This window comes from Cyprinus carpio, chromosome B7 (genome assembly GCF_018340385.1).
Source record: "Cyprinus carpio isolate SPL01 chromosome B7, ASM1834038v1, whole genome shotgun sequence".
Lineage (NCBI taxonomy): Eukaryota > Metazoa > Chordata > Actinopteri > Cypriniformes > Cyprinidae > Cyprinus > Cyprinus carpio.
The window spans coordinates 37,885,076-38,029,254 of NC_056603.1; the positions used below are offsets into that span (position 1 = coordinate 37,885,076).

General features: G+C 36.8%; 3 protein-coding genes and 1 long non-coding RNA gene across 5 annotated transcripts; 2 read left to right on the plus strand and 2 right to left on the minus strand.

Annotated features, from left to right (window-relative positions):
- Positions 1-47,963: 47,963 nt before the first annotated feature.
- Positions 47,964-70,400, minus strand: LOC109106313 (two pore calcium channel protein 2-like). Its single transcript, XM_042728522.1, has 25 exons — positions 70,034-70,400; positions 68,792-68,844; positions 68,619-68,695; positions 62,279-62,456; positions 62,010-62,126; positions 61,313-61,419; positions 61,083-61,155; positions 59,203-59,302; positions 58,820-58,885; positions 58,427-58,491; positions 57,068-57,177; positions 56,881-56,962; positions 56,709-56,795; positions 55,396-55,515; positions 54,873-54,932; positions 54,541-54,669; positions 54,363-54,412; positions 54,180-54,279; positions 53,296-53,367; positions 53,129-53,202; positions 52,737-52,845; positions 52,356-52,438; positions 52,141-52,222; positions 51,185-51,276; positions 47,964-49,216 (listed from the first exon to the last, which is right to left on the minus strand). The coding sequence occupies exons 1-25, from the start codon at positions 70,188-70,190 to the stop codon at positions 49,138-49,140; spliced, it is 2,322 nt and encodes a 773-aa protein (XP_042584456.1). The 5' UTR covers positions 70,191-70,400; the 3' UTR covers positions 47,964-49,137.
- Positions 70,367-87,849, plus strand: LOC122138033. Its single transcript, XR_006155264.1, has 3 exons — positions 70,367-70,489; positions 87,488-87,600; positions 87,719-87,849. It is a non-coding gene; the product is annotated as an uncharacterized LOC122138033 (long non-coding RNA).
- Positions 71,676-90,569, minus strand: LOC109075484 (glutamine-dependent NAD(+) synthetase-like). 2 transcript variants are annotated; one of them, XR_006155263.1, is made up of 21 exons: positions 90,378-90,569; positions 90,198-90,258; positions 89,877-89,993; positions 89,719-89,772; positions 89,503-89,592; positions 89,344-89,395; positions 88,466-88,554; positions 88,218-88,335; positions 87,844-87,975; positions 87,688-87,759; positions 87,492-87,616; positions 85,959-86,007; positions 85,660-85,762; positions 85,417-85,585; positions 84,573-84,708; positions 83,345-83,451; positions 83,125-83,256; positions 82,607-82,676; positions 72,433-72,561; positions 72,134-72,281; positions 71,676-71,960 (listed from the first exon to the last, which is right to left on the minus strand). XR_006155263.1 is itself a non-coding variant. In XM_042728523.1 (21 exons), exons 1-21 carry the CDS (start codon positions 90,460-90,462, stop codon positions 71,943-71,945), a joined length of 2,085 nt encoding a protein of 694 aa, XP_042584457.1. In that variant the 5' UTR covers positions 90,463-90,569; the 3' UTR covers positions 71,676-71,942. The 2 variants fall into 2 exon arrangements, 1 of the variants encoding a protein (XP_042584457.1); XM_042728523.1 differs by having other exon boundaries at positions 72,134-72,310.
- Positions 90,570-91,406: 837 nt separating this feature from the next.
- LOC109103437 (7-dehydrocholesterol reductase) lies at positions 91,407-98,540 on the plus strand. Its single transcript, XM_042728524.1, has 8 exons — positions 91,407-91,563; positions 92,993-93,104; positions 95,331-95,553; positions 95,657-95,747; positions 95,876-96,089; positions 96,935-97,138; positions 97,322-97,454; positions 97,572-98,540. The coding sequence occupies exons 2-8, from the start codon at positions 92,998-93,000 to the stop codon at positions 98,034-98,036; spliced, it is 1,437 nt and encodes a 478-aa protein (XP_042584458.1). The 5' UTR covers positions 91,407-91,563; positions 92,993-92,997; the 3' UTR covers positions 98,037-98,540.
- Positions 98,541-144,179: the final 45,639 nt, after the last annotated feature.

Below are 144,179 nucleotides of genomic sequence, written 5' to 3' on the forward strand. Positions count from 1 at the left end.
AAGATCATGCTTGGAATGCCTTCGGATTTGGAGCTTCTTAAGGTAGAGATGGGGGAAAGTCTATTTATATGAACGCGCAGCAAGCTGGGTTTGGCTAAAGCTTGGAGTTCATGAAAAACGAAATTCCAAACTGACTGTTGATGACTCCTTGAGATCGCTGGAGTACAGACTTATTGGGCTACATGCCATTATTGTGGATACTATACATCAAGCAGACATGGCTTTGTGTGCTTCTATCTCGCTTTCTCTTTGGGGAAAGTACAAAGTACACATTTACTTGATGGGACATAAAGTGTATAGTTCCGTGCCGCCTTGGAAAAAGAAGTCCACATAGGACTGTCCACATGCCTAAAATGCTGCATTACAGGTCATGAACTGTCATGTTATAGGCCCTACTACCTTTGCTATCAACATTTGCAAATACCACTCTGTTTAACCCTACTTCACCTAAATGCACCTAACTTTACCCCTCCAAGATGTATACTGAGTGTACGATTGCAGTGTGTGTCCTGTCTTATAGTACTTCTAATACAGCCATTCACTCAAAGTCCCATAGGAGCAACTGGATTACAAGCACCACCTAGAGGACCTTGTGCAGAACTACACTTAGTTCATTATCTCTGGCACTTGGAGAAGTACAATGAACTTCACATGAGAAAACTCCCTTTCCAAGCAATCTTTATGAGGCAAAAAGGTGTTTTAAGTAAAAAAAAAATTTTAAATTAACTTGAGGGACAAGTAAGGTGTCCATAAGATTATCATCTAACTGTCAGAAATAAAGAGTAGGTGAAAGAATGCTAAAAATAGCCTTGAAAACATACACAGAGTTTGACCTGATTACCTTTAGCAGAGCTTCAATCAAGTTATCATGGTTTTTTATCACTTTCTTTCTGAAAACAATATAGACAATTTCACTTTCATTATCAACTATAAAGCTCAAGGTCTTGAGATAAAAGTCAATAAAAAGCTCAGTGTCAGTTTATGTAAGTTTACAGCTCTGAAATAATTCTGCATTATACTGTAGAGATGTTGCAATGTAAGATGCCGTTTAACCTTAATGGTGCTGGTAAAGATAAAAAAAATCAATAAATATAAACATATATTCTGTGCACAACTAATACCGCCTTTCAAATCAAAACAGTCCATCAATGAGAAATGACCATTATACATTATCTAATTATTATCCAAGCTATATGTGTCATGTGATGTTACAAGAAAACCCATTCCGAGAACCACGAAAAAGGAGTTCAGCTCTGCCATTCACTGATAAGCACAAATTATCACACACCCATTTTTTTTTTCAGAGGGTGTGTTCACGGTTCACAATGACATCTGCACTAATGATGTCCTGATGTTATGTCCTCCGTTTGAGGGGATCCGCATTCGGTGCTGAGTGCTGTGAGAATTGCAGTATTGATAGCAGTGTCTAAAGCTTTCTTCATTATCATGGTTTCCAAGATGTCACATCAAATCTACATCAGAGATGATTTTAAAGTGACAGGTCCCAGACTCAAGACTTGGAGGCCATTGTCTTTACACTCCCCGAATTCAAGAAAGATAGCGGGTGCCGCTTAAACCCATCCCCAACAACCACTTGTAGGTCTAAGAGTGTGGAAGGGAATTTTTTTATGTTGTATGCTTATGATGGTACGGTACATGGTAAGGTTAATTTAATCAGTGTGGTCAGAATTATAGCGTTTTCTTTTTGAGACCGAGGAGGGTAGTGTTCAAAGCTGAAATATGACTGGCTGGATGCAAAGTCAAGAAATTCAGTTTCAGTTTTTTGTGACTCCACACAGGTTCTATCCAGGATCAACTCATCCAGTAAGGTCCAGTGTGAACCAGTCAGCTGTTAGCGGCGAGCATTTCCTTAGAGCAATGGGATAGTTAAAACCTCTGCATGACCTTGGGAAGATGTATGAGACCAAATAGGGAGGGGTGACTTGTCTGCCACAATTGTTATGGCTTACCTCAGGCAGCACTCTGTGGGCCTCTGGACACACAACAGTGGAAAAAGCAGCTGCATACAATTATGAACAGCCACCAATGAACAGAGTATACCTTTCCCCTAAAACCAGGTGCAATCTGTCACGGCGAAGGTCTCAGGGCCGACCTGGGATCAGGCCCTTGTTTGCATGACCAAGAACTTGAGTCATTTGTCAAAGAGGCATCTTTGGGATGGACAAAGCCACTGGTTCTGTGTAGGCTGGTCTGTCCTTCCGTTTACATGTAGGTGGGTCAACCATGCATATCATCATTCAACTTGCGAAAAAATACAAGAGAAGGTGATGAGAGACCACTTCATCATTAATGCGTTGTGTAAATATGCGGGATTTTCTTTTCTCTCAAGACAGACTTGCACATACACAATTAAATGGCTCTGTGTGAACACACCCCAAAGTAAACCATTCCTCCTAGAAGAAACAGAAAACTGGCTTTGTTCATAATAAAGTGACATGCTTTTGAAATAGCTCCACACAGTGCTATCATTGTATGATATGGATATTCTTTCAAGGATGAACAACAGTAGATCAATTGGCTTTTTGTGAAGAGATATATGCACTGCACTGCCTTTTCAAAGCTAGTAACTGTGACATGTTGCCCTATGTTACTTGAATTGGCAGTATCATCTTATACCTCCACAGAAGTGTGTAGGAGGGAAATGATGAGCTGTTTACATTGTTCTTTTTCGGGTTACACTCAGTTGGAAATGAACATAGGTAAACATTAATAATAGCACTAAATGTTTTTAAGTTCCGCGCTTTTGTTAGCATCCACCCCTATTTGAACAGTATAGGGTCAGGTTGACTAATGGTATAAACATTTGTGAATGAAGGAGCGAGCTGCTGATATGAAGAGGCCTCCATTCATGCATTCCAGCCTCTTAGGTAAACATGCCCAAGGGCAGAGGGAGGGATCAGGATCCTGCTGTACAGGCACAAGGCTATTATCCTGTGCACTGAAGATCACATAGGCAATGGCTTAATTAAGAGCTGAGAATGAATGAATGAATGAATGAATGGTCAGGCATGTAAAGCTAGTGAGTCAATTAACAGGCATTGAATTGATAAAGGAATCGATGAATGAACAAGTCAGGCCATGAGTGAGAGAATGAACGGATGCAATTTAATGGATGAGGAGTGCAACTGATTAAATGATGGACAAACAGTCCAGATTAAAGGGAGTTAACTAGTTACACTGAGGTTTGGGAGTGAGGCCACGCTTTTACCAATCACCTCACTTCCCGCCTCATACTGCACTGTTGTCTCTTTCTCTGGAACCCACCCTCCCCTCCCCTTTAATCAAATCAGCTATCCTTATTCTTTTCAGGTTGCATCGGGGGGTCCTGATCGTCTGGCTTAAATATACAAACGAGACGATATCCCTGTCCTAAATCTCTCTGGGCCATCAATTCCAGACGCCCAGATCAACCTGACCATCATCCTACCCCTTTAACTTTTCATCCTCTTCCAACTCATCCCTAATATTCTGAACAATAATCTTTTAATTTACAAATTTGGTTGTGGTGTGGTCCTTGCTAGTGAACTGAGTAAAAATAATTAATGTTTGAATAAATGAACAGACATTCAGTGAGTGAGTGAGTGAGTGAGTGAGTGAGTGAGTAAACTATGAATGACTGAATGAACAGACAACTAATGAGTGATTAGGTGAGGAAATTAATGAATGAAGTTTAATGTCAATCAATCAATCAATCAATTAATGAATGAAGAACCAGACATTCAATGACTGAGTTATTGAGTAAATGAGAAAATGAATGAATGAAGTTGTGTTAAATCAATAGATGACCGAATGAATGGTCAACAAATCCAGATGTTCCAGACATCTGAGTTAATTAATGTGTGAGTAAATGTTTTAAAGACTAATTAAAGTTTAATCAATGGATGACTGAATGAATGGCATGAAGTCCATATGAATGAATGAATGAATGAATTAATTAATTAACATAATTAATTGACCTAATTCATTGTGAGTACATGATTTTTCCTTATCTAAATTGTATTATTAATTATATTAATCAATCAATGAACAGACATACATTGAGTGAATGAGTGAATTAATGTACATAGTGAATAAATGACTGACTGTAGGGATGAATGAATGAATTAATTAATTAATACATACATTGAGCGAGTGAGTAAATGAGTGAATGCATGTTGTTTAATCAAATCAATAATTGACTGTAGAAATTAATGAATGACTGAACGAATGACTGAATGAACAAATGAATGAATGAATGAATGAATGAATGATTGAATTAATGGATGAAGTTGAGTTTAATCAATACATGACCAAACAAGTGGTCAACAAATACATATTTTCCAGACATCTGATTTAATCAATGTGTGAGTAAATGAATTAATGACTAATTATAGTTTAATCAATGGATGACTGAATGAATGCCATGAAGTCCATATAAACAGAATGAATGAATGAATTAACATAATTAATTGACCTAATTCATTGTGAGTACATGAATCAATCAATCAATCAATCAATCAATCAATGAACAGACATACATTGAGTGAATGAGTGAATTAATGTACATAGTAAATCAATGATTGACTGTAGGTATGAATGAATGAATGAATGAATGAATGAATGAATGAATGAATGAATGAATGAATGAATGAATGAACACATACATTGATTGAGCGAGTGAGTAAATGAGTGAATGTATGTTGTTTAATCAAATCAATGATTGACTAGGTATGAATGAATGACTGAATGAATGTCAGGCTGAATTAATGAATGAATGAGGTGTAAGATCTTTGTCAGGGCTACAATTAATAAATGTTCAAGGCTCTTCCTGTCTAGGACTAACAAACTAGTGTGTTTAAGGCATGAACATCTGTCTGCATATGCTTGACAGCGTTGGCTTGTCTATTGTACAGTATGAAGGAGGTAACCCAACTCCACAGCCAGCTGTTGCTCAATGGGTGTTCTGAAGTCAGGAGAACATTACTCTTCACACTGGCCCCCTTCAGCCAGCACTTCTGAGGAGCAGTTTATAAAAACTGGGGCAGTGTCTCAACAAACCAGCTCATTCCTGCACTCCTGCCTGACCTCTCCAAATTTAACCTTTGGCCCGGAAGGCCAATATTAACTCTTGGCCAATTGTGGGGGGGCTCCTGACTTCCCCTGCGCAGCCCGTGAGAACATTCCAGGAGCAGTTGCCTGGCAAGAATGGGTGTTAGAGCGTTGACCTCCAATATGTCCCGGGTTACCCTTGATCTTCTCTGCTACCCCGCTTTGGCCCCCACGGGCAAACCCCCTGCTACCAACCGTTTAGAGGAACTACTATTCAGACACCTTCATAATCATCCAATTATCATTTGCCACCTGCAGACATTTTCTGATAATCATAATCATCCTTAGACTCAACTTTCACTAGTTGAAGAGTCATTAACTGTTCACCAGGAGAACATCCAGAATAAAACCAAAAAATGTACATGCATATCCATCAAAAAACAATGCATGTCCATTCAAGTTCACCTAATCTATACACTTAAATAGGAGTTCATAATTCCACCTGGAATGAGATGATCTGCACTGATATTATTCACTTTCCATTAGATAATAACAAGTAATGAGTCTCTTCGGTCACTTGGGGATTACAGGATCTGTGGGAGGAGACATTTTGCCAAGTCACTTCAGTGCCTCAATCCGGGAAGGACCTCGTAGAACAAAGGCCATCGCCGCTCTATCGCTTTGTGGGAGGATGAAAGACTAGTCCCTATCAGGCCTGAGCTAAGGGCAGCCGAATTCAGCTGAAAAGAAAACAGCCATATAACACAACACACATTGCAACACGAGCGGGTCCAGGAGTCAGGTGACAGTGGTCTGCCTTTGAAAGAAACTATACAAACGGTCAGTGGCACAGAGTAGAAGGTTTCCCTCAAAGTGACAAGCCGGGAAACAAACCATCAGAGGTGGGCTCTGGGCTAATCAAGTTTTCCTCATTAGCTTGACAAGCAGGCAGAGGCCGGTATCTGAACAGAACAATACAGCATTGACAAATTAGCAGCACTAAATGATCATTTGTCAAGCAAATAATCAATGATGCCAGGTTTAAGATTAATGTTATCAGAGGACAGCACGGTTCCGTTTTAAGTCAAGGCCTGTGCAGATTAGCTGCAAGTGTAAAGAGGCTCAGTGTGTCTCACAGAAAATAGAAACTGAACCCATGCAAAAAGTGATGAGAGGACGGTTATGCAAAACTATAGTTTAGTATAGCAGTTAGTGTTAGCAGTTAGCAGTTAGTGTAACACATGGAACAAACACATGGCAAAATATTAGCCATATCAAGTGACAGATAAAAATGTGCCAAAATATCATAAAGTTTGATTGAACACGTGGCCTTTGATGTCAAAATCAAATGATACGGGAGAATCTTCTTCTCCCTTTTAAAAGTTGATAAGCATATTTCATTTGCTACACTATACATGATTGCATGTTTTGTTGCATTTAACATATACTCCTACTCAGCTCTAACAGAACAGACTCCCACAGATCTATTACAAAAATGCACTGGTATGCTGAAGTCACAGCCAATCAAGCTCTTAGCACATGCTCAAACTCATGACTCGTCAATCTATGACATTTACACAGCAGCTCAGTCAGTCATTTACACTTCAGATTCAGCTTCCGCATTATATAAATATCTTCAAAGACTTTTATAAAGGTTAGTTAATGATCAAAGATGTGGGTGAGTGACTCAGATATCATCGGCACAGGTTGATCATTCGGTGGGAAAAAAGGGAAATCTGCAATAACGAAACTAAAAATATCATAAGGTACTGTATGTCGCAAAACTCTGCTGCTGAAGACTAAATCTTACTGTATATGTTTGTGCAGCAGTTACTGGGCAAATCTCACAGTTTGCTTATGCTGCTGAATTCTGCTCTCCATTCAGGTTCACATGGAAGAAAGAGAAAAAAAAAATGTTTTGAATTTGTGCCTCATAAAACAAATATATCATAACTTCCTGCCTCACAGTTTGCCAATAAAAGACCCAGACCAAAAACCTGACAAATGAACTGACAGTGATAAATGGATGTTGGAGCATGAAATATTTTAAAAGATAACTGCAGGCAGAAAATGCATCTGTTCTGTGGCTTCTTTGTTTATCCCTTTCTGTCATTTGTACCTTTTAAGTTTAAAACTGTTGTAAATCCCCTCTAGATTTAAGATTTTGGTCATATTTAACATGATACACATCATGACTCTACATCTACTATTATATTTCACCTAGAAACATACTTATATTATAAGCAACAACTAAAAAAGTCATACTAGAGTGATGTGTTTGGAATGTTATTTTACCGTCTGACAAGTTAAATAGGTAAAATTAGTTCAATTTAAGGTCAAAGGGTAGTTACATAGGTAGAATTAAAGCTAGCTCCCCAGAGAGCATATTAAAAGTAGAAACTGACCAACAACACATCTTGTAAGTCAAATCATTAATATTCTACACTATAACATGATTATACAATAATTCCAGAAATAAACTCTTAATTACACTCATGTGCACCGATTATATCAAAAATGGCATAAATATAATACAAAAACAAGTATGATCTAGGAGGATGTTTATTCAAAGTGAAAAGCATTTACTATGATGTGATTCATACATTAATAGAGTGACTCACTGACACTTTCCTTTATAGGCCGCAGGAAGATTAACAATGGAACACATTCCCTGGAAAACAATGCTCTGAGACATTGAAACTTAAAAAGGTCAAACTATTTAAAAAGCTGGTGATTCAATGTAGTATTTTTAATTGTTTACTCAAACAAGTGTGAACTGAAAGCAACATTCCTATTCTTTCTGTTTGTAATTTCTACATTACACCTGGAAGGGCTACAAAGACTCTTGCGGTAATGCATCAGAGGCTGTGCGGTCAGGCTGTATCGATCACAGGGGAATGACCGTCAGGCTGACACAGCGGTTCTGACTGACGGCATTCTGAAGGGGAGCTGTGAGTCGGCAAAACACTCCATTCACCACCCCTGAGCTGTGGCTTATGATCAAAGACAGGAAGGTGGGATAAAGAGACTGATGTAAAGTGACCCACATGAGGTTTCTTTCCCTGATGTATAATCATACCCTGAAAGCAGAAAAAACATTGAATTATACGATTCCTAGAAAATAAAGCTGCACATATTTAGTACACCACTACATGACCAGTCAAACATTTGGATGCACCTAAGTCATCAAGACTATGAAAACACACAAATGGAAGTTTGAGAATTATTTACCTTAAAATAATATATTATTACAATATATAATAATACATTTTCAACATTTTCAAGGAATATATATTAATTAATTAATATGTAGAAATTAAGATTAACCTAGATTAATAAATGCTTTAAAAGTTGTCCACTTTTCCTGTTAGAATCTGGTCTTAAAATAAATATCCTGTTCGCAACATATTAATTCAATAATTTATACAACTTGAAAATTTTACAAATTTATATGTAGAAATTAACATTAACCTAATAAATGCATTAAAAGTTGTCCAATGTTTAAAAAAAAAAAAAAAAAAAAAAAACCTTACACTGTAAAAAAAAACAAATCCCCCTTTTTCAACTTAAACCTTAGTTGCTGCCTTAAATTTGTAAGTATAATCAACTTGGTTGTACAAGTTATTTCAACTTCCATTACATTAAACTTATTTGTTTAAACTGATTGATGAAAAACCTAGTTGAATTTAATATAAAAAGTTAAATTTCTCAGCTTATTTTGATGAGTAAACACAATGTAAATAAATAAATAAATAAATTCATACATAGGCACTATTCATAGCCTATTGGTCAACAAAACAAATTTCAAGCTTTAATACATACTGCTTGACTCATGAGAAACCAAACATTTGACTGGCAGTGTTTTTTTGTCGATTTTTCATTCTCATGTTAAGGCATTGATGTGTGTGAGAGTGAGTGATTTGGAGAAGGCCGATTAAAGTGCAAAGGGCTTCCGCAGCTCAGAGCCAGAAAGGTTTGACCCGTGCTTGTTCATCCAAGAATTCACTTGCCAGGTGAGAAATACACAGAACTGTGAAGCTCTGACAACCAAACAGTGGCTGTAAGAAAGACATTCCTGTAGTGAATGATTGAAAGACCCGAGGCTTTCACAGCTTCGGAACTCCTCACATGGGTCGTGTTGGCTTCACCTGAGCCCGTATCCCCCACGTTTCACACCGGGCTCGCTCGGGCTAAGGGTTAATGTACACAACGCTTTTGATCACATTTTATAGATACGGCAGCAAGTAACCTTGTTTTGGCTTATTTTTTCTGAGTTTGATCATTAACCTCCTAATAACCAGACAAGAACCTGACTGACAAATGGGCAAAGTCAAGCTTTGTTTTGGAGAGAAAGCATTCTGTCAGCTGCTGTTTACTTAAAGTCTCTTGGGGAGAAAAAGCAATGCTTTGTGAACACCTCAGCATTAGCAGATTCTATAGGCTTTTACGGTGGTGATCGCTAACTGACCCTCTTTTAAGCTGCGTATACGTAACAATGGTGAACAAGCAGAAAAAGATCCAAAACTCACATCTAACATATAATAAGAGGTGGGTTAACCTCCTGAGATAAAGGTTGTAGTACAACCAGAGGTTAAACCGTATTAAAAGACAGACAGAAAAAATATGTGATGGCCATCTGTGGGAATCCTTTGAGCTCTTTCTCCATTTGTTCGATTACTGTTGTGTTGTTTTTTATGTAATACCTACCCATTTCTACATTATGTTCTTCCCACTGACCAATCATAAAAGTATCAGGGAAATGAAAGGAGTCTAATTGAGAGGGTGGTGAGATCCCACCCCTCTCATGTTCAGAGTTAAGTGGTCCACATGGCCAGCTGTATCATGTACAGAACCTGATAATCATGGACCACCCCCTCTTCTCCGCCTGGGCTGGGCCAGAGATACCAGAGACAAGCCCCATGATCCCAGATGAAAGGCGTAGGTGGAGAACTTCAAGCTTCACAATGCAACTGTGTGATATACACCTTATCATCCAAAATGCATCAGCTGTCCGTTGGCGGCAAAAAGAAAGAAAGAAAGAAAAAGCGTCCATGTGCAAGCAAAAAGCAGTGAAGTTTCAGGCCTTCTGTTACAGGATGCTTAATCCTCACCCTGAGAGACCACAATGCCTTTAGAACAGGTCGAAAAATATACTTCACCCTGTGTAAAGCATGACATATGAAATAATAGTCAGAAGAAGCATTTTTTTTTATGCAACAGTTTAATGAAGCCATTTGACTCAAAAAAAAAAAAAAAATATCATAGGCATTTTCCTGAGTATGATATTTGATACATTAGGTTTTAATTGCTCATATAGTAATATATTTTGATATATTTAGAATATGGAGCTCATTTTTGAGGAAAATTTTATTCAGACGCCCAAACTGAGCAAAAGTATACAATTTGGTGCAACTGTTAAAATTGATTATGGCACAAAAATAAAAATTATTAAAGCTTGTTATGTCAATCAATTAAATCTTTATAACATCATAACAACAGTATTTACATAAAATGCATATGAATCTTGGTTGCCACTTTATAGCTCCCAAAAATATGTCACATTAAAAATGTATATACAGGTGCATCTCAATAAATTAGAATGTCATGGAAAAGTTCATTTATTTCAGTAATTAAACTCAAACTGTGAAACTCGTGTATCAGGGAAATGAAGGAGTCTAATTGAGAGGGTGGCGAGATCCCACCCCTCTCATGTTCAGAGTTAAGTGGTCCACATGGCCATAAATTCAATGCACACTGACTGAAGTAGTGTAAGTCTTTGGTTCTTTTAATTGTGATGATTTTGGCTCACATTTAACAAAAACCCACCAATTCACTATCTCAACAAATTAGAATATGGTGACATGCTAATCAGCTAATCAAATCAAAACACCTGCAAAGGTTTCCTGAGCCTTCAAAATAGTCTCTCAGTTTGGTTCACTAGGCTACACAATCATGGGGAAGACTGCTGATCTGACAGTTGTCCAAAAGACAATCATTGACACCCTTCACAAGGAGGTTAAGCCACAAACATTCACTGCCAAAGAAGCTGGATGTTCACAGAGTGCTGTATCCAAGCATGTTAACAGAAAGTTGAGTGGAAGGAAAAAGTGTGGAAGAAAAAGATGCACAACCAGCCACGAGAACTGCACCCTTATGAGGATTGTCAAGCAAAATCGATTCAAGAATGTGAGTGAACTTCACAAGGAATGGACTGAGGCTGGGGTCAAGGCATCAAGAGCCACCACACACAGACGTGTCAGGGAATTTGACTACAGTTGTTCTGAACCACAGACAAGTGGTCCAAAGTCCTCTTTTCAGATGAGAGCAAGTTTTGTATTTCATTTGGAAACCAAGTTCCTAGAGTCTGGAGGAAGGATGGAGAAGCTCATAGCATAAGTTGCTTGAAGTCCAGTGTTAAGTTTCCACAGTCTGTGATGATTTGGGGTGCAATGTCATCTGCTGGTGTTGGTCCGTTATGTTCTTTGAAAACCAAAGTCGCTGCACCCGTTTACCAAGAAATTTTGGGAGCACTTCATGCTTCTTTCTGCTGACCAGCTTTTTGAAGATGCTGATTTCAATTTCCAGCAGGATTTGGCATCTGACCACACTGCCAAAAGCACCAAAAGTTGGTTAAATGACCATGGTGTTGGTGTTCTTGACTGGCCAGCAAACTCACCAGACCTGAGCCCCAGAGAGAATCTATGGGGTATTGTCAAGAGGAAAATGAAAAACAAGAGACCAAAAAATGCAGATGAGCTGAAGGCCACTGTCAAAGAAACCTGGGCTTCCATACCACCTCAGCAGTGCCACAAACTGATTACCTCCATGCCACGTCGAATTGAGGCAGTAATAAAAGCAAAAGGAGCCCCTACCAAGTATTGAGTACATGTACAGTAAATGAACATACTTTCCAGAAGGCCAACAATTCACTAAAAATTTATTTTTTTAATTTATTTTTTATTTTATTTTTATTGGTCTTATGAAGTATTCTAATTTGTTGAGAGGTTTTTGTTAAATGTGAGCTAAAATTATCACAATTAAAAGAACCAAAGACTTAAACTACTTCAGTCTGTGTGCATTGAATTTATTTAATACACAAGTTTCACAATTTGAGTTGAAAACAAAACAAAACCCAAAGGTCTTTAACTTACTAAAAAAATATAAACTAGCAATGAGATAACACTTTAGCAAACACGTTTTGATCATGTTGATTATTTAGATGCCTTAGACATTTATGGCTTTATAGGATTAACAATGAAATATATATATATATATATATATATATAATATATATGTATATATATATATATATATATATATGTATATATATATAATATATATATATATATATATATATATATATATATATATATATATATATATATATATATATATATATATAATTCCTAACAGAACATAAGAGTTAAAGCAACATATGGCTTGCTCCATGCAGTAGCTATACCTCAAGTGTGCTTAATGTTTGACACACACATGATATTACATGGCTGAATGAATCCACAGAATGAATGGAATCAGATATGGTCACGTCACCTGCTGTATTACTGTTCAGCAATGGGCAGGTGTCACATGAGAGGAAGTTAAACCATCTGAGGTTGAACCCTCATCAATACTCATTTACGATCTAATTAATTATGATATTCCTGTAGATTTGTAGAGCCACCTGGACAAAGATATACAGAGAGTATTTAATTTTTCTTACACAAATATACAAATATAGCAAGGTACTATATATATATATATATATATTAGAGAGGATAGGAAATTATGTGAAAAGGGGGAACAAGGTTGGGTTGATTGTTAGGCCACAGCTCATACTATGACTCAACAACATACAATCAAATAAATAAACATTTGTTTACTTATCTCATGCAGTGACCTATGGAATAAGCAAGACTAGGATGAATGTGATTTAGACAGACCTCCTGCTGGCATTGCATAAGTGAATGAGAGAAATGCATCCCAGCGTCTGAAAGAGGAGCATCCTGAGGACAAGTGACCCAGAGCAGGAAAGACCTCAGGTCAAAGGTCCTGACCTAAACTCACCCACAGCATGTAGACACAGCGAGATGGTCCCTAGACAGCTCACTGGCAAAGTGTCCGGATGTGCAGATGAATTGCTCTTGTCCTATAAGCAAAGATTAAACATGCACAGCCCAATATGAGAGTTTTCCTTTATGGAGCTTAATTTCAACAAGGCTTTTTAACAATAGCAGTAAGTCAATCAACAATAACAATAATAATAATAATAATAATAATAATAATAATAATCTTAAACTCGTTTTTATTATTATTGTTCTTGTTATTGTTTTTATTATTATTGATCAATATAATAATAATAATAATTATTATTATTGTTATTATTATTATTAATTACTATTATTATTAATAGTTTGCATGTTTATATTAAATAATTTAGGATTTTTAAAAAATACATTTAACCTTTTTAATTTGCTTACATTCTCTAATGCAGGCGTGTCACTGGAAGTTACACCAAACTTGAAATAAGGAATCAGTATAGCAAAAACAAAAATGCTATCGCTGATCTCCATATCAAATATTTAGCAAACATTATGAGGAGATTTTCATTAAAAAAAAGGATATTTTGATCACATAACACCATAATACCATGTATAAGCAAAAAACCTTCAGCCTCAGAAGGTTTAAATAAAGTGTCAGAAAACATTGATATTAAAAACAAAATTAATTGCATGAATTAAAATAATATAAATTCTTTTTTTATTAATTGAAAAATATTTTAATCATTTAATTCACATTTTGAGGTACAGTAATTTATTACCACATTTGTAGAATGACCCAATTATCCTCAATATTTATTCAGACATTTTTTTTTCTATGTGCATACTTCCTGTAGCCCGTTACTGAAAATCCTTTTGACGGTTTAAAAAGTTTATCCCCTTCCCAGCCTTTATTTGTTCAGCAAGCATGTCTTAAAATCTTTCAGAGTTCAGGATGCACTAAAGGACAGATGGCAAGCGCTTATAGGTAGAATTATGAAGTTGGTTATAGTTTAAGTTTGTTAAGAGTTGTTTGACATTCATATTTTAAACTCATTGTCTCACTTTCAGTTGGAAATTTACTTACACATCAGCATTTAGATTCATAAGCTGGAGGTAATTCTTGAAAAAAGAAAAAGAAAAAAAAAGAACGTGTGGCAAACTGGGAGGAACCACCTTTATTGACATAACACTGATTCTTTAGATATGAGATAAAACATGTCTTACAATTTTGCCTGCCATTTGTTATGAAAACATCAATATTTCCTCCTTGAAATTAATCCAGTGTGATCGTTGGATATTTTGTTTCTTCATTTTCAAAGTTATGATATTACACATCACGAAATTTTTTGTAAAATCACCTGACCATAACTCAGTACTTTAAAAATAAAACATTTAAAATATAATGAAATATACGCAGTTAAAATATAATAATATAATTTTCATAAGTTTTAACATCTTTGCGTTATTTCAAACGGGTCAGATATTTATTAAAATATGTATTATCGGCTAATCATAATAAAGTTAACTTCCATCTTGAAGGGACAAATCTAAAACTGTTGTTTGGTACATCAACTTATTTTTTATTTTTATTTTTATTTTTTTTATTTTTTATGTTTCCATAATTGCTGATTGCAGCTATATTTTACGATTTTTTTAAATAATTATCATTAATATAAATAAATATTAAAGTTTATGCCATATAAAATGTTAAAGTAAATAAAAATTGCATTATTTAAAAGGAATGTGTGTCCCAACAAAGATTTACTGCAGTACTGCAGGACAGTTTGTTAAAAATTCATTAAAAAGTCTATCCACTGACTCACAATCACACAGATGCCAAACCTTGCTGGTCTCTCCAGAGACGTTAATATAATGCCTTACTCTGACCAGATCCTGGCGGTTTACTCCTGTTATGAACTACAGTATACATTCATTTACTCTCAGCCACCTCAACCACACACTGTGAGAGACAGAGAGAATGATTCACATGGCAAAGTTTCCCGCTTTCCCCAACACATAATTCAAATTGTCATTTTAATTTCCAGATCCGCGCTATGGCAGATTACTTCTAGCTCAGTGGCTGCGATCAACAGGTTGTGGTGGCTCATAGGTGGCATGTCCCCAAAAGGACAGTCTCACACGGACACACACACACACACACACACACACACACACACACACACACACACACACACACACACACACACACACACGTGATGTCAGCGATCCCCACAGAGAGGGGTCCCGCGGAGTGCGCCTTTTCTGGCCAGCTGTACCCTTGCTGCATTTGTGAGTGTGTGTTTGTACGTGTGGATAGAATCGGCAATTGGGGGCTGCATGCCACTCATATGTCAGAGGACAATACGAGGGCCAGGACATATATTTGTGAACAATGGTCATCTGTTTGGTAGCCCAGAGACAACGCGCCCATAAAAAGGAGCTGTCAAAATTATTCAAACTAGCCCCACGGTCAGACAAGCCTTTGTTTTTGTGAATGGACAAGGATGAGAATAATGAAATGTTGCCCTCATTTTCAAACTGAAATTGAATTACATATTCAACATATACTTGTACGTCTTCAAGCGGGATTCTATACAACTGTCGAACATTCACGTCAATCTCTTACAAAAGAATTAATAAAACTGCCATAATGCAGGCAGCCTTGCTAACACAGCTGTCCTTAGCACAAAAGACCAGCTCATCGTGTACTGCCACATTGACCTGTACTGTACAAGGTCCTGAATAAATCAAAATCCCTACGAGGAGCCATGCGGTGGGCTTGCTTCCAGGACAACACTTGTTGTACTGCATTCAATCTCTTGAGATGAGCCTCGAGTCTGTGAGATAGTTCCTAAAATATAAAAAGTTACACTTTAAAATATTGCATAATTGTCTACATGCTATTGGAATGGTTGCTGGGACAGGGCCACAGATCCCTGCGTCTGTTCTCTGTGGCAGGTAGCGGAGGTGGGGTGGAATCATTCTGTACCTGGACACACGATCCGCAAGGAATGCCTCTCTCCATAACTGAATGCATCCACAGCCTCTGAACCTGGAAAGGCAGTCAACTGAAGCTGCCCGATTCAATTCACCCCTGATTTGCAGCACAGATCCCTCTATTGTCTGAACAGCTCCGCTTCAAAAGAGCACTCGGGGGCAAAAGGAGCACAGGCCAACACTGACCAGCCAGGTTTGCAAACTTGTCATTTGTTGGGGATAAGCGTTAAATATTTAAGAATCTCTAGGGTAGGATTTCTCAAACATGGGAAACCGCTGTGGGGTTGTGAGTTGATGAAAAGCTAAAAATTAATTAAACGGAATGCAACATTAAAATAAACGAATGGGGCTGCTCAATTCATATAAATAAAACTAAAATAGTTTATTTAGCTGTAATTTAATTTGCTGTGATTTAATTAAAGAAGCACATGAAGAAGTGAAGAGTAAAGAACGACACTATGTGTTTTCAGTTTTTTCAACTTTACAACATTCCAACATTTTTGTGGACAGAAATTTACAGCATTTCACCAATATTCTGGGAAGGGGGAACTTGAGGATTTCACGTTATTTTAAGAATATAATATAAATATCTGTATTGTAATCTGTAGTGTTAGTTGGTTCTTGTGAAGAGTGAACTTTAAGTGAAAACCCTCCATTAGCTTAGTCTTTGTCCTTTGAATCTGCATGTTCCCGCAGTAACAATATGAGATATGTTCATATGAAATGAAATGGCATATCGCATTTCGCAATATATGATTAAATAATATAATTTTTAAAAAATGTTGTGCAACACTATATATATTAAATGAGTATTAAATGATATTTAATATGAAACGTAGTGCAGTAAAAAGTACAATATTATGCTTTGGAATGTTGCGAAATAAAGTTTTGTAAAGAAAATATGATAAAGTACAGACACTTGAAAAGTACTTTTACGGCAGAGTAAAAATACTTCACTACTGTCCACCGCTGTATACAGTGGCATATATGCGTCACGCACGCGCCTCTGAGATATGCTGGTCTCACGAGTTTGTTTAAGGAAGCAAAGTTTCCTTACTTTAGCAAAGGAAAACCAGTCTCCTCTTGGCTTATATCGAAATCCTCTGTCATTTTTTTATTATTATTATTAGGTAAATTATAGGCAAAGAAAATTGTTTTTAAAAAATAATATTATTAACCGTTTTTTCTTCCACCCGAACCGGTTTTGGAACGGTAATAATATCAGAGGAACACAGTAACAGAAATGTTATTTATTATTTTTATTTTTTTTCAAGCCCTGGTCTAGACATATAACTATTGCTATTTGTCATTGCTGTTAATTTTTCTTCTAACCTTTGATACTTGTTATGTAACAATAGTGTTACTTCTTTAAAACAACTGTTTTAGCTTCTACTGATCCACAGAATTTATTACAATGTCAAAATTATATAAAACCCAATTCCCATCCACTGCATCAAGATCAACCTGCTAGCTGTTTTTTCCCCAATATTATGAGGTCCAATTACGGTTCAATCTGGGAAGCCATTCAATGGACAGAAGGACCTTAGTTCCAACTAATTGAGCACCTTCAAACTTCTCTGATGTTGTTTTTGTTTGAAAGTTCCCTGACATGATGTGAGGCCAGCGCGTGCCCCTCATTAACTTTGTGGACCCTGCCAAGCATCTGCTCGGTTTGCCCCAAGCCCAAGCTCTGTGCTCCATAACACGAATTGACTCTGGCCACTGCCCGATCTGAAGAGTTGCCACCTCCTGTGACCAAACCAAACTGGACCCTCTACCAACAGGGGGTGTTTGGCCGGTCTGGTGTCTGTTCCACCTTCTCCTCATCTGCCATCTGTTTCGGACTGCAGCCACACGCTCCAGCAGCCCGCCAACCTTGCCAGAACCTCACAGCCATTCATACACACCAGCTTTGATTTCCTTTGTTGCTCCTAACTGTACTGAGGGGCTGACATTTGTTCTGGAATAAAGGAGGTCCTTGTATCTTTACTCAAGGGTGGGGCCAGGGTGCAGCACAGGGAGTGAGACACTGGACTTGTGTTTGTTTTACGTTTGTTTACCAGCACTTCAGACTAGTGTGCATCCCCCCATCCGACACTTACAGCTAATGTATCTGTATCATTCTGCCAATGCCCTCTCAACCAGAGATGCACTTCAGCAATTATTCTATTCATGCACGGTTCAAAGGCTGCCATCACCGTAAACAAGGCTGGTGGACAAGATGACTAGATAACTTGTGTTTTGAAACATTTATCGCTGACTATAATGGCCATTAGCACACAAAAGGTGGCAGAAGGGTTGTTTGTTTTCCACATGGTTGAGCAAACAATGAGTGGACACAAACTTGGTAGACAGATAACAAAGACTTCATGCACATGAGCTAAGTGTGGCACTCGCAGGCGAGTGAAACATCACTATACTGTCACTTTTATCTAAGGTTAGGGTTTAAATGCAATTTGGTGAATATTCCGTCCATTTGTTCTATGGTTGTTGCAGGGACAGGTGAGCAATTAATGGGTGCAGTTAATGGGGCCCATGGTTGTGCAATATTTATCATCTACGATAATATCGTAATTGTTGTTTTAATGATGTGTGAGCTGACATTGTTGAGTATGTCACTCACTTTGCAAAATACAAACAAAAACATATCTTGAGATTCCAAAAGTATTACTTGATGAAGTCTATTAGAATGCAGTTTGAATTCCCCTATAATTCAAGTTATGAAAGCAAAAAATATCCTTGTATGGATTTTTGTTTTTATATTTATAAGATATGATAGAGTTAAGTAATATCACACAAGCAAGTGTGCTGTTTTCTCGAATATCAGCATGTGAGCATGATTGCAAATGTGATATAAATTTTATACAACAATAAAAACAAACAAGAAGTAAATATTGAGTGAGTTACATTTTAGACTCAGTAGTGTCTGTTTTCTTCCGGTTTCGCCAACAAAAATAGTTCCAAACAAAGCCGGAGCAGAACATTTGTGCGTCTCAGAGCAATACTGCAGTGTTTAATCCCTGAATGAAACTGTTTATGGTTGAATGATGTGAGTCAATAATTCAAGGATCCGTTCATAAAGACAGTCACTTGATTCATTTTTAAATCGTTTGAATGAATGATTCAGTGAATCACTTATTAAGACAGGGACTTGCTGCCACCTACTGGCAGTTTAAGTGTAATATTTATTTACTCATGACAATGTGTTAAACCCATCAGGACTCTTTTGCAACTACATAGCATACCCTGGCAACCATCCACAATATCATAGGATCATGAAAGTATCACTAACAGAATTTACTTGATTTCAATGACTTGAATCAGCAATGTTTAAAAGTTTCTCTAAAAAATTCACAGCAGTATATCATTCTTGTGATAGAGGACATCCGTCTCCTGTTCCTAACTGCCAAATATCACATATGAGATATGTGAAAAGTTCAAAATGATGACGGGTGGTCAACCCAAACAGTCTTCGCGTCTATAAAGGGTTTAAGAGTCGCAAAACAAGAGCAGCTGATGCAAAGCATAAGCGCATCCCCTACCCCTTCCAGCTTTCTTTCCTTTAAACTTTTATTTTTCTACAGCTGGTATAAGGGACTCGGTCTTGGGGAGACAACTAATAAGTGTTTACAAGGGCAAGGGGCCACAAGGAATGAGGACAACAGGCAGGGGTAGAATGGCCCACTATTAAGGAGTTCTGACAGGCCACTGTCTTGGACTAAGCATGAGCCGCGATCCCCCACTGGGCTCTGTCAAATCTGTTGGAGAGGAAACTCATCAAGAGGCATATTGGGACTGAGAGAGTCGGTTTGATTAGGAAAGTGGAAGGGGGGATTACCAATATGAGAGACACTTCAGACTTGCCTGACTTGTTTTCCCTCCTTTAACAAGCTTGACAGTCTGTGGACAAGACCGTTTGAGTATCACCTGCCTGATGAAAGTGTCAGATAAATCTTGCCAGGTGCAAGATTCTATAAAGCAATAAGACCAAAGGCTTTGCATTACTGCAACTACAGGTATGACGTTGTCATGCATGAAAGAAAATACTTTCTGGAAAAACTGAAGAATAGAACATAAAATGTGTCTTTCTTGATTATTAGTGCTCTGTAGGTTATGATGAAAATTAGTAAGATAAACAATAAAATAAAAAAATATTTTACATAAATAGTAATCTTATATCTATGCTATGTAAGTCTACTGCAAACAAATGGAGATATTCTCTAAACTAAATTTGAACTAAATAAGAATTATGCAGATGTTTTAACCAAATGGTGTTTTTTAAGTGGTTGTTATACTGTAATGCCATCAGTTTCCCTCAAGTTCATGCAGGTGTCACCACAATTGTAGCTCATCATGTTATGAATGTTTCATAACATTTTTGTAAGTAAGTGTGGCTAAGGTGAGTTTACCCAAAAATGTCATAATTTACTTTGACAGAATTGTTATTCTAAACCTGTATTACTTTGTTTATTCTGTAAAACATAAAATAATATATTTAATATTGCATTTGGTTACCATTGACTTTCATTCCTTAGACGAAAACACTGAGACATTTCTCGATTTTAAATTTCAAATATCTTCTTTATGCAGGTTTGGAATGACATGAGGGTAGAAGTATAGATTAATTTATTTATTTATTTTTGGGCTGAATTACCTCTTTAATACTTTTTGCAGCCACTATATTTGCACAAAAAAATCATTTATTCTACCTGGACATTTTCATTCATAATCCACTTAACTCTGGTGTGCAACTCTTTGAAATTAGGTCTGTTCTAAAACTTTCCGTGTCCAGTATGCCCAAGGCCTCGAAAAATGACACATCAGTAAGCACGACGACAGGGTCAGGGCCATTGTCTGCAATCAGTTCCCTTGAAACAAAAGAGGCACCTGTCAGATTAGTTCCCTGCTGACCCATCAGCAAGCATGGGTATCGCCCCCCACACACACTGGGTAGCCATGAGCTGGACACAAGGCCCCCTTGTTAACCCAACCACCCAGTTCCTCGCTTCCAGGAAAACCCAGGGGACTGATTCCAACACGGTACACCCCAGGGTCATATTGCTGGGTTAGAACGTACAGTATGTGGCTTCATATCAGCTCTACTGTCTGCACTCCAGGAAAACAGGTCCCCCTGGGCCATGGACACAGTGGGGAGTGCAGAACACATGCACATGTCCTCTCTCTATAACAAGCAATAAAGGATGCATTATGAAAGCTCTTACTGTACAAGTGGCCAATCTGTCCGTGGCCATGCTCATTGTGCCCAGGCACAGAACCATCATATGCAGGTGCAGTTGTCATTTTCTCAGGCTGCTGCCAAAAAGGGCAGCATGGACCAAAGCACATATGGCACAGGATTTGGCATGAGGCTTCCCAAAGGAAGTTATGTCAGACAATTGTTTCACATCTGTCTAAGGCTCTAATGCTTTAGTTTCAAAGAGCCTCTCTTATTGCCAGTTCGCTTGAGTACAGTAACATGTTAATCGATCAAACTATTAAACCCGAAGGATCTGTGCAGACTTGCTTATACCTTCCAGTAAAATAACTTTCTGGGTTAAAGCATGCCATAAAAGGCCACACAGCCAGAGGACTGCTTAAATTGGCCAGTGTAAAAACTGAGATAAAATCCTCTGGATGCACTACACAAGATTGGGCACGTAAATCAAGTGGCATCTGTACGGAATGCAAAGAGATCACCATAAGTTTCTTTTAAGCTTGTGTAAAATCAAAACCACACCCGTTTGGAGCTGTTTTTTAATAGGCTGTAACCATACCTTGAGTTGCCTGAATGCTTTTTCATCCCCCGCAAGGGTGTTTAAACATTCTTTTCTAATCGTATTGAGATTTACTCACTGTAGTGATTTTCATGCCGCAAAAGTGAGTTTTACATAGTGATAAAATTTCAACAAGCATATGAGGAAATGGTGTATTTCACAATATCAAATTCACAATATGCTACCGTTAGAAATCACATAATGTCTTAATGCTCAGTCCTGTCATCCAGTGCTTCAAAGCAATGCACATGACCTGAAAAAAAAGTGTGTGGGTGAAAGAAAAACTGTGTAAAAATGAAGTGCTAAAGTGGATTGCAGTCTGTTGGCGATTTTAATCAACAAAGTCGGCTGTTTGGTAACAAAGTGGCAGCTGATAAGGCCGAACACAGGTCAGCATGCTCCATAGCAGACTCAGGTACATGTGTTGTGCTGCATTCTGCCGCCCACGCCGTGATCACAGGTTAGAGGGTGCAGTCAGTGCGGAGCCGCCTCAGCAGAATGCCTATTTGTTTTGGAGTGTAAATAGAGACCAATTACCATGCAATATCTTTGATCAGCCCTCTATGTTGTTTGGGGAAAAGGAGACTCGGTTGTAATTTTCCCACATCAAACTCGAGGATACCTTGTAGATGTTTGGACAATTGAATGAACCTGGAAGGACAGATCACTTAAGAAGAAATTAGATATGCTTTCATGAGCACTTATGAAAATCTTGAATATTTCAAAAGTGGTACATAAAGATGAAACAGTAGCAACCTAAATGTTGAGTTTTTATGTGGAAGGTTCTACAATGCCACAAAGCAACAGAGAGTAACTTAGTTTAAAACAAAATACATTAAAACAAAGTAAGCACATGCAGAATTTCCACAATTAGAGTGAGCAGTTGTTTTGTGAGTGAGCGCCACCCATTGGTAAATTAATGCATTGACCATGATTCAATTTCCAAAGGGCATACAAATTAAGAGGGACATCACTTCTGGGCTTTATCCCGCACGATTCGCAGCATCCGCACACAAAGCTCTCTTCACTCTGAGACACATTTAAAGAAACTGAGGTCTCATCAGAGACTGAATGAAGGCAACAGCAAACCAGACAAATGTGCTTTCATGAGAGGGAGTTGCTGAACGCGTAAATCCGCCATGCTCTTTTTGATAGAGCTTCAATTCAGAGGCCAATCATGTAACAACAAAAGCAGGAACAAACTCGGCACCCCCGCCACCACCTCATGAAAAACACAAGATCTTACGATGGGCTTGAGAAGATGGGCGAAAAAGAAGGCCATCTTGTGTTGCTCTCACAATCAAATTACTCTAATGCAAGTGGACAGGCAACCTCCATGCTATAGTTAGTGCGCACAATGCACTGTAATTACTTATTCACAAAATGCAAGCATCTTAAATGTAGGTGCAGGAGAACTATAGGCATGGAAAACCAAAAACAGGCACGCACAGACGTCAAAGTAAGTGATCTACCCTCAGCCCCCAATAGTAAACTGGTCCCAGTGTATTCGGTGAATAGCTGAAACTTAGGCATGATACAGAGTTCAGATAAATAAACTGATTTGGTGCCTCTTACATCCCAAAGGTCAGCACAACGAATTCAAAGAGGCCCAAAAGTTTACCACGGGCTGTGTAATGCGGGTGGTTGGACATTGTACGCTTTAAAAAGAAGTGCTTTCCATTCACCGATTGACGAAGGAAAGAGGCAGAGAAAGTGAAAGGATAAGTTATAGCCTGTTAAAGAGACATGTGTACATGCAAATAAAAGAATAAAGAGAATTACCTCTAAGAAAGCGAATGTTGTAAACCGAACGTTGCTGATCGTATTGAATAGGATCAAACATTCAAATAATACAAGCGCAAACTAAACAGAGTTTAGATTTCCAAGAACTTGTGCTCTAGGAAGTTGTAATAAATAGCTCCTTTGCAAAGAAGCTACTTTCCTTTACCTTACATGCTACAAATGAGCTACAGTTATCCCAGTTAGTTATTAAGCTAGTAGTAAGTTAACCTAAATAATCGTGCCTCTCTGTGACTGCAAATCAGATCATGTGGCATTACAATATCAATGCTGCTAATGCTAAAATAACTAATGCTTTCCCAAAAGTAACGAGCCGAACAAAAGCTTGCTTTTATCAATAAAGGACAGGTTACAGTCAAAGAATGAAAGCTGTAGAGGGTCTATATTTTCTTAACAGATGGGTGTTCTGCTATGCTAAGCTGTGAGGGTGTAGCCCTTGTGGTGTATATGTTCAGAGATGCAAATGGAGGCTGCTGGCAGATGTGGATTTAAATAGCGTCACACTGGGAGCTCAACTGCTGGAACCCATGGGGCTCAGGCCTAGCCAGGGCTTGGGAGGGGGAGCAGCCCACATGAAAATAAATGGATCTCTTTGGGTTAGAGTCAGTTCTACGGCATTAAGGCCTCTCATTCGGAGACATAGAGGTCGGTGGAGGGGAAGGGAATGGTAAAAATGTGCATTTAGCACTGATGTATGAAGAGTTTCAGGGTGGTGTGGCAAAAGGGGGGCAGGGTATTCCCTTGAAAACGAAAAAGAATAGAGAGAGCACTTCTGGTTAGCCGGGAAATTCTGTGCTTTTGCACTAAGTGACAAGATTTCAGCTAAATAAATGATGCTTGTCAAAATACTGAAATGTTTTGACAATTGCTAAAACTTTATAACCAAAATAAGAATAATTAGAAAAATAAAAAATAAAAACATATTTAGGCCCTAACAAAAGCACTACTCTGAAGCCTTAAACTGCAGCAGGAAGTGGTCAAAGTTAAATAAACGTTTCTCTCGCCTTACAGTGCTCACTCAGAGGTCTCCCAGACACAGCTTAAATGGGCTGGAAGATTCTTTTTTTCACCTTTTGGATGGAATTCCCATTCACAAAAAGATGAAATGTTGTAAAACAAGCGCTGTTCCTCTCATGTTTCGTCAGCTGGTGAGGCAACTCTGTAATTCAAGAACTGAACTTATTAGCTGTGTGATAGGAAGAAAAACACATCAATAAACGAGAGAGAGAAAAACATTGTTTGCAGCTATGATGTAACCAAACCCTACTTGCTATTTGGGGGGGGCAAACCTTTTTACACTTGTACACTTGTTACCAATTACAAATCACAACTCTTAGCTCGTTTTATTATGTTGAACTCCGAGATTCACTCAAAATCAAAAAATCTGTAAAAAATGGCTGAGCACATACACACACACGCACCTCTACATGAAACCCCTTCTCCGCAGTTGCAAAAACATTCACACAAACACTAACCATTATTCTTAAAAGTTCTCTTGAACAAATTTTAGCGCAATGGACGATAAATGACTGTTATCAGACTCTTTTCTTTGACTCAACTGACAAAACAAATAAAAGTACAGTATTTGCAATGACTGTTGTCAATTCAAGTGATGAAATTACACAATGTTTAAATATGCCACTTATTTAGGCCACTAGGAGATCTTAGGCTGATGATACACAGGGCAAGTTTTTGAGCAATTTTGCCAGGTAACTTTTTCTTTTTCTTTTTCTTTTTCTTTTTCTTTTTTATTTTTTTTTTATTTTTTTGCATGTTGCTTGGGAACTTTCCCATTGAGAATGGGTAACAAATTTCTATTTGGATATTTTAGATTGGTCGTCGGCCCTGTGTCTCATCTGGTTGCCCGTTGGTTTGAGCCTGGCAACATTGCTCAAAAAGTTGCCCAGTGTATCATCAGCCTTAGAGAATACAATTGCATTTAATGTTTTCTGTTATCAAGCTTAGAAATTCTTGATTTGACTTGGGGATGTCACACTGGACAGAATACTCTGAATGGACAAGCTGTGGAAACGTTCCAGCGCCTCCTCAGTGACTATCCTTTCACACCCATTCACAATCTGTCATCCATCTCACATGACCACTTGCAAACATTCATATCTGGTAGACAACTCACTCTTTAGCTTCCAGAATCTTTAGAGTCCATAACCCATTGACCATTAGATCATCTAAAATGGGGACTTGCAAGATGACTCAGAATTTCAGCGGCTCTCTGCAGTTTGAGTTATTTTTTTTTTCGAGTGTGTCTGGTCAGAACAGCTGCTCTTGGGGTGGAAATTGCCAAGAGCCCACACAGTCTGGGTCATTTTGATAACAATCACCTGCAGAAAGGCAAGGTGGGACCTGATCCCTTTCAGGCAGATAAGCAAATTGAAAGGATAAACTAAACAAACAGTGAAATATCTCCAAAAAGCAAGCAACAATTTTGTTTACCCCTGAGCTGCTTTTAGGCATTGGCCTACATCTGTTCATGGTTTCTGGAGTAGGTCAGAGATGCTGTAAAAGTAACAGACCACTTTGAGAAGTATATAGCTTTACGTCCAATAAAAGAGGCCTCAAATCCATTCATAAACTCATTCCTTTCACATTAGCATTGTCTGGACTTGTCATATGTTCCTGGTGTGTGTGAAAGCTTGAGCTGGTGAACCAGCTGGCTTTGCTACAGGCAACTTCTATCCATGGTGGTCCCATTAGGGGCCATTAGTTTTACTGATAATTTTTAAGGCCTTGGTATCCAAGTTGACCTAAAGCTTTACTGCAGGCTTGACATCCACCATCACTGACCACTCCTATAAACATGGCAGGAGACGCTTACACCCCCAGAATCATCAAAGCACTGGGGAGTGGCCATTTGGAAATTGTTTGGCTTTGGCATCTCTGGAATCCCTTTTAGGTTTGTTTAGAGCTCAGAGAGGTGACAAAGACATCAAGAAAACATTTAAGGAAGTGAGGGTGACCGGAAGACAGAAGGTAAAGGGATTACCATGGATCACTGGTCTCCTCAAGGTCAAGTACACGTCTTCCCATCTGTATCCTTTATTGGATAGATTGACAATTTGTAACTGAGAAAGTGGCAAAGGTATAAAACCTACATAAAGGCTAACTAAAACTGCACATAGGTCCTCTATTGTCAGGTCCTTTGAAACAAGTGGAGTCCATGTAAATTTTTAAGACTATAATGAAGCTGCAATTACCTAAATTTACTCTGGCCAAATTTTCTTATCCTTTAATCTTGGTGTTGGTGTTTGTCCCCACTACATATCTAAAAATACCTCCACCCTGTACCATTTATCTGAAACAATTTGTATGTCTGTTTAATTAAGAGGCCTAGTAATCCTACCTGCAGGGCAGGAAATGTATGAGAAACATTTTAAACCCAGAGACATTATTTATAATGATTGATACAGGGTCTATAAGACAAGTTACAACATAAGCTTGGATAGAATGATCTGGTAAATGTATGACCTCTACAGTCTTCTACTGATGTTCAATGGTTTCTCTAGCATGGTCTCCTAACATTTCTGATTTTTAACTCCCAACCACCAGAACTTAAGCTAATTCATTGAACCTAGGTCATACTACAGTGATGACAGCCTCTATCACCCAATCCATGCACTTGAGGCAAAGTAAATACTCTGAGAAGTGTAGAGAGGGCAAGAATGGAGCAGAGGTCACCACTAAGACACTGAAACTCCCTAAGACCCTCCAACGAACTTGATATTGTGTACGTCTGTGTGTTTGGATGTAGGTTTATCACTATAACCATCAAAATTGAACAATGTACCTTAACTCTTCACCATCATAATTCCACTAACAACCATCCCAGCAGGGGCTTTTGGCGGAAGATCTGATCAACTGTGACAGTAGCTGGTTTGTTCCAGGTCCAAGATGGTGTACTAGTTCTTCCAGCTCCAAACCATCTAAACCACATCAAACCCACCAACCATGTTAATCTTTCAGCAGCAAATTTAAGACATCTCCATATCATCATCACTCTGCAGGTTTAAATATATCAATCTGTCCATTCATTTATGATGACTTTCATAATGGGTCTCTACTGACATTATGTTATGGTTCAGTCTGGACAAGGAGACACAGAGGTGGGGCATTTCAAAGGAAGAGCCCTTGACTTTGGAAGCCAATAAAACAATAAAATGACACTAAAAGCTATCACTAAGAATCTGAAGGAGGGGAATAGGTCACACCCACCAGTGTCACAATGCAGGGTGCACTTGTGCTGATCACTTGGAGCTTTGTTGGACAACTGAGGGGTAGTTTCATAATATAAGTCACAAGACAAACAAAAAAGGGTGAAGAAGCAGTCTTACAATGCCCCTATTCTTAACTCAAGTGAGGTATAAATGCTCTCAAAAGCCATTTGAAGAAGAACATCCCAAGAAAAAAAGGAGAGCATTCTTGCCTTGACATCCCCCTCGTAAATGCTGATTCTTTTTGTGTGAATTATAGCGCCATACTCTTTAGTCAATCAAATCCCACTCTTGCTTCACAGGATCTGAACAATTGCCAATATCTATCAACACCAAATGAGAGTGTTTTAATGCTTGAACCTATAAACTCATGAAAAGGAAAAGGAAGCTGAAGTCTGGTCCTTCTAGAGTGGAAATTGAATTGTGTGGTGCTTAAGGTCTCTCACCTTTCAATGTCCACTGGAGCATGGGCAGCACACCAATCAATCAGTGAGAAAGGTCAGAGCCCATGCAAAGGAGCACATTCCACGGAATACTCTCCCATGGCTTCCATGTACACTGTTAGTTATATCCATGCAAAGACAACTGTATCAGTCAACTGCACACAACACCTTACAAACCACATATTTGCAGTCTTTGTCCTTATCAAACTGCCCTCAATCCATTACCTCCACAACTTTCTCTTCATCTTGATGGCGAAATGGTAAATGCCAATTGAGTACCGATTACACTAGTAGTTTCAGTAATGACACTGTTGGCTTCCATATCTGTGCTGTATATCTGTACTGTGCACCACATAGTTGCTTTGGGAGATATGGTTGAATAAATAAGTTTTTAAATCTCAAGGTTTTTTTTCTTTTTTTAAAGTTTGACTGAGATTCAAAGTTTCAAAGAACATTTCAAAGTGACTTTGACATGAAAAGGCACTATGTTTATTACAAATCAATTACTGTACATTACACATATATATGAAAATAAAAAAAAGTTAAACTGACATGCATATGTGCTAAAATAAATGGATCAATGTGTACATTTAGCTAGTGTAAGAATGAATAGATTATTAAAATTATTTTATATTTTATATGATTATTAAAATACATTAAAATTATTTTACTCATTATTTTCTTTATCAAACGCCTGCCTTTTACAGCAGCAAAAATCTTAATATTTCTTACATTTTTAATCTTATATGACCATTAGAACACCAGAAAACATTCTAAAATTATAAGGTGCTGATTAATGATGCTTTAAAATGCCAACTTCCCCCCTTCCCCCAGTTTTCCTTGATCTTCTGTGATTGTTCCTTCTCTCTGCCCATTTCAATGCCAGCGCTCGCCAGCCAAACAAAGATGTAGGAGTATTAATTCCGAAGGGGGGACAGGAGTGGGTACCCGAAGCAATGTGATCTCAGCTGCATGCCATCCACAGGCGCGGGCAGCTGACAGAGCCAGGTTGGGTTGCTGTTACTGTGTTGTCAGGATGTGGTAGTAGGGGGTACAGTTTCGGGGGGGTCCCGCCACACTATTGAGCCATGGCTTTACCCACTTCAACCTGCTAACAATGACAGCTCTGTCCTACAGAACTCCAGAGCGAGCCCCAGCCCCCTCCCAAAATAAGAGCCCTGATTTGTGGAGTGTGCCCCGCTCCCTTCTCCCTCTGATCCCTTTTCTATCCGTCCTTCGCTCCTTTCTTTCCACAGCACTGATGTAATCCAAAAACATCCAGAGGAGCAGCTGCACAGCGACACTGTCCTCTCTAACTCTCTGCCTCACTTTCTCTGTCTTTCTCTCAGCTGCTTTATTTCCTTTCTTTCTCCAGTGGCATGCGAGGCTGTCACGGGGAGGGAGCGATGGGGAGCGGAGACAATCAGAGCCTTTTTCTCCACTAAAATGGGCTATCACTTCAAATCTCTTTTGCCATCTACCTCTGTATCCTGTTTGAAGAGCCTCCGGCGTCTGGGTCAAGGGTAAAATGAAAATCCTCAGTTTGAAGTTATGCCTTTGCATAATGAACAGAAATTCGTAGCAGAAAACCAGCATCAATAAATCATTTAGAAAGGCCTGACAGTAGTTATTGTATTTGGTAATGTACAAAAAGCTCAGCTCCAGAGCCGAAGGCAACAACAGAACACGTGTGGTCTGAATCCACTAAAATCTCAGGTGTGACTCATAGGGCCTTGGACGCTGACAACGGTAAATATACACAACTAAGTCAGTTGATGAAATCTTATTTAAATTATATATTTTTTTAAAATTGACTGTAAACGTTACAACAAAAGCAACACAGGTGTATTTCTGTTTTCACATGCAGAAACTGGGTGCTGTTTTGAAAGGCCTGAGGGCAATCCTGTGTAGCAAACAGTGATACATCACACCTTTTAAGAATGCCAGACATTTGTGTAGGGTAAATAAACCGTGTATTACTGAAGCCCTGTCTTCAAAAACGCATATTCAAATTTAAAACTAATCTGTTCAAGAACACAACATGCTATTTTTATCTTCAAAAACCCTCCTGCCTGTTTGACCCTTTTTAACCTTCCTGAAATTTGAGTTCAGGTAAATGACTGTGCCATCACAGAGTAAGCCATTAGTATCTACAACTGGGGATGTCTGTAGCACAGGAGCAGTCCAGGGTGCGAGTTTCATGTTGCTATTAGATTGGCATTTGTAGGAAAAAGGGAACAGAGAAATGTTACTTTTAGGTAAGTTTTAGTAAAGGAGATTCAATGGGCATCATAATCACTTTAAAGATGTTTAAACACGCAAACATAATGATGATGCCATCACTGCCCATTACACTCTAAATGATGAATATATTATTGATACAAGTCAACATTTCTTAACAAATCTATGACTAAAGTTATCTGCAACACAAAGTTTGAACAGAGATGAATTCATTGTAGAAGTTTAATATTTACAGTAGAGGGTTTAGAACGAACCCTAGCCAGATTGTTTGAGGAATATCTAACAAGCAGACAGTGTCTTTTTGAGATGCCAGTTAGAACTATCTTAACTGTTTGGCTGGGAAAAAAATTGCTTTCTCTTCTTCAGCAGTTTTAATTGGTGCTTTTTCACATACTTTGAAGCCAATTATATATATACAACCAGAGTGTCAGGTTTTTCCTTGTTGTTGGATACAGCCAGATGTATTTTAAATATTATAACTTCAGCCCTTGAGGTATTTACCAGTAGTAAAATGAAATAATATTGCATTCCAGAGTTACAGTGGGTTTTCAGGTGAAGCACAAAGCAGGGTGAGGTTGCCTGCAGTGGCTTGTTCTAGTATCAGTCACTGATCTTCACACACCCTGCCTATTCAGACGCTCCATATCCTCCTCCACATCTTCCCATAATACAATATACACTTTACTCATCACACACTTACAACATTTATTTGCCAAATGACCACATAAAAAAAAAAAAGATCATATTTGTAATAAATTAATATTATATCTCAATAAATGTAGATATTTTATTTGGGGGGGGGGGGGGGGGGGTTAGTCAGAGCAAGACAGAATTTAGTCTGACAGGAAAACCTAAAAGAGGAGGAAGTGGAAAACAGAAACCTTAGTTCGACTGGCAGAATTGACTGTTAATGGCCACTGTGGCCCTACATGCAGCAGCCATCTTGGTTTCCTTCCAAGCCACGCACAAGTGCCAAGAGATGAGGGCACAGGACCCAGGATGTGGGCTGACTCAGCAGCATGGGTGGGCTGACCCAACCTCTCCATATGCCTTGGCCCCTGTGGATAAATGGGCATCAGGGCATGTTTATCTTCATATATCCCCACTTAACCTCCATTGACTTATTGCAAGTTAGCAGTTTTTTTTTTAAATGAAGCATTTCATTAAGTTTTTGGTTTATTATTCAGTACTTGTGGTAATTAGATATTTACCATATGAAATGTAATTCTTTAGAATTAACTTTAAATTCTGATGAATAATAATGAAATTACCCATTTTGTGGTTCTGCGCTAACATGCTTGGCTGAGTAAGAAGTTTTCTTTCCAACCTTGGGTTCAGTAAGGAATGAATTCCTTGAAATCCAATCCACGAAGAGCTAACTTGCTGAAATTTATCCCATTGAACTGCTTTCCTGGCAATATACACCATGCTACTTTCTCATGGCCAGGCAATTCAGCAGCCAGATCCTACTCTTTTGCACTAATCTCAATGCATGTTTTTAAACAGAAGAATAATTGGACTAAATTACAAGGCAAGTAGCGCGTTAATGCTCAGCTCAGTTGACCAGGAAGTTTACTGTCAGTTCATGAACCTCTCATATCACACATTCTAAAGGCATTATTTTCATGCCAGTCTAGTCAGTACAGGAATAGCACCAAATTAACTAGTCACATTTTACATAAAGAAATCCAAGATAATTTGACAAAAGTTAAAATGAAAACTGCCAAATCATAATTTAATTACAATAAAATGTTATAATTAGCAGTTAAAACGGAAACGGTTATAACTACATTCATCTTTAGGTATGGATCTTTTGTTGTGTTTTGCTTGTTTCAAAATATTAATATATATATATATATATATATATATATATAATATATATATATATATATATATATATATATATATATATATATATAATATATATATATATATATATATATATTAGGGCTGTCAAATGATTAATCACGATTAATCACATCCAAAATAAAAGTTTTGTTTACATAATATATGTATGTGTACAGGGTGTATTTATTATGTATATATAAATACACACACATAAATTATATATTTAGAAAATATTTACATGTATATACATTTATATATTTATATTCTTATATTTTATATTATATATAAATATATTTAATATATAAACATAACATATTCTTCTTAAATATATACATGCATGTGTGTGTATTTATATATACATAATAAATATACACAGTATACACACATATATTGTGTAAGCAAAACTTTTATTTTGGATGTGATTAATCGTGATTAATCATTTGACAGCCCTAATATATATATATATACATATATATATATATATATATATACATATATACATATATATATATATACACTATATATATATATATATATATATAGATATATATATATATATATATATATATATATATTCCCTGCTGTGAGATAAGAAGGAATGTTGGTATTTATCATTACCTTTGTTTGCTTTATGCAAATCTTTTTTTAGCCTCTGGGTTTTGAAAATGTTCTTCAGGGTCAGCAAGGTTTAGACACAGATCAGACACTTTGATACAGTAGTTATTGTATAAAATACATATTGTATAAATGATACATTCTCTTGTCCCAACTTAAAGGGTAGTTCACCCAAATATGAAAATTAGGCTGCATTTTACTCACCCCCAAGGCATCGTAGGTGTATATGACTTTCTTGTTTCAGACAAAATCCAGTCAGAGTTATTTAAAAATTGTCTTTTATCTTTCAAGCTCTATCGTTGCAGTCAGTGGGTGTTGCATTCCTTCAGTCCAAAAGAAGTGAAATAAAAAGTGCCCTTCCATAAAAAAAAAGTGTCTCACATGGCTTCGGGGGGTGAACAAATGCCTCCTGTAGTGACTTGATGCAATTTTGTAAGAAAAATATCCATATTCAAAACAAAATAATCACTTTAATCTAGCTTGCGCCAACAGTTGTACACAGAAGCAGCTCCGGGAGCATGACGTATGAGGTCAGCGTTGTGAGTCTCGTGAAAACCAACGTTTGTTTACAGGATCAAAAGAAGCAAAGTTTCCTTACTTTAGCAAAGGAAAACTAGTCTTCTCCTGGCTTATATCGAAATCCTCCGACATTCTTCTTTACAAATCCTCATTTTGTACTTCTAATTAGTGACCGTTGTTTTATTTTGATCTCTCCGCTGCGTTTCTGCGTGCGTCACTTCTGAGCGCAAAGCTGACCTCATACGTAATTCCCCCAGAACTGCTTCCGTTTTACAACAGTGAGCGCAAGCTAGATTCAAGTGATTATTACGTTTTGAATATGGATATTTTTCTTACAAAAAGCATCGATTTGCTACAGGGGGCATTTGTTCACCCCCTGAAGCCATGTGAGACTTTTTTTATGGAAGGGCACTTTTTATTTCACTTCTTTTGGGCTGAAGCAATGCAACACCCGCTGACTGCAATTATAGAGCTTGAAAGATCAAAGATAATTTTTAATAGAACTCCGACTGGATTCGTCTGAAAGAAGAAAGTCAAATAAAACAAGGATGCGTTGGGGGTGAGTAAAACGCAGTCTAATTTTCATTTTTGGGTGAACTAACCCTTTAATATGTGGAGAAAACTATAAATTAGCCACCTCTGGGTTGATATCCCCAAAAAGGCATAAATACTTTGTCTCTTTGATGCACATCACATTGATATATCAAAATGGTCAACCAGTGGTGTGATTTTAGGGTAGAAATGACCTGTTGAATGACTGATCACAGATAGGAGATTTCAGGAAAACTGTTTGAAAACAATCTTTTTGCCCAATGTAATCATACAAAAATTGAAGTTTTTCATATTGTGCTGACTGATATGACAAGCATCTTGGACTTATGCTGACAATTATTGGTGTGGATGCCGCATCGCACAGAAGCAAAGTTTTTACTTACCAGTTCCACAGCTCGAAATGCCCTATTTGCAGACATCCATAACTGGGTGGTTACTGAGATGAAGTGAGTAATATTCAGCTGGTCATGTGATCTCAACATGTCCGTCCCCATGATCTCTATGTAAAATAAACTTTTATTGAGCTACTGTTGCAAATGGAGTCTTTATTCAATATGAGTGTACATGATTTGAAACATTTTTCAAAAGTAGTGTTGATTTATCTTTATGTACACTTTAGGTACACTAAAGAACATGAACCTTTAGTACACTCCTCAAAGTATAAAGAGTCACTAAAAATATGTGATAGATAAACCTCCAAAACTATTTTTTGGGTTCCAAAATAAACTTCTGAGCATCAATCAGCTGAAGCCTTCATCTCACATGGTTTGTACTTACTGTATTATGATGCCAAATCATCATTTTTTAATGCCTGCTGATCGATTTGTTTAAACAGGGATTGGCACTGAAAAAGGCGGGGGTTAAGGGTCTGTTTGTGCGAGAGGAGAGCGTGTGGGGGTTTGGGGAAGCCAAGGGTTATCGACAGGCAGGGCGCAACGAATAGCTGGCGCCAGACGAGCTCCACAAGCCTGGGGAAGATTTAGCACCAAAGAGAGCAGAGTGTCGCAGCGAGTGTGTGTGTGTTTGGGAGTGTGTGTGAGAGGGTCAGGCTCTGAATGAAGTTCTGTTCAGGGCAGATTTCACGGCTGGCTGATCACAGGCGTCCATGGCTCGACCCTCGGATTCGACAGCTGCAAGGCCCTGCCGTCAGGCCCGCTCGCCCCCTCCTCCCCGCTCCGGCACAAAGGGGGCCCTGCCTGGCCCAGTGCGGCCCAGCACAGCCCAGTACAACGCGGCAGCGGCTGACAGGCTGCGGTCGCTAACGATGGCAACTGTGTGAGGTATGCATGTGTCGTGTCGGGGGGTGCGGGGGGCATCATGCTAATGGAGCAGGCAAGCGGGAAATAGAGCGGCCTCCCTCTCGTCCTGTCCAGTCCGAGGGGTTCCCATTCCTATGAGATTATTTGTCTTTCTTCTCTCTATTTATTTGGCCCATTTGTTTCACTAGCATTATCTTCACTCCTTCTCAAATCTTTTCCTCAAAGACTTTACTCCATCTGCATCTCCTCACGGCCATCCAAAAAAAAAAAACCTACTTATTACCAATACACGGATGCTGTGGCCGGGTTCAGGGGGGTTAACAGGGGGGTTTAAACTGTGTCAAAGTTTTCAGAAGACAGGCTGATGTCACAGACAGCTAGACTAACTGTGTCTCATCAATGGGGCACAGCACCAGTGAATGACAGGATGATAAAGATAGGGCATGAATGGCCAAAAGAATTGATAAATGGTGGCTGACCCAGTGCAAACGAGTGGGGAACGATCTGAAAACTGCTGACCATAAACTTTTGAACCTTAAGGATATCATACCATATTTTTAGTACACAAGGGTGTATAAAACTGAACTGTCATACAAATGAAACAAATAATTGTGCTTTATTTTGTAATCTCTTAAAGAAAACATAAAGTCTTAAGTTTCCTTTGAAAATAATTTAAAACAATATGAGTACAATAAGAGTATCGTTAGTAAATGTTTCACACACAATCGCTGATCTTTCTTGCTTTGATGGGATTAAAATACTGAGTTTGCATTTGCACTTTGCATTTTTGACCTCGCATCTGGATGCTGTACATCTGGATTTGGTTGACTGTCAGTCAACTGTCCCACAATGCACATGGATTCCAATCTTATATCCTGAATGCATATTTTCTGTATTAATTTATGCCGTTTTCTCTGTTTTTTATTTACTTAGTTTAAATTGGAAGGCTTATCACCATTTCTCGGAACTACCGGAGGTGATATCAGCATCTGGAAAACAGCAAAGTACACATTCTCTACAAAGCAAAATTCTGTTCCTGTGCGATCAGACAGCTATCTCTTGCCTCGTGGTCATCACAGCAGCAAAGTCTTCCTCTGACCCAAAAGGATAACCCCTCTGACCCTTCAGGGTCACTAGGCTAGCCACCACAGTGTGCCTCAAAATACTGTAATGAGCTTAGACTGACCTGACACTGCTGGAGTTTACTAGAGCGCAACTAAAACCACTAACAGCCTTAAACTGTTCTGATATTAGCTTTAGACTGAACAATCTCTTAGCAGGACGCAGACGGATTAACTGCAACAACCAGTACCAGCCCTGATAACACGTTTTTAGCATAAGCTAGCACATTTAAGCTACACCTCTTTTAGCACCTAGTCAACAATGAATCTGCAGGGTGAGATTTAAAATGCTTTTATAGCAATATATATTTACATGCTGCTTTGAAAATCCATGATTGAGAGTTTCAGGAATAGTAACCATTAGCCAACATGTTTCCAGAGCACACTTCAACAAACATACTCAATGTAGCAGATTTGTGCACCTCTGGATACAGCGCAAGTGGTTAAATTTGAGCCGACACATGCATTCCATACACCAGGACAGCCTGGATGGGCCGAGCAAGTGGAGAGAGGTGCAGCTAGCTGAGTTTCACCGCTCAAGACTGGGCTTATTGTCCCGTATCTGTGGGAAAGCTACATTACTTCCTTCAAGAGCGATTACCAGGAAACTTAAGATGCTGTATCAATGACGCTTCGATGTCACGTTTGCTGCAAGAAAGAACACAGAAATCTGCCCCTCATATCTACACACATGCACTGAAGGACACATACACACACACCAGACGAAGACTAACTGCGCTTTATCACTTGGCCTAGGTGTGAACATAAGTTTTTTCAGCGTGGCCTACGGACGTGACCTGTTGCTTCTTGGCAGGGGGACAGATAAGTTGCTCATTCTGACAGGGCCAAAGATGAGAAGATGCGAAGGCAAAAGGTCACCGTATCTTACTACACAGGGGGAGATTATGCAGCTGTGCATCTTTATCTCTCAAACAGACTGTATTTGCAGCATGGAATGGCTAAATGAGTTGTTTTAACCAGGACGCAAGAATCAAATGCGAACTGCACTGATAGATTGTTACATAATAGAGTGCACACTTGCAAAACAAAGCAGAGAGAAGTCAGAGATTTTCTGTACTCTTTTGACACGTAGCTCTTGCTCAATTAATCAACTGCCGCCACACGCACCAAAACTTCTCAGTTTATTTAGAACAAAGGGAGCATGGACTGATTGGCGCACACTTGTTGCTCCAGCCACGGTGCATACCGACCTCTACTGGTGCCCGAAGTAACTTCACTATGCTTGTGTGAGCCAGAACACTGTTGACAAGGACTAATGGCCCCCTTTGCAGCTAATGATGGAGCTATGTAGACAGCTGCTGCACACTCTCTTCAAATGCCAGCACTGACCCCGGTCTTTGAGGATGAGGGAAAAAAAACTCTCTCTTTCTTATTTTTTCTTTCTCTCTCTCTCTCCCTTCCCTGTGCATGAAAGTATCCCTCTTTTGCTATTCAAAGCTCATCACCCCATTCGCTTCCTTTATCTAAACCTGCTTCTTTTGGCTTTTTCTTCTTCTCACCTGTATGCAAATTGGCCAGCATTCTGTTTCATTAATCTGGGAGAGGTAGGGTGAGATAGCAGCAGATTGCTTCCGCTGCCGCAGAATGTTTGCCGCACTTTGGCCACAAGTTAATTTATTACTGGAGGGTTTGGAGCGCCTGGCGCACAGGGGATGTTTGTTAAAGATCCTTTTCACTCTATTCAGTCGGCCAGAGCACAGCGCTTTGAACCCCAGCTATTCCCCCTAAAGAGTGCCCATTCAGAGAGCGCAGGCAACCTGAGGAACGAAGCGATGGGGCAGTTCTTAAGAAAGAGAGAGAGACATAGATGGAGTGGAACGAAAGAAAGAAAGAAAGAAAGAAAGAAAGAAAGAAAGAAAGAAAGAAAGAAAGAAAGAAAGAAAGAAATGCTGTATTTTATACAAAGGGTTATTAGGGCGACGCCAAGCGGAGGGGTCTTGTATTACCCTGAAGTGGGTTTATTTTGCAGTAATGACCAATGGGCTACACATTATCCTGGTTATTACATGGCTAAGAGACCACGAAATGAAACAAGACAGTCAACATCTTACAGTCACTTATACAGTTTAGCGGTTATTATGCAGAAAAACTGACTGCTACAATGCTACAACTGACTAATTATGTATTCCATAGACTCATACAAAAAATATTACTTACAAAATGGATTGACTGAAGTTGCAGTCCTGGCTTCTGATGTGTTTCAGGAGTGTTGAAATCCAGTAAAACACCCGTTTACAGCATCGCTGTGCAGCCCTCATAGCAGCTCCATTCTATCAGGTTCTGTCTCTATCTGAATATTATGCCTATGTCATTATTATATTCTAAGTTAAAAAGCAGCACATCAAATGAGCATTGTAATAATACACAGTATTCATAAAACAACAGGCAAAAAAACACCTGAATGACCTACTGATTTGACCAAGATTATAAATTGGGGCATTGGACGCTTTTACTATTTTTTTATCATATACTGTCTAGTAGGTGCTACAGCTGATGAAGGAGAACTTAACAACAATTTAAAAAGTAAGGTCTATAAAGTATGAATGTGATGAAAGAAATCTAGACCTTCTAATTCCCCCATGTTATCATTGTTATGTGACTCACAGCATCTTTTCCTGTGTGGCCGCACGGGATAGTAAAGTGTCAATCAGAATTGCAGCCAGTGTGTTAAATAGTAGATCATCCAGGTACTTTTATAAATGCTTTGAATTTGGATATACACTCTTAAAAATAAAGGTACTTCACAATGCCATAGAATAATCTTTTTTGTTTAAATGGTTCCATGAAACTTTAACATCTGAAGAACATTTCACAAAAGGTTCTTTGGGGCAAAAGAAGGTTTTTCAGTACCTGGATGGTTCTTTAAAGAACCTTCCCTTAACAAAAAGTAGTATACTTCAAGTTTATTTTATTAAGTATACTTAAGTAAAGTTTAAGTATATTTTTAAGTATACTTTATGCAGCAAGTATACAAATATAAGTATTCTGGTATTCTGGGAGTTTCAATACTCCTTGGGAATAAATTGGCCCACTTTCTAGTATATAAAAGTATACTTTTAAGTATACTTTAAGTATAACAGTAGCAAACTTTGAGTACACAACTAGTTTACCTCTATGTTTGTAGTTTGTACTGTAATTATACTAAAAGTGAACTTATAGGTATACTGATAGTTTACTAGTTAAATACTTTGTACACTTTGAAGTATAGTCTCAGTAAACTACTAGTTTAGTAGTTTTATACTGCAAGTATACACATAAGTTTTCTTTAAGTGAACTTTACATCATACTTTAAGTATACTACTATGTCCCTATTTAGGTTTTAATTTGAATATATTTATATATAACATCCAAAGAAAGAACAGGGTATCTGCTTGTTAACAAAAACATTTTATTCTAGCTTCATGCATTCTTTTTTTAAACACTTTAATGTGGGTAAGTTTCATTAAAAACAAAAAGCTGAAAAAAGACTATGAATTGGATTTAATTATTACCTCTTCATCGGTCGACATTTTATTCCATAACGTTACAGTTTTGATGCTGTTTCATGTCAGATGATTGTGTTACTTGTGTTAGTATCTGTTGTTTCTTTTTTTCTTCACTTGTGTTTTTTTGGAAATTCTGTGCAAAAGATGTGTACTAGCGCCCTCTACCGTATTACAATGAAAACACGGATTCTAGGAGCACAAGTATAGTTCAAATATATTTAGACTTTTTGTAAGTATGTCAAGTATACTTAAATGTTATTTTAAGTATATTTCTGAGAAGTACATAAAGCCCATTTCTGAGAAGTACATAAAAAGTAAACTAAAAGCATACTTTCCTATTTTTAGTTTAAAATAAGTATACTAATAGCACACTTGAATAAACATCTTTTTCGTAAGGGTTTGACTGAATGCTTCTTTGTGGAACAAATATATATATATATATATATATATATATATATATATATATATATATATATATATATATATATATATATATATATATATATATATATATTCTATGCCTGGCATCGCTTTGAAGCACCTTTAATTTTAGGTGTGTACTTGGATACATGCATACTTTGAAGAGTTCATGGACAGTGGTGTGTAGTATAAAGCTCTTTTTAGGTATGATTATGTTCATAATATAGCACAGCCTCTGATTTTTGTTTAAATATAACATCACAGATTAAAGGAGTAATTATAAAGTGTGCTACATCATTAGTGATAGGTTTATTTTATTTTTTTATTTTTTTGAAATGCCAAATGCCTATTCTTATCACTCCAATAGATTTATACACACACACACACACACATACACACACACCTAAGCAGCTGCTGTTTACAAAAGACCGGGCAGCGGGATAAAGGTGTGGGTTGAGCTGGAGCTGAAGAGTGCTGAACTTTCTCTCTCTCATTGTCTCTCACTATTTCCCGCCCTCCTTATCCTCGACAAGGCCAGAACAGGGAGCGTCCAGGTGATAAAGTGGCACCTGGCAGACAGGTGTTTGGGAGAGTATGTCAGGGGTCGCAGGAGATTAGCTGCCCTCGCTCACCTGAGCAGAGGAAGACAGGGGGCAGGTGCATCTGCTGGGACTGCCACGCACACCGAAAGTCAAAAGGGCCCCGAGCGGCAGAGACAGCCACCTAATTACAGTTAAGGAGGTGTGCGGAGAGGGCGTTGAATTGCAGCAGTTGAGGAGAATAGAGGAGGAGCAAGAGGAGTGGATGGTCCAGTCTCTACATGTCAAATCAAGAACCCTCCTTGATCCAACTTGCATTGTGTAGGTGCAGTGACACCTTCTCCTTTTCTTTGCCATGCCCTACCAGAGGGTGAGGTTGGACATTTCTTTCACTCCTATTACAGCAGAGCCTGGCTAGCCGTCTCCTTAATTACAGCTTGAAAAAAAGATGGCTGGGTTTTCAGGAGCGCGATTCGAGGATGGGTTCCAGGTGCTGGGCGGGTGAGTGGAGCGAGCAGAAGTAGAGGGAGGCAAGAAAGAGGGGCATCATTAGTGCTTAAAGAGGCATTTAGATGAACTTCCCGCCAAGGACAACAGAACTGTTAAATGTCCCTAAATAATGGGTTCTACACAAACATTCAACAATACTTAAAACTTTTGGGTGACATCTGTAGAAGCAAGCTGGTAAAAGATCAACAAGCTTGATGAGCTTAAACCTTTAGTCTTGCTAAATGGCATACAGTTTCGCATAAACAGTACCGCCAGGTACAGCCAGAGTACTGTCACTTTAGTGCATTTTGACATATTCCCGAGTAATATGACTTTAATACCCCCCAAACAAAGGACGGTAATTGAATTTATTCACTGTTTTTGTTTGGATGGTGAAAATTAGGCATTATATACCGAAATGGAGGCAAATCTGAATGTGATTGGCTTAACTGCAGCACGGCCTTGGATACATCATAGAAGACAAGTGAGTCATTTCACATACAAAAGCATGTTATTACATCTTGAATAAATATTATAAACTCAAAAAACAGCAGCTGCTTTTGCTGCACTGTCCACATTGGTTGTCGTAATTGCGGGACATCCTGGGATGGGTTCACAGAAAAGGTGAACATTTGAAGAGGTTGGTTGTTTTGCTAACTTCAGCTTGTTATGGGAAACATTAGACAAGCTCTGCAGTCCCAACACTATGCCTATGTAAGAGTTGCCAATGTCGAGTTGTCAGTCACTGAAAAAAAAAAAAAAAAACCCGCATGATTAATGATGAAAAGCTCATGATATCAAATAAGACCATTAAGACTAAGACACATTAACTTTGAAAGATCGAGCTTATGAAAATTTAGGTTTTATTTTTTCCCCCTTGATCAGACTACTAGGGTGCAACTCTGCACTTCATACTGATTTTTCAGTACAGGTCTTTCAATTCAGCATGCATGATTACTGAACAAATGCAGAGTTTAATCAGTGCAATATGTGTTTTGTCCACCTGCTGTACCAAATATATACTGATCCATAATTTTTGTGCAACGTAAAAAAAAATATAATAATAATAAAAAATAAACAAATAAACTTTAATAAATTGCATAGGCAAAATAAATAAATAAATAACAATAATCTGATTTCTGCTTCCTGTCTGGACCAAGCCTTAAAGAAATACATTTGACTTTTTAATATGGGTCCTTCTTCAAAGTCCCTAGCTCACTTGATATCAGATTTTAATGAATATGGTTGGTGTATATTTTTGCTAAAGAAGGTGGTCTGGAGCACTATTCGTAACTTGGATATATTTTGCAGTTGCAATAAATGCAAAAGTGAACAACTATGGCATATAATTTTCATCTTTGCACCTACCTATTCATACTTATTATCTTATGATCAATGCATTCCAAAAACAAAAAATACAGACAATACAACAATAAAAAAGTAAGGACATATTTTCCTCCTGTCTGCCATTTTTGAGTCCACATAATTCAACCACAATCGAATGCCATTAGATGAGCAAATATTGCTATGTTGGATTTCTTAAACAGAGCAATGAAAATGCCACAAAGTCATTTTTCTGGGGACTCACAGATGACTCGTTTATAGTTGTCTTTGCAGAATAAATTGTAAGAAAATGGAACCTAAAAAAGAAAAAGAAATGTTGATGACCCTTCACTGCACTCAGAAGCAGGTGAGATGTTTCTGCTGAAGGCCCAATAGAGATCTGTTGAGCTAACATCAGCAGCCGCAGGGGGAAGTTGAAGCTAAAGGAATGCAAGCCAGGCTATCTGACAGCTGAACCTTACGAGATCAACACATGCCCAAGCCCCACTTCAGTATCTTTCTGACAGCACTGCAGATTTATGGATAAACTGAATGGTTTTTAGTCACTTCATGCATGTCGTACTTCTATGAAGTTGTAATAGTCTTATAGATGCATTTACTTCCTCTGAACACCAATTCCAAGCCATAGTGAGAACTGCGTTCTGACAGACTGCTGTAGCTGACAGAAATGGGACAGGACACTTGAAATACAGCACTGCGTAATGAGAACTCTGTGTGTGAGCAAGTAAAGAATGCAGTGGGAGGCAAGGCCTAACAAGCTGCAAATTCCACATGTAAAACCCTCAGAAGAAGTAGTAATGGGAAAAATCTCAATCATCAAACAAGCAGGTTGCAGAGACAAGATAAGCATGGGAGAACTAACATAGAGTGGCATTGCTCACATACCACAGTGCCTGACATGACTTTTTACAGCTGTCAACATTGTTCGAACCTGTATTCCGGCATATGATGGGGACCCAAACCTGTGACTCTGTTTGAGCTGATGATCTGAACGAGTAAAAAAAAAAAAAAAAACACAAGACAACACTGCCACTTAAATAAAATACTGCCACCTGTTGAGCTTTGCTGGAGAGAAGCCTGGACATGTGAACTGGTCTTCAGTGGTCTGGGCAGCTATCATTAATGTTTAGCTTATGAATTAGAGGTAGAATGGTGGTCTATACTTATTTTATGTATGAGTTGGTAGTACAGAAAAGCTGGATGGAAAATTACAATGACCCTTAGCTAAAACCTGTCCCAAATGTTACTAAGTCTGACAAGGCCTATGCTCAGAATGGACTTGCTCTTTACTATTTCCTGGATACTGCACAGTAAATACAACCTACTGCCTACAGTGGTAATAAATTAGTATGCACTTCTAGGTATTCCTTTTGCATAAGTAAATACTTTGCAACCGCTAAAAACATATGTTCTGAATAGCAGGGGAGAGTGGGGTAAGTTGAACCAGTGGGTAAGTTGATCCACCCCCTGTGTCTCGGCAACTGCACTTTTACTGTCATGTGACTATATATTTTGGAATCACGCATCATTTCTGCCAGACTGTTAAAAGGAGAAACACATGGGAGGAGTGGATGGTACCCATTTACTTTAAAAACTGTTTTTGGCTTGCCAAAGTGAAAATGTAGCAAAACAGATGTAATGGCTGTTACATCAAAGCAAATGCATCTTTTTTATTTATATTTATGATGCATATGGGTGATTTAGCAAAATATAAAACCATGCGAATCATTTAGCTAATGGGTAAGCTACTGTAGTTATTTTTATTTTTTTATTTTCAAAATGCCATGGGGCAAAGTGAGCCAAATGCTGTGATGTGGGGTAAGTTGAGCCAGCACTTTAACTTGCCCCACCATAAGACACTGAAGTTAAGTTAAATCTTTGAAATACAAACTGTGATATTACACAACTGGTTTAGTTGATCATATACTTAAGGCCTGTTCAACATTGCAGAAAAGCTACCATGCAAAGTATCTTTTGACTAAAACGTTTATTAGTTTCAGTGACATTTATTTCTTCATTCTAATTCAGTTTTTTATTTAATTTTAACGAACTCTGTTTAGTCTGTTTTTGGGCAGGTTAAAACTGTGGTGTTCAACATATTGTTTCAGAAATGCAAACAATTAAAGATTGAAAATGTAACTTAATTTGATTGATTTTATTTGGTTTACGTTAGTTTCAAGAAAAGAAATATTGCTGTTCGTAAAATTAAATTTGATTGTTAAGTTATTTTTTGGAAGAGGTCAATTATCTTTTACATGGGCTTAAATCAGATTCAGTCGGATGGTCAGTTTTCACCAGATTGTATTGCATCTTTTACCCACTGACTCGGGTCAGCTTACCCCTAACCTGGGGCAAAGTGAGCCACAGGAACACTTTTTTTTTATAAGAAGCCATATTTTTTAGAACCCTTTGCCATGGACACATTCTGATCATTTAAAAGGATAGCAAACATCCTTAAATTACTTTATACTTTCATTGTACTTCTGCCTCATATGTAGACAAGAATGATTCCTAAGCGATTGAGGTGTTCTTTTGTTGGATGTAATAATGAACATAGCAGTCGTCATTTACTCCTGACATCTGAGTCGCTGAAGATGCAGTGGATTACATATGTTTCTGAAGGGAATGTGCCCCCGATCTACCTAAATGTGTCTATGTTTGTGCAAATCATTTGTGATCGAGCTTCACCCACAGAAGAAGTGAGTGTAAGGTTTTTTAATCAATCTTTGCAAATCGCCTTTCCCAATAATGTGCTAATTAGCAAGTTTCACAATGAATGCGGCTAAAGTAAACAGTCCCTCAGAGAGTGGCTTGGAAGAGAGGGGCGGGGTCAGCCGAGCTCGTTAACATTTAAAGGAAAATGCTACAAAACAGCTTGCTCTGAAAACAGCTGTTTTCGACAGGGTAAAAAGGGTGTGGTTTTACACTACCATTGAGAAATTTTAACCAAACTATGTTACAGACTTTTCATTAAGACCATTAAGAATCATATCAAATTATCACCTAAATTGGAAAACAGCTTTTTCTAGACCACTAATAAATCTTTATCTTGTATGATAAACATGGTTGACAGAAGCACTTTTCTTGCTTCAGGGGTTCATTTAAAATAGTGAATTTAGTAGCCTACTTAGGCAAAAAGTTTTGTCACAGAAAGTTGTTATTTGACAACTGAGTTGAAAATCTCTTTGGCAGCTCCAAACATTCCAGAGCAATATGGATCTCCTCACAGCTGACAAAGGCATTCCTCAGAAGAACAGCTTGTTTATTATTTAAAGCCTTCACAATCAGTCTGTGTAAACTACACGTTAAAAAGATCAATAATCTAGTTTTGAATGTTTACAGCTATTTATGAAAGTGCTGCTATCTAAGCAATTCTGACCACAACAGTCCTGCTTTAAGTTTGACATTCCCACTGAAATAGAAGTTGGAAGAATAATATTGTGTAAACATGTTAAAGCATTCCCAAACTGTATAACCATAGTTGTTCACATAGTAAAATAAAGCAGGGTACAAACATACCTTAATGATATACAGGGGATAGTGGGGTAAGCTCTGCCACTGTTTAAGCTGTCCTCTATAGGCAAAGAAAATTTTCAAAACAAACAGCTGACAATTAGAAGGAAGTGGCTATAACACAGGGCCTTAGAAACATTACTGATCCAGTGACACGACTTACCCCACATTAGGGGTAAAATTTTTAATGTTTCTGAAATAAATATTATATTATATATTTGATTAAAAATACAACAAAAGCAGCAATATTGTGAAATAGTATTACAGTTTAAAGGAACTGTTTTCTATTTTACTAAAATTGTAAAATGTAATTTATTCCTGGGATGGCTGATTTTTCAGCAGCAGTTATTCCAGTCTTCAGTGTCCGATGATCCTTCAGAAATCATTGTAATATGTTGATTTGTTACTAAAATATTATCAATTTATTGGTGCTCAATTATTAATAATGGTTCTTATTCTACATTTTACTTATTCAAAGTTGAAAGTTAATATTATTAATTATACTTTCCCCAAACTTTTAAATGCAATATATGTAAGAAATGTTTCTTGAGCACCAAATAAGCATGTTATTTATGAAGGATCATGTGGCAGAAATGTCACATGAGTAGCAGCTGCGTAAAATTCACGAATCAATTACATTTTAGAATATATGAATAGGAAAACTTGTTTTTTAACTGTAATAATATTTCACAATATTACTGTTTTTACATCATTTTTGCTTGAATAAACACAGCCTTGTTGGGCATATGAGACTATAATAAACATAAAAAATACACATTATTCACATTATTCCCCATTTGACTAGTAGTGTATTTTTTTCACCCAAATACATTTGATCTGACAAAAATTTACCTGTGTGTAAAAAAAAAAAAGAAAAAGAAAAAAAAAAGAGTAACACAACCTACACTTAAATCCTCAGTGAAGCTACAACACATCTAGAGGAAAAAGTAAACAATCAGTGAAAGGGAACTCTGTGTTTTTGTTTGGAAGATGAGGTGAACGACTGTGTGTGTGGACACGGTCACTCTGATGTGTGTTCAACAAGCAGGCAGGCAGACCGCAACACTTTTGGGAAAACATGCCCTGTGTAAAAGGGTGTGTTTGTATGTTTAGCCCCCTAAATCAATGCAAAAAGAGAGAGAGAGAGAGAGAGAGAGAGAGAGAGAGAGAGAGAAAGAGAGAGAGTTGAGAGAGTGTTAGTGCTGATCTATTTTTCTGGAGGCTGAGGAAGTCCATATAATTCACCGGGGAGTTTCTAACTGACCTATAAAATGGTCTTGCTAAATAGACTGTGTTGGAAATTAGACACTTATGTAAGACCTGAAGCACATACTGTAAGCCTGCATGGTCCTCCTCTTATCGGGGTTATTACACTTTTACTAAAACTAAAATTAACAAAAATAAATGCAACATTTCTCATTTTAATTTCTCATCTCATTTAACTTGATGTAGAAAAATAACTAAAATTAAAACTGAAATAAAAATTTATAAAAACTGAATTTACATTTTTTTTAATCAAAAACTGAATAAAAAAATTACTAAAATATTATCTAAAAAAACTAAATGAAAACAATATATATTTTTGCCCGTTATGTGTAATGTCATCTAAAGTTGGTTTGATGTAAAGTATGCTACAGAAAAGTAATGATATAAACCAGATTTGCCTGTAGACATTTAACAGAGACATTTAATCATGAAGTTGCTCTCAGAACAGAAAGAACACAATACAGTGGTGTAATTCAACCATTTATACCAATATTCAGTCAAATGTATTGATTGCAGCAAAACACCATCTGTTGATAATATTGAAAACGTGAAAAATGTCCTAATAATGACACTTGATAAGGTCACTGAAATTTACTGATGAACAGAAGGCATCATATTACAAACATATATATATATATATATATATATATATATATATATATATATATATATGATTTTGCATGAAGAGAAGCCTAGTTTGTACCATTGAGATTTTTCTTTTTGTGCATTGTGACATGACAATAATTCAGAAAGTTACTTAGTAAATTTACTATAATACAAAATACTTCTCAACCCTCCTGTCAGGATGCAATGACTGATTTAATTAAATTGTGTTTCACATTACGGTAATGAGAATGAATTCCATTTCCTTTTTTTTTTTTTTTTGTGAGTAAAATACGATCTGGACATTACTCGACAGTTTTTGAAGGATTCACCCATAAAGATTTCTGTAAAATATACAGTAAATTCTAACATAAATAAAAGCACTGAACAAAATGGCACAGTCAAAAATATAGAATCTACAAATCAATAAAAACGCAGCTAAAAGAATTTAAACACTAATGAGTTATGTCCCTTTGTTTCCATGATTTTTAAAACAATCTATAGATTGTTTTGTTGTTTGATTGTAACAGGCTTAAAAAATAAATAAAAATATGGATTTTTTAAAATGCACAACGAAAATGTGACTTTCAAATTCAAAGAATGAAATTCTTCCAGACATCGGCTAAATTAAAAAACTGTGGTATCGATACAGTATCGTAAACATACTGTAATTTACAGGTTGTTATGAGCATTAAACAAGGACTCTGGGACTCCAGCAGCAGGAGTGATTTGAGCTAAAGGCTATTTATAAATTGAAGTTCCTCTGAACATTAATTGTGTGACGCTCTGTTAAAAACACATACATCCTTTCCCAGGCCGACCTGAAGTTACACAGATCCTATAATTGGAAACAGGCCCTCCAAAATGGATGGATATGTAAACATGAGGCACACACAGACGTGATAGAGTCCTGGAGGATTCTGGGTGTTTTGGTGTAATTAGGTGAGGTGGAGGTGAGGGGGGCAGGCTTAGGGTCACCAGGAGAGGTGCAGATGAGGATGTTGTTGTAGTTGAGCTAGTAGCTCTTCCTCTGTTGGCTCTTGAACATGCTCTCTGAAGATGGAAGGGCAAAAGAACAGAAAAATAAAAAAACTTAGATATTTAAACAACCAAACTATAATTTCTCTCTCAGTTAAAGGTACAGTTCACCCAAAATGAAATTCTGTCATCATTTTATCACTTTCCACTTGTTCAAAATCTGTAAGGGTTTATTTCTTTGTGATATTTTGTAGAATGTTGGTAACCAATCAGTTGACAGCAGATATTGATTTCCATAGGGATGCTTTTTGTTTTTTTACTATGGGAGTCAATGGCTACCGTCAACTGTTTAGTTGCCAACATTCTTCTTCGGGCTTGTTTAGAGGTAAAAGCACTGCATAATCATAAAGTTCCCCCTGGGCTACCCCGTCACATGAAGGAAAGACTAATAACATTATTTAATACATTCAGGACAAAGATTTTACTAGTTAACGCGTAATCATATTTTATTGGCTTTTATTAAACACGTTATTATCAAATCAGCAAAATCCCATATCTGTAACCCATATATGTATTTACAAATTGGTTCATAAATCAATTTTAAGAAATAATTATTTAATAAAACCTGTATTTTCATATTAAAAAAACAGGGTAACTGCAAGTCTAAGTCATTGAATGTGTACCACAACCTATTTAATTGAGTAAAATATTCTGATTATTATAGATTTTTATTATTATTATTTTGTGCAGGTTTTAATAAAAAGTCTTTAATTTGACTTTAAAAATTCTGCAGATACCCTGGTTATGATATATATATATATATATATATATATATATATATATATATATATATATATATAATATATATATATATATATATATATATATATATATATTTATTTATTTATTATTTATTTATTTTTTTTGCCATATCCCTCACCCCTAGTTTTGCACATGATTGTACAGGAACATCATTCCAAGACCAACAAAGGATGTTGATCCAGGCAAATGACAGAAATAAATAAATAGCAGAAATACTATACATAAGGAAATGAAAATTTGTACTCGATCTTAAGGAGTGATAAACAGCAGGACAAACCACACCGCATTCCACTAAATTAAATCATTACCCTTCCCTTCCTTGATCAGAGAGGAATGTGAGGGAAAGCTGTGAGGAAAGAGCAGAACGCTGCCTGAAATACTGGGCAGAGGAGCCTCGGGCAAATTCTGTCAAGTATCAGAGCTAAGGTGTACTTGCTTATGCAAAAAAAAAAAAAAAAAAAATACATCACATTATATAAAGATATAAATCACTGACAGGCTATAGGACTGCAAAAAATAAATTATAGATAAATGTTTTTGTATTAACTTGGTTAACATGTCCATGACATGGTCCATTACCATTCATTCATGCTTCCTTTTCTCTACAAAAAAATATTTTTTCTTTTCACATCACTTAATACGGCTCAACACCGTGAGATTCAAAAATAATGTGTACTGACTATGGACAAAACGAGCATTCACTTCAATGAGTTACTGAATTATGAATTTAAAAGGTTAAATTTTTGTATAGGGATTAGTTCTCACTATTAACTAGTTGGTTATTAGCATGCCTATTATTAACATATTGACTGTGTAATACTTATTAAGTACATATTCTGCATCTTTAATCCTACCCAAAACCTAAACTTAACAACTACCTTACTAACTTTTAATAATACTGAGGCAAAAGTCATAGTTAATGGTTTCTTATTAGCGAGAATTGGACCTTAAAATAAAGTGTGACTATTAAAACTCATTTCAAATTTATTTTCAGCACCATTTACTGAATTATCACCACTGTCAGACTAACATTCGGATAACTTGATGTTCACAAAATAATTAATCTTATCTGAAACAGCTGTATTGATCATAATCTATTGATTCTCACGGTTTCATTTTAAAGTGGAAATTTAGCTATTTTTAGAACTAATGGTTGTTTTCTTGTTTTCTCCCATGTCTCTGGAATCATTTATGAGAACTTTTGAAAGGCTTTATTCATACCTAAAAATAAGCTGTACAGTGCTTTGATAGGCAATTCTCTCCACATCTTCAACAGAAAGAGCATTACTGCGGTCCCACTTATAGGTGAAATTCTAAACAAAGGGGGAAAAAACAAGGTTAACCAGCATGCTTAGAAACAAATTTATTGCCCTGTCAAGAAAAGGTCAGAATGTATTGATTCAGATACAAACAGTAATGCTAACTAACAGGATGTGCTACTGGTTATTAAGCTTAAGGTTAGGGGTTAGTATTGGTTTCAGTGTTGTATAGGCAATCAACACTGTCACTGAAGTGACCAAAGAAATCTTTACAATCAGCTTCAGGACAGGGTGTGTGTTTAACTCGTTTGGGAAAAAAGTCATGCTATTGATCATTTGTTCAGTAGTTCATCAGATTTCAGCCATACAAATAGGACTAAAAAAAAAAAAAAAAATATATATATATATATATATATATATATATATATATATATATATATATATTAGGGCTGTCAAATGATTAATCACGATTAATCACATCCAAAATAAAAGTTTTGTTTAGATAATATATGTATGTGTACAGGGGTATATTTATTCTGTATATATAAATACACACACATAAATTATATATTTAGAAAATATTTACATGTATATACATTTATATATTTATATTCTTATATTTTATATTATATATAAATATATTTAATATATAAACATAACATATTCTTCTTAAATATATACATGCATGTGTGTGTATTTATATATACATAATAAATATACACAGTATACACACATATATTATGTAAACAAAACTTTTATTTTGGATGTGATTATATATATACTATATATATATATATATATATATATATATATATATATATATATTCATATTCCTTTTGGAATAGGAGGACTAGGAATGGGTATTAATAAAGTAAATATTGTCAGTCTTGAATTATTTACAGCAAACAATCTACATACCTCCAAAATGAGGGCCACAAACAGGTTGACCCACATGACTGAAGATGTCAACCACCAGGCCACAAAGTACACCAAGGACCACCTGACATGGAAGAATTATGGGTACACATTTACAAAACCCTGTTCAGTTAAAGCACACATGTTAAAGGGTGTGTGTGTGTGTGTGTGTGTGTGTGTGTGTGTGTGTGTGTGTGTGTGTAGAGCGTCTAGCTTACTCTGTAGTGTATCTGGTGTATGCATCTGTGAAAACATGCCAGTTATTCACCACCATGATGTTATAGAGAAGAACCAGAGAGGACTGGAAAAATATGACAGGAAAAATACAGTTACATTTATTTTTTATTTAATAGTTCAATCATCTACATTCACTTGCGAGACTTTTCCTTAATTTTATGTAAACTTAAACCTAAAATATAGGTTTCACTTTTGAAAGTAAAATAGTATTAAAATAAAAACAATTTTAAAAACACAATTTAATACTATAAACCTAGCAAATCTGGTGAAATCCTCTGACTACTTACTCCTCATACGTGCTTATTACGGCATTCTGGGAACTTGTTAAAAACCAAGTTCCCAGAGGCCTCCGTGCAACTTACAGCAAAATCATCAAAGTTGTTTGGCCAGTACTCCAGCTGTTCAAAAGTGCCACAGTCCATGCTGAAGGGACCATCCGTTTTGTTCTCAACATTGGCATTGAAGATTAGACTGACAGGAGAGCACATAGAGAGAGAAGAGGCTCTGATGTATAATCGATCAAAATAATAAGACATTTTTCTTGAGCATAATTAGTATATTACAATGATTTCTGATGGATCATGTGACACTGAAGACTATAGTAATGGCTGCTGAAAATTTAGCCATCACAGTAAATAAATTACAACTTCAAATACAATAAAAAACATTTTTTTTAATTGAAATATTTTGCAATATTAAATTTTTTACTGTATTTTTTATGTTTCCTGTTAAATGTGCAGTTGATGAACAATACCTTGTGTTTGATGGAGGGGTTATAGCTCCCTGGAAAAGCCAGATACCAAGGACGGCAAACATATAGTACACTACCTGCATCAGAGAAATGCACAAGTGAAGAGACCATCAGTACGATCAATCACCATCAATTAAAATACTGCCAGTAAAAAGAGTCTGTTCACTCACCAATAGAATGCCAGCAAATGCCCGTAAGTTTTTCACCAGGTCCACAAGAGTGCTGGCCACCACGGCCATCAACTAAAGTAAGCACAAACAAATCTTTACACATTCATTAAGCATTTATTACATTTTAAAGGTGCTGTACGTATGTAAGATTGGCACCGAGTGGTTGAACTAGGTATTGCAGTCCAAATTCAAAATATTGGAGGGTTTTTTTTTTTTTTTTCATGGGGCCCATCCTCCTCAGACTTGATGCACACGCAGGTTGCCAGATTGACGACACCAACAAGAAAGAGCACACTTGACGATGAATGAAATGAAATGTGCTGTGTTTTCCGCCAAAGGACAACATGGGGTGCCGAAATACAATTGGGTAAACTGGCAGTGGACGGGTTTCACAAACCAAAACAAAGATCGACATTCAGGCCCGGAACGCTCATTTTCAAAGGAGAATAACTTACTGTAGCATTGTTTTTCAAATAAACAAGTATGTTAACTTACCGTGTTTATTAAATATCTGCAAACATATTATGGTATTTGTATGCTTTAGTAGAGTCAAAATCTTACATACAGCACCTTCAAGCATTTATTAATGCTCTTTTAATGTCAGATGGATGGTATGACCCATTGTGCCAATTATATGAAAAATACTGGCTCCTGTGAACTGTCTTCAAATATGTAAGGAATAATGTACAGTCTATCTATCTAGTATTTTTTAAGCTTTTCATTTTGGTGCACTGAAAACCTCTTAACTTTACTGGTGACCGGGCAAAAAACTATTTGAAAAAAAGAAATGCAGTGATGCCGGTATGTTTTGCACAGTTGTAGTATAATTTCTCCTTGTGTCCATTTAGAACCAATGTGATTCATGTTAGAAGCCAGCCACCAACCTTGATTTCTGGAATTATTCGGAGGAAACGGAAGACAATCAACATGTTGACCAGTCGCGCCATCTCCCACAAAGCCATCACATGTCCTGGAACCGGATCTCTGTTAACATACGAGTAAAACATCACATTAAAGCATTTGGAGAAGAGATCAGGAGATTTGTTCTTTAAATTGAGCACACTTACACTTTTTCATAGGGAATCCTGTATGTGATGAATATGGCAATCTGAATTGCCTGTTGAGAATAAAAGTAAAACACAATGTGTCTCCAGTGATTGCCTTCACCATGTAAACAGCTGTATTTCGCAGAATTCCTAATGATAATTTTAAATCACAAAAAAAATGACACAGGAAATGTGTTACCAGAAGAAGAACAGTGAGGAATCCATCAAAGATGTTATTCCTGTAAGACAGGTAACCTCTCCAACCAAAAGCCACTATTTTCAGCAGCATCTCTATTAAATAGTACAGGATGAAAATACAGTTGAGGATCTAAAAGACAGAAAATATATTTAAATTAATATTAATAGAACCACACAGAAAATGCAGAAAACACATATATCAACTATTGCTGAAAAGACAGCAGGGCATGTATTTTTTTTTTTTTTTTTACCAACGAACCAAAAACTTATATTTCTCTACAAATTTATATATTTACAGCAACATAAATTATTTTCAGTGCATAAAACAGTCACCTCCATATAGAAGTTATTTTTCTCTAACCCAGATTTCTCTGAATCCAGAACCAAGACAGTCTGCAGAAAAACAATGACAGATATCAGATATGAACTTCAAGATTCAAATCATTTATTTATTTTTCTGCATTATGCTATCCACAAGATGGCACCATTGTACAAAAAAAACAACATAAAAACATAATGCACTCTACATAGACTTTGCGATCTATTTTTGTGAACTCAATTATTCAAATATTTTCTGATCTGATTTCAAATAATGCTATAATTAATGACTTGTTTGTGTAAGAGTAAAGTGTTACACATTTAATATTAAAACTTAAATATTTCAATCCAATTCAATTTAATTTGCCATTTCTATCTCAAGAGCCCCTTGCAGCTCCATAATGAACCACTAGGTGGTGAACAACCAATTTGGAAAACTGTTTTAGTCTACTGAATGCTGAAAAAGTGTGTAATGTTCTTTATGTAGGGGTGATGCATATGATAATCAAAGCAAGTAAAAGGAAATATGGTAACTTACACAGATACAGATGACATTTGCCAGAGCAACAACATTCCCTAGCACAGTAATATAAAAGTGACTGTAGATAATCTGGATATGTTGTAGGACAGGAGAACTGTACACTGGTTTTGGTGGATGCTAAAGGGGGAAAAAATAAATAAATAGAACAGTTAAAATGTCTGTTGACATCAAAGCTGAATTCAGAATTAAATTAAGAGTGTCTTTAGAAATTCCAATTCATCTGAGTAAGTAAAATCAAATTGAAATGAAATTCAAAAACACTGTGCTACAAGTGTGGTTTAATATTAAATTATTTTCGATATGAATTGCCTATTGACATGATAAAACACAAAACATGGGGCATTTCCTGAAAAATTATATACTATTAATATTCAATGTTTCTATAAGAATTTTCTACACAAGTTATATAAATTTTATTATATGTGACCCTGGACCACAAAACAAGTCTTGGGGTATTTTTGTAGCAATAACCAAAATTACATTGTGTGGGTCAAAATTATTGATTTTTCTTTTATGGCAAAAATCATTAGGATATTAAGTAAAGATCATGTTCCATTTTGTAAATTTCCTACTTTAAATATATTAAAACTTAATTTTTGATTAGTAATATGCATTGCTAAGAACCTCATTTGGACAACTTTAAAGGCAATTTTCTCAATATTTAGATTTTTTTGCACCCTCAGATTCCAGATATTCAATTGTATCTCGGCCAAATATTGTCTTATCCTAACCACACATCAATGGAAAGCTTATTTATCCAGATGTTTATTTCAGATGTATAAATCTCAGTTTTGAAAAACTGACCCTTATGGCTGGTTTTGTGGCCCATGGTCACATATTTATACATATTATATTCAATAATTTAATTTCATAATTAATCATATTATATTATATGTTATTATACATTATTATATTTGTTATAAGAATTTAATTTATTTGTTTGGAACATAGTTGAAGTACACATTATTTTCTTGAATGCTCTCTGAATTGTATTAAAGCCAAACAAAATGAAGCAAACTTATAAGATGCAAACTTTAAGCAGTTATCCATTCTTGCCTGTTTTGTTGTTGTATTGGATTCATCCAAACTCATTTTGTGAGTTTTGTGAATTGCCATACAGGTGTCCTCCTGATTACAATTCTAACTAATAAAGCGCAAGGGAACCAATTCTAAACTTGCTCAACCCTGCTAATGTCCAAATTATTCTAACAATAATTTAACCCACTTGCACACACTGTTCAAAAAGTGTGACTTCCTGAATTCAGAATGTACTGTAATGTAAACTGATCCACAAATGTAGACGATCAAACCTCTTTCATAAAATCTTTATCCAGCTCATTAAAGAGCCTCTGGAAGGCCTCGCCATTAATGAAGCCGTCTGGGAACTGCTGAGCAGCCTGGAGGAAACAAAAGACAGGGTAAAACAAATAAGCATGTCACGCACTATTTACTATAACAAACTATTCTGCAATCTGTATTGACCTTAATGATAGCCTCCCTCCAGTAAGACTTCATGTGGACTCTATCCATGACCTGTAGAAACATGTTCACCGCCACTCGCTCCCTGGGCAGCAACAGGAAAAGTCATGTGACCAGGCACAGAACTATAAAGACTAAATGTTTGCTATAAGGAAGAAAGACTTAAGTGCTGGAGAGGACTGGAACTTACACATGGCCTTCAGACTGGGTGCTGGTGTGCCCTCGGCCTGGACAGCACAGCACCTCGAAAGCAGCCCGAATACCCAGACGCCTCCTGATTATAGACGTCTGAACCGACATCTAAACACACAGACCATAAAATCAACAATTAAAGGAACAGTTCACCTAAAATCAACATTTACTGACCCTCATTTTGTCACAAGCTAGGGGTGCACAACTAGTCGACTTCAATGGTCTGCCATGACGCTTTAAGCTTGACGTCGACTAGTCGCTGGTCCTATAGAGGGCGCAACAGGATAATAAATCTTTGAAGAACTTCCACATTTACACTCCGTTTCCAAACAGTTAAAATTACAAATAACTCCGAAAGTGCTCCACAAGTCAAGTGTGATTATATTACTGGATGCTCGAAATTGAATGGGAGAATGCACGTTTTAAACCGCCTATTGTAAAGGTAAGTTAATCGCTGTCTAATCTAATGTGCTGCTGCACTGTAACGCACACACATAGGCTACAGACAGTAGCTTGTACATCATGCGCTGATCTCGCACACAGAATCATTCAGCGCGGAAAAGACTGTTCTGTGATTTCTCAATAAAATAACTTAGAAACTGAAAAGTTCTATAATTTATAGAAGCTGCCAGGTAGAATTAATACACACACGCAATCGCTCTCACTAATGCATTCATATGAATGTAATCTTTACTGTGCTACTTTATCTGTAACATTATTTGATTTAGAACGAGCAGAAATCTGTGAGAAATATAATGACCCAAAGACAAAAGAACTGATAAAAATGAGCTGTTATAGGAGCAATAACCATGTGGGCAGCGCTGTGTCATGGAACTTATATGTTTGAGATGTTTTGTTAGCAGTTACGGTGTTGTGTTCGTTGTTTAATTCATTAGTTGTTAGTATTTTTGGTTTGGTCTCATCACATAAAAGTCGACTTTAAAAAATCAGAGGTCGTTCAACCCCTATCACAAGCATGTATTTCTTCACAGAACACAAGAGGAATTTTTGAAGAATTTTAACACCACTCTTTTCCATACAATAATAATTATGGTATGTCTTAAAATGAATTGAAAAACAGGGTCATACAAAAAACTTTTATTGTGCTTTTTGTGTGTGTGTGTGTGTGTGTGTGTGTGTGTGTGTGTGTCATTTTTGGAGCTTAATGGACTTTTGTATTGTATGGAAAAGAGGAGCTTGGAAATGATCAAATTCATTCTATGCTCTATGGGAAAAAAAAAACAGTCATATGAGTTTGGAAATAATAACAGAATATAGATTACTGAACTATTCCTTTAGCAAACAAGCACAAATTCCTAAAACAATGTCTAATGTAAGTCACGAAACCATTACTCACCAGTAAATATCCCCTGAACTGGTTATAAATAATAGCCGTCATTAGATTCATTAACAAATACGTCCCTAAAAGAAAAGAAAAAACATAAATAAAAATGTCAATGTTTAATGCAGGCAATATAAGTATTATTAACTGCAGTGTGCGTGCATGTAAATATACACTATAAGTCAAAATTTCCTGTAATTCAATTTATTCCTGAGTTTTCAGCAGCCATTACTCAGAGACACATTTCTTTAGAAATATTGCAAAATCTTATATTATTCCAATGTTTTGACCAGTAGTATATTTTTGTATGTGTATGTTTGTGTGTGTGTGTGTGTGTGTGTGTGTGTGTGTGTGTGTGTGTGTGTGTGTGTGTGTGTGTGTGTGTGATTGAGTGCCATTAAAACTTACCAAACACACTAAAGAGTATAAAAAATATAGAATAGCCGCGGTTCAGAGAGTATGCTGGAATCATGACTGTTGAGAGAAGAAGACACATTGACATACACACAGATTAATAGAAAGGTCATAGGCCATTTAAGTCAGTTTCAGTTTAAAATGAATACAGATACCTGTGAAAGTTTAACAGAATTTTGTGACAAGTCACAAGACATCATGTCATGTGGTTAAAGCCAATGACTCATAGCCTCCACTGCAATGAGCCATAGATTGCTGTGAATTTGACACAACGGTGCCAAAATGTCATCCGTGTCACTGACCATCTAAAACTTTACTGAGTCATTCAGAGATTTGCACCTCCTGAGAGGCACATTTACAGTCAAATGAAGACGTACCGTCAGGGTTATTGGCTGTCGTTAGCAGCACTAGCAGAGAAGACAGGGCCTTTGGCAGGTTTTTGAAGTACGTTTCCCATTCTCCATTCTTCTTAGGGTCCTACAGAAACACATCTATTCAGTCTACTGTAGCAACTCATTTTGAATAATAGTGTCTGCTAAATGATTCAGTATAAATGTAAAGATTGGATGGTAATTGTTCCTTTACAAATTGCACATTTATATTAACTAAACAACTAATTAAAACTAAACAAATTTTATTTACTAAACTTTATTTGTAATTATCCAGATTTACTAACAGCTTTACTCCGGCTGACCTTGTTGCATATGCATTTGTAGCAGTTTCTCTTTCAGACACAAAATTTATGGGAGGAGAGTAGGTCTATTTAAATGAATCATGCAACATGATTTACTAAGGTCTGCGGTAGTCAATTGACTGGTATTTCCACCATTTTTGCACCACTCAACAGACTGCTATTGCCAGGAGGAAGCATTGCTTGGTAGAAGGGAGAGACTTTTTTCCACTCGTATTAATTCATAGGAAGATGTTATCCGTACATATTGTATGCCAAGCCACAATATTTTTAATTTGCTCTGTTTTTTGCCATCTTAATTTGTGCTGATCTTGGTAGATTATGTTGTTCATTATGGAAATGAGATGTTGCATCTGTTCTTTAATTTACACATTGTCAGTAAATCGCAGAACTTTCCACTTCCATCTGCAGTGAAATTTTTTTTGGAACTGTGCTCTCGCACTAATTTGTCTTGTTTAGTAAATCTGGCCCTTAGTACATTACTGAGGGTTTCTGTAGATTTTATTAAGGTAAAATTAAGACTATTTAAGACCTTTTTAAGGAGTAAATTGAAGATAATACAAGAATATACCCAAGTCAATATGCTCTCTTAATGTAAATATCTAGAGAGAACACAACGAGTTGCATTAGCAACACTTTTTTTGTGAAAAACAAACAAAACACTTGAACAGCTTTCTTTCCAAACACTAGTATATGGAAATAACTTTTACTTTACCTCCTGATCACATGGCAGAAAAAGTAATTTTCTACAAAATGTCTTTTAAGATACATTTACTTGAGGAGCAAATTGACATAAGAAGTCTGAAATTGATCAAAATGAAGCAAGTTTGATTAAAATATGAAGAATATCTGCCAATGGGCTCAGAAAAATTTTACTTAATTCAAAGGGGCAAAAGTTTTCATACCCCACTGACAGATATTTGTTCTTGTTTTAAACATAAACTCACTCTTACAGTTGCATGTACAGTAAATGTATCTCGATTTAAGGATGATTAGATATCTGTATTGGATTTTCACTTTTGCAATGTATGCAACATTTAATGCCATGTCTTTATCAGTTTTAGACTTTCTGCTCTTATTTAAGACTTTTAAAAGGCTTTTTTAAAAACCCTGATTACATTTTTGCATTTTCTGAAGAAATGTTTTTAGTGGTGCTTGCCTGTGCAAAAATTGCTGCCAGGATGCTAAAGTGTTGTGGATGGATGCTGTGTGGTTTCTGAGGTACTCAGCATGTAGCTATGTGGTTACAACGGTGTTCTACTAAGGTGATTTGCATGGTTGCTATGTGACTGCTTACTGGCCATGTCAAATGAACCCACATCCAAGTCTCTATATTCTGATCTCTAGATATGACTCCACCCCAAAAAAAGCCCAGAAAAAGGATCTCTTGAACATCTCTCCTCAATAAGCAACACTAACGTATCATTCATGTCAAAAAGCACAAATTCTAAGTATGAGTTATGTGGCAAAATGTAATACTTAGGGACAGAGGCTTGTTTAAATCAAAAAGGAGGCCCATATAAGTATTGATAGAAATGATGTGATAAGGATGTGATCACTTCTTACATCTGATTTGGCAAAGATCAGCATTCCTATCATGGTGAATAAGCAGATGTGTAACCCCAGAAGCAGAATAACACTGAAACAGAAAGAGTAACAGATCCGGTCAAAGTTTATCTGGTCATTTTTAAATTATAATATTAGAATGGAACTGCACACAAATGAGAAGTGAAAATAAGGAATTAAATGGAGCCTGTTATGGGGAAAAACCCTTATTACACAAAATATGTTATTACCTTGCTATTTCTGGAAGAGTCCTTTTGACACATTTTAGAGTTTTCTTCATAAGGGAAGAGTTTTGCAAGAGGAAAAATGGGCGAATTAGTCTCCTGACTCTTAAACTCTGTGGGACAGAATGACAGGGAAGCATTACAATCAAAGGACCTGATGCCGACAGCTGACTGAGACATTTACTTAAGATTATTAAGGAATAGACTGTCCAAAAATGTACATTTCATTTCATTTCCCTCAGGTTATATTTGATGTGCTTATGCAAATGAGATGTGAGTGACAATGGGGGGCAAGATTTAAAATACAACTTAAATTTTGGTCTGTTCTTCAAATGAGGGAAAATTTTAATTGCACTTTAATGAAGTTCATTTCACTTGCATTTCTATGCATTATAAGAACATTTTATTTTGCCAATAGAGTTGGGCAGATTACATGCGGGGACAATATTTAATTTATTGAAACTACATAAAGAGGTATATTTATGTCATATTGAATTAACTAGTAATTTATTGTCACATTAAACTTAATACTATTTCAATCTTCAGTTTAATTTAATGCGTTAATTGCCATTTCTTTGTAACTAATTGTGGAATTTACTAGCAATTTCGAGTGAAGACTTTCAACACCAATTATTTTTTTTTTAAATAGTGTAAAGAGGCACAATAAATAAGCAGCTTTGTAGTACAGTTCTTATAAACTCACCTCGCTGCACATCATGCTAATACTCAACATCCAATCAACAACTGATGCTGCGATCACTACTGTATAACCAATCAGCCATTTGTTCATACGAAACTCCTCCCATCCTATCAGATAAGTCTGCAAAACACACAAAACATCATATTCTTTAATATAATATTAAGCAACTTTAGTCATATTACAAATGAGGTCTGTTTAACTCTGTCATATGGGCTTGAATGACAAATAATGACAGAATCCCAATAGTCAACTGAATATTTCTGGATGTCTACCTTCACAGTTACATCTAGGATGAAGATACAAAGGCAGACCATCTCAATCCCCTCCGTCAGTCCACAGGGTGGCTCCCAAGGTTTGGGTTTGAAACGAATGTCCGAGGTGTAGGTCAGAGAGGAGGGTTTCTCAATGAAAGCCAGTCCCAGTACAACAGCAATAGTGAACCCCAGACCCTTCAATAGAAAGAGAGTGTGTTGAACTGAAACTGACAGAGAGAAACATAAGCAAATGACCACATAAGCAGGCTACAGGTCAAAATAATTGCAGGAATGTTGCAGGTCCATTTTTTTTTTTTTTACCCGAAAAGTATTCCTGCTAACAGTTACTAATAAAGAACAAAGCATCTGTAGACAGGTATTAAACTGACTAATGTTACTTCAGAGACTGTCTGGCATTGTGTATTTTAGCATGATGCACAAACATACACTCACTAAGCACATTCGATTATTGGCCATTTAGAACTTGTAATGGCCAAAACAGAAATATTGCACATAAAGCGGATTATCAAAATCACACACACAAAAATCTCTGTGACAGCATTTCATTTTTAAATATAGCTTACTCCAAAATGAATGTTCAATGTTAAACACTGAAGATTAGTGGACAGGCTCTAAATTTTGTTAATGTAATTCAATAGTAAACTTTGTGAGTGGCTCACTTTGTCATGGTAGGATGTTTGTCTCGTCTCTTTTTGCTTTGTTTTGCTGGAGGCTGTTTTTATGGGAAGGGCTCTGATAGCGAATAGCGATGGCGTGTAAAATGAAAGATTTACTAATCACATCCCACAAAACTGGCTAGTGAGTTGATAAGTGTAACCCAGCATGAGTGATTTTCACCCACATTTGGCCAGTTTTAACTTCTATCCCTGCAAGGATACTAGAAAGGGACATGATGTAACTATAAGTGCTGTTTACATTCCAACCACAGAAACTATACATGTAATGCATTATTACTGTAGAAGTTCTTCTGCCTAGAACAGGAATCACACCACAAAAGGATGACAGAGACAACTTAATAGCTCCAAAAACAAACATTCTGTAATGTTGTGTAATATAAAATACAAGCACTGTAACAAAAATACAAGGAATATTTCTTATTTTGAACCCTCTAGAATGTGAATTTTATTTGATTTTACAAATTAAGAGACAAGTCTAACCTTTCTGTGGTAACTGACAACATGTCTGATCCAATCCAACAACAAGGTTCTGTGAATAAAGCTTAAAGAACTATGAAATGGCTTTGTGATCTTAGTTTTCTTGTCTGTGTTAAAGGGATACTCCACCCCAAAATGAACATTTTGCCATTAATCACTTACCCCCATGTCGTTCCAAACCCGTAAAAGCTCCATTTGTCTTCGGAAGACAATTTAAGATATTTTGGATGAAAACCTGGAGGCCTGTGACTGTCCCATAGACTGCCAAGTAAATAACAGTGTCAAGGTCCATCAAGGTACAAAAGTCGTCGTCAGAATACTCCATCTGCCATCAGACGTGCAATCTGGGTTATATGAAGCAATGGGAACACTTTTTGTAAGCGAAGAAAACAAAAATAACGACTTTATTCAACAATTCCTTTGTCAACAGTCTCCTCTGTGTCTCTCCATATCACCGTATGCTGTGTATGCTCTTCTGTATCATGCGTGCCACAAGGATGCGTTGTTTATATTTAGCTTTGATTTGAAATAAAACAGCGCATCTTTGTGGCAATGATGGTATAGAAGAGCATACGCAGCATACAGTGATATGGAGAGACACAGAGGAGACTATTGACAAAGGAATTGCTGAATAAAGTCGTTATTTTTGTTTTCTTCGCTTACAAAAAGTGTTTCCGTCACTTCATATAACCCAGATTGCACGTCTGATGGCAGATGGAGTTTTCTGACGACGACTTTCATACCTTTTATAGACCTTGACACTGTTATTTACTTGGAATACAGTCTATGGGACAGTCACAAGCCTCCCGGTTTTCATCCAAAATATCTTAAATGGTGTTCAGAGGACAAACGGAGCTTTTACGGGTTTAGAATGACATGGGGGTAAGTGATTAATGACAAAATTTTCATTTTGGGGTGGAGTATCCCTTTAATGTACAGCAGTGGTTCCCAACCTCATTCCTGGAGGCCCCCCAACACTGCACATTTTGCATTTCTCCTTTGTCTGACACCCCCATTTCAGGCCTTGGAGTCTCTACTAATGAGATGATGATCTGAATCAGGTGTGTTTGATTAAGGAGACATGGAATACCTGCAGTGTTGGGGGGCCTCCAGGAACGTGGTTGGGAACTACTGACCTACAGTATCTCCACTTACAGGAAGTTGAGGCAGGGAATATTGAAGGGATCATCTCAATTAGCTTTTTGTCTTCCTTACTGTGACATATATCCACGTAAAAAGGCTTCTTGAATGACAAATTGTGGGTGAGACTTGATGTTATCCATTGGAACTGTCAGTTTACATTTCCAAACATTCCTTTTGCCATTAATTGTTATGATCCAATGAATTTTTTTTGTATGCACAAGGAGTCTGACAGCAGCCAGTACTCCACACAGAGATCTGATCTCACCATCATCAGTCTGTCTGGAATGACATGAAGAAACAGAACAAACTGAGACAGACTAAATCCAGAAGAAATGTGGCAATGTCTCCAACATGTTTGAAGAAACCTACTGGCAAAGCTACAGTACTGTGAAAAGTTTTAGGCACTTGTGTAAAAATGCTGTAAACTGTGAATGGTTTCAAAAATACTGTCATAAATAGATTTGATTTATCAATTAACTACAGTTAACTAAATCAAATCAACAGTTGGTGCGACCACTCTTTTTGTTTAAAACAGCTTTTGTCTTAGGTACACTTGCACATAGTTTTTCAGGTAGCTTTGCAGGTCAGTTTCTTGAAGTATCTTGGAGATGTTGCCACAGTTCTTCTGGATTTAGTCTGTCTCAGTTTGTTCTGTTTCTTCATGTCATTCCAGACAGACTGGATGATGGTGAGATCAGACCTCTGTGTGGAGCACTGGCTGTTGTCAGACTCCTTGTGCATGCAAATATTTCACTGGATTATTACAATTAATGGCAAAAGAAATGTTATTTCCTACTGACACACTACAGCAAAAGATAGAAATAACAGGCTTAAGACCAGTTGGGTGTTTAGGTGTTTTTTTGTTGGTGAAAATACTAATGGCCTAAGACTTGTGCACAGTACTGTATATATATATATATATATATATATATATATAATAAACCATTGTATATTTGTATATATATATACACACTGCTCAAAAAAATGAAAGGAACACTTTTTAATCAGAGTATAGCATCAAGTAAATTAAACCTCTGGGATATTGATCTGGACAGTTACGTAGCAGAGGGGGTTGTTAATTCATTTCAGCTGTTTTGGTGTTAAAAAAAACTAGATTAGAAAACCCCCAAAACAGGAATGGTTTTACAGGTGGAGGCCACTGACATTTTTTTCCCTACTCATCTTTTCTGATTGTTTTCCACTAGTTTTACATTTGGCTAGGGGTCAGTGTCACTACTGGTAGCATGAAGCGATACCTGGACCCTACAAAGGTTGCACAGGCAGTCCAACTCCTCCAGGATGGTGCATCAATATGTGCCATTGCCAGAAGGTTTGCTGTGTCTCCCAGCACAGTCTCAAGAGCATGTAGGAGATTCCAGGAGACAGGCAGTTACTCTAGGAGAGCTGGACAGGGCAGTAGAAGGTCCTTAACCCATCAGCAGGACCTGTATCTGCTCTTTTGTGTGCAAGGAGGAACAGGATGAGCTCTGCCAGAGCCCTACAAAATGACCTCCAGCAGGCCACTGGTGTGAATGCCTCTGAGAAAACAATCAGAAACAGACTGCATGAGGTTTGGCCTGAGTGCCTGACATCCTCTAGTGGGCTCTGTGCTCACTGCCTGGCACCGTGTAGCTTGATTGGCATTTGCCATTGAACACCAGATTTGGTAGGTCCGCCTCTGGTGCTCTGTGCTTTTCACAGATGAGAGCAGGTTCACCCTGAGCACGTGTGACAGATGTAAAAGGGTCTGGAAAAGCAGTGGAGAATGTTATGCTGCCTGTAACATTGTTCAGCATGACCAGTTTGGTGGTGGGTCAGTGATGGTCTGGGAAGGCATATCCATGGAGGAACACAGAGACCTCTACAGGCTAGACAATGGAACACTTACTGCCATTAGCTATCGGGACGATCCGTTGTCAGATCCTACACTGGTGCATTGGGTCCTTGTTCCTCCTGGTGCATGACAATGCCAGCCTCATGTGGCGAGAGTATGCAGTCAGTTCCAGGAGGATGAAGGAATTGATACCATTGAATGTCCCCCACACTCGCCTGACCTAAATCCAATAGAACACCTCTGGGACATTATGTTTCAGTCCATCTGACGTCGCCAGGTTGCACCACAGACTGTCCAGGAGCTCAGTGATGCCCTGGTCCAGATCTGGGAGAGAATACCCCAGGACACCATCCTTCGTCTCATTAGGAGCGTGCCCTGACATTGTCAGGCATGCATACAAGCATGTGGGGGCCATACAAATTACTGAGTACCATTTTGAGTTGCTGCAATGAAATTTCAGCTTAATGGACTACCCTGCTGCATTCTTTTTCACTTTAATTTTGAGTGTCTTTGAATTCAGCCCTCTGGAGGTAGATAATTTTCATTTCCATTAAACAATGTGGCATCTTTTCATTCCCAACAAATTACCCAGTCCATATCAGTATAGATATCCTGCATGATATTTTCCCCATTGAGATCTGATGTGTTTTCAAAGTGTTCCTTTAATTTTTTTGAGCAGTGTGTGTGTATATATATATATATATATATATATATATATATATATATATATATATATATATAAAGATAGATAGATAGATAGATAGATATACTAAAATGGTTGCTGAAATGTGAGGGGTGTACTCACTTTTGTGAGATACTTTGTGTGTTTGTTTAAATATGAGGGGTTATATATATATATATATATACACAATCTGCTAAAAGTAATTTTGTCAACTTTTACTGTAGGTGTATGGAAGAGCGTGGCACAATGTAACACTTTTTGACTTTCTCAGTTTGTGTAAATCCACATGGGGTTCAGAGTATTTTTATTTATTTTTTTATACACAGTAATTTTACACTTGTCTAGTACAAATACATCGCTTTGTTTCATAATAACAGTGTATACATTTTTCTTTATTTACCCTAAAAAAATGGAAGTGCCCCGTGGGGTACATTGTTACATCTGAGGGGAGCATGACCATATGACAGCTTAAGATGTTATCTGATCGAATGAAATATATATATATATATATATATATATATATATATATATATATATATATATATATATATATATATATATATATATATATATATATATATATATATATATACACACACACAAGACAAATTATAATATTTTATCAATAAAATAAAATTCTTATTTTTTTCAAATAAATAATGGCGTTTTTTAAGAATTAAAAATAATCTGATTGTTTTGGTTAGTGTCCAAAAAAACTGGTTAGTGTCTTCTGCTAGTTAGCGTAGGATTAAAAAAAAAAAAAAAAACTTATAAATAACAGATTGGAGATAAAAAATAATAGCAGATTTGCCTCATTTTAAATGAATACTAAAAACTGAGATGAAAAATTTACTTAAGCCAGAAATGTACTTTACTATGGTAAAATAAATGTTCAGTGATATCTTCAAAAGATTTTAGAATTTTGGCACACTTTTTTCTCTATATAGTTTTAAAATGGTAACTAGTAAATACCATAAATTTTGTTATGCTACATTTACATTTACATTTAGTAGACAGTTTTATCCAAAGTGACTTACAAATGAGGACAATGGAAGCAATGAACATCAACAAAAGAGCAATGATATATATGCTTGCATGTGTGGAAATATTCAAACCACGTGTGTTACAACTAACCCGGTGTTACTCTCTGCCCCGCGCTCTCCTACCACTTTTGTTTTCACCAGTTGAGAACCACAGATTGAAATAACTATGGTATGCAATGAAAAGGAAAAACAAAGTACCTAGATTTTGTCAAAATTGAGTAATGACTGAAATCAAGAATCTTTGAGTATGATCTGTCTTGTTTCTGATGGATTTGGCTCACTTATACTAAGATTTAGACACAGAGTGTGAATACTGATACCAAATAAACTAAAATTCAATTACTGTATGTTTTTATATAAACCTAAGAAGCAAATTTTCACAATTCCAGTGTTGCTGTAGTAACTGGTTTGCATTTGTATGGCACATGGCTAGCAAAGAAAAAAAATCATAAATAAAAAGCATAAATTTCTGCTTGCTTACCACTGACAAATTTTGGAATAATACCATCTATATAACCGTAAGGACCCAGAATCAACCCTGTGATTGATGGATCGATACTGTGGAAAAGAGCAAAAACAGGGAAATCAGACATTCATTTAATCAATAAAAAAAATAATAATTAAACAATTTGTTAGAAAAAAAATAATAATAACCTGAATTGCATCTTCAATAAATACAACTGCCTGCTGGATACAGAGGTCTGCATCTGTTTCAAAGGAAAAAAACAAATAAACAAAAATTTTACAGAATAAACCAAATGATTTTTGTGCCAAAAACAAAGGTTTTGCATTGGAGATCTTCTAATTTTAAACAAAGTTAAACTATTAAATTCTCTGTAAACTAAACAAAAATATAGTAAAAGATGCTTTGGCTCCATAAAACCATTCCCATATTGCACTCGCACTCCCAATTTAACCACTCGCAGAGCAAAATCTGGTGCAAAATTTCCTGGATCCTTCTATGACCTGTACCTCTACCCTGTTGAAAAAATATGTGCGTAGAAATATTTTAAAGTGTCACGGGATATTCAGGAGCTACCAAACCTGAACTTCTCAACAGGATATGAGCCAGCAAATCCAAACCTTGAGCGATAACGCTAAGTAGAACAATAAAGAGCCACTGAACGTTTCATTTGACTTCGTACTGGAGACATAAAATAACTAACATGCACATATTTTACTATATTACTACATATAACTAACAGCAATATATGTTTACAGCATTTATTAACCTTTTTATGATGTTAATAAAAAAAATTCATAAACGTTGATAAATATTAACTAAGATTAATAAATGCTGTAGATGTACTGCTATTTGTTAGTTTGTGATGACTAAATAAGCTAACTAATGTCAACAAATGAAAACTTTTTCTACACGTGCCAAAATCACAGACTAAAACGAAATACCTTGACATAATGTTCGAACTATTTTGCAACACTTTTTATAACAAGTCTGAGCTATTTTCACACATCCACCCAAAACACCTTCAGCTGCCACAATTAAATTCCTTCTAAAATGTGAAAACTAATATTTGACAAGTATTACATTAACTGTAAACAATAAAAATCCATTTTCAGAATGTCTAACTATCTTGTAACACTTGTAATTATAGATCATTAAAGAAAGCAATAAATGAAGTCAGAGTAGATGACCTAGAGCCAATAAGAAGACAATGGTGTGTTTGTCTGACAGCAAAGACAGAAAGCAAACTTTCAAAAGGTGAATGAATATGATACCAGCCTCACAAAGACACAGCCTTCACAACCTTTAGACTTTTATTAAATAACACACAGAGAAAGAGAATAAACTACAAGACAGCAGAACAAGGTTGAGGAAAAGTTTTAAAGGCTAAGTCAGGACACTTTCCTCAGGTCAAGCAGATAAAACATACGCACCCTTGTACACAGGGTAAGAATCGTCAGTCGCTGAATAGGACAGTCTTCTCGATTCTGGTGATTCTTCATGATGATAATGTTCACCATTATCTTGAGACCCATAATCACCTGAGCCCCGGTTAATGCTGCCAGTCAGCAGCGGCTCTTCTTCTTCCATCTAGACAATCGCTACAAGTCTCCAAATATGCCAAATAAATCCCAAACAGGGCGTTAAAGATATCAGTAGTGACTAAGGACAAACCTAAACGAGTCTTCTGCCCATGTCTGTAAATAAAGTGACAGTCTCGCTAGGAACCATAGTGGAGGCGCACTTGTTTTTATTCCCACCGTACTGAGTCGGTGTAACATTTCAGAGAGCAACAGAGCTCGAGGTGTTTTTAGGAGCCGTCAACTCCTCCCATATCCTCTGCTCACTCACTCAAAAGAAACTTTCTGCTCGCTCATGTCACTAGCTAGGTAAGTTTCACTTTAGCGAATCGGCTCGAATGATTCTTTACAATGAACCAGTTCACCCTCCAAAAATTAACTTGTTCAGTCATTGCACAAAATACGTTTTAGTTACATTCTGGTGTTTTTCCACAATGTTTTATATATTATATAGAGCTCGTCACATGCCGAAGTTTAAGGCGTTTCTGAAGGCAAGTGATAAAAACGATCCTAAGCGAACCGGTTCAAAAGAATCACTAAAAAGAACTCATTCGTAAGAAGAGCATTATCCTCTGCTGGTGTTATATTGCGTTCCGTCGATCAAATAAACGTATGCATTTGTGTATAATGTTTAATCTATGCAAATGGTTGGGATTTACGAGCCTGTTTTGTTGTCCTAAGTTTTACTTCGAGTTCATTTGCGTCATGAGCTTTAAACGGATTGAGCAAGCGTGGGAGTTTACTGGCGACACTCTACTGGTTCTAATAACAGTAAAATAATACATTAATGAACCTCCCTGAAATAAACTTTTTTTTAAAACATGTATGTGCGCGCGCTCGAGTGTGTTCAGAACGTTTCACACATACACAGAGGAAGTCAATTCTCTAACACCCAACTCCTCCACATCCGCTCTCTCGTGCTTTCTGCCGTCAGACAACTTCAGAGTACCAGACATCTTCAACATCATCCTAAAGTGAAAATCCCGCCATCATTCACTGACTCTCATGGCATTTCAAACCTGCATGACGTTCTTTCTTCTGTGGTCGTAAAATATAAGAGATTTTCAAGAACAACCATCTATAAAAATAAGGTCAATGGTGACCAAAACAGATTGTTTGGCAACATTATTTAAAACAAAAATACTTTGATTTGGAACAACATACTGTTTATTGCAGATAATTTGGCTACAATTTAGAAACCTTAAGTACCAAAGCATACTTATATAAAGAGCATAATCCTTTTTGTAGAAATATTTATTATATTACAGAGTTCTGCAAGGAATGCCCATTCATCACTGTTATAGCACTAGCATGCCCGTGTTCCTGAAAAATGCTACAGTCATTTAATTTGCTTGGTTATAGAGTCATTTACACGACATACCTGAGGTGATCTGGGCAAATATGGTTGTTTCTTGGCAAATTATTCAATGAAAGATTATGAAAGTGAAAGTTACAGTACGGGATATCTTATTTAACAGTAACTGCATATAAACAATTTCATACATATTGTTTTATATTTAAACAACCATTACCATACACAATATCAATGATCACAAACCTGATTATTTGCATTATAATGCAAACCCAATTACTTAGGATTTATACGTCCTAAGAAAAAGAATAACTAGAACAAGTTGCAGTGCATGTGCAGCCAAACAGAAAGAGTGCAGAGAACTGCTGAGCGCTCACTATAACACCGAGATGAATCTTTTGGACCAAGAATCAATGGCTTCTGATAATAGTTGTGCATACACCTTCCATATCACTCCATCATAGCCACCTATACAACAGAAAAACAGAATGGATTTCATACAAATAGAAAAACTACATACAGACATCTTCAGACAAACATTTACATCTATAGGCCTATATACAGTATTTGTGTAAAGTTTCGATATTAAAGCTTGTATAATACAGCCTAATGAAATCACATTGTTCTGTAGATCTGCTGACCTCATTGTCGATGCAGCGGAATTGCCAGGCCCACTGTGTGTTGTAAAGGAAAGGACGAAGGTCAAAGCGGTTGTCATCAGGACTGTAGTTTTCAGCATGATAAGAGGGTGTTACTGTTGTCATCTTATGTCTGTTGATTGAGTACATCCTAAAGAAATGTTTCACTTTAGTAGCCACCTGCAAAACCCCAAAAAATGACATTCTACTAGTCATAAAATAACAGTGGTCAAATATTAGTATTAACTGCTTTTAAAAGTATCAGGCTCTATGAGTACTGTAACGTTTAAGGCATGTTTGACCTGTGAGGGAGAGAAGGTCTCTTTCCATGAGTGAATCAGCTTGCAAAACATGCTGTATGGGCCACATTTGGAGATCTTCCTGAGTCTGCCAATCACAGACAGCTCTGAGTAGGTCATTCCCATGTCAGCCTGTGGGAGGGAAGCACAGAAACACATGCGAATCAGCTGTCTGCATGCACACAGTGATGGAAAAAGCACATAAGGGCACAGCAGCATAGTAAACATGCCCTATAAAAAGAAAGACTACTCGAACAAGTAAGTGGAAAACAAAAATAAATACAGAATTAAAAATATACATAAATTAAAAATAAATAAAATAAATGTCCACAGTACTTTGCAATAATATCAGACATCAAACAGGTTCTCATTTCACTCAATTACAAATCCTACACTGATTTATTTACTACAAGATATATAGAATAATTAATGTATAAATATAATGTATATTTTTAACTTCACCTAAAACTGAATAGTTGAAATCTCATAAAATAAAATATTAAAATGAAACTGACTGCATTGCAAAAGTTGATTCCATCCCTACCACTTTTTAAAAGCCACTAAAAAAGCTGAAGCTACGTAGGCATACAACACACAATAATCATCTCAAATCTGTCAATGTTTAAAATTTAATTCATATATGTAACATGAGACACATTTGCATCATGTAGCGTGAACCAGACAAATTAAAGATTCGATCGGGAGCCTGGTTGAAACATGAGCCGAATTCCACAGAAAGGCAGGATGTTGTAAATCAACTCCCAGCACCACAGTCCAAGATCGTTGGATTGACTTCCCCCCACCTAGCAGAACCAGACTGAAATTCCTAAGGAGACCTGTTAACCCCTCTGGTCTTCACAGGAGATATCCTTACTCCCCAGAATGGCACAGAGAATGCCTTCCAATGCATATATGCACCAAAATGAACTAAAAAAAGACTTCTAAATGGATATCAGTCCATTGCTTTACTCCATTTTATACCTGTAACCCACACATTTGACTTTAATGTTTCTAATCACTTATTGTGTATGTCTTTTTAAATAACTCTTGAATAGCTTAAGGGATCATATTCATGTTTAGTATGTGTGTGTTCGAATATTCTTGCTTGAAACGTTTCTGACCATCAGTTATTTGTCAAATGTATCATATTCTTGTTATAGGAATCATGTCCAAATTATACCCTGCAAGAGCGGGGAAAATTCGGACCACGAGCTTGATAAGATAACATATGATTTATGAATGGGTGGGACAAACATCGGAACACCCTGAGAAAAGACAATATCTAATTGGTCAAGACAACATTTGAGGTGTGGCCAAAAGGCCAGTTTAAATACTCAGGACACCATCAAATTTTGCTTTTAGCTTTGCTTGTAGTTTAAGCTTTTAGTCATGCTTTTAGCGTTTAGCTTTCGTTTAGCTTTTGCTATGAGTCATGCCGGCTTTTAGCTTTAGCTTTTAGTCATGCTTTGTCATCACTTTTAGCGTTCTTCGAGCGCCGTTCCAGTGTGCTTCGGCCTGCACGCCTGCTGCTGCTTAGCCACGATGAGAAGAAACACCACCTAGTCTCGTCAAACTTTACTTCTTTTCTTTTCCGTTTGAGAGTTCGTGTTCTGAGTTAAGTTTTGTAACGCCGTGTCTCCGAGTCTGACCTTGAGTGCCCGTTCAACTTCAGCCAGCCCACAACTCTGCATCTTCAGCCTACGCCCAACCACGGGCTTCCCAAGACGTCACTTCAATGACTACTGAACTTCCAGCCAATCAGCAACTTCGGGAAACCCCCTTTTCAGCAACAACAAAGGGAACCCCGTTAAACAGGCAACGCAAGTAACCTCCAGACTTACATCTGTACTGGTGTTATCTAATATAATTTTAACCTCATTGAGGAACTCAGTGCGAGGGTTAATTAAGTGATTAAATGGTTGTTCATGTCTATGCAATTTCACGTATTGCTGTAAACTTGGGATTTCACATTTTCATCCTCTTAAACTCACTCTTTCCTAACGTTCTATCCTCCTGCAACTTGTGTGAATGTGTGAGTGTGTGTGCTTATGTGTTAGATTAGTTTATATGTCTTAGATTTATCTAATAAAGCCTTATTTATATTGAAAAGAGAAGTATCTTGTGTTTTGTGCTCACAAGTTAATGTCTTAAACTGCCGATCTTGTTACTGTGCTAATTAATAGTGTTTTCACTATACTTTGGATATTAATATCCAGCGCAGATTTGATGTTAAACGGCTCGTTCAGTGAATCGCTGGCCGTTTCATTGATCAGCCGTGAAACAGTGATTCTGTTCAAATTCCCTTTAAAATCTTAAATGATTCCCTTTGAGCTAAATTGTTTCCTGTTTTGTGTCCTGTTTCCCTTACAGTATTATTGGTGGAGAATGCGGGCAGTTTAATCTAAATTGTGAGCATAAACCAAGTTATTTAATCTTTTCTTTTGCTGTGGATGAAAGATGAGAAGCTTCTGAGTCGAGACGTGTGTGTGTGTGTGTGTGACCCGTGACGTAAGCAGCGCGCGACCGCTTGAATAGAATGAACGCAGAGGAGGCTGTAACTCAAGTCCGCCTCTCCATTGTTAAACGGCAGTAAGTGAACTTAAAGTTAACGTCTGAGATCGTAAAATAAGGTAGAAATTGACCGTGTTCCTCATTTTTGTAATGCCTTGTTTATAGCTAAATTGATTTCACTGCGTGTTCCAGTGCCTCTCAAAAGCTATACTATAGGGAATCTCAGTCACCGTTCGCTGAACGGAGCTAAACTGCTGTAACGTTAATTCAAAGGGAAATAAATCGGTGAATAAAGAATAGTGTTGAGCGTGTTCCTCAATCTATTTATCAAAGCCTCGTTATTCATAGATTGATTGCCAGTGCGTGTTCCACTGCCGAATCAAATGCTATTCGACTCCCTGGGTTAATATTAGAGAATAATGTTTCCCTGTTCACAAAGTGAATGTAATCTCGCTTAACACTGCGTGTGTACGAGTGTGATGGGAGTGTTTTAAAAGCTTGATCAAGTGAATTTTAAGTTTGTACTAACAGCGAAGAAAACCTGTTGTGTTTGTGTCTGTGTCCAGAGAAACTGGCACGGATCAGATCCGCCGAGATCGCCCTCACATTTCCCTTAACTACAGCACGAAGCTGCTATTTGAATTAAGTTAAAGTTAACTCTGTACGAACTGAGAGTTTAAGCGCCACATCGCAAAACCATCTAAATGCGGTGTTGTTATTTGTACAGTGTTGGAATGCACCGACATTTCATGTAACATGCTAAACTGTACTTGCAATGCAATGATTCATGTGCTAGTCCACTAGAGTTTGTTTTGGTTGCCACAGTTACGACCGTGACACGGAAGTCTTAACATACTTCCGGAGCAACTTCGAACTGCGCACGCGCAGTGCATCGACGCTAATGTAAACAAACTCCACGGTGTTGCTAAGCTAACGAAACAGTTGTATTTACATTGAAGTCTATGCTAAAGCCACTAGCCTCAAAGGTTAGCCGTTAGCATTAACATCCAGTGGTTGAATAGTGTCTGTTTGTGCAACGCTAAAGTGATTTAACCCTTTAGACATCTCAACTAACACTTGTTGGTCTCTTTCTCTCTCTTATTTCTCTCTTTTCTCACGATACCGTTTATTGGCATTTTACTAGAAAGGGAAATACTAACTCACAATTATTAATTGTGTCAAATCCAAATTTAATTGAAACATTAAATTTATTTGGAATCATTCAAATTTTCCCCTCAGATCATTTCATATGATCATTACTTCTAGTATTCTCTTTTGGGCCTAATTATTTTAGGTACGAATAAGACTTGAACTTTGAAAGTTTAAACTTATTCTACCTAATTTATTTATTACCCATCTGAATATATTCTATTCAGACTTGTACTTATTTTATTGCGTTTTACCCCTCTTTCTTTCTATTGTGGTTATACACTTAGCCACTATTGTTTTATTTATTGATTTTCTCCTTTATTTAATTTAATTTTTGCTTATTTTGCCCATTTATTACTTTTTAATTTCTGTGTATCCTAGCTTGGGAACGACACACCTGAGCCCTAAAAGGAGACATTGTTATCCCTCACTACGAGTTCAAATAAATTAGAAAGACAACTCTCTTTCACATATTTTGTTTGATTAGTTGTGCAGCAACTAAAACAACGCTCTCCTCGTAGTTGAGATAACCACTACTGAGACTTACCATCTCCGTCCTTTCTCTCCTTTCCTTTCCTCTTCACTTTTAACATTTGTAGGGACATGTAAGAACCATCAATCAATTCTAAGTGAATGAAATACGCAATCTTGTCAAAGAAGACGAATCACCCTTATGAATTTGATTGTAATCAACCTCTCCTTTGTTCTTCCTAACCTCCCTATATTTGGAAACGCAATCCAAGTTTTAGCATCTCATCCAATGCTGAGATCAATTTAATAGAGATACGTGTTGAACATCTGTTGCCTTCGCAGCCTCCCTGGTGAGCGGTCCAACTGTAAGGTGTATGGTGTCAATCCTGTCAGACTAAGGAAAGAGATATCAGCATTATTATTGTATTCTTTTGTCCAAAACAAGAGATTTAATAATATTGTTTACCTTCTTGATAACATTTAATTGGAAAAAAATAATTTTCCTCATTTGAAAAACAGAAATTTTTGCTTGTCATTGAATTTGTTTTTCACCCCTTTCTCTCTTTCCCTCTTCCTCATTAGAGTGACAAAGTCTTCGCATCTCTAGTCTACTTAGACACCCTGAGACCAGCACAGTCATCACCACACTACACTAGTGGTTCACAATCACTGATACAACACTTAGTTGTTCCACCACACCTAGGCTTTTACTCCACACAGATCTGTGTCAGTCTCTCTTCTCCCCAGCGTGCAAACATGCCGCAGACTGCAGACCCCATCACCCATGGGGAAGATGTGAACACTTGGCTGAGAGGCATGACAGACAGCCTCACCCCCAAGACATTTGAACTGTTATTATTTTTAATAATAATCCTAATCCTGAGAAGATTCCTGACACAAGATTCAAGCCAGAACAACAATCACGAGGAGCTAGTCAAGATCACCAGCTCCCTAAGCTATGCCTTCACAACCCAGCTGAAACTGAGCGACAAGCACATCACCCACCTTCAAGAGGAGCTGACACGTGCTCAACGTCGCATAGACAAGCTGGAAGTGAAAGTTCAAGATCAACTCAAAGCACCCAACGAGAGGGACCAGGAAACAACGGAACAAGTTACGAAGCTCCAAGCAGCCCTGGCAGCAGCTCAGCTCAACCAGCAACATGTGACAGCTGCCCAGAGAGACCTGGTAAACAGACTCCAGTATGCCGAACAGCTACTAGAGAAAGCCAAGAATGACATCAGAGACAAGAATTCTGAAATCAGTGCTTTGAAAGACCACCTTGAAAGGTACAGAACTGAAATGGACAATCTGACCCAACAATTAGACGATACCAACGATGAGCTCTACATGGTCAGAAAAGAACTTCAATATGCTTACAAGCAGAAACAAGAGCCAAGGAAAGAGAAACATCTCTTAGCCTCATCACTGCTGAGCAGAGCAGAGTCCCACGTCCAAGAACTGGCATATGACGAAAGGAGCGAAGGCCCACAACCTAAAACCTTACCTGCCTTCGCCACACAACCCTTTCCTGCCAACGAAGGAAAACCTCCCGTCCAAGACCTTAGAGCTGCACATGGGATGACCATCAAAGACCTCAACAAGCTGTCTGAAAACATCAGCAGGTTCAACCCGAACTCCACAGAGGGCCACGACATCCAGGCTTACCTGCAAGATATCGAATTTCATCTGGAAATGAGACCTCATGTGACTGACAGAGACAGGTTATACATCCTTAGAGCCACGTCCAGTCCTGAGGTACGAAACTTCCTAGATCGACAGCCCAGTCAAACAAAGTCAAACTACCAGCGACTTCGTGAGGTCCTGATTAAAGAGTTTACAGACCCAGAGTCTGAACATGGACTGTTGACTGCCTTGGAAACCAAACAAGGTCGACAAGAGACTCCACAAGCTTACTACAACCGACTCCGACAAGCCTACTTTGGTGCACACAACAAGCCTGACCTTGAAGAGGATGTGAACTTCAAAAGCCTCTTCCTAAAGAATCTGCACCCTGGAGTCAGCCACCATCTAGGCGTCATGGCCTGTCCACACTCCATGACCATCCAACAGTTGCGTGACCTAACACAGAAGGCCTATAACAAGCAGAAGATGGCCTCAAAGAAAGGTAACAAAACCTCCACACTCTTGAACTCTGTCAACAAAGACTCAAGCCTTGCACTGGACGACACCCAGTGGCATCACAACACCAGAGTCTTCCATCAAGAGCACAGAGAACGTGACACCCAGGTCCACAACCGTTTTCAGCCCAACCGCTGGAAAAATCCATGGGACCAGCCACGCTTCTCTAGAAACCAAAAGGATAGGAACAACTGGAAACCTAACCAGACATCCAAAGGTAATCACCTGACTCATCCAAGAGCAAGTCATGTGGGTAAGCGACAACGAAACCCACCTCAGCACCACTCAGACATGCACAGTGCTGAGTATTCACAAGAACATGACAGCTTACCGTCAGAAGACATGGAACAAGTCATGAGACAACTGAAAGTGTTCCTTCAAGACCAGTTTCACACTTATGACCACAAAGTTGAGTCATGCTTGCTGTGACCAGCGACAGAACGGAAGGCCGGTGATCACCTGGTACACCACATCAGAGATGACAAGCACCTGTTCAACAACCACCCGGAATGAACAAGTCTTCACGGCCAACCGTTGATGAGAAATCTGAGGTACTAAAGAACATCACCTCAGTCTCCCAACGCTCACTAACTGTCAAATGAATTCCAACTCCAAGAACCACATTCCTGTCTGTGCAACAGCAACCACCAGAGCACAGAAGGTCAGAAAGTCTGCCACAGCCAGAAGGCATCACAAGAAGAGTGCAACATAGGAGACAAAGTTTTGCAACCCAGCTTCACACAGCCATGCCAAACTACCTCCGACTGTCTGCTAAAGAACTTCCTGCCTTGCTGGACTGACCCCCATTAGATTTGGGACACGCCCTCATCCAAGCCAAGGATGCAGAGAGCCAGTCTTCAGTGACATACAAGCAAAGGGGGGAGACAACACAGACTGAAACAGATCTGACCACACATACCCTACACCTTTAAAAAACACACAACATTACCTACACCCAGAGGTAACCACATCTACTGATAACACATTCAACAAACATATTCTTCCCACAGGTAGAATGTCCAAATTTTAGTGTAACAAAGTTACATATACCCTCCATGAAGAAACATGCAGCCATCCTCACTATAGGTTATAACATCTGACACTAAGTTAAGGTACATGACACACTAGCTGCACATGACATCCTAGCTCAACAGCAGTTGTAAGCCATGCTAGGAAAACCCACAGCAGTTTGGTTTTGTTTGTTTGTTTTGTTCTTCTTTTACCTATCCTTCTCCTTCCCCTCTTTCCTGAGTAGGTGAAACACCTAGACACCCTGCAAGGGTCGAAGGTCTGATATTAGGATTGACTCACCACACCTAATATCCGCCAGCCACTCTAAACTGAATGGAAGCCAGAGAGCTCCATGCACAATAGGTCAACTCATTTCATTGCAAATGATGTTACTAGAAAATTAACAGTAAACGTTTAAATTAAGACAACCTAGGAGAACCAAACAAAGTTATCCACAAATTTGATTGGCGAATCAAAATACAACAACGATTTCCAAAATGATCTAAACTATCCTCAGTGTACTAAACTACATTGACTAATTGAACTTAACCACGTGTACCTAAATAACCTGATGCCTGCACCAGTACAGTAACTGTCATGGAGGTGTTGTCTTGTTGTTTGCTGTGTTTGTCTGCTTCTTCTGCCTTTGTTTCTCCAGCGATCGACGATGTCTTCAGATAAACACCTCGCCGATCGAAGGGGGGTATGTAGCGTGAACCAGACAAATTAAAGATTCGATCGGGAGCCTGGTTGAAACATGAGCCGAATTCCACAGAAAGGCAGGATGTTGTAAATCAACTCCTAGCACCACAGTCCAAGATCGTTGGATTGACTTTCCCCCACCTAGCAGAACCAGACTGAAATTCCTAAGGAGACCTGTTAACCCCTCTGGTCTTCACAGGAGATATCCTTACTCCCCAGAATGGCACAGAGAATGCCTTCCAATGCATATATGCACCAAAATGAACTCAAAAAAAGACTTCTAAATGGATATCAGTCCATTGCTTAACTCCATTTTATATACCTGTAACCCACACATTTGACTTTAATGTTTCTAATCACTTATTGTGTATGTCTTTTTAAATAACTCTTGAATAGCTTAAGGGATCATATTCATGTTTAGTATGTGTGTGTTCGAATATTCTTGCTTGAAACGTTTCTGACCATCAGTTATTTGTCAAATGTATCATATTCTTGTTATAGGAATCATGTCCAAATTATACCCTGCAAGAGCGGGAAAATTCGGACCACGAGCTTGATAAGATAACATATGATTTATGAATGGGTTGGACAAACATCGGAACACCCTGAGAAAAGACAATATCTAATTGGTCAAGACAACATTTGAGGTGTGGCCAAAAGGCCAGTTTAAATACTCAGGACACCATCAAATTTTGCTTTTAGCTTTGCTTGTAGTTTAAGCTTTTAGTCATGCTTTTAGCGTTTAGCTTTTGCTATCAGTCATGCCGGCTTTTAGCTTTAGCTTTTAGTCATGCTTTGTCATCACTTTTAGCGTTCTTCGAGCGCCGTTCCAGCGTGCTTCGGCCTGCACGCCTGCTGCTGCTTAGCCACGATGAGAAGAAACACCACCTAGTCTCGTCAAACTTTACTTCTTTTCTTTTCCGTTTGAGAGTTCGTGTTCTGAGTTAAGTTTTGTAACGCCGTGTCTCCGAGTCTGACCTCGAGTGCCCGTTCAACTTCAGCCAGCCCACAACCTCTGCATCTTCAGCCAACGCCCAACCACGGGCTTCCCAAGACGTCACTTCAACGACTACTGAACTTCCAGCCAATCAGCAACTTCGGGAAACCCCCTTTTCAGCGACAACAAAGGGAACCCCGTTAAACAGGCAACGCAAGTAACCTCCAGACTTACATCTGTACTGGTGTTATCTAATATAATTTTAACCTCATTGAGGAACTCAGTGCGAGGGTTAATTAAGTGATTAAATGGTTGTTCATGTCTATGCAATTTCACGTATTGCTGTAAACTTGGGATTTCACATTTTCATCCTCTTAAACTCACTCTTTCCTAACGTTCTATCCTCCTGCAACTTGTGTGAATGTGTGAGTGTGTGTGCTTATGTGTTAGATTAGTTTATATGTCTTAGATTTATCTAATAAAGCCTTATTTATATTGAAAAGAGAAGTATCTTGTGTTTTGTGCTCACAAGTTAATGTCTTAAACTGCCGATCTTGTGCTAATTAATAGTGTTTTCACTATACTTTGGATATTAATATCCAGCGCAGATTTGATGTTAAACGGCTCGTTCAGTGAATCGCTGGCCTTTTCAGTGATCAGCCGTGAAACAGTGATTTTGTTCAAATTCCCTTTAAAATCTTAAATGATTCCCTTTGAGCTAAATTGACCTGTTTCCCTTACAATCATCCAGTGATTAAAGTGAAGTAAACACAATGTTGTTGTACATTTAGATTTAATATATTAGAAGACATTGTCTAGAAATGAAAAAATGACATGAATGCAAGCTGTAGATTGAAATATCAGTAATGGATGCAATGCTTTTGGATTATGTTTTCCCATGACATGCTAGATTGTAATGTTTAATGACAACAAGAATTGCTTGTAATAAATCTGCTTTGTGTTTTAAACTGCAGAAATCACATGAATGCAAAGAAAATATTTTCATGTGAAATTTGATCAGCTTGACTGAGAAAATGGCTTAGAAAAATACACAGTCTACTGCAGGAGTCATATGGGTCTCAAACAGTATATTAGCCAGTTTAAATATATTTCGGACAGTACTAGACAACCATTGCCACACACAGTTGTTCACAGTCCATTACACATCCCGTCTCAATCAATCACAATGACTTGTAAATGCAGTAGTATTCAAGACCTCATTTTTTATCAGTAAATGAGGTTGACAATGTTTACCTCATCAGTCTGGACAATCTTGCCATCAGTCAGTGGCTCAAGCTCTGCAGTTGGTGGAGCATCCAAAATGCTTTACAGAAGAAGGGTACCAAATCAGCATATTAGAATGATTTCTGAAGGATCATGTGACACTAAAGACTGGAGTAATCACTACTGAAAAATCAGTGTTGCCTCACAGGAATAAACATGTTAAAATCTATTCAAATAGAAAACAGCTATTTTAAACTATACAAATATGACTGTTTATACTGTATTTTTGATCAAATAAATGCAGCACACACACAAATATAATTCTCTTTTTATCATGACTAAACACTGTGTTTTTCAGGCTGGCCATGCATATTAGTTAAGAAAAAAAGCATATCCCCCATTCATTTTTCTATGAATGGTCTGCCTCCCCTTAAACTGTCCCTCTTTTAATTTTCACTCAATGTGATTTTTTTTCAATTTCGTTGGCCAAAACAATCAAGATTATGTAACTACATCAGTTATTTGCTCAGCAAATGTGGATTACACACCTTATGAGGGCAGTGAGCTGGAAGCGCTTTACACAGTACTGTAAAAAGCACTTGAGGTCCATCTTACTAACACCTCCAATGGGATTGATATCAGCACTGGAGCAGTCATACTTTGTGAAGTATCCAGTCAAGCTGCAAAGACAAAGAGTTCTTTCTTTTAAGCAACCTTCAATACTGTCGACAATTGGATACTGAAAGAAAGAACAACATAAAGACACACCTCTCATCCACATTTGCTGAACCAAGAACTAAGAGACCACCAGGTTTACCCTGAGCCCACAGACACAGCTGGGCAAAGAGGTAGGCCAAAATCATCCTGATACGAGCCTGTATTTGAGTAAACATACACACACATGATGCATCATGCACATACATCAGACACATATACCACTTTCAAAGCTGTGACATCATAAATGTCTAAATGTCTTAAATAGGTTCAAATCAGCATTACTTTGCCAATTTAAAGCATAAGCTATTTTCTTGTAAAGAGTTGCATAATGTTACTATGTTAGTTCAATCATGACAACTCTTAGCATGGTGATGGATATGACAATGTTAATGTATTTGGTCTTGGCGGAATAGATCTGCTACGCTGCTGCTGAATTGCTGCTGCTGTTAGTTATTGCTGTAGTTGTAGATTAGTGCTGCTGATGCAAGCAAGTACAGGAATTTGCTACTGCCAATGCATATGGCAATACGGTGCTGTGAGTATATAAGACATACTGCTGCTGCACAAATAGCATGTAAAATAATCCATAGCAGATCTATACAGGTGGAGCTGGGGAAGGTGGAGGGTTTCAGAGAAACTCTGAAAGCGCGCTGCAGGGATCTCATGTGAATGCTAGCAAGCCATATAAATGCAAGGCAGTAAGCTTATTGGCTGCATATGCAGCATGAGCCAATCAGCTTGTGCCAAGTCGTTTAACTCTCTGAATATCATCAGTTACGTTAACAACCCATCATCCATCTAGAGTTTCATGACTGAACTATATATTTATGTTTTAAAGTAGTGAAGGTAGAACTCAAACTCAGCAAATTTGCAGGTTGTTTGACCTTTAGGGTGACTAACTGCAATATTATTGTGTGAAAACTGTGGTGGTTGTGTTACAATGCAAGCAAAATGCATTTTAAAAAGTCAGCAAATTGGCATCACTTTGACAGAAACTGCTTTCTCAAGCCCGCGCTTTTGTGATGTCAGGAGTCATGTAAGAACTATATAAAAGAAATCATCAGCAACAAATCAAATCAAACTGCCCATCAGGAACTACATGTAACAATCTTAGTATTGCACATTCAATGTAATTCTGAGACTCTCATGGTGGTCGACCAAAGTGTTTTTTTTTTTTATGTTAATTATGTATTCTTTGCAGAAAAAAAAAAAAAAAAAACACTAATAAAAAAAAATAATAATCATACATTTATTAATAGCATCAGTGTCTATGATGTACCTGGACGTTCTGCAGTGCCAGGTTCTCTCTGGCACTTCCTCCATTAGCACGAAACTGAGGCCACTTCCCTGTGACCATAGAGAAGATTCCCAGCATGCCTTTTACTGCCATGTCAATATTGATATTTAGGTGATTGCTGAAAGGAGAACAAATAAAAAAAATCATAATAATAATTCTATACAAATAATTACAATCAGAGAAAGATACTATTAAAATTATAATATAATTGTAAAAATTATATTATTCTAATGATAATTATTATTCATGTGATGGAAAAACTTAATTTTCAGCATCATTACTCCAGTCTTCAGTGTCACATGGTCATTCAGAAATCATTCTAAAATGCTGATTTGCTGCTTAATTATCAAATATTATACAGTACTTATTTATAAATTATCAATGTTGAAAAGTTTTTTGCTGCTTAATATTTTTTATGGAAACTTTGATCAATCTTTTTCAGGATTCTTAGATGAACAGTTCAACAGAACAGCATTTATCTGAAGTAGAAATCTTTTGTAACATTATAAATGTCTTTACTGTCACTTTTTTTTTAACCCAACTTTTTGAATGGTAGTGTATCACAGTTTCCACAAAAATATTAAGCAGCAAATACTAAATACTGGAGCAATGGCTGCTGAAAATTCAGCTTTGCGATCACAAAAAAAATACATTACATTTTAAAAATATATTAAAATAGAAAACAGTTATTTTAATGTGTAATATATTTGACAATATTACTGTTTTTACAGTAATTTCAATCAAATAAATGCAGACTTGGTGAGCACCAGAGGTTTCTTTTTAAAAGACATTAAAAAATGTACTAGATGCCATGTCATCCACTGACCTGCCGATCTGAGCAGCGAGATCTTTGGCTCTGTTGCGAGTGTCCACAGAGGAGTTTTCACTAGCCATGTAGCATGTGGTAAAGAGGCGTCCACACAGCTCACGTGGGTCCTCGGGCCTGTAAGATGAATCACTGACCACCCGCTGCACATCCTCCAACACCTGAGAATCTGAGACCAATGGGAAACATGTTTAGAGGATAAGCTTTAAATTAGCTCGTTATGTGTGTGTACTTTTGACTTACTGCCATCTTTGACAGCTCGGCAGATTTGCACACACATGGAGTACACAATACAGGCAGTGGACGAACTATCCACACCACCGCTAAGGGGAAGAAGGAAGCCAGCCTAAAAACAACAAAACACACAAATCTCATTAGCTAAAGATGTCCTATATCTCCACATTTATGACAATAAGCATACGCATGCAAATAAAGATATTTGCTAGGAAGACTAGTAAGAAAACAAGCACCAAGTTTTATTAAATTGCAGTGATGAATGTAAACATTCATATTTACATGCATAATAGAATAAAAATATACACCTGTCCACTCCTCCTTAAGTAGTCCCATAACCAACAGGCAGGACCAAGACTGAAATAACACCCAAAATAAACATGTAATAATTGATTTTATAAATGTGCACCAATACAATACAATTAACAATACCAAAAGGTACATATACTTGCAAACTGGTTTACTGTTTGTAGATTATTATGTGGATATTACACTTTTCCCCTCTTACAGTTTCTCCTCTTTAAGTCTGAATCTTTATTTCCAAACAGAGATGATACAGCCTGGAGTAAATTAGTGTCACAAGGTACTTCTAAAACTCTAAAGTAACAAAAATAGTCTCACTGGAACAGAACATTAATTTGGCATGTTACAGGAAAATTTAAATCACCTGGTTTTAATAACTCTTAGTGAATTGGCTGCCAGATGTTGGCTGAGCGATCAGTTTGAGAGTGTATTAATGTGCAGCTCCACTAGAGAGCAGCAAAACATGTCTGTTGATGCATTATGAAAATTAAGAGTCTCCCACAAGTGTAGATGCTTCTACTTTGTATTGTTATTTTGTAATGTAATTGTTATTAAAAAATATATTTAAAAAAATACAAATTATATTATTTGCATAACAATTTGAATGAAAAGCAGACGCGAAAAAATTCTAAAATATAGAAATAGAATCTTAAAAAAAATTCTTCTTTTTACATCTACATATTATATTATGTTTTAAAGTATTCAAAAATCATTAAATGTTCTGTTTGTTTCCAGGGAAAAAAAACAAAAAAACATTTTCAATGTGGTCACTGCCGTTTATATGTCATTATGTGTGTTCATTTACTTAAGAATTTAAATGTAATGAAAAAAATTGACTCACGCTCAGGGCATCACAGATGAGTCTGATTCTTCATCAGAACCGATTTGGAGAAACTTAGCATTACATTACTTGCTCACCAGTGGATCCTCTGCAGTGAATGGGTGCCGTCAGAATGAGAGTTCAAACAGCTGATAAAAGCATTACAATAATTCTCAAGTAATCCACACGACTACAATCTTCAGGCTAAAATTGCTTTAGGCTAAAATATGAGTTCTCTATCCATTATATTGCTCCCTCCAAAGAAAAAGTTGCCTCGTATGTATCAGGAGAGAACAAATGAAAAGTCCAAAACAGTTCTAAACAGATATGTCAGTGGATTTTGATGTCAGGACATGGACTTGTGTTATCATGGAATCAATTTAAAGTCAAAATGCATTAATGGTGGATTTGTTTCTTACAAACATGCAGCTTTTTACTTGACAAGACATTAACTGATGGACTGGAGTCATCTGAATTACTTGTGGATTATAGTGATGTTTTTATCAGACTCTCATTCTGACGGCACCCATTCACTGCAAAGCATCCATTGGTGAGCTACACAGGTGATGTAATGCTACATTTCTCCAAATCTGTTCCAATGAAGAAACAAACTCATCTACAGATTGGATGTCCTGAAGAAGAGTAACTTGTCAGCAAATGTTTCTTTTTGAGTTTAAATGTATATAAGTAGGTTCATTTTTTTCCCTGTTGAAGTTACCTGATCTCTTCTTCTGGGGTGTGGAAAATCCACTCCACAGGCTGATGTGTGGGCAGACACCTGTCATCACAGTCAGACAGAGAGAAGTCTGTTTTGATCCTCTGATAAGGTTTGTGCTCATATTCCTGCGCAGTAAGAAACATATTTAAAGCATGTTTTGACACTTCAAACTCTGATGTCTTTTAAAATTGCTCACCATGTGTGGGTGACACCTTTCTCCTCGATAGCTCCGAACATCTTCCAGATCAAGAGTGGCTGAGACAACCTCCTACAAGTCGGAAGAAATCTGACTGATCAATCACAGTCACTTGGGCGAGTTTCAATATTCAAGTAAGTGTGAATTGGCACATACTACATCCTTGAGTGAGAACTGCGCTCCTCTGGCAACAATATCTCCATTGATGGCAATCATAGCACACCCGTCGTAGTACAGACGGTCTCCATCACAGCCCTTCTGATTGGCAAACAGATAGATCCCTCCACTCTGAAACAAACATATTCTATATATAAGGTTCATTGTCAACACTAGCTTCATTAATATGTACTGTAAATTAAAGTTTTTTAATGTTTTTTTTTAAGAAGTCTCTTATTCTTAACAAAGCTGTAATCCTATCTATTTGATCATAAATGCATTGATATTATATTGTAACATGTTATTACTATTCAAACTATTTTCTATTGCAATATGATTTAAATCATTCAGAAATAGTAAGATAATCTGTTTACCTTAGTGGTGGCAGATTTGACCAAGTTTACCCTGTGGTCAGCTTTACGTAGCTCATGGTAGCTTGCAGAGGAATTCGTAAAGATCTCAATACCATCTAAACCCATGTCAACATGTGGACTACAGAGAGAAGTTAAAGCAATTTATCAACATCAACATAACATAAAAAGCATGTCCAGATGTCCTCTGCAGGACATTAGGAAAGGATTTAAGACGATAAATGACGAGATCATTGTTTGCAGAGCATTACCTCCTGGGGTTCCACAGCTCAGCACAAATCTCACTCCCTAAGCAGGTGTCTTTGGTGGACAGCACCCCATCTCCAAACGGCACTGTGGTCTATCAGTGAGGGTAGTTAAGATTATTATTTATGCCAAATAATGTGTCCCTGCAAATATACATATACATGCAAATACACAAATATACATGTAGAATAAGAATAATTAAGAACATACTTATTTTTGGTACTTCATTTTGAATAATGGTTCTTATTATTATCAATGCTGAAAATGGTTTTTGCTGCAAAATATTTCTGGATTCTTTCTCTGTCAGGATTCTTTCATGAACAGAAATGAAAAAGAACAACATTTATTTGCAATAGAACTTCTTTCTAACATTATAAATGTCTTAACTGCCAACGGTTTAAATCTTACTTACAAGAGGCGTCTTGAAGCTGTGATTACCAACAAACAAAAGCTTTTGTAATAAGTATTAAATAAATTTCAGTAGTACAACACTTTTTCCCTGTCTCATTCCATTTTATTACACATAACTTCATTTCTGAACGTATTTGTTTTGTTTTCTTTGTATGTATGGATTACTTGGGTTGTTAGCGACATCTGGTGAAAATTTCATGTCAACAGCAATTTTTGAAATGTGATTAACTGGATATTTATGATATTTATTCAATACTTATTTTACCTGCTGTGTGTGTGTGTGTGTGTGTGTATATATATATATATATATATATATATATATATATATATATATAATATAGTTTTTGAGCTGGTTTCATTAGCACCAAATCCGCAAATTAATAATAAGAACCATTATTAATAATTAAATACCTTTAATAACTGATAATAATTGAGCTTTATAATTAGGTAATACAAAATAATAATATTTTACCTGCCCTGTCACATCTTGGATCATTCTGGGTAAAAAGTACTCCTCAACATGTCTGCAACAAAATTAATTTCATATGTGATCTATCATTTATCACCGGATTATTAAAGTCTTTGCTAGGCAAACGACCCCAAGATTAAACCAATATATCATGGAATATACCTGGGTCGACTCCACGGTGAAAACCATCGAAATTCCCTGTTGTTGCCATAATTAGCCAAGAGCATTTTAGGACGAATTAACAGTATCTTTCTGTCAAATATAAATGTAGACATATTATTAGATATAAGGTATTATTAGATAAGATATTATTATACATGATTGTAATTAAGCAGTAATGCAAATGATTTAAAATACTGCGCTATAGTAAAATCTTACTTGTTCAAGAAAATGACTCTACAGTTGTATCGAACATTGTGATGCATAACAGGCCTGTATAAAGAGCAGATAAAATCAGTTCAATGCATTAGAAACCATATACAATTATTATTATTATTATTTATTTATTTCACAATGTTTTAAACAATATAACCTACATTCCCACATCACAGATGATGTCTTGGGTCAAAGGAGATTCCAAGAGTGACTTCAGAACCTGGAAACAATGGAGCAGGGTGTCGGACTCGTAGAAATGGTCTGCACAGCCGTACCCACTGATGTATATGAAAGATTTGTGAAGGACCACAAAATACAGTATCATCAGTTTTCTCATTTTCAACATTGAATTATAGATGGATTACATTATATTATATATTAATATAAATAATCCAATAATCTATGTGTCCTCCTTATTCTCAATTCTAAAACTGCATCACATATTTGTTGATATATCTAGGCTCTATGAATGACAGTATTACCAGATTTCAAGCTCTGGTCCCAGTCTGTACTTGGCTCCTTTCTGTTTGGCTATCTCAATACCTGTTTTGGAGAAAAGAGTAGATGTTAAATGAGGCGAGGTCACTTTAAGATCGTAAGACCTTCAGTGCTATTAGTTACTACCACTGGTGACAAAGAGCAGATGAAGAATCCCAACTTACTTTTAAGTATTCTTGTCAAGTTGCCTTCAAAATCAAGTGCCCACTGATTCAAGGAGCAAGTCGCTAATGTAACCTTGCGACCCATTTTGCACAGATACAAATGATTTAAAAAGTATCAAAACAACTCTGCACTTGACAGCAGCCGTGCAACAGTACTCAAAACTTTTATTTGCTATAGTTCCATTTCCGGTCTGTACAATTCTGCACTTCAAAATAAAAGTAACAGTTTAGCGTAAGGAAACCTATTTAAAAACTCAGAATATACAAACATATTTACAGTAAACTAATAGCAGAGACGGACCCCTGGGACAAATTTTGATGTTAAACATTCTTTGATTAAAAAATAATTAATTAATTAATTAATTAATTAATTAATTAATTAATTTAAAAAACATGCAAGCTTTGCTATCCAGAGCCATAATTATTAAACTACCAACACCAATAATATTTCAACGTCTTTTAAGTTATAAATAATTAATCTTTAAGAATAAACATAAAAATGAATCAAACTGTTATTTCAATGCTATAAAATAGCATGATAAATTTGAAATATAGAAAGAAAGAAATCCTGAATAATAAATGTAATGTCACCTTTCATTATAATTTGTTATTTTGCTTTCCAAAGTAATGTTCATATATATATATATATATATATATATATATATATATATATATATATATATATATATATATATATATATATATATATATATTGCTTTCATTTTATTTATTTATTTATTTATGGCAATTTTGCAGTTATTATTAGCTTTTAACAACAAGGTGTTTACTCTACAAACCTGTCAGCGAACCAAATAAAGTTTTTACGTGTGTTTATGAAAAGGTTGGCATTTTCCTTCCAATGTTTTTTTTTTTTTTTTTTCATTGTTATAGACTAGAGAATTATTTTAATTTACTCATTTCTAATGTTGAAAAGTAGCTGCGTAAATGTGGTGCAGATGGATGCTCTTGATGAAGAAGACAGCAGGACCCATCATGCGCTCATGGCTTCAGGTCTCGGTTGTCCAATCACTGACACGAGAATGCATTTAATCTGCCTCTGATTGGATGTATGGTCATTACGTCACCTGTGGGTGGAGTCAGAACTCGGCCAGAGACTCCCCTTTGCTCGTTGCATCACTGTGAACACCTGGGCAGCGTGAAGTGGCGCAGCAGCACACCTAGAACAGTAAGCATTTGTGATATTTCACTTTTTAAACAGTTGCTTTTATGTATTTGAAATCTAAATTTTGCCACTTATTAAAATGCTATATTTATTTTAAGGCAATATTTCCAGCATTATACATTGCATGTGCAGTTGGTATGCAGCACTTCCCTTTCCAGTCCAACAACAAATGCAAGTTTATCAGCAGAATATAATAATTCTTTGAAATGATGGCACGAGTACATTGTAAACTATATGCATACTTTATCGAGCATTTTATGTGCACACATCTCTTAAAGACTTTTTTTTAGTATCTGCATCTGCTTAATTATCGTATCGGATTGGGGTAATTACAGCTATCACACTGGATTGGCATTGATATGAGGAAGTATCTTTCGACTGGAGTCATATTTCCCTTTAAACTGCTTTATGTCGCATTAAGCACAACGAGTATATTTACTTTGGCAGGAGAATAACGCACAGGTGTCACGCACACCTGAAGTTCCATGATTAGGTGTTTTTGGGGCCACTTTTAGCTTTGTTGAGTTTTCTACAATAAATTATTAAAAGTCAAGAAATTACCATTTTCGAACAGTCATGAACATTTGTACACTGTCCACCAAATATCAAAAAAATTATGGTGTTATCTATGGTATAACTAGCATTTATGTATCCTTAAAAGACAAAAAAAAAAAAAAAAAAATCCTTTTGATTGATTTGATAAAATTACAGCTTGATTGTAAATAAAGCACAATAAGAATCTATATTTTGGTGCCTCCTATTTCATCTCAGTCATGATCTTTAGTGATAATGTTGTCTTCTTGGGAAACAAGGTAAAGATCTTGTATTAAAATACATATCAGGGCAATATTTCTTTGTTGTAGCGGAAATTATGCCATAACTGAAACTGATCTTGATTCTTTGTTTAGATTATCATAGTTTAGTATTATTATGCTGTTGCATATTTGAAACCATGTAACGGTAAGTAGAACATTTCTCTTGGTGTTATTCATATGCATATTTGTTAATATGCCCATAATAAAAGAAGAGTTTTCAGTGGACTAAAAATCTATTAACTGAAAATATATTCATGCAGAGCATCTGTCTTCGCTTGCATTACATAAGCACACAATTAACAACCTCATGTCAGTTGGAAAGATAACATTATATGTCATAGCACTAAAGGAAACAACTCTGGCCTGGTTCTGAGATTATATATGATAAGTTATGTTATAATCATTATTTAAAACAATGCACTTATCATATTTAGCACACATATAACACTAGATCTTCTGTTTGCTATCTGTTATCTGCAGTGCACTTTGTTCTCCTCTTATGCACTCATGATAGAGACATGTTTACCATCTCAGAGGTTATTTTTATGCTCTTCTTCCCAATCTAACCCTCTCTTTCTCTCAGTTTTTTTATTTTATTTTTAATTTTACTCCCCCAGACATCATGACGACGGCCGATGCTGTGAGAAAACGCCATAAGGGCAGCTCCAGTGGAGCCCGGGCAGGGGTGAAAGAGCAAGCGAAGGAGCCGGTGCAGTGGGGAAGAGCATGGTAAGCCACTGCACTACTGAAGTCATTCAGTCATACATTAAACATTGTTTGATCAGGTTCAGTATTATAATCTGTATTGTTTTTTTTTTTTTATTATTATTATTATTATTAATATTATTTTGAAGTAAATAACTGATTAATTTTATTGAATTAAAAGGGTTTAAAGTATTCTAGTGCTTGTATGAGCCACTCGAAAGCTCAGTACAAGTGAAAGTACAGATTAATATTACATTGACGTTGTGAATGCATTGTCTACAATTATGCAAACCAATTACTTAGAACTTATCAGGGTCCTTATCTGGGTAATTCTGCCTACAACAACATAAAACAAGATAAAAATAAATAAATTACTGTACAGGTAACATTAAAGGCTTATTTTACCAAACATATTATAATTAAATTAAATATGGGTGAATAATTTATTATTAATTGCTCACCCTCATGCTGTTGCAAACCTGTATGACTATGCAAGATAAATGGAAAAAAATAATTAACAATTTGGTTGCTCATTTCAGATTGTCCATTTGCAATGAGCTACAATACTGTAAAACCTTAGAAATGTCATAAAAGTAGTCAAAGGTGTAGAATTTAAAGGGGTCATATGATGTGATTTAAATTTATCCTTTTCCTCTTTGGAGTGTTACAAGCTCTTGGTGCATGAAGAAGATGCATGAAAAAGTCTCAAAACCAAAGAGATATTCTTTATCAAAGTTAAGACTCTGCCACGCCCCCCTGAAACGGCTCATTCAAACACGCCCCCCACATCTCTACGTCTCTATGTGGAAATATTTGCGTAATGCCGCCCAAATGTTCACCTAAAGAAAGAAGGCGTGGTTTCAGTAACCGCAGTTAGTGTTGAAGCAACCATGTCAGGGAGATGCTGTGTGTGTATCTAGGCAAACGCAAAAGCACTTTATTTGGCTTTCCGAAAGTAGATGCATTTAGGAATATTCAAGATTACTTACAACAGAACAGCAACGCATTTTATGGACGACTGTATCATGGACCTAGGAGAGGAGGTAATTCTGACTTTGCTACGACAATCTGGTGTTTCTGAATCAGCTTCTGTAAGTATGTTTTGTTATTAGTTTAAGTATTTGCTATTGACTGTTCAAATGTGGAGTTTTGCGTGTCGTGTTTGTGTGTGTGTGTGTGTGTGTGTGTGTGTGTGTGTGTGTGTGTGTGTGTGTGTGTGTGTATGTGTGTATGTGTGTGTGTATGAGAGAGAGAGACAGGGTCACACAGTGGAGTCAGCTGTCTTAACCGTCTGTGGCTTGTGTACTGCAAACACATATGAGCCTCATCACTGTGTCTGTCACGCGAGCGACTCTGTTCCCCTTTCAGGCTTGAACTGATGTTAAACTAAGGACATTATTAACTGTCTTTACATTTATTTTGAAAGCTGAAGCTCGCGATTATGGAAAACACCATTACATTTCCAATGAGTGCTTGTGGTGTTCAGCCAATCACAATGCACTGGGTCAGTTAGCCAATCAGAGCAGACTGCGCTTGTCAGGAGGTGGGACTTTGTAGAAAACAACGCGTTTGAGAAAGGCAGGGCATAGAGGACCTACAATAATGTACAGTATTTGAAAATAATGTTTTTTTTGAACATTAAAAACATATCAAAATATTCAACAAATACACAAAATAATGATCTTTAAAAAAGCATCATATGACCCCTTTAATAGAGAGATAGGACATGACCTTACTGATATCCACCAATGGCTGAATTTTCCCATGTAGCAGTTTTGATCTATATTTGTATATACTGTAACCACTATTGAACTGAAATGGGTGATGCCATTGACTTAACTTTACATGTCATAAGGGTAATTTTTTGAATAAATTAGCTTTCCATTGATGTATGGTTTGTAAGGATATGACAATATTTCATAATCTGGAATCTGAGGGTGCAAAAACATCAAAATATTGAGAAAATCGCCTTTAAAGTCGTCCAAATTAAGTTCTTAGCAATGCTTATAATGAATCAAAAATTAAGTTTTGACATATTTACAGTAGGAAATTTACAAAATATCATCATGGAACATGATCTTTACTTAATATCCTAATGATTTTTGGTATAAAAGAAAAATCGATCATTTTGATCCCTACTGTGTATTGTTGGCTATTGCTACTAATATACCCATGTGATGGTTTTGTAGTCCAAGGTCATATATTTGACTTTACTTTTGACTCAAATTGCTAATCTGCTGATCTCTGTAGGGAGGTGGATTGGTTCTCTCTGACAGGTGTGATCCTTCTGCTGTGCCTGGCCCCCTTCATCGTCTTTTTCTTCATCATGGCATGTGACCAGTACCAGTGCTCCATCACCCCCCCATTACTGGACCTCTACAACGGCGACGCCACCCTGCTCACCATCTGGAACCGTGCCCCTTCCTTCACATGGGCTGCTGCCAAGATCTACGCAATCTGGGTCACATTTCAGGTGTGCAGAATTACAGATGAATAAATGCTTGATAACATTTATAGTGAGAAATATGTGAGTAGTTTTTAGCTTGAATTATGAGATTTGGTTGTGTCTACACTAGGTGGTGCTGTACATGTGCGTTCCGGATATCTTGCATAAGATTCTTCCAGGTTACGTGGGAGGAGTGCAGGATGGTGCCCGAACACCAGCAGGTAAAAAAATATATTTAAAAAAATAATAATGCAGATTTACTCAAATGACTTGCTATTGGTTTGTGTGGTAAAACGTATCAAAGCCTTATTTAATTAATGTAATATAAATGTGTTGCTCTCTCTCTCAGGTCTGATTAATAAGTATGAAGTCAACGGTCTGCAGTGCTGGATAATCACTCATGTTTTATGGGTGGCTAATGCACAGTACTTCCACTGGTTTTCTCCAACCATCATCATTGATAACTGGATCCCTCTCTTATGGTGCACCAACATCCTCGGCTATGCCGTGTCCACTTTCGCTTTCATTAAGGCTTATCTGTTCCCTACCAACCCAGAGGACTGGTGAGAAAACACGTTTTGATTATTTTCTGTGCATACAGTGAGTCTACACCTCTCTGTTGAACTCAAGCATTGAGAAGTAAAGAAGTTCTTTGATTTCAGATCTTTTTCCGCATTTAATGTGATATTGAAACCAGCAGAATTCAGGTAACACACACATCCCTTGTAAGCTCTTTGCAGGCCGTGGCTTCAGCAGTAAAATGTGGAAAAGAAGATGTTAAGAAAATTCTACAGAAACAGTTGGTTTTTATTCAGTGTTAATCCTAAATGATAACCACGTGATTACACTTTTCAGTAAGAGTTTGAATGTGATTAGTTAACTACCACTGTTTTCATTTTCTTTTTTCCCTTAAATCTTTCTTTCTGTTTATAACATACATTTTTATGGTTTCAATATAACATTAAATGTGGAAAAAGATATGACAAGATTCTCAAAACGCTTTAATTTTAATAGAAGTGTGTTCACTTTATATGCCCACTGTAGTAACAGTGGTTTGGCCCATTAAATTTATGACTGAAATCTGGTTTTGAGTCGGAAGAGATGTGTGTTGTAAAATTATAAATGAAAGTGTAAACAGTCTTGCTTTCATTTGAACATTTTAAATGCCTAATTTAATAAATATTGTAACTAATAATAACAAAACAACAACAGTAATTATTTTTATTATAATGAATTACTGATTTATTCTACTTTCATTCTTAATCATAAACAATATCTGAGTGTGTGGGGTTTTTTCTCATTGGTCAAAAAAAAAAAAAAGCATGAAGTTTGTTTCATTGAATTGTCCAAAAAGTAAAATACATGCAAACACTAAATAGATTCTGTCTTATTTTTGTTTGATTTGCAGTAAATTCACAGGCAACATCTTCTACAACTATATGATGGGAATTGAGTTCAACCCTCGCATAGGAAAATGGTTTGACTTTAAGCTTTTCTTCAATGGCCGGCCGGGTATCGTGGCTTGGACCCTGATTAACTTATCCTACGCTGCTAAACAGCAGGAGCTGTATGGTTATGTGACAAACTCTATGATCCTGGTCAATGTTTTGCAAGTGAGTCATGTAGCCATTAGGTGGCACTATAAAACAACTTAGTAGTGCCTCAATATTGCTTATACACTGCCTGGATTCAACAACATTTGTCTTTTTCAGTATTGATTCATAAAGTGTTTTTCATTTCATTCATATTATTCCCTTCACTGCTTCATATCACAACCTTGACCCTTCTCTTCTCTAGCCATCTATGTGTTGGATTTCTTCTGGAACGAAGCCTGGTACCTCAAGACTATAGACATCTGTCATGATCACTTTGGCTGGTACCTGGGCTGGGGAGACTGCGTGTGGCTTCCTTTCCTCTACACACTACAGGTGTGTTTCTGAGCAGTATATGTGTTGGATGTAACATCTACAATACTGGACACACAGCTTCACTGATTTCAGTAGGAGTAATGCTGTTTATGTCATGTTCACGTTTTTGTTCTTTAGGGACTTTACCTGGTCTACAACCCCATCCAGCTCTCTACACCCCATGCTGCAGGTGTCCTCATCCTGGGTCTGGTGGGGTACTACATCTTCCGCTCAACCAACCACCAGAAAGACCTTTTCCGTCGAACAGAGGGTAAATGTAAAATCTGGGGTAAGAAGCCCACCTTCATCGAGTGTTCATACCGATCGGCCGATGGCGGGATTCACAAGAGCAAACTGATGACCTCTGGGTTTTGGGGGGTGGCCCGTCACATGAACTACACGGGCGACCTGATGGGCTCACTGGCATACTGCTTGGCCTGCGGTGGCGAGCACTTGCTGCCCTATTTTTACATCGTCTACATGACCATCCTGCTGGTGCACCGCTGCATTCGTGATGAGCACCGCTGTAGAAACAAGTACAGCAAGGACTGGGAGCGCTACACCGCAGCCGTGCCCTACCGTTTGCTGCCCAACATCTTCTAGAGCGTTTGGCCATATCCCAGATTGCTTTTCAACCATGTACAGAAAAGCAATTTATCTTGTTATTTTATGTGGCTGCTCATACTTAATTTAAACAGTTGGCCTTTTAATCTTTTTATGGGAGTGTGAATGGCAGATTTTACAAAGATTATTTTGCCTTTTAGTGAGTGTGAGTATGGATGTACTATACATGAATATATAAATGCGAGATTTTCAAGGTGACACAATGCACTGCATTATGGAATGACATTTGAAAAAGCTCTTTTAGATACTGTGATCAGCTTAAGTCTAGTGTTCCTGCCTAGCTCTATCTTTTTTTTTTTTTTTTTTTTTTTTTTGATAGGCAGGGAAACTCATTGTATAGAGAATATCACTCATTATTGTTCAGGATGTTAATAGACAAAAGTCTATACATTCAGAAATGCTCAGACTACAGCTTAACATATTTGTATTCATATTTTTTCTACCAGCCAAACTACTGAAATAAAAGTTCCCACTTTGTCTGTGCTTGTTCTAGTTGTGATATCAATTAATCTAAAGCTAAAAAATTTTCAAATATTTGTTGTGCAAGATTTTTTGTGTGTGTGTGTGTGTGTGTGTGGTAAAGCAGTTTAAAAAAAATAAAAAAGCTAATCTGGACATTAATTTCATGTAAATTAAATTACTTTTAATACAATTTAATGAATTAACTAAATAATTTACATTAAAGAAATGTACAAATAAAAAAATTTAAAAAATTTAAAGTACACATCCTCAGTTTAAGTTTAAGGATAATGACTCCAGCAGGTGGAGTCAGAGTTTTTCAACAAGCCTGACAAAAACATGCAATGACACAAGAGCATTTACAGTAGTTGATCTTGCATATTTTTCTTATCTAAATACACTTGAAACAGATACACATTAATACCACTGAATTCTTTTGTGAAACATGATTGACTTTGTTTGCTGAACCATGATGAACTTGATAATCCCTTGATAGATGGCTAATTTCCCCAAAACAACATCTCACCTGCACTTACATGAATAAAACCCAGAGCAAGATGCATACAGTATAAACCACATTTTTACTACTATACTTGATTATTTGGATCATGAGTCTTAAGCTCTCTCTAGAACAGTGTGAGCAGTACTAAACATTGAACTGCATGTATATGCGACAAGAAATCCCATAGGCTGGACATATCAAAATACTGAGCTGTGGCACATGTCATAAATTCAGTGTTTTAATGTTCCTTTGTGGAATATAAAATGGGTAAACCACATGATGAGATTCTTCACACTGACTATAATGGACATAAGCAAGTTATGCAAATCAAATTTGCATTGATTTCCCACTTTTTGTCCTACAAAGCTAATGCAGAACGATAAAGAAGCCATCACAATATGCAAAGTGGCTGTTCAGAGTTTGATGAATGGGAGTCAGAGCGAAGGGAAGACCAAAACCATTCAGTTAAGTAGATCTTCATTTGTATTGCTTGTGGCGATTGCAGAATGTCTTAGATGAGCAGAGGACATTAGTGTACAGTACATGGATAAAAACATACTTAACTGAGCACATACAGTACACTGAATGTCAATTTGAACAACTACTGACCTAAAGTATTACTTTAGAATGTAACTCTTGCATCATTTTGCTATTAACGATACTTCAAACCATGCAGCTTTTTGAAGAGTGTTGCCCTTTGAATGCCCATTTTGTTGCCCATTTATTTTGGTTCATAAATAAATACATATATGACTGACCAATGAGAATGCAGTTAGCATCAATATCATAGAAGGTTCAAAGGCTTCGGTTGTTTTTTACTGCTTCATTTTCTTGTTTTTATCTGACCTACAAATTGGATTGAGCAAAGGTTATCTGTTAGAAAGAGAATAAAGAAAGAAAGAAACTAGGGTTGGGTTTTTTTGGTGTGTGGGAGTTTACACAACCTTGTGGTTTGGCTTAATTTCAGAGAGAAATAGAAGTGATCAATAAAATTCCATCATGCTTTGTCCTCTCTCTGTATGTGCTTTTTGTCAGGTGTGAGCTCTGTGTCTGTCTCTTGAGGAGTGATCAGTAAAAGGCAGACTAAACAAACCTGACACCATGACCTCAAAGGTCAGCAGACTGCTCCTCTCCAGCTCCACCCTCTGTTAAACAATACCACACATGAGAATGAGATGCTACAGGCCTCGTGGACAGCAGTGGACAGTCTATGTGTAATTATTTCTCATAGACAAGATTAAAAATTTTAAAGTCTGTCATCGTATATCAGAGACTTCAATGACATTTCACATCAAGTTGTTTGATTTGTCATCAAAGACCAAATTTTCCAACGAATGCTCATTGGAAATATGTCCCTTTGGCAAAGTTTCGGCAAAATGATATTACATTGCTTTGAACATTTCGTGACATTTTCAAAATGAAATGTCCAGTGAGTGGCACTAAAAGCATTTTCAGTTTCATCCAAAACAGATGACCGTGAATCTGGCAATGGTTTATTACACTGATTGTTGCACTTATTTGTCACAGTAGCTCAGAAAAGAAGGATACAGTTAGTGGTGCCAAAAGGTCTGAAAACATCACACCACCTACACAAAACCTAACCAATAGTGTTAACAAAAGCAATGGGATAAAAACGTATTTGCTGAACCATGCCATTTTAGTTTGCTTTTACAAGTCTTTCAGTTCTTTGAAAGATGTTTCAGTTCATCTGACTCGTGTTTCAACATAGTGTTATCACGATACTAGAATTTCTATCTTCAATACAATACCTTGAAAAATATAGATATTCGATACCATTTTCAATATCACTTAAAAAACTGGCACAACATTAAAGGGAATTAACTTTTATAGTTTATTAATAGATAAACAAGCATAGAACATGAGAGTGAGGTATATTTTTACATTTAATAAAAACTTTCTTGAGGTGGTAAAACACTTGGGGGGGGGGGGGGTGAATTATGGATTTGCATATGTTTACTTAAAAAGATTTATTTTTCCTTTTTTATAATGTAACCATTATGGAGTGCCATAGCCACATGTAATGTTTGTTTCGTTTATACTTACGTGGAGGGCGCCCTCATGCAGTTCCAAATATGCCTCACTGAAGTAATATACTGATGACCTTCCAGGAAATCCCTACAAAGGCATCCAGGTATGTTGCTGAATAGTAAGAAGACAGAAACACATTGACTGATCAAACATAAAGACAACGTATGGTTTATCTGTTTTATTCAATCCCTCTCTGGTATTTTCATAAGAAGAGAGTCAATTTATTATGCATAACAATTTACAAAAACTAATTATTTGTAATCTACAAAACTAAATTGTGTTTTTCTTCAAAACTTGATTTCTTGCTTTCAGTAATGTAATTCAATAAAATGTACAATCTACTAGATTAAATAATGTAGGACAAATGTGAATCAATCAAGTACTTGAAAATTATTATTTTAATAACTGAAATTATAGTTCCCAGCATATATATATAAATATATATATATATATATATATATATATATATATATATATATATATATATATACATAAACAATGCACAATTAAAACATGTAAATACAACACGCTTTTTTCAGTCCACTGCAAGTGCTGTTCTGTACCAGGCGAGCTACCAAGCAAGTTTATTATGTCAGAAAAGACAGTTTATAGAGCTGGTTATGTGATGCAGACATCAAAATTTATTAGTTTACAAATCATACTCTATGGTAAAACATTTTGAGATCATAACATGGTATTTTGCAAGGAATGTTTCCTTATTAATTTAATCATATTAGTTAATTTGTGTGATAAGGAAACAAAAAAAAGTTGTTGCAATTTTACTGCATCTGGTGGTAATTTTAGTTGAAAAACTGCAGTGAATTGTACTGCATGTATAGGTAAGTTTTTGGAGTTTTGTAAAAATGTAGATAGAGTCATGTTTTTCAATGGGTTGCGATTATCTGAGCTGTAATGTACTGTACAATCCACATTCATTTGGTATTTTTATTGCACTGCTACATGGAATGACACTAACTGTCCCATTTTTTCTTCTTCTTTTCTTTTTTTCGCTGCTTGTCCGGAATTTGTAAGAAAAATCCAGCCCGATCTCACGGCAATTCTTACATATTTTACGAGGTGGCTAATTCGTACGAATTCGTACGACCACACTCGTACAAATTGATACGATTTTTGCCAAATCGTACGTATTTTACGAGTTGCACATTCGTATGAATTTGTACGAATTACCTACACCAAACCCCGCCCCTAAACCTACCCGTCACTGGGGTCTAGGCAAATCGTATGAAATCGTACGAGTGAGGTCGTACAAATTCGTACGAATTAGCCACCTTGTAAAATACGTACGAATTGGTCGTGAGATAGCGTTGGAAAAATCTGGTAAAACATCTTACAAAGTTGACTACAGTTCACTATATTATGCAATATATATATATATATATGACTGCTCATCTGATCTGGTGTTTCCAAAGAATAGAAGGGTTCCTGAGACCTCAGTTATGTGTAATGAGCGAGGCTCTTAACCCCAGGGTTGCTCCAGGCAGATTGTCCCTACAATTAACGCACCAAAAACCATTCTGGATGTAAAAGCTTCTGCTAGAAAGCAAATGACTAGTCAAGTGTTTTATGCAGGAGGCATTTAGCATGGAATGTTTGTAAGTCAGTAAACTAGTAGCCTAGAGATGATGTCAGACGATAATAGATAGTATCTGTGAGGAATGTGGAATGTGTTGAGCAGGCCTCGGATCAAGACTCTGCCGCCTGTATCTTCCAGGATTGTAGGATACAGTGGATCACTCATCTGTGGAAATGAATTTTGCGAACAGGTGACTGTAAGCTTCTGTCACCATGGTGGAATAAAACACATCATCATATTTAAAAAAAATGCTTGTAATTTCCTGTCACACAAAGCGTACACACGCACACACTGAAGGAAATGACGTTTGTATAAACTTTATATATAGGCTATAATATGTATGACACTGGAAATCCATTTTACCTGTGTCTATTAGACTTTATAAATTCTCAGTACAATAGTGTATTTTACTGTGCAGTATTTAACCCGATCTCATGGAAGTACGTATAAATAGTACGCCGTATAAAAACGAAAACCCGTGGTATTCATACGCGAAAATGGACTTTGGCGTGCATATGCTACGCGATGGGTAGGTTTATGCCTGTTTCACACATAGGCTACTCCGTCTGCAGTGCGTATGCGATGCATATTTTTTTAGGCACCCATGTTAACGGATTAGAGCTTTCACACTGCACACGGTTGCGGCCCTTCCATACGTCAGTGCGTTCCAGGAGCGGTGCGTCTGCAGCAGTGCAGCGATCGTTTACGTACCAAGTCTATTTTTGCTGTGCTGCACGCACTGAATTAAAGTGACAGCGCATTGTTTGTGGTAAAAATGAACATGGATTGACACGGAAATGCACTTTTAGATAAACAAGGCAACACAATATATGCACTTTTATGGAGGCAGAAAAACAAAGTTCTTTAAGACCCGTGGGATTGCTTGTAATAAAGATTTAAATGCAAAAGGCACTAGAGTCGACTGTTTCTGTCAGTGGTGTGTTTTAATTTTAAATGTTTCTGATAGCCTAACAAGTAGGCTAAATGTTGTGTTTAAATGTGTTGTCACTTGCTTGAGCAACTTATTATACAAACCTAGAAGTCAAATGTATGAATAATATGTTGTTTATATTTGAGTTTAAACTAATGTCTATGAAAGATTTTTACTGTACAGGTGCTGGTCATATAATTAGAATATCATCAAAAAGTTGATTTATTTCACTAATTCCATTCAAAAAGTGAAACTTGTATATTATATTCATTCATTACACACAGACTGATATATTTCAAGTGTTTATTTCTTTTAATTTTGATGATTATAACTGACAACTAAGGGAAATCCCAAATTCAGTATCTCAGAAAATTAGAATATTACTTAAAACCAATACAAAGAAAGGATTTTTAGAAATCTTGTAGGAGCTAGGGCAAAACACAGGGCTTACAGTAAATACTAGAAAATGTAATTAGGGAGAACTGAAACAGGTGTGGAGCTAATTAATCAAAAACCATGGAAACTAATAGACAAGGGAACTCAGGGAAATGTGGAGACAGAAACAGAACCAAAACAGAACATAACTGTGACACTATTCCTTTAAGTAGCACAACTGTTTTCAATATTGATTTTAATAAGAAATGTTAACAGAGCACCAAATCAGCATATTAGAAGGATGATGGGACTTTGAAGACTGTAATGACTTCTGAAAATTCAGCTTTCTCATCACAAGAATAAATTGCATATGAAAATAAATTCAAACTGAATCCTTTTTTATTGTAAAGAATATTTCCCACTACTACATATCTGATCAGGAAAGTGTTGCAAATGTCCAAAACTGTCATGCAGTGAGAAAAATATAAAATAACAAATATCGTAATCTATTATAAAATTGACTTCTATATGACTACCATAATACCAAATAAATACAAGCATTATAGTAATTCAACAAATAATCTAGTTTACCATCATGTCAAGTCAAGTCTGCTTTATTGTCAATTCTTCCACATGTACAGTACATACATACAGAGAATTGAAATTGTGTTACTCTCAGACCCTTGGTGCATACAGATAACACTAACAGTATAACATTAAATACCGATATAAAAAAAATCATGGTTATGTCTAAACTGGTATTGCCGTGTTGTTATGCCCGCAAAAACTAATTTGGTATTGTAAGTGACTTTCATGCACACCACACAAATTCCATATTGACCCCTTTCTAACCCTTTGTAAAGGGCACCTTCAAGCACAGCTGATTCTCATATGGATATATGTATGGGGGATGTCTGGATATGGAGGAGTGACTCTCAACATTAATTGCTGTGTTAAACAGAGGGTCACGTTCAGGGTGCGGTCAGTGGGAGTTTGAGTATTGCTGTCTTTTTCCATACCGCACACTCTTTATCACTCCTTCTATATCCCTCCCCTCCCCTCCCTCCATCACTCTTTCTCTCTCTGATGGGAACAGGTGGAGAGATTCCTGAGGGACATCGGCTGGCAGTTGCGGTGGTGGCTGATAGACATATTTGCACAGGAATGAAAGGGGACTGTTGGGACAGGCTGTGTGGGTGTAACGGTCAGCTGTCCACATAGGCTGGCGAGAGAAAATGTAGCTCAGACTGAGGCCAGCCGCTTGTGGAGGTTGGCAAAGGTAGCACTCAGAAAGGTCAGTCGGGCTTGTCTTTACACCTCACATCCCAGAATAGCTAACGTTGGCTGTGATCCTGACTGTGTGCGTAGGAACACAGAGCAACCCATAATATTGTTAAAGGGATAGTTCACCCAAAAACTAAAATTTGCTGTTAGTTTACTTATCGTCAGGCCATCCAAGATGTAGATGTCTTTTTTCTTCAGTAGAAAAGTAAAGAAGATGTTTAGCTGAAACTGTAGTCATTGGTGATTCATAAAATGCAAGTCAGCGGCTGTCTGTTTGATAGGGAACACAAAATGAATAATCGTGGCTCTTGATGATATATTAAGTTCTTATGAAGTGAAACAATCAGTCAGTGCAAGAAACTGAACATTATTTATAACATTATTACCTGTAATCCATAGCCACAAACTGGTTATTTCAGACAGTTCATATTTATGAACTGGTTCAGTTCACTAGTTCACTAGTTATACATTTAATTTTCTACCTATAAGATTGTTTTTTTTTATTTTTTTTTTTTATGTCTACACCTACCTCAACCCTAAACCTACCCATTACAATAATGCAAAAACAGTAATTAATGTGACAAAAATTGTACTATATTGATGTGCGCATGCCCAGCAGCCGTAGCTGTCTCCCTCCTATCCTTAACCACTGTATAACAATGTTCAGAGTATTGCAATAAGATATTGTGTCTGCAAAAGAAGTTGGTTAAAGAAGTTACATGCCAAAACCATTAATAGAAACCTAATGTCATTCAATTCTTTTTTTGCCATTAAAGAAAAATATAAAAGAAAAGTGCATGTAATCACAAATGTACACAATATTACAAAGAAACGTTCCGTTTCACCCAGAATAAAACACAAACTGAATCCAAGTTAACAATCAAATAAACTTAAATGCACTGCAGAAAGATTTGCACAATCAGCATCAATAATCGCAAACCTAATCATGTCTGCCCATTAGCCAGAGGGTACTATAAGAGAAAATGCTGTTAAAACAATGACGTTGGTGCTGTAAAGTCCCATTCGCTCAACGCTTTTTGACTTCAGCCAAACCATTAAAACTCACATGTTAGGGGCCCATTACAAATCCATAACCCAGACTACACCCCTCCTCCCATCCCAGAATTATTCTCCTGACTCAGCCTTCTCCGTTCACACAAACCTTCCTCGCCATTGTCATCATTGCCGTCATCAGTGCTTTTACAGGCCTGGCTTCCTCTTCAGTTCCCATGGTGATTCTTAACTGTGTGAGCTCAGTACCTATTCTGAGGCCTTTTTTGTATCCGCTCTTGCAGGAATTAATATTTTTTTGCTCTTACTTTTCTCCATGAGTGCTGACTTGACCCACTTCTTATAGGCCTGAAATGTGAGTGAGCAAGTGAGTGAGAGAGAGATGCCAGGTCGTCCTGGGAGAGCTGGGTTTACATTTGTGAGTGAGTGGAAGAAAATAAATTGAGGGAAAGTAGTTAGATGATCTAAACAGTCTCTTGAGTAAAGATATATGGAGAGTCAGAGAGAGCAGTATAAATAAACTGAGAAGATAAGAATTAACTGCTAAACTGAAAAAAAAAAAAATCAGTATCTTTTACTTGTTTTCCATCAAAAAGATAAAACTGACCTCAAACCAAGATATGTGCGAGTTACTTGCAGCTTGATTAATGTATTTATATTTAATGCATAATATTGTAATTGCAAAAAAAAAAAAAAAAAAAAAAAAAAAAAAAAAAAAAAAATATATATATATATATATATATATATATATATATATATATATATATATATATATATATATCATAACACAGCTACTTCAATAACACACACACACACACACACACACACACATATATATATATATATAATACATAAATAAAAATAAAAAAGTTTAATAAAAAAGTTTGTTTTAGATATTTTTGCTAAAAAGATAAGACACTTTGTGTACTATCTGCCCTAAATAATAGTGTCACACATACCAATAAATAAATAAATAAATAAATAAAATAAAATAAATATAATAAATAAATAAATTAAATGTCTATAAATAATAAATACATTATATATATATATATAGATATATATATATATATATATATATATATATATATATATATATATATATATATATTGCCCAAGGTAAACAAAACAACAAAAAAATTTTTAATGTAATTTCTGTTGAAACTTGTATGTCATGTATTTAAATATATTTGTAATCACATATTTGTCACAATAAAGTTGCAATTTAGTACATTTAAATTATATCACATTTAACTGTAACTGAATAACACACCACTGTACAGTTACAATTATAGTCAAGTATTTTACATGTATTTTGTTAGCCCACACTTCAAAATAAGTAGCCTATACTTTAAAGTATGACACAGATTATTAAAATGTTTTAATTTGAAATTATAACAAAGTGCAATTTTTTTTTTTAATGTACTTCAGTATGTTAAGAAACATAGTTATGAAAGTGTGTCCTCTTAAAGTACTTAAGTGGACTTTTACAGTATTTAATTAATATGAAATACTGTAAAGTATGTTAGTTTTGTGTGTGTTATATATATATATATATATATATATATATATATATATATATATATATATATATATATATATATATATATATATATATATATACTTTTAAAGTTGGAATACAACGGCAATTCAATACAATTAAGCGCAGAGTTTGTAGCAATTCACTTTCAAGTTTTCTTTAGAAAAAAATAGCAAGGAATGCAAGGCTGAAGCTGCCAAAACAGTAATAAAATATGGAAGTTCATCAATAATTAATTTTAAGGTAATGAATGTATCTAGATGCTAACACTTATAGTACAAACACTATGCAACAAGGATGCTCTGTGGTATCAAGTTGTAACTTTATGACCTGATAAGATGTCCTGGCATACTTTTTTACTGAATACAACAAACTACATTCTTTCCCATTACCAACATACATACATGTATACAGTTTACATAATTTTAGCGTACTGTATGGGACAACTTGGGATGCAGTCAAAGGATTTTTATCTTTATATATTATCTAGTAAATCTTTTGCACATGATTATCTTATGAGTAAACAGCATGTAAAATGTTTTGATATGCTGCAGTCTGTCTTCATATTGCTGTAGATCAGCAGTAAAACCATATATTACTGAGAGAGACCCTCATAACATCATTAAAGGGAAATCCCATCCACAACACAGAGCCTGGCTTTGTAAGGACTCCAGACCAGCTCTGTCTTTAAAGGTCTTTTGAAGGACAGCCAGAGAAGGGATGTACTGAAGATTTATTCGGTGTCAGGCAGAAATATAACATCCTCCAGCTGATGACGCATCACACCATCAATCAGTCAGAAGTCAGGCTGTGATTGGTGCAGGATGAGGACGGGGGAGGGGGTTGGCAACAGTGAGCCTGTTCTAATACATAATCAGTCAGACTTGACTCCGCTCATGCTCTTTATAATGCTGCTGTTTCTGGACGCTCTGAATGCCAGCGGCTTTGAGATGCCTGCCAAGTGCCAGCTGCATCTTTGAATGAAGCGCACAAGCCAGAACAAGCCAGCACAACCCAAAGACTTTATCTAATAATGGCTAAAAATGAAATGTTTTTTTTTCTCTCTCTCTCTCTCTCTGTATTACGTGACACCACTTTAAAGGTGCACTAAGTAATTTTTGCTAAATAAAGCAACAGTGGTCCTGGTGTTTATACTGATTGGCTACCTACATGTGTGGATGCAAAGCAAAACTTTTCGTTGCAGGATGCCATGGCATAAATACAATTGCCATCCACTGACATAAATAATTTATTTGGTATCCGAAACTGTTCAGCAACACTGGCTAAAATGAATGTATTCAGTTGGTCATGTGATCTCAATATGGCATCCACCATGGGAGGGACCACTCAGATGTACAATACAACAACATTTTTTACTTTAGGCTACTGATATGGAGTCTTCATTTTGTGAAATGTACTTATTTTGGTCTATGTTGCTAAAGTGAAGAATCAGGCAAAACGGTAATCAAGCCACATAAAATGTTTTGCATGCGGTTTGCACTCTGGTTTACAATGGTTAAAATGCGGCTCTAAGTAAGAGTGGTACCCATTTTTTCACAAGTAAGGCCCCTTTCCTTCAGTCTTTCTCTCTCGCAGGGTCTCCACCTCACCAGGCTTCAGGAAAACTGATCTTCAGGACTTCCTGTGTCTTGTCCCATAGCATGTTCTATACCTACCATCCCTTTTGAAAAAGAAGTACACTTTAGCATACTTATTACGGAAATAACATACTTTAAAGAAGTTCGTGTAATGTGCATGTAATTACTGAACATACTTTTTTGGGCACTTAATTAAAAGTTAGTTAAATTAAATGAAAATGTATCAGTTTAAATGTATATTAAATTAAATTAGCGGAACTTTACACCCACTTAAGCAGAACCTGAGTACATCTTTATACTGTACAGTATGTAATTTCGTAATTACTTCTATTGTCTTTGAAATAAGTGTAAGCGTACTGCTAAATGTAGCCTACTAACAAACATTTATGGCAAACTGAAATATATTTAAATATTTACATATAGGTACATATAGGTAATGATAAAGTTGCAATACTTTTAAAATGTATTAATTTTAAAGGTAATATTGAATAACACTACAGTTACAAAAAATGTAATCAAGCACATTGCATGTACTTTACAATGTTAATCAACACACTAAAATAATAAAAAAAAAAATTTTTTTAAGCACTAAAAAAGATAAAACATTGATATAAAATGTACTTAAAGCAACACTATGTAAATTTTGGCGCTCTAGCAGTTCATAAACAGAACTGCACGCATCACCCGGGGAAGAACATTTTAACCGGAGCTACTTCTTTTTAAGTTTATGTCTATGGCGATTCACGCAGGTATGTGTTACTCCGCAGCGGTGACGACCCGAACAGGCTACAATAGTCCAAAAATAAACACTTATTTTAAATGTAGTGTAATGATTTGGGATAAGACAAAAAGATGGTTTGGTAGATGAATTTATGAAGCACTTGCTCATTATATACATTTTGCAAATTTTGATCACAGAAAAAATTACAGTGTTGCTTTAAAATACAACTTTTAATTTGCCATTATTACAAAGTGCACTTTAAAGGATTAAGTGTGTTAAGAAACAGTTTTGTACTCTTAAGGTGTCCTTTTATTTCTTTAATATATTATCTACAAGTAGGTTATACATTTTTTTTTTAAATCTGCCTTTAAGATTTGAATTAAAGTACACATGCATATTAAATACAGTTAACTGCACTTCTTTTTTGCAAGGAATGTATTTTAAAAATCAACACTTAATAAAGCCAGTGGAACAGTCTGTTAATACTATTCAGATGTTTTGATGGTGCATTAAAATGGGGTTCCAGCTAAGCCAACACATATGCTACAGTATATATTTTTTGTCATATTTCGATGTTTTCAAACACTATTGCAGGTCATTCATGGGTCCCACACAGGATATATAGTGACCTTTTTTCATGAGAGTATTTTAAGATCATGGAGGAGAGTATGGCTTCATAGCAATTAACAAGTATTCAAACCACGTGCCACATGAGAGTCTCAGTGACACACAGGAAATGTGTGGCCTCCATAAAGAATATACGCTTTGCTGGACCCCTGAGACTTTACATAAGTTCTCCTTTAAGTGGAAGCATTAATGTGGGTTCAGAGACTACGCCTCAATACCTCTTACGCTCTCAGCATTTGTGTGATGTGGAACACTGATGTGAGTCTGATTTATGAATGGAATTACTGACACCAGAAACTGAGGACCCTCAACACTCACTTGTAGATGTGTTCACTGGTCTTCATCACATGACGCAGTCAAAAATGACTCGCTTAGCGATCTCACTCCTTACTCTGGTTTGGATCAACAGTAATAAATGCTTAGAACCTACTAGAGTTCAAATTATAAAATAATTTTACAGATAACAAATAACCCCAAACCTTAGATTTAGTCAGAATGTGCAGAATGGAAACTAACAGGTTAAAAAAAATAAATTTTTATATTAGCAGTGTAAATATTTACTGTGATGATTCTGATTATGTAATAATCAAGTATAATGAAATGTGAAATTTGCAGAATTAGTTAATTTAAATATTTTGCTTAAAAATGACTTTTGGACACAAAGGTCACAATTATAAGTTTGGTGAGAAATCCCATAATCAGTGCAGTGAATTTCTGATCCATTGTTGCATATGTTTGTACTTAAATACAAACATGTTTGTACCTAAATTGCATATACATGTTTGTACAAAGTCCATTTTGGTACCTTATTAGTACTTAAAGGGCACATATTAGAACCAAATAGGTACAAAAGTGTGACTTTTGAAAAGATACTGCCCCAGTGACAGCTGTTGTACCTTTATTTTTGAGAGTGCACACAACCTGTTTATATAATGGCTCCAGCATTGCATATCACTGTATTATAGGCTACACGTATATTTTATATTTTGTACTATCAAGTTTTTCTGAATGGCCTTTTCAGAGTACTATAAGAATAAGAAACAGTCTCTTCTTCACTTCAATTAACTCCAAGTGTTTTCTGTCACCATCTGACATATTTTAAGATGCTGAAACAACTGTTTATATAACAGGCAGTATTTCTAAAAGCAGCCAAAAGTGGTGTTACCCCGCCACTAAATTACAAGCATGAAATGTTTAAGGGTTAAGTGCAATATAAAAAGCCCTTATGTGTGCATATGGGCATGGAGCTAAAAGTCCTGGGATAATGTCCTAACCTCAGGAAAGTTTTAGATTAACTTTTCCTTTCTCATCCTCTCATCATTGCACACAAGAGGCAGGCAGTGTGGGAGATATAAGCTGTATGTTCCATCACTCTGAGTTCCAATAGAGTATTTTTATTGCTGTAAAATGAGATCCACGTGAAGCTCTGACAGTTGCTATTGTGGCATCTCTCAGTCTGTTTACTAGTTACCTCTATTAACAACAATAAGTCAGGGAGGATGGGGAGGTGTGGATGTGTCTTTGTGTTAGGTCTATATTTGTCTATAATTTGCGTAGAAACAGGGACTTCCTCATTTGGAAGAACGTGCATTGTACGTGCAGATATAATAATAAAATTATGAAATAAAAGACCATTTAAGTGAAGTTTAAAGTACATTTTAAATACTTTTTAAATGCAATGCTTTAAAGAAGTACTCTTATTTTGATGTTGACTAACATACTAAAGCACATATAAAGTAATTGATTATAATTTTAAATGTAGTGTATTCAATAATACATTTAAAGCTATTATATTTTAAGTTTTTAAGAAAAAAAAAGATTAAATATTATGATTAAAGTTTATTTGAGTTCTATATAAATGCTTGTCAACACATTCAGTGGTACACTTTAACCATCTTTCAAAGACAATATAGATGTCTTTGTTAAGTCTTAAGTAAATCAAAAAGCACTCAAAAGTTCAGCTAATTGAATTTGATATAATTTAAACCATAAGACATGTTGCAATTAACATGCAATTATGCATCTGAAAACATTACATATACAGTTCACATTTTGTTTGATAAAAGGTATGATAAAATGTACTTCTTTGTTGCAAGGGTATAAAACGATATGATATGTCCTAGATAGAATCTAGGACATTTCATGGGCATAGCATGTGATATGCTAAGTAACCGTCTGTGGGCTGCTTGGTTTGCTCAAATCCTGGCAGCGAGTTTGCTGCAACCAGGACAGATTGTTACCAGGGTCACTCACATCCTAACAAACACATCTGTGCCATAATGACCAGTGAAGAGGCTCTTAAGGCTCTCAGGCACAAAAAGGCAATGGAAATGGACTGCAGGGTGGAGATACAGTTGGATGTTGCTCTGGTAACCAGCAGCAGGGGAGGCTGTCTGTCTGTCACCTCTGTGTGGCCGGCGTTCACTGTCTCCATGTTGATTTGTGTTCCCCTCATTCAGCTGCATATGATCCTTGTAAAGTATTGCTCACTCAGCTCTTTCCACATAATCTTAAACAGTGGGTTTAATTTCATGAGACCAACAAGAAATGAATTCAAGCTGTGTGTAACAGCTGAGCATGATTTGGTCACTCCAAAATGTCAGGGACAGAGGAAGGTCATTTTGATTGTGGTTTCAATGAAACTGGGTGCTGTGTCCCAAAAGTGGCACTCAGAGTATTTTTGGCACCTATTTGAAATACACTGAAGATGCCCTTATAAACTTATTTGTCAACATGACCTTTTGAAATATAAGCTTTATGAAGCATCATAAAATAAGAGTGTATTATTCATAGTTCATCTGCACTCACAGTATAGGGACATAAACAGCATTTTTTTCTTCCTCACAAGTATCAAACAAGTATGGTTGAGCTCAGTGTGCACTGATCAATGTTTATAAAGTGAGTAAAAGCCTAAAATAAGTCATCATCATCATAGAAAGTCATTAATTCATTATCATATAAAGTGAACATGTCTTTTCAGAAGACTTTGATTAGACCACTAGATACATATGGATTACTTTAACAGTGCCTTTATGTAGTTTTTTGAGCTTGAACATTTTGGTTCCATAGACTTTCACTGAAAAAAAAGAAAAAGAAAAATGATGTGAGGATATAAAATCTATCTTCATTTATGCTCTGAAGCAGTGTTATTTCAGTAGCATACCGTTTTAGTTAATATTTTCAATTAGATTTTATTTTTGTATGTTATACATTTTATATGTTTTCATTTTAATTTCAGATAAAGTTTGTTGTGTGATTTTTATTTTTGGTTTTTGCTTTTGTTAAGTTTTAGGTTTAGTTTGTTTAGTTTTAGTTATTTTAGTACTTAATTTAAAATAAACAGAAAATATAAATATTGGCTTGGCAAAAAAACTGAAATACATTATTATACTTATAATTATTATTATTATTATTATTTTATGGTTTTACGTTCAGATTTAGTTAATGATAGTAACGCTGTGCCAAATATGGAGGAGGAAAAAAAAACGTGGGGTGGGGGGTGGGGTAAATGATGACAGGATTTTCATTTTTGGGTGAACTGGCTCTTTTAATCTAAGGTTCAGGTGGGGGTAGATAGTAATATAAAACTAATTTATGACTGTTCTTTGTTCATGAAACCATGACTTATTATAAGTGAACTTCAGGGAAACAATAAAATGGCATAAAATGTAGGACATGACCTCCTTAAAGGATAGAATTAACCTTCCATCCACGTGGAAAAAGCACAGAGACCCCACTCAGTGGCTAAACTGGCCAGCAAATCAGAGCACTTCACTGCCTCTTCCTGCTCTTCATAAAAAACGGTACAGCAATAACATTTAGGACATTTGCACTGACTGCACTGCATTTTCTTATCTCATAATGGTTCAGTCAGTGATCGATTACACTCTTAAAAATAAAGGTGCTTTAGAAGAACCATTTTTGGTTCCACAAAGAAGCATTCAGTCAAAGGTTCTTTAAGGAACCATCTCTTTCTTACCTTTTTATACTCTCAAGAACCTTCTTTTGCCACAAAGACCCTTTTGTGAAACAAAGATTCTTCAGATGTTAAAGGTTCTTTATGGAACCATTTTGACAAAAAGGTTCTTCTGTGGCATTGTGAAACACCTTTATTTTTGAGAATGTAGGATCATTTACCAAACATACTTGTCATAATAGCCTAGATACAGTAAAGATAGAAAAATGTTATTCAAGAACTGCAGAAACTGTTAGGTATAAAGGGTAGGCCAAGAAATAAAAGCAAAATAAGAGAAACGTTCTTGTAAGTTGAGAGACTCTGATGTTACAGAGGCAAACTGAAACCTGAAACAACAGCATAAAGCTGTTCAAGGATATGTCCTTAATTCACATCTTGGCAGCGGCTCAAATTTCAGCACATCTTTTTACTGTGCAAAAATACATAAATATAGAAGATTTGTGATTTGTGTATGAAGCAATTCATACAAATTCACCACCAATTCAAAATAGCTGTATTGTTATTATTTATTTATTTATTTATTTATTTATTTTGTTGGTTAAATTGAAGTTCATGTTACACAGTTTTTCCCTTATATTATTTTGTTTTTGAATACTGCATACTGCGTAGTATATACTTATACTTATACTTATACTTAGTATCTTATAGTAATATGCACCCTTAAAATAGGGCAGCGATTCCAATAGGCCTATGTGTAATTCCAGAGTTGCATGCACCAGCCTAGCAACTGCCATTGATATGAATGGGAATGCTAACTGACAGCTTTCTCCAGGTATTGTAATTATGATATTGTACAGGCATTCGTGTATGCTCATCTCCTAACTATGATCATTCTGAAGTGATGGCAGCATATATAGTACATACTAAAAAAAATTAAATGCAATGCACAGTATATAGGCCTACAGTACTGCAGAAAAAGTAAACAGAGTAGTATGGCACTATGCACTGCCATTCTGTGTGCATTTTCTCAGCTTACTCTCTTTGTCCTCTCTGTTCTGGCATGTTTGATAAGTTAGCAGGGAGTAACGACTGATAAATGTGAATGGATTCCCACAATGCACTGGAGCTAGTAGAGTGAGGCGGAGAGAAGGGGGAGGGGAAGGTGCTTAGACCACATGGCTCCATTAGCCTGATGGGGTTTTTATTAAATTAGCTAAGGCATTCTATGGATGCCTCCTCTTCCACCAGAACATGATGAGAGAGAGATAGTGAGAAAGATAGAGAGAGAGAGCAGCTCACTCAATCACATTAGAGTCCTTATTTCATTTGCGAAAGCAGATGGGGAGGGTCACTCCGCTACGGGCGAGAAAAGACAAGGCCTCATAAATAGGGACATATAGAGGAGATGAAGAAAATCACTGAAGGGGTGGAAGGGACGGGTGGCAAGGGCGGCGATTTATCGCCATGTGGCAGAGTGACAGCATGCTACAGTTTGCTGCCTGCCAAAAGAAATTTCTAAATTAGATGAATTCATTCTGAACTCTATATTGTTGTCAGCAGGTGTGAGTTGTGAGTTTGGCTATGTACAGAATAGCATACTACCATACCTCTCTTATTCAATTTTTAGCATATGGTACAGTATGTGTATTACACACAGTATGCACATTTTCTGTATAAAATACCTGGAAGACCTTTTATTTCCCACAATGCACTGGGCATTTTATCCCGCAAAGTAATGCTCAGTTTGAGCTTCCATTCCCAATATTAAAATAACTACAGTAATAAGTAACAATAGCTGCATTTTTATACAGAATAGCTGCAAGACATGCCCCCTGTTTCACAGACAACGTTTAAGCTAGTCCCAGATTAAAATGCGTGTTTCAGATGTCTCGACTGAAAATATCTTGCTCTGACATATCTTAAAATATGTCAGTGTCTGTGTTCTGTGTCAAGATGCACACCTGTGATGTTTTCTTCTCAGGCACTTTTGTAAAAGTGTAAAAATCTTAATTTAACTAAGGCTTAGTCCTGGTTTAAGCTAAGCCCCATTTGTGAAACCGGGCCATGGAATAAAATAAAATAATAAAATAAAATAAAATAAAATAAAATAAAATAAAATAAAATAAAATAAAATAAAATAAAATAAAATAAAATAAAATAAAATAAAATAAAATAAAATAAAATAATAAAATAAAATAAAATAAAATAATAAAATAAAATAAAATAAAATAAAATAATATAATATAATATAATAAAATAATTTAAAATTAAATAAAATACTTAAAGTTTATAAATTAAATAAAATTTGGATAAAATGAAATTTGTTGTGATAAAATAAAAAATAAAATAAAATAAAATAAAATAAAATAAAATAAAATAAAATAAAATAAAATAAAATAAAACTGTTTTAATTTCCAAAACATTATTTGAAATGTTTTATGGAATCATAGCAATTGCCTACTGTCTCATGTATTTTTACATAATAGTACACTCTAAAAAAAAAAAGACTGCAAAAATAGGCTCCAATGTACTGTGTTCATTATGACAGAATTTTCTGTATTGATTTTTCCCAGATGTTTTCCCCATTGTAAAGTGTTTTTGGTAAAACACCTCAAATAAGGTCTGTGATTAACACAAGCTCAAGACATTTTCATATTTTATTCCTCAATATCAAATACATCAATACACCCCCTTGTGATTTTTAAAGCTTTTACTTTTCTTGAAAAAAGATGGCTGCTAACAAGTAGCTAAATGGGACTACAGAAGTTGTCAGGGACATTAAATGTCATTACAATGAACAGGTAAACTCATCTACTGACTAGTCCACATTGACAGCTTCTAATCACGCTCTTGCCAACTATTCAGACTATGCAAATTCAGGGATAAACAAAAAAGCCTGATATCCAGATGCAGTAAGCTATTATTCCAGTTCAAACATAGTCTTTGGATCCATGCAGTTGAATGTCAAAGAAGAAATCTGAAAGTGGACTGTTTTTATGAGACCCTTTCCACACTCATGCATGCACAGATACTCAGCAATGCGTTTAAGAACCACCACTCAGCAATCCACTTATTTTTTACAGGTGCTGTTTGAAAAGAGATGCTCAACTGGGAAACCAATATGATGAACATTTTGTAAACAGAGAGCAAGAAGAAGAGAGACAATTAGTCTGAGAGAAAACAGCTGGCTCAGACAAAAAGACTCTGGAATGTAAGGTTACTTCAGGGAGATCAGGAAAGTTTTTGAGAAGAATTCACCCTATTTTTATTATCGTGGTTTGCATGAGGCTGTGTATTCAGGAGAATGAAGTGAGTCTGCATATAAGACCTCTTTTGGGCGACACTATTCCATTAAAACAGACAACAAAGCAGCAGGAAGAGTAACATCAGACTAATAATGATACCCTCGCGTACAAACAGTCTGATGTTGGCGTCTGTGGTCCATATTACAGCCAGTGGGCCATAAAAAAACTACTATTCTACATTTCTGTCAAGTTCACATGCCTTATTCACAGACTACATGTATACAGATCTTTTTTGTTTTGTTTTGTTTTATTTAGTAACCTTAATTATCTCAGTTGTTTTTCCTAGACAGCAGTGAAGTGATTTTTCTCCAGAACAAACCTTGTGGGAAAAAGTGCTTAATATGCAGTGTGCACTTACAATGTATTTCAAAGTACATATTCTAAATAAATAAATGCAATAAAATATAAATATATCTATATATATATATATATATATATATATATATATATATATATATATATATATATATATATATATATATATATATATATATGTATTTTATATATATTTAAATATATATAAATTAAAAATAAAATAAAATAAACCTGAACTTGAATATATAATATATATGTGGACTTTTCAGTGATGTCAAATTAAAGGTTTTACTTTAAAGTACCTTAAATAATTGTTTTATTAATCTTTTGTTGAAGTACACTTATTTTGATGTGTTGACAGATTAAACCACATGTAATTATGTGATTGTAATTTTAACTGTATTCAATATTGATATTTAAAAGTAAACTTCATCATTATAACTGTATAAATGACATTAAAGTATATTTCAGTTTGCCATATATGCCTGTCGGTACATTTGGCAGAATATTTTAACAATATTTCTATGGAATCTATAAGTAATTATGAAATTACATCTAAAAATGTACTTAAGTCCTACACAAGTGGATCAAAAAAGCACATTTGAACTATAACACATTTCATTTATTTGCAATTAACCTGCAATTACCTATCTAAAAAAAACAAACAAAAAAAAAACATTACATTGAGTTTGCACTGTGTATTCTTTTAAAAGTATATTATTTAATATAAGCCTGTGAGTCAAAAGCTGAGTGAAAGCTGTTACTGAAATGAAATGAGACTTCGATTAAGTCTCTTGAGCTATGACAGAGCAACCATTGAGCAATAAAGCTTTCCTCCGGGAATACTGTTGAAAAGGGAGGCTTAATGAGTCTATAGGAGTGGCCAATCAAAGATTTATAGGTTGTATCTCACAATTGGGTGTGCACACAAGAAAACCTATTCATCTTCTCATAACAGCAATCCTTAAAGCAGAGCCTGCTCGAGCCTCTTATTGGAATATAATCAATATCTATGCTCCAATCCAAGAGTCAAGGAGAACCGAGAAGGTGGTGACATCATGTAACTTATGGGGATCAGACTTTTAAGAGTCACCTACCTCTGAACCTCTCTCCCACACTTCTGATCCTTTCATCTTTTTATTTTATGGTACACTATGGGAAAACCTGCCCATTCATGGTCAGTGAGATGCGTATGTAAACAACACCAGAGCCAGTTTATGCAAACAGAGCAGGCCATCACAACGGGGAACTCTTGGGTTATTCATTAACCAACAGGTGATTTTTTTTAGTTTCAGCATGGTTTATTATGGGCGTTTTACAATGGGTGGGTTAGCTTTAGCTTCTAGCGATAGGGATCTCAGGGAGGACTGACGTTTTTGAAGGCATGCTGGTTTATTGTGGGAGTTTAGGCTTGAATGAAGATCTATTCCAATGGTCCTGACCTCATAGGCAAAGCATGGAATCTGTGTTATTGCTCCATCACAGCACACTGGTGCTCACACGCAAGCTGTTACTGCCGGCAGGCCGAAGGTCAAAAACACTCACATTAAAACCTAAGTGTTCTTCTCACCTCAATCGTTAAAGTTTACAACATGCTTTAGTGAAAGAAAGAGATGGCAGCTTTATAAAGCAGGGATTCTCATGGTTGATGTACAAGCAAAAACATTCCAAAAACAACAGTTCTAAACAAAGATGTCAGTGGATTTTGATGTGAGAGGACAACAGACTTTTATGGATTATGGTCTCACATTTTTGCCAGAAGCAACAGTAATTTTAACTTTATTTCCTGTAAAATTACAGATGAGATCTCCAAAATGTTTCAGACTGTGCGCACATTTTCCAATATGAAGTACTAACAACTGAGTTTTAACCCCATAAAGCATTTTGTTTACTTATATATTTATATGGGCAAAAAGTTGAAAAATGAAATTCTTATAGCTTGTATAGTAAATTGATGAGATCTTTATAACACTATATAAAAAAACTACTTACATAAAATAGTAGTAGTAGATTATGTTCAACAGATTTTTCAGGTTAATCATTTAGAAATATGCTAATCAAATATGATACAGTAGGCTTTATAGGGTTAATATGAACTCAAACTATTCTCATCAAAGATCAATTTATCTGAGCTATGCTGTACAAGTAATTTTAAAAACTTTGAGTGTGTAAACAAAAAAAAAATTGTTAAAAATAAAATAAAATAAAATAAAATAAAATAAAATAAAATAAAATAAAATAAAATAAAATAAAATAAACACTTTACATAACAGGAAAGCACACCTTCTATCCAGACCCTTCTCTTCGACACAGTACCTCCTCACACCCAGGCTGCTACGCCAGAAGTGATGTCATGCACAAGTCTTCCGCCAGGAAGTGCGAATCTGCTGATTGTAATCCCCTTTCCTCTCCCCCTTCCTTGAGGGCATGAGATGAGTGACCATTCTAACAGGCACAGGAAGTCCATTGTTCTGGCTGCTTCACACACTTAAGCCAAATTACCCTAGTAACCAAAGTATTGATGTCAGCAAGCCAAGGTTAGCTTAGAAAAACGCACCCAACCCTGACCCCCTCCTAGCCTGTGTGCACAAACGCAGAACGCACCTTTGTTTTCTAAGCATTTATCTATTCATTGAGTTTCAGTGTCCTTCCAGTCAGAAAAGAACTTGAAATATCTGTCACACTTCGGTGTAACAGATCAGCATTGTTGCTGAAAAGCACACGTCGCAATTTGATAACGTTCTGTTACCCAAGAAAAAAGTGGTGGTTGTGCATGACCTTTGACCTTTTCATTATAACTAATCAGGAGCTACTGATGTGTTCCTAAATTATTTAAGAATATGCTAGAAAAGGATGTCTTAACATTTCTAACTTAAAAAAAAGAATAATAATTTAATTAATTATAAAATAAAACTAAATAATTATATATATATATAATATATATATATATATATATATATATATATATATATATATATATATATATATATATATATATATAAAAGATTATAAGTAAAAAGAAAGTAAATCACTAAACAGTAGTGCCTACTGTATGTTGATTTTGATACAATGACCTTCACATCATGAAGGTTATAACTGAAATATATACTATGCATATGCATAAAATAATTTTGTATTAAATTAAAATATATTAAACCTTAAACATGTGCTTTCTGTCACTAATATCACCAGTTAGAATTGCCAAAATATCCAAAAATTCGCAAATTGTTTCATGTTTATTCTGACACCACTAAAGCTCACAAATCTGTATTTATAATAGTTAAAACCCTGTTCATGTAATATTAATATATTATTGTGTCATGTTTATTAAAATTAAAAAATTAATTTCCTATTCATTGAAAAGAGTTTGTGGCTGATAAGTAAGATTTAAATGTCTGTTTATCTTAAAATTATTACATGTAATAATTTTGCCTGTGATAAATCATACACTCCATTACAGAAAGATTAAAGTTTCTCTGAAAACTCCTCAGTTTTCCATTGGTTAGTATAAAATCTATCTACAAATTGCTCTGTAAGTTAAGCCAGGATAAAGTATTTTAACATTGGAGGAGAAAAGCACACGCTATCTTCACATTAACTCCAAAAATGATTGATTTATTTCCTAATTTTTTATTGTTTACATTAACAGTATTTTTCACATTTTCACCAAGCCTGCACACTTTTATTGCAAAGCAACCTGTTTGTTATTCTACATAACTTTGTAAGTGATTTTTTTATGAAACATTATCTAAACGGCACTTGCCGCATTAAAACACGGTGTATTCAAAGCCACACTTCCTCATATTTGCCAGAAACATGATTTAGCACTATTGTGAGTCACTTTTAGTAAAAATGTGTTCGCTGAGCAAAAATGAACAGTATATGAGTGATGAATGTCTATGAATAAATGAACACTACCTAGAGATGGTTATCCACCATGCTAGCTACAGTATATCTCAAGAAACACAGACACATGTGACTAAATCAGAAGACTATGAAAGAGATACAGCTCTGTCCATGTCTACAGTAGCCTCAATGCAGTAAAGATCATGTTCATCAGTCACCAGCTGTGTGCAAGACTGTCCTCTGCTTTATATCTGTTCCCTTCAGTCGATCAGGCTGATTTCTCATCATTGGAGTTGTCAGAAAGACAAAAGAGTCTTTTGTAGTCTGTGCCGGTAACCCCCGCAGCCAGCTGAGACTCTGGGCTGTAATGAAGTCCATTCATTTTTTTTGTTTTTCTATCTGGAACTCCTACATATTGTTCATTCCTAAACACATGCACAAATCAGATGCATACCACACAAGTCAAACGCTGGATGAGACACCAGAGATTTACCAGAAATAACGTTTTAAAGGAACAGCCCCCGACAAACCAAAAATGATGCACTATGATGCACAAACTTAGAAAAGAACAGCATGAACATTCTTCAAAATTTCTCCATTTGTGTTCCACAAAAGAAAGAGTGTCATGCATGCAACTTTTGCCCATATTACATAGCCAAAAAGCAGACAGGGTGGTCAGCACAAGTGCCAGCATTTACACAGCCGCTGACAGAATGAGATGTGTAACATGGAGCTGGACTTTTGATGTCATTGTAAACTTGCATGGAAAACACTCTGTAACTGTAAAACTAAGGCCATCTGGTGTCACTGTAGCATGGAAATCTAATCAAATCCTGAAACTTTCCTCAGTCTGTCACTGTCAAGCTGAGTCTTACTGACCAGCAGGGAAAAATGACTCTGTGAAACATGAGGTCACAAAACAGTGACAGGGTCAATAGTGTAACTTTAGTTTTAATACTTCATTACAGTTCCCTGAAGACAGGCAGGGCGTTCCGGCACCTTTGATTTGAGGAAAAAAAAGGAAAAGATTCTCACTTTGTTTTTCAGTCCTATTCATCCATCTGCACTCCGGTGTTTCTCTCTCAGTTGTGCGCTCCATCTTTCTCTGCGGACTGCTCTCTATTGCAATTAAATATAAGTAAAAATGAATGCAAAAACTACTGTCAAAATAAATGCAAACCAGCTAGCCTTTCTGATATCCCTTGATATGCAGTAGCAATTTTTAAATCCAAGACCTATCATGTCAAAAATAACCCATATTAAAAAAAAAAAAAAACGGCCCAAAATATTTTTTTAAATGTATGTTGAAAACGCTGCTGCATAGTTAAATATATCTATTTCAAAATAAAAATATATTGTATTAAAACCATCAAAATCACAAACTATACTTAAAGGGGAAGGAAAATACATTCTTAAAATGCAATTTAGGTAAATGCTCATTTTTTCTATAAATATGTATAATATATTTAGAATATACATAGAAGGATAAAAACAAATGCAGAAATAAACATGTGCAACTAACATTTATTGCTAATAATATTAGCATGCCTATTATTTACAATGTATTATTAGCAATAAAAGTTTGTATATATTTATATAATATATATATATATTTAGTTTGAAATATAATTTTTATTTATATAATCTGTATTTTTTATTTCATGGCAAAAATCACACTACTAGACCAGCATTTGCCATACAGGCTTTTGTGATATTAATATATTTATATATAAATGTATTCATTTATTTAAAGCTCTTTTTAACAAATTTTCCCGAAACACATTTTCCATCTACTCGAAACTGACCCCTTGATGAACCTTCAAGCTGGCATTCTTCAGAACAGCCTTATCTGCTGAAATCTGCCAACTGTCACAGCAGACATTAAGCCCACAGTTCAGCAATAATTCCTGAGCTCATTTGTATATGACTGATGACGTGACTACAGAATCATACGTTTGTTTGCATTGCGATCAAAGAAATGTTTAGAGCGCCTACACTGTCATTTTTCATTTCGAATGTTGCCATCTGACATGTCTGGAAGGCTGTGAGTTGCATATGAGAGGCTTTGTGTATTGTCTCTGAGGAGTTTTCTGATGTTGATGAGTATAATTGCAGGAAGCACACCCCACAGCAAGGATGTAGGGCGAGGAATGTTGCGCATGCTAGACCTCTCCAAACAGGAATGCAGATTTACTGCCAGATGAAACACCTATGTGGCCTGATTTCATTACTTCTTTAATAATTTTCTTGCAAATATTTAAATAAAAGGCAAATATTTATTTTCTGTGTATGTTAGCCTTCACATTACAGTAAATATTGATTTTCTTTGCCGTCAACTGTAATACAGATAACAAGAAGTTGTTTTCAGTATCTTTGTGTGCACCCAGTAAAATATCTCATTAAATATGTCAAAAATATGAAAGCAGAAATGCACAGCTTTTTATTGAATGATGAACATAGTTTTCCTTCCTTAGTTGATGCATTTTCTACTAAAAAAGGAAGTTGAGGTGGGACATCGTAGGGTGTGTATAGTTTTAATGGTCACAGATGCTATTAGTGGGTGGCTACATTCTCCAAAATCTAATTTAGTTTTCATGGGTCAGGTTCTCAGAGAATGTATCTTGAATTGTTTCAGTTACTTGTACTTTTTGTTGTTCCAAGCTTGTCTCACCTGATTATACAGTACTATAGTATTTCACTATAATACTAGTGTAAATAAAAAAATAAATAAAAGGATTGGATATGCTGCATGCTTTCTTCTCAATAACAAAATTAGCACATAACAAAAAATGACAGCAGTTAGAAAATAGCAGTTTTGGTGGACTTTCATCCAGTCAAATAAATTAATCAGTTCAATATGACAATTTGTCATGAATTACAGGTAATAATGTGGCAAATAATGTTCAGTTTCTTGCACAGACCAGTTGTTTTGCTTCATAAGACCTCAACATATCATTAGGAGTCAGGGGTATTTATTTTGTATTGCCTGTTTATGTTTTTTTGACTCTCAAAGTGACTGTGGCTGTTAGGGTTAGGGTTTTACCAATGACCTTGGTTTTAATAATCTTTACTGTTTACTACATTTTAGATATCCCAAGACTGAGTAAATGAACAGCAAATTTTCATTTTTGGAAGAACTACCCCTTTAAGAAAGCATTTGATCACAGTGATGTGAATATGTTTGCAATTTAGCACTCTAGTCAAGTCATGTTTTGTGTGTATGCATATGTTTGAGAGAGAAAAAGGGAGAAAATGAGCCAGTATTTAATTAGATATTGTTAATGCAACAGTGTGCCTATGTGATATTGATGACATCAGTGCCCTACGTCTCCTCCTGCAACCGATCACCACGTCAGCCTCTTTAGTGGATATTTAAGGAAAGAAAGCACGCTGTCTCTTCTCCTCTTAATAAGGGCTGACTTTATATTAGGGTGCAGTTCTCTCTGTACCACTGGTCCTCATGTTTTAGTTTATTAGGGTCTCTGTGATGCTGCACCATAGTGACATAATTAGCCACCTCGCCTTTGCTCTGAGGTCATTCTTCATTGCCAGGTTGTTTGGCACAATTAACCTAAATATTGTCAAAACATCCTTTTGTGCCATGTGGTGAGTGACATCATCTCTCAATGCCCAGTACCCTCCACCCACCATCAAACCACAACTGTTCTACTTCAGGCCCTACAGATGACCTAACCTCCACTGGGTTTTCCCCATTCTCTGCCCTCACATCCTGCCAATGAGTGTTGAAAATGAATCTGCATGTATGAGCGTCAAAGTTAGAGAATATGTGCTTCCTGTGTGGAAAGATCAGGTCATAGCAAGTGATGAAGATGGTTTTTGGAATATGGTAGATGGGTGCCGTAGTCTACCAGATCTAACCAACTTGACTTAGATAAACTAAAATGGAGCCACAGTGTGTAGTTTGACGAAACTCATATCGTCAACTCGTCTGGTATCAAGGTTGGTACTTTTGGAGTAGAGATCTTTTATAATGTTAAAAACCGATAGAAATGCAACATTTGAGTTCATAACATATACACTCTGAAAAATTCTGGGGTATTTCAACCCAGCTTTGGGTCAAATTTGGACTAACCCAACTTTTGGGTTAAAAATTGAATGTAAAAATTTAACACAACCATTGAAACAACCCAGCATTTTTACAGTGTATACACACACACACACACACACCTATATATATATATATATATGTTTATATATGTTTATCTTGTTACATTTTTTTATAGGTTTTTAACTTCACTTTTAAGTTTCCAGAAAAAAATAATACTCAAGTAAACTACAGATACTCAAAACGTGTACTTAACTACAATATGTATTTCGTTATGATCCCTGCTTAAAGATGTCAGACTGTTTTTGTAATATGGTTTCTGTTTATTTGCTGGCCCAAGGTGGTTTAGCAGCCAAGTTTGATCAAGACAAGGCAAGTCTTATTGCTGATTGTTTTAGCCGGGCCTGAAAACCACCTTCATCATTAGACATGACAGCACATTTTATGCAATAAACATACAGAGCATTCTTCTTTTGTTCAGCAATGTATTCCACTATTCTTCCAATCATAGATGATACAGAGTCACCCGTCCTCCCTTCCCCTCCATCACCATCCCTCCCCTGCACTCAAAGCAAAAATGCAATATCTCAGTCAGCACAACCAAACAGTACTTACACAAGCATACACAGATACTTTACAGTCAGGCAGTAAATTAACATACTGTCCCAGGTTAACAAGACCTTTATTGGAAGGGTTACCGTAATCTCCTCCTCCCTTCTTTTCATTTGTATGTGAGTCTGGGAATCACCGTGTCTCTCTGTTGTCTAGTAGTGTCCATACTGTCATCTGATTCAGAGTCTCCTGAGAGCAGTTTCCTTTCTGCTGCATCAGCACAACACGCTCACATTACCTTCATAGACAGGAGGGATTTTTTTCTGGACTTCTCATGCTAAAAGCTCTCCTGCTTTGTTGAAGTCTGATTTGATGACAAACCATGTTTGAATTTTGTCAGAGAGCTCTTGGGGGTTTCAAGTCTTAGCCTATTTTTCTCTTATAATGAAGACGAGATATCCACAGTGTCAACCCAGGTTACACATTTAGGCTATAAAAACATTGTGGGTACATTGTTCTGAAAGTTTCTAAAATGTTGAATGTTTCCTACAACATTCTACAAACTTTATCTTCACCCAAAATCATTGTTGGAGAAAGATACTTTTAATAGTAATGTATTGCAATATTGCTTTACTCCCTAAAAAAAGTATCTAATGCGTTACTTAGTTACTTTTTATGGAAAGTAATGCATTGCATTACATTTTTCTCATCTGGCCTGGGATTGCTTGTTTGTTTCTTTTTTTCTTTTCTTTTCTTATATCAAAACATTTATCAAATATTAACAAAGTTATAAGAACAGTCCTTAAACATTACTTTAAAAAATGTTTAGTCCTGACTCCTAACATTTATTTATCTTTTAAAATATGTGAGGACATTCCCTGTTTAGCTGGGAGTCCTAATCTGTAAGTGAGTTAATAATGTGATGCCATTTTTTTTTCTTTTCGTTTAGTATATACCTCTTATGTGATGAGATCATTTTTAATTTCAGAATTACAATTCACTATTATATTTTTTAATTCCAAAAAAAAAAATCCTAAATTTAATTTCTTGGCTCATATGGGTGGTCCATTAACTCTTACAGGGGGTCCAGGAGCCACAGGCCCCCCTTCAGTTCAAACACTGATGACAAATTCAAAGGGAATGAGGAGAAAAACAGAAGAGGGTTTTGGGTGGTTCTCATACTGATGAGCAACATAATTCTAACACAAGAGATAAAGTGACCTGAAGGCCAAGCAGGTCAACAGACTCCTATGCTCAAGGCTCTCGATTTCTGACAGCGCATCATTCTCACACAGCTCTCTTAAACAGACTGCATTAGATAACACTGTGGATTATCAGAGAAAAGTCCAAATGCATTTCTCCAGGCACGCAATGGACCTTAATATCAGTTTCACAGCAAACACGGCCATTTCATCATGTAACATGGGGATGTTTGATGTCAGCACCTGTTGAGGTTTCTATGGGAAAAGAAAAAAAACAACCTTTCAAAAGAAGAAAGAGTGTGTGTCTCTGTCTTTTGTCCAGAAATGTTGTGTGGTTGCTCACTCTTTGAAAAGACATGTGAAAACAGACAATGCTTCTTTAACAGTCTCACAGAAATGTCTTAGAGAAACTCCTCTTTCAGCTCAGTGTTTATCTGGCTCCTGTGAAAGAAGTTTTGACTGCTCAGTTGGTGAGAAAAACGTCTCGGTTACGTATGGTAACCCTCGTTCACTTTGCCCCTAAGGAGGGAACGAAGACATCATGTCGGTGACCGACGAATTATCATGAATTGATATCACTTCGATAGACCAATCTACTTTGAGGGTAAATTAAACGAGCCAATGCACATTGGCATGCAATTATTGTATCCAGCTGGCACTGATCACAGCATGAGTACTGTATAATAAGGCAGCAGGTGCAATGCATACCAGGTTTTCACTGAGGAGCCGAACCGGTGACCCGGCAGCTCAGCGGTAGTACAGCAACCGTGGTGACGGGACGTGACATCTCCGTTCCCCCTTCAGGGAACAAGGGTTACCGTAACCGAGACGTTCCCTTTCAGTCAGTCAAACTCGACATCACGTTGGTGACCGACGAATTGGGATCCCTACCAAAGCGGCATGGGTGCTGCCCCTTCCAGTGCCCTGTGCGAGCCGCCTGCGCCCCTGTTAGGTGTAGGCCAGGGCTCGGAAAAAGTAGTTCCACTCACCAATGTCAAAGTACTATCTCACTAGGTGAGATTGGACAACACTGGGAAAACATACCCGTTCCGCTTGGTAGTCTGCCAGGAAAACACAGGCTCTAAGGCTATACCGTGGACTATACACATATGAGTACCACTTAGGTCTCAATATGGAACCCAGCCTTCCACGGTTCTCATGGAATCATCATGAAGGCCTGGCGCCAGACGTTCCGCCACATCCAGCTGCCTAGAAAAAAAAAGTGAAAGTCATGACATTTGCCAAGGATGGTAACCCATAATCGGAATTAGTGCTCTGCATTTAACCCATCCAAGTGCACACACACAGCAGTGAGAAGTGAACACACACCCAGAGCAGTGGACAGCTATATATCCAGCGCCCGGGGAGCAACTGGGGGTTCAGTGCCTTGCTCAAGGGCATTGAAGGTGGAAGAGAGTGCTGTTCATTCATTCTGTCCCACCTACAACTCCTGCCAGCACCGAGACTCGAACCTGCGACGTTTGGGTTACAAGTCCAAATCTCTAACCATTAGGCCACAGCTGCCCTAGGATGATGGAGGATCTCAACAGGGTCTACAGTATAGACACTCTGGCCTCTCGGTGCCACTACCCATTTGAGGTGAGAACACTGGAGGATACCGGCTCTACACTAAGGCTATAGAACCTAGCAAATGTTTTAGGGGTCGCCCAGCCCGCAGCTCTACAAATATCTGTCAGCGAGGCGCCACGAGCCAGCGAACAGGAGGATGCAACACTTCTAGTTGAGTGAGCTCACAACCTGAACGGGCAGGGCACACCCTGTGCCTGATAAGCCAGGGTTATGGCATCCACAATCCAGTGGGCCATCCTCTGCTTAGAGACGGCTTTCCCCTTCTGCCGACCTCCGTAACAAACAAAGAGCTGGTCTGAGGTCCTGAAGCTTTGTGTCCATTCTACGTAGCATCTCAATGCTTGGACGGGACAGAGCAAAGCCAGGGCTGGGTCTGCCTCCTCCAGGGACAGCGTTTGCAGGTTCACCACTTGGTCTTTGAAGGGTGTTGTGGGAACCTTGGGCACGCAGCCGGCCAGGGGCCTCAGGATTACCTGGGAGTCATCCTGCCCAAACTCTAGGCACAAATCGTCGACCGAAAATGCATGCAGGTCCCCTACCCTCTTGATGGAGGCCAGTGCAAGCTGGAGCAGAGTTTTCAATGAAAGAAACTTTAGCTCAACTGAATGCAAAGGCTCGAATGGGCCCTGCTGTAGTGGTTTTAGCATTAGATTCAGGTCTCAAGAGGGTATAGAGGGGGGCCGGGAAGGATTTAACTTCCTGGCCCCTCTAAGGAACCTGATGATGAGTTCATGCTTACCTAAAGACTTCCCATTCATGGAGTCATGGTACGCAGCAACAGTGGCAACCTGGACTTTAAGGGTGGAGGGAGACAGCCTTCGCTCCAGCCCTTACTGCAGAAAGAAAAGCACGACTGCAATCGGGCATCTTCGGGGGTCTTCTCTGCGAGAAGAACACCATTCGATGAACAGGTTCCACTTCAAGGCATAAGCATGTCTCATAGACGGTACTCTTGCCGAAGTGATAGTGTTCACTGCCTCCTGGGGTAGGTCACCTAGAACCTCCACGTCCCATCCAGGGACCAGACATGGAGTTTCTAAAGGTCTGGACGCGGGTGCCAAACAGTGCCCCGTCTCTGAGTCAGTAGATCCTTCCTCTGAGGAATCGGCCAAGGAGAGGCTGTCGCGAGGAGCACTAGTTTGGGGAACCAGGTCCGAGTGGGCATATACGGCTCCACTAGAAAGACTTTCTCCTCATCCTCCTGGACTTTACACAGTGTCGGTGCGAGAAGGCTCACTGGGGGAAACGCATGTTTGCGTAGGCCCTGTGGCCAGCTGTGTGCCAGTGTATCCGTGCTTAGTGTCCCCTCGGTCAGGGAGTAGAACAACTGGCAGTGAGAGGTCTCTGGAGAAGCAAACAGGTCTACCTGAGCAGCTACAAACCGTCTCCAAATCAGCTGGACCATTATGGAATGGAGTCGCCATTCTCCTGGGAGCATTGTTCGAGACAGCTCGTCGGCTATACGGTTGAGAAGGCCCGGAATGTGAACAGCAGGAAGTGACCTCAGAACCTTCCGACTCCAAAGGAGGAGGTGGCGGGCGAGTTGCGACATGTGACGGGAGCACAGAGCACCTTGTCCGTTGATGTATGCAACGGTTGCTGTGTTGTCCGTTCGGACCAGCATGTGCTTACCTCGTAAGCGACATTTGAGGCAGTTCAGAGCAAGGCATACTGCTAACAACTCTAGGCAATTGATGTGCCAATGCAGCTGCGGGCCCGTCCAAACCCCTGAGACTGCATGCCCTTTGTACGTGGCCCCCCAGCCGGTGGTGGAGGCATCTGTGTAAACCACAGCATGCCTGGAGATCTAGGGGCACCCCTGCCCAGAGGAACATAAGATCTGACCACAGGGTGAGGGTTTAGTGACAGGCCGGTATAACTTGAACCCAGTGAGTGCCGCGCTTCCACGCCCACCTTGGGACTTGGCCATAAAGCCAGTGCTGGAGCGGTCTCATTTGTAACAGGCCGAGCAGTGTAAGTACTGCTGTGGCCACCATATGCCCCAGGAGCCTCTGAAAAAGTTTCAGTGGGACCGCTGTTCTGCCCTTGAACGTATTCAAGCAGGCTAGCACCAACCGCACACGTTCCCCTGTGAGGCACGCTGTCTGTTCGATCGAATCCAACTCCATATCGAGAAAAGAGATACCTCTGCGGTTCAGAGTTCTTACCTGCAGTAAGGCGGAAGCAGCTTCCCCGCAAGCCATATAGGCACTGCCGGTTAGACCAGACGAATGCCTATAGGCCCGGGAAGTAAGCACCGGGTCTCCCTGCCAGCAGAATCTTCACCGGACAGCTCTCCCTCCAATGCTGAGATCGACATCTGGACAGGGGGAGGCCCATTGGATACCACTGGTACGCTCTTTGAAGAGGGCCCAGAGCGTTCCGTGGGTTGCTCCACTGGATCGGAGGTGCAAGAGGAGTGATGGTCGCCAAAGGGTTGGTTCCCTGTGGGGTTTGCTAACACTGTAATCCTCAAACCACCCGTGCTACTGCTGGAAGTGGTTCTCATCTATTGGCCACCAGAACGAGCCCCAGATCGCAGCAGCGGCAGCGGGACTCTGCCCCCTGAAGGTAGCGGAGCCTGGTTTGCAGGTCCGAGACGGTCATCTTCCCCTCATGAAGGCCACCTCAGTGTGCTTGATGCCCAGACACGCGAGACAGCGATCGTGACCATCACCCGTTGCCAGGTAATGACCGCACCCAGAAATGCACAGGTGAAACGGCATCCTTATAAGGATGACCCGTTGTCTTTACAAAGACGCACCCATGAAGCTCTTTTAGAGAAATTTGCTCTTTAGGAAATGCTTTTTTAGTGCTGAGGCGCACAGGGGAATTTGCAGCTTGCAACACAACAGGGGGTAGTGCAGCCTGAAGTGCGCAACCCACTCGACTCAGGAATGACCACCGCTGAAGCGCCATCTCGCCAACACATGAAGCTTCTGAGAGCATGCTGAACTCGTAGTTCACAGCAGACACAGTTGAGCAGAACGATACTAACGTTCGGCTCTGAAGCGAAAGCATGGTTTGCATTGCACCTGCTGCCTTATAATACTCACACTGTGATCAGCAACAGCTGGATGCAATTATTGCATGTCAGTGTGCATTGGCTCATTTAGTTTACACTCGAAGTAGATTGGTCTATCGAAGTGATATCCCAATTCGTCGGTCACCGACGTGACGTCGAGAGTGACCGACTGAAAGGGAACAAGTCTGGAGATGTAATGGACGCATATATGTACAAGTAAAAACTATTTAGCAAAAAGGTCAGCACAAGGGCATCCCTATATATGAATATCACCTGTGACTTTTAATATTTTCACAGCACACAAAGGAACTTTTCAACAGGGAACTTGTGTTATCACAAAACAGTAATAAGTAACTAGAGGTACGGTATGAACTTGATACTTAAAGGGATACTTTTACACAAATATTTCCTTCCTTTAGCAAACTGGTGAGCTAACTATCATCAGGTGGGAGTAGAGCGTATTGCTTTCGTCTTATATCTCAGTTGACATGAACTACACACTGTGTCTTCTTTTTCCTGTTTTATGACAGGTAGCTACCAGCATGCAATACTGCCACCTACTGTGTTGGAGTGTCAACCATTTATTAGCACTGGATTATTTACGCTATTATCACATGTGTAGTATTAACGCAAAATCAATATTTAATTTTTTAAATGTCAAGGTTAAACCAGAGCGTGAATTTTGTCGCATCACACCACAACAGGTAAATGCAATCTACACTGAACATACCAAAGTGAAAGTTTTAAATCCACTTGTGCTGTTGTCGGGAGTATAATGTGGGAGTATGTTAAATGTGGGAGTATGTCATCAGTTTTCATCAGTTTCCTGTAAGTGTCTCATCGTGACACATCCAGTGTAGACAGCATTACTGATTAGTGATAAAAATGATAAGGGATTCATTTTGATTTTGTGTCTCTTGCTGTGTAAGAAACTGCACATACTTCATTGGTTCTTGTGTGTATTGCATCCATGCCAGGTTTGTGCAGAAGGGTAAGAAAGATTGACAGTTTTGACTGAAAGCAAGATTTGTTACACTTTTAAATTTCATGTTTTTTTTTTTGTTTTTTGTTTTTTTTATCCCAGAAGCAAATGAAATGGCCTGTCTTTTTTTTAAAAAAAAAAACACTTCTGAATGCGTCAGCATGAATACATGTGGACTGGCTTCGCCATTGGAGGTCCAGTCAGTGAGATATGCGAGCCTCAGAATGGCTGTCAGCCATCAGATACTTTTAAAGAGCTTCAGGCTTTAAAGCTTTACATGCCAAACAGCAGCACAGAGCCTAATTTGGTGAAAGGGTCTCTGTGTGGTCTAATATCTCCAAAACAAGCGCCCTTGGTTATCTTAAAGACACTACTGAACTGTCCATGATAAGAGACACGAAACTCAGAATAAGGGGAAAATGAGAGACCTTTCATTATGCACCTTTAATGGAGGTGGTTCATGGGTTCACCTTGATGAAACGATGAAAGGTTTATGCTGTTTCTAAATCTGGTTGACCAGCATGGCTGACACAAACAACACCCTCAAGCTCAAGTTTGCCTGGTAAGGGATATCCTCACAGTAGATAACTGACATGAAAATGTGCAAGGAATAAGGTGCAGACACAGTTTTGAGAATGTAAACATGAAAGTCCATGTATAATCAACATAATTCCCTATTTGGCAACAGAAGCCTAATTTAGTGACAGTGTACAGGGACGCCCAGCTACACAAGTATTGGAATCTGGAAGGGGATTTGACAGTCCATTCTGCTGGGCTGTTTATAGCCTTTGCTGTGTAACACTTCCAAAGAAAATCCAGCTTTAGCTTCAGTGTGCATGACAAGGGTGCATTAGTGGGCTGAAGAGAATAAACAGGCCTATAAATTAGACCGAACACCAGTCGCAGACGGAGGAGACGCATCTTAGCCCCCTGGGATGCGTTTTCTGTGTTTTAAGAGATGTTTTTCTGTGTATTCATCTAAAAAAAGTGAGCAAACGAGGAAACACTAATGAATAAACAACTCATTATTATGCTGTATAACAAGCATTTTCTCTACTGCAGAACTAGATATAAAGGAACAGCAGCAAAGCAATATGGGTTCACAATGATGAGTTCCATTTAAGGGAAAGGAAAAATAATATTGTGTCCTAATTAGGAACACTGCAATAAAGAGTTTATTGATCATGTGTGCAGCGACTCTGACTTTGTCAAATAGGATGCATGTGTTCCTGAATCGAAATCTTCTGCTGGCCCTGGATCAACATTCTTGTTAAACAAAACATGGTCCTAAAGCCAAGTTCTAATAACCTAACCATTAACTACATTATCCTTAAAAATTAGAAGGCAATGACTGGTTGCTAAGAATGAAACTTTAACAAGGTGCCAACTGTCTTGTCGCCTGTCTAAGCCAAAAAGCTGTGCTTGAAAACACTGCATGTCTGCATTAGGGAAAATAACTGTCTGAGCAATATAGAAAAATCCAAACTAGAACTGTGGATATACAAACTGTAAACAAAGTAAAAAGTAAAAAACGGGGTACAATGCAACTTTGGTTCTTGCACGGTTAAGCCTCTGTGTTGCATTGATCAGTGTTTATTTGTGAATAAAAGTCTAAATTAAATCTCATCAACAAGCGATCGTATCTCCTCAAAAGATTTGGATTAAACCGCTAAATTCATATGGATTTTTTTACAATGTCTTTTCATACTTTTTAATGCATGAAGGATTTGGTTGCGTAAACTTTCAATGGAAGGAATAAAATGGTGAGACAATATAAAATTCTTTTCATTTGTGTTTTGAAGATGAACAGAAGTCTTATGTCTTTGGAACAGTAAATGCAGTTGACAGCCAAAAAAGCAAAACTTTATTCGTCTAAAATTCTTCTCCAAACAGCTTCATAAACATCAAACAGATAAGCTGTGTTCTAATTTTATGTGCATGATTTTCACTATCAGTTTGTATGTCAGGTTTCCTCAAAAACTAAGACATGTATGAACGACTGAAAAATGAATAAATCAGGAGGTGATAATTTCACCAGCTGACCACATCCAACAAATCATTGTCTTTAAGTCTGTGACTCCCACTCACTGATATTTCCTCTAATGGTCCACTGCTCATCTCTCTGTTTATTATCAGCTGGCTGAGGGTTAAAAAGAGCTGGAGGATGTGGTCTTATCTAGCTGCCCAAAAGCCTTTCATCTTACTCCCATCCCTCCTCTGACTCTGTTTGAAGGACACTCGTGTTGTAGAAATCCCTTTTGGGGGAAGTTTCTGTTAACCCTCACTTAGACATGAACTCCACCTTGGGACTTTTAAAGCCTACTTGGATTTTTTGTTGTATAAATAGAGATCAGGATAGTAGGCTATATCAAAGGAAAATGTGTGAAATCTCTTCTGCATCATTGGCTTCTTTCAGTTTAAATCATATGTGAAACTAACTGTAAAGAATATACTGGACTAAAAGTATTTTAAAAGACAAAGACAGAGACAGTGGCTTTGGCTCCATGCCTAGTTTGAAATACAAGGAACCTAAAATATTAAAAAGAGTGGTCATAATGTAGTTTTCTTCAGGCTCTAGCAGAGCCAAGTGAACGCAATGCAATACACAAAGGCTCATATAAATCCTCATTAACACACAGTGATGCTATTCAGTGAGTATTGAGAGGAATGGATGAAGGAATGTGTACAGTTTGTTGGGGTGAGAACCAGCCCAGAGCATCTCACCACCTGCATAAAAGCCCTATTCATTCAAACGCTGCAAAACTAGCAAAAGTGATGACCCTCATATCTGGAACAGACACTAGATTTTCACATGTTCTTTTTTAGTTGTGTCACGGGAAGAAGGAGGCGGGAACCGGCGAACATTTAAACATAATTTAATAACAAAATAAACACAAAACTGAAAATAGCGCGACAGCCCCTCACAGACGACTGCCGTGCACAAACAGAACCAAAACAACATAAATAGTCCAGGCCTGGTACTCTCTCGTCCTTTACTGTCGTCACTCCTCCTTTTATCCTTCTGGAGCTCTTCCGTGGGACTCGAGACCGGTGAGTGGTCCCCCCCATTTTCAGGAGCTCAAATGTAATTGGACAAATAAATGTAATCATAAACAAAATGTTAATTTTTAATATTTTCTTGAGAATCCTTTGCAGGCAATGACTGCCTTAAGTCTGGAACTAATGGACATCACTTGAGACTGGTTTCCTCCTTTGTGAAGCTTTGCCAGGCCTTTACTGCAGCTGACTTCAGTTGTTGTTTTGTTTTTTCTGCCTTTAGTTTTGTCTTCAGCAAGTGGAATGCATGCTCAATCAAGTTGAGGTCAGGAAATTGATTTGGCCATCGCAGAATATTCCACTTTTTTACCTTAAAAAACTCCTGGGTTGCTTTGGCTCCATTGGACTGAATCTGGGTAGAGAGTATATCTCTATACACTTCAGAATTCTTCTGACTGCTTATTTATTTATTTATTTATTTATTTAATGTTTTTTTCTCACAGAGGTTTCATTTATTTGTTTGAAATATAGTAAAAACTGTAATACTGTAAAATATTATTAGAATTTGTATTTTATTTTTTAATAGTATATTAATAATTTCAAAATGTATTTTTTTCCCTGTGATGATAAAGCTGAATTTGTCAGCATCTTTATAAACAAAATTAAATTAAATTAAATTAAATTAAATTAAATTAAATTAAATTAAATTAAATTAAATTAAATTAAATTAAATGCATATTCATTAATATTTACACATTTATATGCTTTTTGTATTTATACTAAAACATACATAAAGATTCATGGATTTAAGCAATGTTTTCAAGTAAGCAGACTGAAATACTAAATGATGAATGACAAAAGGAAAGGAGAATAATGTGCCCCCATGAGGATGCTTGTCTTTGTACTGATCAACTCAGAACTTGAATTGAGTCTCCATGATCCTGACTCTCAAGTCTATTTCCCTAATTAACATGCCACAGAGGAAGAGGAAGTGTCTCTCTAGCAGGTCTCCTTTTCTCTAGTGTTTAAGTTGTTTATGTGAGTGATCTTATCTGGGTGACAAGGCAACAAAGACCAGCATGATGGATGGAGTGCTGCAGTGAGCGAGTGGATGAGTGCAGCACAATGAAGCACTAGCAAAGGGGAGAGAGGGAGGAATGACCTTTCATGCTGGAATCATCACAGTCATCTGAGATGTGTAATCAGTCATTAAGCTGGGTGTATCTATATGGGATCTGAGTTCTGGAGAGTGGACAATTATTGGAATCCATCTATTCTCTGAGCTCTGATCAAATTGTGCGTCCCTAATTCCCCATCTCTCTAATATCCAGTTGAAATCAAGGAGGACTTTTGATGGACTTCATATCCCGTAAGTCTTCCTAGGACTCTTTTTGCTGCCTGACCTTTGAACACACCCTGAAATTAGGGTATGGAGTCCAGATGCTGAGCCCCCTGCTAAAGGTCTCCACTGCACAGCTGCAACACCAGCAGACATCATGGGCCGGGAATGTCTGACTAATCGGCGAACAGGACTACGAGCAGATCTGCAGAGTCTGCTAAGTAATGTAACATACACTTGCGCACTTATACAAGCGTACTCCTCCCATCACACATTTTAATAATTTATCAGAATGATTTTTATACGCCTGACGCAGCAGAAAAGAGTGTGAATGTCTTAAGAACAGAAACAGAGTAACTCTTTTGTCTTACTTTACTCCTCCCTGCTGAAAAGACTAGCATGTGGTTTGATGCTGGTCTCCATTGTAGGATGAAGGTTTCTACACTAGGGTTGGAAACAGAGAAAAGGACTCTTATGCAGGGGTGCAACTCTGACCTGACAAGTGGGGGAGACAAAAAGTGTTGTCCAATGATTGGTAATATCTGGAAAACACGTTTTGTTGCAAAACTACATTCGAAATGTTGTATTTTATTTTTATTTTTTCATTACACCACATTGTCATAATATGTCAGAAAGTGTAAAAGACATACAGCTGTGGTCAAAATTTTGCATACACTTTGCAATATCAATATTGGTAAAATCGTTTTACCAAAATAACTATTACAAAAAGTTCAAATAGCCATTGATGCTCCAGAAGGAAAAACAATGCATTAAGAGCCAGGGGTGTAAACTTTTGAACAGAATTGATATTTAGCCTACATATCGTATTGTTTGCCTAAATTTTGCATATAGTACAGCCCTTCAGAAGCTACATAAAATACATGTTTCCCAGAAGATAAATTAAGTTCAATGAACCCTGATCTTCAAATGCATTGTGTTTCCTTTTGGAGCATAAATGAGCCTTTTAACTTTTTTTGTAGTAGTTGCGTATGAGTTCCTTAGTTGCCCTCAGTGTGAAAAGATGGATCTCAAAATCATACCGTAATTGTTGGAAAGGGTTCACAATGCTGCAAGTTCACCTGAAGTGTGACATTTGGGACAAGACCATATTTTACATATTTTTTTTATTTGGAAATGAGTTTGCATTTCTTTTTTTCCAAATAATTTAGCTTAGAATTATTTATTTATTTATTTTTTATGATTACCATCACTAGTCTACACCAGGCTTCTTAACTAGCTTCAAAACTACTAAAGTGACAAGCTTCATGTTCACCAATGGCATGTCTATATACTGGTTTACCAGCTATTTCAGTACCAAACCACTATAAACCATCATAAAATTCATATTTGTTTAAGCAAATCTTTAGCAATCTGTTTTGTAGTATGTTTCAACTGATTCTTTGCTAACATTAACTTTCCAGGTCAAGCTGACTTGACCAGCTGTAGCAAATCACAATGTGACTATTACAAACAAGAAAATCATTCACACGACCCAGTTCTGGTCTGTTTTTTTTTTTTCTTTTTTTGTTTCTTTTTTTTTTTCCCCCAAGCATCTCTATTTGTGGTAATGCATTTAACATTAGCGTCTGATGTTGTTCAATCTATCCTGCAGAGAAGGCGGAAAGACACCTGTGCTGTTTACAGGCAGCTAGAAGCCCTGCAGTGCAGACACAACCATACAACGTAAACAAAGCATTTAATTTGAATGCGGAGAGTACTCACAGATGTCAATGCCTGTAAACGAATTAACTGTGCTTGGCAAGGCAAGTCTTACTATTACTATTGCTTATATTTAGGGTTAGAGGTAAAGTCTTGATACACAACTGATCCTGCATCATTTGTGCTACTGACATGAATTATCATCTCTTAGATCATCTCAGATCATGCAGTTTGTTGAGTAGAGGTGTGCTATTACATTTCAAAGCAACCAGACTTTTGCCTTAGCCAAGAAAATGATAAAACAAGCATAAACATTCCTTAAACTTACAGTAAGAAATGTCAAACAAAACCACATTTTAGTTGCTCTTTGCAAATTATTGTAATGGTTTTCTATGTTTCTTAGCATGTTGTCATTTTAAGTAGCATGCAGAGTGATACACTGAATAGAGTAGACAGAGACTGTGGTGTTTTATGGTCTTGGAGTCAGCATAACTGACCAGACACAGCAGGCACTTATTATATACAGGTCTTATTTAGCAATGTGACAGCTTTTGATTCTTAAACACATGTCTTTTATTCACACAATATGGCATTTTGCTGATCTGAATCTATAAAGGATATGTGAAGTCCATTAAAGTTTTTTCTTTCTTTTGAAAATACAGTCTAATCAAAAGGTTCTGTCTCTCAGGACTATATAGCTCCATGCTATAGTCATAAAGAGCGATCACATAAATCAAGACCATTAGTGAATATAATCGCGAAGCGCTTTGCATCTGCATGTGTCACGGGAGAAGGAAATTCTATAAGAACCAATGCATGACAATGTTTACAATTGGAGCAGGCCTACTAGCATATTGCTTACTGCATATAGTCAAGTCACATTTATTTATATAGTACTTTATACAATACAGTTTCAAAGCAACTTCCCAGCATAGTTTAAAAGCACCTTCTTTATTTATGAAACAAATACAATTTCAGCTGAAAAGCAGCTCTAAAAAGACAACTGTGTCATTATTGAGCTAAATTTCATTCAATGCGGATTCAGTCCGTCCACACTGCAAAATTCATTAGTTCTAAAGCAAATTACATTCAACTATAAAGCAGCTCTACAGAAGACAGTTGATTTATTGTCATATTGAGTCAAATCAATAATACTACTTAATATTAATTGTCTTTTGATACTTTACTACACAGTATGTACTGAACATTGCCTACTATTTTAACCATGGTATGTGAAACAGCATGCAATATGGATATACATTTTCAAAGAATAGCATGCTACACTGCTATCAGAAACTTTATCTGCTTGTGTCACATTAGAAAAATTACTTTAGTATTACTTTAGAAAAGTATAAGTGGTTTAAGAAATATGTGATCTCATATTTCGTTATATTTGTTCTAAAATAACATAGTAATACGAGTTGCAAGAAAACAAAAACAGAAATATAGGACAAAGTGTATAACCACTGAGATTGTCTTTGTGCATGTAAGCATGTGATCTGAATAATACAGCATAAGGGACTCAAAAAGAGACTCATAAGTGTGTGTGTGTGAGTGTGTGTGTGTGTGTGTGTGTGTGTGTGTGTGTGTGTGTGTGTGTGTGTGTGTGTGTGTGTGTGTGTGTGTGTGTGTGTTTGTGTGCGTTTGTGTGTGTGCATGTGTGTGTGTGTGTGTGTGTGTGCATGTGTGTGTGCATCTCCAGGGTGCTCCAGGGTGCTGCTACTTCAAAATGTCACAGACACTGTGAGGTTATGGGAACTAAAAAGTAGAATAAGAGCTGTGATGAGCTTAGACCCCGACTACTTCAAGACTTTTTCTCAGGAAACAGATTGACCCACTTCCTCTGACCTCTGCTAGCACACATAACCACATACATTATATGTCAATATGAGGTGATGCAATCCATCCCATGATGCTCTTCTTTTGGTTCAAACCTCCAGACAAAACAACACTCTACTGGTTGAATTTTCTCATAGACAGGATTTTTTTTTTTTAAATAACAGATGGAAGTGAAGGCAATTGTGCAACAATCAGTCAAATACTAGTATAAAACTTACAACAACAACAACAACAACAACAACAAAAGCACTCTAAACTTTAGCTAATTGCTCTAATATAAATTTCAACTAAGCTATAATAAATTTCCATTATTTGTTGTATACATGCAATTAGGTGTCCAAAAGCACTGCATTCCCTTTGCACTTAAGTATATTCTATTAAAGTATATTATTTCCGTAATGAGTACTCTTTTTAAAAGTATGCTAAAGTGTTCTTTTTCACAAAGATAAATTAATATTTCTTGCTGATTTTTTCTACATAAAGCTTAGGGCTACTACCATTTAGCAGATGCTTTGTCAGAAAAAACATGGATTTACTGGCAGTTCTGAAGGCTTCTCTGCATTACAGCTCTACCGGAAGGTCATTACAAGCTAGAATCTCATTATGATCACTACAATGATAATTTCCACTAATGTGTAACATATGGATGACTTCAGCAGCCATTACACCACCAGCCCATTAACCAACTGCTAAATGACCTCAAATGTGCTCATTCAAGACGGAACTCGTGTAGAGCCTACTTGTCTCGCTTTTACCTAAAGTGATTTTTAATCTTCAGAAAAGGCCCATAATGCTGAATCATTATTTCACAGTGCTTCTGTGCCTTTAAATTCTGTCTTTTTAGATCTTTGTAAATCACAGAGTATTGAAACATGTGAAAGCTTCTGCACTTTTTCAAAAGAAGGCATTCCTCTTCTTCATTTAGGATTAAAACTGTGCACATTTGATTAAGGATGAGCAGTTTTGTGAAATAAACACTATGTTCAAAATAATGGTAGTGCAATTTCTAATGCATACTACACAGTGTATGTGATATATTGTCTATTTTCGTAATAATTGTATGTTGACAGTATGCAATGATATATGTATATATATTTCACCACACTGGAAAAAGAAAGTCAAGTAGAGCACATTGCATTATGGGATACAGTATCTAGCACAATGTTACAGATTACAGAGTTATGGAAATTACAGAACTTAATATACTTTTTAAGAATATTCTTTTGTGTAAACTGAACATAATGTCTTCAGAAACTTAACTGCATGTTAATCAAAATTAAATTAAAATGTAGTTTAAATTAATATTAAATGAAATTAGCTGAACATTTGCATGTTTTTACCCACTTAAGTACATCTAAAACATCTAAAATATACTGTACTTATCATTTCTATTGAAACTTGTATTTCATTTATGTAAACATATTTGTAAGAATTACACATTTGATGAAATTGCAATTTAGTGCATTTCATATAACATTCCATTACTTTAAATATTAAATATCACACTATGGTTAAACTAATCAAATACTGCATGTTCTTAGTATGTTAGTCAACACATCAAACTAGCTATTTCTAAATCACGAAACCAGATTTAAAATATTCTTTAAATTAAAACTTTTAATTTGAAAATATAAAGTGCACCTTTTTTAAATGTATACTTAAGAGTATCAAGAAACAACCATGAAACATGTATTATGTTATCTGTATTATATTACATAATTATTATATTATCGGAACAGTGCAGTTTTTAAAAAAAGAAAAATTTTAGTACCCATATAATATAATCAAGTGCATTTCTTTTTCACAAAGGGCATAGTAAAAATAATATGAGTAGAATATCATTGTTAAAACAACCTTAAATATTAATCTTGGTTTTCCTCTTCCTGTACAACTTTAGTTTGAGTGCTAAAGCTAATGCATTCAATGTGACATACACTAAGTGGAGTTTGTTGACAGCTTTACTGATCAGGAAATAGTTTAAAGACCCTTGAAGGAATAAAGTTGCCAAAACATCCTAATAGCCACCTTTGTGCTTAGCCATTGTGTCACTGGTACTTTAACACATTGTGTACCTTCAGATGTGCCAATCAGTCTTTCGGCTGGCCTTGGGCAGAGATGCTGACAAAGCATTTAGTGCCTTCTAGGGTTACACATGTGTGGTCATAAGTGTGTCAGGTTAGAAAAACAGGCATGTGTGCTCGGAGAGTTCTTTAAAAAGAAAACGCCTCATTGCAGGTGCTCGTCGTGTGTTGTGAAATTAGTTCGCTTACGACATTCAGGGGAAGTACACCCATGGCTCACATTAGACATGAATATATTGTTTTTGTCCATGTTGTTTACAAGTTTGCAAAGGAAAACTTGAAATTGTTGGTCAAGAAACCATATAAATCCAAAGAAAGAATGTGCTTGCTGGGTCTTGTTAGGTTTTTATGGAGCGATGTTATAGTGTGCGATCGCTGCCCACCCTAATTCTTCCACAAATAAACACTCCATACCACATGCTTTCTACTAAAAAAACACTGACCTCATTCCCCGGGAGGGACAAAGACGGATGAACAGACAGGGGGTGGTGTCAAAATGAGACAAGGTATGTAAGTGACAGTGCCAGACCCACCTGCTTTCTTCAAGATGAACTGTTAGGAAATAGCAGGTGCCTAAGGGAGGGGTGAGTGTTAAGTATGTTTTTAACAAACACCAGGTGGGGACCTGAAAGTAATTAACTCAGGATTTGAAGAATAGTAGGCTAGTATGTTATTATGAATTTAGCCTACATGTGGAGTGCAGCTTCAGATATTTTC

Excerpts from the sequence above, each read along its gene's own strand:
- LOC109075484 (XM_042728523.1), bottom strand. The coding sequence starts at position 90,462 with ATGGGTCGCAAGGTTACATTAGCGACTTGCTCCTTGAATCAGTGGGCA. Across the intron at positions 88,336-88,465 it reads GAGCTGTGGAACCCCAGGAG|TCCACATGTTGACATGGGTT; the intron begins GTAATGCTCTGC and ends TTCTCTCTGTAG. Across the intron at positions 83,452-84,572 it reads TGGCACTGCAGAACGTCCAG|GCTCGTATCAGGATGATTTT; the intron begins GTACATCATAGA and ends ACTCAAATACAG.
- LOC109103437 (XM_042728524.1), top strand. The coding sequence starts at position 92,998 with ATGACGACGGCCGATGCTGTGAGAAAACGCCATAAGGGCAGCTCCAGT. Across the intron at positions 93,105-95,330 it reads GTGCAGTGGGGAAGAGCATG|GGAGGTGGATTGGTTCTCTC; the intron begins GTAAGCCACTGC and ends TGATCTCTGTAG. Across the intron at positions 95,748-95,875 it reads TGGTGCCCGAACACCAGCAG|GTCTGATTAATAAGTATGAA; the intron begins GTAAAAAAATAT and ends TCTCTCTCTCAG.
- LOC109106313 (XM_042728522.1), bottom strand. The coding sequence starts at position 70,190 with ATGGAAGAAGAAGAGCCGCTGCTGACTGGCAGCATTAACCGGGGCTCA. Across the intron at positions 55,516-56,708 it reads ATAAAGATTTTATGAAAGAG|CATCCACCAAAACCAGTGTA; the intron begins GTTTGATCGTCT and ends TTCCCCCTTTAG. Across the intron at positions 53,368-54,179 it reads GAATAATTCCAGAAATCAAG|TTGATGGCCGTGGTGGCCAG; the intron begins GTTGGTGGCTGG and ends TGCTTACTTTAG.